At 37.7% G+C, this 121,092-nt stretch overlaps 7 protein-coding genes across 17 annotated transcripts; 4 read left to right on the top strand and 3 right to left on the bottom strand.

The window, feature by feature from the left end:
• Positions 1 to 13,154: 13,154 nt before the first annotated feature.
• LOC141429636 (uncharacterized) lies at positions 13,155 to 59,085 on the bottom strand. Of its 6 annotated transcripts, XR_012451560.1 has the most exons (11): positions 58,670 to 59,085; positions 55,134 to 57,285; positions 51,755 to 52,669; positions 51,524 to 51,672; positions 51,126 to 51,314; positions 50,830 to 51,054; positions 50,248 to 50,302; positions 49,910 to 50,019; positions 19,522 to 19,721; positions 16,514 to 17,686; positions 13,155 to 13,444 (listed from the first exon to the last, which is right to left on the bottom strand). XR_012451560.1 is itself a non-coding variant. In XM_074090052.1 (9 exons), the coding sequence occupies exons 1-9, from the start codon at positions 58,841 to 58,843 to the stop codon at positions 49,452 to 49,454; spliced, it is 4,128 nt and encodes a 1,375-aa protein (XP_073946153.1). In that variant the 5' UTR covers positions 58,844 to 59,084; the 3' UTR covers positions 45,692 to 49,451. The 6 variants fall into 6 exon arrangements, 3 of the variants coding, with proteins under 3 accessions (XP_073946155.1, XP_073946153.1, XP_073946154.1); XR_012451561.1 differs by lacking the exon at positions 16,514 to 17,686 and having other exon boundaries at positions 13,168 to 13,444; XR_012451559.1 differs by lacking the exon at positions 13,155 to 13,444 and having other exon boundaries at positions 14,380 to 17,686.
• Positions 22,006 to 40,027, top strand: LOC141429635 (uncharacterized). Of its 6 annotated transcripts, none has more exons than XM_074090047.1 (7): positions 22,006 to 22,143; positions 36,610 to 36,712; positions 37,639 to 37,852; positions 37,981 to 38,180; positions 38,623 to 38,706; positions 38,876 to 39,126; positions 39,208 to 40,027. In XM_074090047.1, exons 2-7 carry the CDS (start codon positions 36,611 to 36,613, stop codon positions 39,332 to 39,334), a joined length of 978 nt encoding a protein of 325 aa, XP_073946148.1. In that variant the 5' UTR covers positions 22,006 to 22,143; position 36,610; the 3' UTR covers positions 39,335 to 40,027. The 6 variants fall into 6 exon arrangements, with proteins under 6 accessions (XP_073946148.1, XP_073946150.1, XP_073946149.1 ...); XM_074090049.1 differs by having other exon boundaries at positions 36,607 to 36,712; positions 37,639 to 37,828; XM_074090048.1 differs by having other exon boundaries at positions 36,607 to 36,712; positions 37,639 to 37,828; positions 37,960 to 38,180.
• A 5,780-nt stretch (positions 59,086 to 64,865) lies between the features above and the next one.
• On the top strand, positions 64,866 to 66,670 carry LOC141429632 (uncharacterized). The gene has a single exon (XM_074090044.1). It carries the CDS (start codon positions 65,129 to 65,131, stop codon positions 66,572 to 66,574), a length of 1,446 nt encoding a protein of 481 aa, XP_073946145.1. The 5' UTR covers positions 64,866 to 65,128; the 3' UTR covers positions 66,575 to 66,670.
• Positions 66,671 to 67,188: 518 nt separating this feature from the next.
• LOC141429633 (ribokinase-like) lies at positions 67,189 to 68,932 on the bottom strand. The gene is made up of 6 exons (XM_074090045.1): positions 68,774 to 68,932; positions 68,557 to 68,689; positions 68,202 to 68,486; positions 68,005 to 68,126; positions 67,786 to 67,933; positions 67,189 to 67,419 (listed from the first exon to the last, which is right to left on the bottom strand). The coding sequence occupies exons 1-6, from the start codon at positions 68,836 to 68,838 to the stop codon at positions 67,231 to 67,233; spliced, it is 942 nt and encodes a 313-aa protein (XP_073946146.1). The 5' UTR covers positions 68,839 to 68,932; the 3' UTR covers positions 67,189 to 67,230.
• A 7,273-nt stretch (positions 68,933 to 76,205) lies between these two features.
• On the bottom strand, positions 76,206 to 78,715 carry mRpL17 (mitochondrial ribosomal protein L17). The gene is made up of 2 exons (XM_074090040.1): positions 78,381 to 78,715; positions 76,206 to 76,661 (listed from the first exon to the last, which is right to left on the bottom strand). The coding sequence occupies exons 1-2, from the start codon at positions 78,576 to 78,578 to the stop codon at positions 76,257 to 76,259; spliced, it is 603 nt and encodes a 200-aa protein (XP_073946141.1). The 5' UTR covers positions 78,579 to 78,715; the 3' UTR covers positions 76,206 to 76,256.
• An 840-nt stretch (positions 78,716 to 79,555) lies between these two features.
• Grip163 (gamma-tubulin complex component 6) lies at positions 79,556 to 94,364 on the top strand. The gene is made up of 16 exons (XM_074090035.1): positions 79,556 to 80,124; positions 80,316 to 80,517; positions 80,820 to 81,010; positions 81,310 to 81,445; positions 81,674 to 81,820; positions 82,066 to 82,277; positions 83,843 to 84,032; positions 85,112 to 85,244; positions 85,627 to 85,849; positions 86,400 to 86,631; positions 87,306 to 87,498; positions 87,816 to 88,968; positions 89,491 to 90,274; positions 90,470 to 90,693; positions 90,999 to 91,336; positions 91,762 to 94,364. The coding sequence occupies exons 1-16, from the start codon at positions 79,720 to 79,722 to the stop codon at positions 91,997 to 91,999; spliced, it is 5,001 nt and encodes a 1,666-aa protein (XP_073946136.1). The 5' UTR covers positions 79,556 to 79,719; the 3' UTR covers positions 92,000 to 94,364.
• A 2,255-nt stretch (positions 94,365 to 96,619) lies between these two features.
• On the top strand, positions 96,620 to 99,083 carry LOC141429623 (uncharacterized). Its single transcript, XM_074090034.1, has 2 exons — positions 96,620 to 97,250; positions 97,337 to 99,083. Exons 1-2 carry the CDS (start codon positions 96,931 to 96,933, stop codon positions 97,395 to 97,397), a joined length of 381 nt encoding a protein of 126 aa, XP_073946135.1. The 5' UTR covers positions 96,620 to 96,930; the 3' UTR covers positions 97,398 to 99,083.
• Positions 99,084 to 121,092: the final 22,009 nt, after the last annotated feature.

The following is a 121,092-nucleotide window of genomic DNA, read 5'->3' as shown; positions in this document are numbered from 1 at the left end:
TGGACACTAGGCAAACGGATAAACATACTTATATAGATAAATACATACATAAATACATGTTAAACATCCAAGACCCGAAAACAAACATTCGTGTTATTCACACAAATATTTGCCCCGGCCGGGAATCGAACCCGGGACCTCAAGCTTCGTTCTCTAACCAGCTCAGATTCTCTAACCACTTGGCCATCTGGTCGTCTACGGTATGATTATAGTATGGTTATTTTATTGGTTTATACCTAACACCATTATCTAATTAAATTTAGTATAACATAACGTTACTCTTTCACTTCACTTTGCGATTCTGTAAAATGAAAAGAAAGAACATATAGGTAGTGCCACCGGAGTTGAGGTCACACACACAAGAACATGTCATGTCCTTAATGACAGCGGGATTTTGCCATTCACTCATTCATTTAACTCATTCTCCTTTTCTGCAATCAGTTCTTCATGTAGCTGTGTGTGTAATCAAGTACCTAGAATTTCATCTATTCCTATAGTCGGACGAATTATAACTACTATACCGGGTGTGGCCTGTAATATGAGCAAAATAATTAAACATAGATCATACTCGTTAAATTGAACAACATTAGTTCAGCGAATTTTAAAAATAATTAGTTTTTTAATTTTTATAACAAAATGGTTGATTTTGTAGCATGACAGGCGACGTCAGTAGTGTTCTAGGATGGAGTACATTGATTGCAGTATTTAATTTGTATGAAAAAAGTAAAAATCTGAAGACTCCATTATTTTAAAAGTCGCTGAACTAATGTGGTTTAGTTCGTCGTGTACGATCTATGTTTTAATTATTTGCTCGTATTACAGGCTATGCCCGGTATATTTATTTATTGACATGAAATTTAGAATATCGACCGACGGATTATATTGACTTGAAATTCGGAATCAGACGATACTGCAAATACAGTCCAGAAAATTAGGTATATAAAGTTAGACTATTTTTAACTCAAACCCATTTTAGTTGTATACCTACTTACCACCAAAGAGTAAAGTTAAAACGTTTGTTTTTTTTCTTTTTTTTTTATATTTCTTTCTGTCGACCTATTTTATGTATCGCTTACTAATCTTATATTCATTTTATATTGTATTGTATTGTTTTTAACCTTTTTCAGCCTTGCGTCGAAAAATACAAAATATATTGAACTTGTAAATATCTCAGTCTCATACATTTAGAGAAAGCTCTCACCCAATAAACCGACTTGAAATAAAAGTGGGCCTCAAAAATTACATAAGGATAGGCCAACGACCGGACATCGTGATTGGTCCGTAATTGGTTGCGCAAGCGACGTGTGCGCTGAGACTGCGTTGCGAACGTAAGCTTCTAGTTTCCTTTACTTAATTAGGGAAGTTTGAAAGGCTCTTTTTAGAGACATTTTGCATATAGTAAGTTTATTTAAGTTAGCATACAAGGTGGAAATAACAGCCCAAGCCCTCTCATTCTGAGAGGAGGCCTGTGCGCCTATGCAGCAGTAGGATGTATATAGGCTGGGATGATGATGATACAAGGTGTCTTCAAATTCTTGCGGAAATATTAATATTTGCATCGTTTGAGTAACATTTGCAAAAAAGTGTTAAACATTATTTTTTTCAATTTTGGGAAATATATGGTTTTCCTACTCACACTCAAAAGCACAATCAATTCCGATGGTTTAAAAAAATGTTCCAATCAAAAATGACAGTTTTGTGAGTTTTTTTCATACACTATTTTGGTTTTAAGGGTCTAATGTTATATTAAATAAATAAATATTCATGGGGACACTTGACACCAATGACCTAGTCCCAAACTAAGCAAGCTTGTACTATGGATAACTAGAGCAACGGATACGAGTAATCAACTAATATATAGATAAATACATACTTAAATACAATTAAACATCCAACCCGAGAACAACATTAGTATTTATTCATACAAAATTCTGCTCCGACGGAATTGAAACCGGACCTCAAACTTAGTCATCCGGTCGGTATTCTATAAGGTTTGAAATTAGACAGAGAAAGACATACTTATATGGCACGTCACATGCAAGTAGCGCCATCCCCGCTGCCTCCTATCTCCTCTCTTGGCTTCCCAGCAAATGGCTGAAGCTACACTCTGTGGGTAGACAAGAACCCCTCCAACCCTTTCCTTCACTTAATCAGCTCCGGGAGTAAGGGTCGTGCAGCCGCGTTTTTAGCCGGTTAGAGTCCGGCACTGTCTGGGTTCTCCCTTTCCGGGTTCTGTGTCCTCCCTCCTTCAGAGTTTTCCCTCCTCTCAGTGCGCGTGATCGATTTTCATAACCCTCATCTTATAAAGCACCTCATATGTATGTATATTGTTCAGTAGTGGACGTCTTCCGGCTGATGATGATGATTAGAAGGGACGAATAAACGGATGTCTACCTTAGAAAACAGTCCGTTTTATAAGAAAACTTGTACAATTTTTCTTGCTGGTCCAAAGAGCGAGCAAGCAGACTGCTAGCGCAAAGTTCAAAATGACGACGCGTTGATGTCTTTTACATGATCCTGTAGCTTTAGCCCTCCACGCTCCCTTTTTAAGGGGAATTTATTAGTTAAAAGTTTGACCGCTATGTATCCGCTATGTATTATATCTAGGTCGTAGCCCCAAGCCCCCAAAGGAATAAAAATAGTTCGGCCGTTTATAAAAAAATACATTTTAGAGAAAAATGCTTTAAAAAGGTCTAAAACTTACATTTATAATTTAATGCAAAAAAAAACGAAATATTAGAGGTGACATGTATTTCAATAATTCTAGGTACTTAGGTAGTTTATACATTCAGGGGGAAAAATTAAGTTCGGGCAACGCATCGACTGTCACAGAGTAAATATTTCGTCTATCACGAGGTGTCGAATTACATGGAAGCGTATCCGTGTCGGCGCGCGCGCAGGTCTTTGACCCGCGTTCACTTTCTCGCGTTTTGGGACTCCTGTGTGACACCGTTCTGATAATTATCTCGTGGATATATAATAAGATAAAACTTAGGACATATAATTGAATCAGGAAGTGCATATTAATGAAGTAAAACAATAACTTTACTCGTCACCCGCTATATTAAGATAGTTAAGTTTATGCAAGAAATGTGTGCTCATGCAGTTCCTCCACCTCTACACTGTAAGATCACACATAAATTACAGGGATATATTTAGCAACTATGCCGACAAAATAAAAAAAAAAAAAAACATTTTTCTTAAGTTTTTTTCCCCTAAACCTTATAGTGTGAGGTATCGTTGGATAGGTCTTTTAAAATCAAATTGTCTAACGCTCTGACATTTATCGCATTTCCCATCTTTTTCGACCCTCGTCTTATGCCGTGTGACAGAAAGAAGTGGTGAAAACGACTGTGATTCAAAGTGCGTTCAGACAATAAGGCAGGTCTTATGAAGGGGTCAAGCAAATAATACGCGTAAAGAAAGCTCGCATAACCCCCATCCGCCAAAATTCACACGCACCTACAAAAATCAAAATAAACAAACGCATCGGAGGTGAATTAGTGAAATGTCAATAATCGCGGTTTCGTAATACATGACGCAATAATTAGGTAACCGAATGATGGTTACGTCACAAGTTTACATGAAGACATTTCAGTGTGGGCTCGTAGTGCCTTTAGTCACAAGGGTGAGTCGGGACGCGTGAGCAGGGCCCACCCGACACCCTCAGTAAGTGATAATGGAGCGTTCACAATCATATTTAAGCAAAATTTCCACACTTTTAATTGAAGACCTTGCCTTTAGACAACTTAATATTACTTATTATGTTTGTTTACAACATTAAAAAAATCTCACTGAAGGCTCAAATAGAGTACGACACTTTAAACGGTACACTCAGTTTATACACGAAGTGTATCTGTGTATACGCGCGTCTCCCCGTCTCTACTTAATACCCAATAAGTTAAGTCCTGCTTACGTCTCCTGAATCGTCTTTTATTGCCACAATGTTTCCTTCTTCTTCTTCCCATTCCTCTCTTATCGGAGGTTGGACAACATCATGGCGATTCTAATTTTCCTAATTAAACAACACAGCCGATCCACCATCCAGATAAAAATATGGTGCTTTAGATTATTTTTTTAGTAGCTGCTTTGTACAAAATCTTATTGGTCATTTTTAATTCGATTATTTATTTGAAACCCGTGTAATTTAATCTCAATTCAGGGTACATATCAATCAAGAGTAATCTTCTCTTCACACTAATCAACTTTTACAACGTGGGAAAACCATTTCGATGGAATCACAGAGATTCATATTCGTATTACTAGCACGCAAAGCCTTTATTTCTTTAACTCCATTGTAAAAATAAGTTTGTTAAAGTAGTGTCCAACACGTTATATTTGAATGCCCATTTTAACTTGACCTGTAGATGTCTCAGGGTTAGAAAAATGTTTAGAAGCAAGGGCAGGTCACGTTCGCTGGTGCTTGGCAGAGGTGTTTTCCTGTGCGTTTTGGAGAAAGTGAAGGTGCTTCGTCGGAAATACGACGCATTTGGACAATAGATAAGTACAATTATATTTTATTTCTTCTTAACATGTGTCCATGTCACCACAGCCTTTTCAGATGCATATTGTTAGTGTTTCGTAAACTGTCGTAACTTTTTAAATGACAAAAGAGGTCTGAACTAAAACGATACGTAGGTATAAAATAAAATAATGAATGGTGGTAGAGATTATTATGTCATGAGTTACGAACTTTGTTTCAAATTGTAGATAAAATATAAGAAAACTGTCTGTGCCCGCGACTTCGACTGTCGATCCCTAATTGATTGCTCCACTTCACCACTCAAAGGTTGACTGGCAGAGATCCCTTCAGGGGTAAGTCCACCTTTGTCCTTGGTATTTTTCTGTTTGTTTTCTGTATTTCCTTTTTGTACAATAAAAAGTATTATTATTATTACCTCATCTGATTACGATGAATTCGTTTATCGCGCGTCCGCGGGAACTACTTATACAGTCAAGGGCAAAGGTATCGACACGGCCAAAGTTGCAAAAATATGTATACACGGCCTTAATGTTAAGTGCATAAAGTCATGTATACATATCGTCACTACTTTGAAAAAATCTCGTATCTAAAATCAATATGTCAACAAAATTGAACCTTGATAAAGTTCACTCAAAAAAATTATCTATTTTGAGCTACGAGTTTTTTTAAAAGTGTGACGATATTTTTGTAACTTTAGCCGTGTCGATATCTTTGCCCTTGACTGTACAATTTTCAGAGGAAAAACTATCCAATGTAAGGACATTGGAAGGCCCTGGATCCTAACTATCTGGACCATACGAAATTTCAACACGGTCGGCTCAATAAGTACTCATACTTTAAACGTAAAAGCGTAACAAACATGTATGTAATGTATGTATGTAAATACTTTATTGTACATAAAATACAAAATAATTCAAAAAGAAAACAACAAAACAAAAATAGTACAAAGGAGAACTTATCCATAAAAGGGATCTTTTCAAGCTAACCTAAACATACTCAACATTCCATAACAAACATAATCATTATTCGCGTTTATAACATTAATAAAGATACTGTTATCTAAGTTTCCACCGTCATAATAGGTATTTTATCATCGTAAACTGATACGGCGACGGCCAAGAGCGTCAAGGGACGAAGGACACCATTTATTTTCTTTATTTTGTTTGGTGTGGAAAATGTATCCAGGCTGTTCGAGGGAAACAGGAGGTACAGTGAACGTCATAAATAAGTGATCACTTTTGTACCTTGTCATAGTTGTCATTTTAACGTCATGTTTGAAAAGCCATACGAAATTATGTACCGACTGAAAGCGACAAGCAAGGTTCAAAATTGATCACTTATTTATGACGTTGACTGTACGTGGGGCTCTCCCACAAGGTTGGACATCCTACTAATATTATAAATGCGAAAGTTTGTAAGTCTGTTTGTTTGTTTGTTTTTTACCTTATCAGGTCTAAACCGCTGAACCGATTTAGATGAAATTTGGTACACAGATAGTTTGAGATACGGGGGAGCATGTGGGATAATTTTTATTACAGAAGAATGCATAGTTCCTGTGGGATAGCGATAAACAAATTCCACGCGGACAGAGTCGCGGGTAAAAGCTAATACACACTAAAAGCCACACGAGTTCCTTAAGTGCCATGGTGTGACCGTTATGGGTGCATGAAGTGCCTGCCGCGATGCCCACTGGCAGCCTGGGGTCGAGCTCCTGCCAGAGACACCATGCCATGTAGGCTCAGCTCTCCCCCTTCCAAATGAGGAGCACGCTTACATCGTCTCATCAACTTTCCCCCCCTTTAACCATTAGCAGGCGACGCCCTTGGTGTTGGCTCGACATTTATTTGTGCTCAAACTTTCATGTTCCCTAGTTTACCTTCAACTAGTGGTTCACCTTATGACCTGAAATTTAAGATCCACAGATTCCATGACAATAACGGAAACGTAATCTCTTTACAAGTGTTTTACTTGTTATTCTGTTACTGCATTGTTCTATTTACGAGTACCTACTCATTAGCTTAGAAGAATTAGGAAACAATTTAAAATAAACTGCTACCTGCTAATTTAGAAAACTTATGCTTTTATTTTAACAACGTATTAAATATTTGGAGATGCATCACTTTTTCCTACGCCTAAGTGACCTTTAAGCAAGGCCGCGTGACATGGGCATTATCTATCTATGGTCATAAATAAGTACTCATTTCCATGATACCTAGTAGGAAAGAAATTGTACTGTTTACAGACGATAACATTTTAGGCCATCGATGTAGAGCGAGGTAATTTGCATAGTCACATCTACCGGCGTGCCTCTAACATACAATTACTTGTTTATTTGTTTGACCATATCTTCAGGTTTTTGGGTTACTTGCTTCGTTAGCGATTTGAAAGGTTAAGGTGTGTATGCATAACCGAATGCGTGACGGGAGAAATAAATGCACCTAAAAAAAATTGTTTGTTTATTCTCAGGTTTTAAAAAACCGCTGCGAATCACAAGATAGAAACAGGTAGGTGAGAGGAAGATTTCTTCATGTTCTTTATTTGCTAATCATAGTTCTAGCTGGAGTCGGGTCTGCATGAATCGCGTACCCATGACGCTCTATTTTTGGTAGTAAAGTCAATAGGACTCAGGTTCTGCGCTTTCATTCGGGGTTTACTGTAATATTCGAAGGATTGAAAAAAACCTGCAATTTAAATTATTAAATTAAAAATATATACATTTTTTTTATTATTCGACTGGATGGGAAACGAGCAAGTGGGTCTCCTGATGGTAAGAGATCACCACAGCCCATAAACATCTGCAACACCAGGGGTATTGCAGATGCGTTGCCAACCTAGAGGCCTAAGATGGTATGCCTCAAGTGCCAGTAATTTCACCGGCATAATACTATATGTGTAAATCATCCAGCCTCTATTCAGAGTTCCAAAAAGTATTCAGCCTTAGTTTAGCCAATCTCCACGATTCAGCATAAGATCTTTTTGTCCTTTTGACTACGTACCTATACTTCATAATAATAATATGCCGGGTAAAACCCTCTTCAAATTTACTGAGATCTACACTATCAAGAAAACATTAATATCTAAGGGGTATAAAATTAATGATTATGTCATGGACAGGGATATTTGTAAATAATTCAGATCCGCATTGGCGATCCCCTACTTCAAATAGCGAATCTACTGTATTAAGAAAGAAGTTGTGTAAAATACTTGTCATATATAGATATGTATGTATGTAAACTCTTTATTGTACATAAAAATAAAAATACAAATACACAGAGAGGTGAACAAAGGCGAGCTTATCCTTAAAAAGGGACCTCTTCCAGCTAACCTAGATATCATTTAATAATATATATATACACCTCGTCGAGTATCTTGCCGGATTCTTCTCAACAGAGGTTTTTCCGAGCCGGTGGTAGATTTTCATAATCATAAGTGCGTGTTATAGCCTAAATTGAATAAAGATATTTTGACATTGACTCAACTGTTTCATTGCCATCGCTTCGTAATCAAATCGCTCAGACATCGTGACTTCTCTGCTTTCGCCCTTATTCAGTACCTCGTACCGCCATCGGTCCGTGCTGTTTCACATCGGGATCAGTCTTCACTTTCTATGGCTGACACATTATACGGTGTCTACTGAGTTTCGGACAATGATCGCGGATGTTCGCGATTAACATAATTAACGTCTGTAAAACATTCTTATTAATGAAAGTTTTGAATTTATTATCGATCTCGTACCTAGTTACTTTCCAGTGAGTATCGCCAAAATAATAATTTTGTTTTGTGTCGTTTGCATCTTTCTTAATAATTAATTAATATCATTTGTAGGTTTTCATCAACACTGCATTAGAAACAACAGTAAGATTGGTTTTTGTAATCTTTTTGTATTTTTTATTTCAATTCCAAATTTTACTTTTACCGTCATCCCGTAAACCTAAATTGAATTGTTTTCAATAAAATTTCATGGTTTTATCCCGATCCCGAGGGAATATCTAGATAAAAACTAGCGTATGTGTTATTCCAGCCATCCAGCTATCAACATACCAAATTTCATCCAAATCTGTCGAGCGGTTTTAGCGTGAAGGAATAACAAACATAAGTAAGTATACACACATAGAAACTATCGCAGTTATAAGTAATATTAGTAAATAGGATAGTAGGAATAAATTAAAGACTGCCTTACTTAAAGACTGAGCTGGGAAAATAAGCATATGGATTTTTAGCCGTACCTACCTAAGTGCGGTTCCGTATTTTAGTTCTGTGGTCAATAAGCATTAACAGCTGATCCGATCAAAATTCATGCACTATCCTTCGCGCACGCGCCGTGGAATGCGGCAAGGACGATAATAGGCGACGAAAGCTGACCCACTGACCAACTGGGCCTGTTCGTTTATTTGTTTATCCAATTTTAGCGTCAATATTTTATACGTGAAAGTGTTTGTTACATTTCCACTTCGCAGAGATTAATATCCAGGTAAATTTAAGATTTCTTGCATTTGCATGAGTTCACATTGAGGAACAGAAACTTTTCCTACCCTTAGTAAAAAAGAAGGATATAGAGAAAAGGATATTTCACGTCTTTAATCCACTTTAGCTTCACATGTTTCGGACTAATTCGCAGTCCTTCCTCTAGGAGCACGGTATGAGTTTTTCACCATGAGCGAGTCTCACGGTAGGTACTTTCACGTTCAAAGTACCTAACCCCTTGTTTATAAAAATCATTAAAGGTAACTTTTTGCTGGTAGTAAGACCTCGTGCAGCGTCTATCCGGATAGATCATTTATGTCCACCATCTTACCCGTTAACCTGCCGTCAAATAGCGCAGCAGTGTTCGCACTGTTGTGTTCCGATTGGAGAAATTACCTCGATTCACGTTTTTATTTGTTGACCCTCAACCAATGATACAGCTGATTTGGACACAAACATTTAAAGTTTATTTCTTCATTCTACTCAGTCAGCAAATTAATGATAAGTATTCCTAACACCAACCATAAACTGACATTAAATATAAGCTCAAACTCAGCAGTTATAGAAACTGCTATTGTGAAAGTTTACGATGCATTAGTATACCTACTAACGCGACAACCGTCAGCTATTACGAGCTTTGACCCCATGCTCATAAAATTATCCAGTTGAATCAATCCGTCAGGGCCGCCCTTTGCGGTTCTTCATGAAACCACTTTGAGGCCAAATGGCTGCTCGTGCTAATTCCAGTTCCGGTTAGAAGTAGGCTTCTAAACATTTCAATTTATTGTTATACCATACTTTACTTTGAGAGTTCATTCACATACAAATAAACTGTGTATCGTTTCTACAAGCTTTTGTTTACTCGTAGTTTCATCTGACCCAGTGCGTTTCTATGATCAAATCGTGTGGGTCGAAATTGAACTATTTCTTCAATGAACATATAGTCAGCAAAAAAAAATTGTCTTCTTTTTTATCACAAACTTATTTGTATTAAGTACTTTCTGCATGTCTATTATACCAAAACGTCGAATAAAAAAAGTTCGGACAAATTCGTGTCGTTTCAAGTCGGTGGTGTTTTAATTTAATTTACCGAATTCGACCGTATTTTGAAGCTACTCGAATTCGATGAATTGATTTACCTAGTTTATTAGGTACTAATGTTTTTATTACGTAAGTGATATGTATAGAATCCGTCCTCTATTATCACTATCTCTTTACACCAATTACAACAAGCTCTACTTATATTGATTAAGAGTATGAATATTAGGTATACTAAGATTTAAGTATTTATGTAGTTTATTTATCACAAAGCACTAACACAGTAGCAATCGTAGCCCATCCTTATTTCCTCGCCTCAACCGGTTATACACGGGCCCAGGGCCGGACAGGCAGTTCCAACAGGCAGAGTAAGCCTAAAGCCCGCGCGCTTACAAAAATATTCGAAAAAAAATTCATCATCATATCAGGCATAGGACGTCCACTGTTGGACATAGGTCTCCCCCATAGACCTCCAGTTGCCTCGTTTGGAAACGGCTTGCATCCACCGTGAACCCGCGACTTTAACCAGGTCATCCATCCATCTCGTTGGTGGACGTCCTACACTGCGCTTGTCGATTCGCGGTCTCCATTCAAGAACCTTTCTTGCAAAAATTGTATCCTCAATAACAATAGATATTGTTGCTTTTCTTTCGACGCATGCTGTCAGTTGAACTTAAAAAGAACTGATGCTCTGACGGCTGAAAAGGAACCTTGTCATTTTCTCCGCCCCGCGCAGACCCAGAATCTAAATTGCAGTAAATAAACACCAAGTAATCTGGTTAATATCAGTCTTAAAGCAGAATAAGGTAAATGTTGTGTTTTTAGTCCAGCGGCGGAGAGAAGTAGGCGAGTGGAACTCACATTCCAACTTTACAGTTACGACCACATGCAAATTGACAAATATTACCGGACCTGCGGGTTACAGCCGCCATTGCTCGGGCGTAGGTCATTTTCACTTGGAATCGTTACAGTGTGAACTGGAAGATCACGTTAGGTGACAGTTGAAGCTACTTACAAAGTGATGTACGAAAACAAGACGCACAGGCGTAAATTAAAGGATATAAAGTAGGATAGTAATGAAAATAAGTAGGAAGAAGGCATTTAACCCGCGACTCCGTCTGATAGATTTCATTTATCCCAATCCTGCGGGAAGTATGCATTTTTCAGGGATAAATACTTCTTATAGTAGGTAGGTTTCCTATGTCTTTCCCTGGGTCACAATCGATCTCTATAGGTATCAAATTTCATCAAAATTGGTTCAGCGGTTTAAGCCTGAGGTATCATATAAAAAGACTAACTGACAGGCAAACGGACCGACATTCAGACTGAATTATTTTTTATAAAACATTGTTAGGGATTGCGTTTAGGATATAAGGATTAGGCATTATTAGATTCGGGATTAGAATGATTGATTTGGATTAGGATGTTATGAAGCAATATTAGGAATTTAGGATTCAGGTAAGGCAGGCTTAATTTTATTAACTTTCAGTGACCAAATTGACGTAATTAACATTTTGATATACCTACCTACTTATGTGATTGGATGACAATACAATCAAAATTAGGTACAGCCAGCAAAAAAACCTTGTAGATTATATAATATTTAATAAAAAATTCAAGTAGTGTAATTTGTGTACCTACTGTCAAACTGTTGACTTAGAACCGGGACAAATTAATTACGAATATTAGGTACGATAAGTATTAGTCAGCAATGTATCTATTTCGCGACCAATTACTGCTAACAGTTACCATATTATTATACTTTTTTTCTTAAACTTTCTCCAACCTTAACTTGAATAAATAAAGTAATACAACCCTACTCTTGCCTTTTCGAAGATCATATAATATCATCAAAAGCATCTCAAGTATCCTAATCAACAACTTATCTTAACATTACATCATTACTTAGAAACATGTGACCAATTTCCGACTCGAGTAAAAGTAACACCGATTAATGAATCAGTGAATGAAACACCTATCCCAGTGGGAGTCCAACGCATTTCAATGTTCCGTAGTCACTTTCTTTTGAAGTTATCGAACTTATAAATCCAGGGTCGTCTTCATAGTTCGTTGACGCTGGTCCAGCCGTGTGAGGAAATTGAATGCTGTATAAAATATATGGGAGCCACTTACAACTAATAGGTCCGTATCGGTACTTGGTTTATAGTTTCGTATTCATTTGAAATTAAGCAGTAAAGATACCTACTAAGGATATAAAGTTTGATTTATTACGCAATTGACTTTATTAAATGTTTCAATTAATTACGATGATTTAGACTTTAATAAAACTACAGTACTCAGTGGCGGAATAAAGGTCTCAAATATCCACAAGTTCTCTTGACTATTGCAAAAAGTTAAAAATATAAGTAAGGCTTTCCTGCAGCTTTGCCGCCCCTGGCCGTGAATGGGCTTAGTCCGCCACTGACAGTTATTTCAAATAACTGATCGATTCAGCCGTTAATTTACGGAGGATCATATAAATGAACTGCAACCTTCTACCTCGCTATCTGCTATCAAAATCGCAGAAGAGGTAGTGTGGTAGCGGAATAGCAAGACGGAATGTTGTAGTTAATTTATAGTATTAAACAAAAAAACAGGCCTTTGCGTGTTGTAACGGTCATAAAAAGGTAATTTGATATAGGTACTTTAAAAAAATACCATTTTAATCTCTATAACTCGCACAAATAGCGAGATTTATGATTAGGTATGCCGGTTATCGACTAGAACAATTAGTTTGCTCCACCTACACTACACTTAACGAGTGATACTAACACATTCATAGTTTCAATTTCTTTGTCTACAGTCACGACGGACGGTTGCATAATTTACTACATACTCGTTGCCAGGTGGAAATCCCAAATAAGAAAGTGAAATGAGTCACATGGCTCTGATCCGCTACCCTTACTTTGGTATAAATATTTGTTTCATCGACGCATTTTGGTTGCGGCGAAAGTATTTTTGTTTCCTTGTATCTTTGGAATTGACTTTCATTTGTTTCGTTGGAACTGTTGTAAACATTATTATCGAATACCGGCTAAGTATGGCCTTTTTTATAAATACATCCCATTTATTAATAAAACAAATTTTGTTTTAAGACGTTTATTGTTTTAAAATCCTTTTCGCCATGGTACATTCATTTTAATGGTAAAATATTTGTAATGTAAGCAAAAAACAAAAAATATAATTTAAAAAAACTTAACATGCAATAATCACAAATTACATTGCTTACAAATAAATCTTTAAGAAACGAGGAAGAATGTGAACAATTAAAAATAATGAGGCGTGAGGCATGTGTGTGAGAAAAATCAATAATAAATAATAGTTATTAATGCACAATAAAATGAGAAGTTACTTTTTAAAAGGTCTTTGTTTGGTGTGAATTCGAAATTATTGAACTAGATTACTTACGGTTTAGCTATGTCTCCTTTGCAAAATGAAAGTCAACAGAGAATGGAAAACCTGTGGAAGAAAACACATTTAGTATGAATGAACATGCTACATAAGGCCAAATTACGATAGACATGTATGCTATTACGCGAGTCACAAGACTTTGTCCACGCAGATTACCCTTGACTTTCACCTGTTTAAAGCATTCATTTCTTTTTATAGAGTGGGATGGAAACCAGAGTAGGTATGCTAAATCATGGCTTGATTAAATAGGAGGAGTTTAAAGGAGCTAACATAGAAGTAAGATCTTAGTTTCGGCACACGCGCTATCTCAGTAATATATCCATTCTGTACAGAAATGTTAGTATTACACGACATTATTTTATGAAGTAAAACGAATCAACTGCCAAATTAACATTAAAACAGGCCGCTTTTGCTTAGATTGTTGATAAACACAAAAAAGGGAAATAAGTAGTTAATATGTTTCATATTCAGAAGTCAGCATTTGCGCTTCTGTTTTGATGCACGTATTTTGTCTAAACACAACAACTGTATGGTATTTTCAAAATATACCTCTTCATAATATATGTAATAATTAATAAATAACCTTGCTCTTGTCATTTATGAGCACTCGGTAAAATAAAACCAAAGTGATCTTCGATTTTAACTACTTAGTAGCTTTTTCTCATAATTTTCACAACACCGGTGTCATCGACTTACACGGCATGCCCGTCTGATTGCCACTTGCAAACTCGCGACGCACAATGAAATTATAGGTTTCGTCATGGGAATCCAAGCCAGTGACCCACTGACTTTATGCGACGCTTTTGTTCCCTAGACTCTAGACTTGTGAGAAAATTTGCTAGACTTTTTGAAAACTTTCTTTCGATGTGCATTCTTGCCTTTAAGTGGCGACACGGGAAGTATAAAATTATATAGTTTGAAAAGAATAGTGAACAAAATACATAATTGTCATTGTCATTTTCTCAGAGGTCGTCAACTTTGCAGCATTATTATGAAATAAACCTACCTAAGCTAATCTGTAGATTACACGATCAAAAAAACAGTCTTATAAATAGTTTCAAAGTAGGTATAAATTATGTAAATTACATCAAATGACGATTTTGTATTTTTAGTCTCTACTACTCGACTACTCGACGATGATTAGCTGCGCAATGTATTCGCGTCGGTATGGTGGGCTGTAAGTCACAGCGGAGAAGTAGGTATGGTATTACGCTACCGCCTAGATCTTTTTTATCGACTATCGGAAAATACAAGCAGTTTTGTGGAACAAATCGTTCGATTTTATATTATCCGACACGTTCGATTAACGCCCACGCCACCGGGCCGCATTGGGCCGGTACCAGCGCTATGACCATCATTTTCTTTTTTAGTCAAAATACCATATACGGGACTTATCACGCTATTTTCACACAAGTAATATTTACGTCGAGGTAAATATTACTTGTGTAAAAATAGCGTGATAAGTGTGAGAATCCCGAAAGTTTAAAACGTTATATTTTCTTTTTCGTCATTCCGTAATTAGTCCCCTGAAGAACCGCCATTTTGGTACAAATGATCTAATATTTTGTGACACCATCTCCGGGTCTACTATTAGCCCTTGTAAGCGGGTTTTATCTTACAGCTTAAAAGAAACTATGCTTGCGAGCTTAAGCGGTGGAACAGTAGAGAGCATACTTATTGTTAGCTTAGCACACCTAAAGTCAGTCGCATAACTCCTTATCGGTTAGAAACCAGAAATTAAATCGGCGAAACACGAACATTATGCGATCATGTCAGTAATATGACCATTAGTATTACCCGCCGCCTCTAGTTCACGTAACTTCCGATTGCGATTGCTGAATTACAAAAACCGGCCAAGTGTGGGAGTGGGACCCGCACACGAAAGGTTCTAGGTATGTATATATTCAATTAATATCATTCGACGACTTCTTCAAAACAATTTTGAAAGGAAAGATCGAGCGGAAGGGAGGAAGAGATCGACCTAGGCGCAGCTACATCGATCAGATAAGGGAGACAGTCGGCGTCGCGTCGTATCATGAGGTCAAGAGGTTGGCTCAAAGGAGGGATGTGTGGAAGATACTACTCCACCAACAAGAGTATAACTCTTAAGTTGGAGAAGACGAAGAAGGATGGAACCAAGAAAAAGCTTAAAACAACACGTTTCTTGCAGAGGTCACTTTTCATTTTCTTTACTTTATTTTTATTGTCGCTTAAACAATACTAATAATAATGTTGCGACTTAAACAATATGACATCTACAAACCTGTGTTTAACAAATAAATTACATTTTCAGGTTGATTTTTTTTCACTAATCAGGGGGCAATTTTTAAACCACATCTGTAAAAACTCCACTTGAAAGTGGTTAAAAACTGGTAAGGTAATTGGTAGAGTAGTAGAAAATGAGAGCTTTGATTAATTGATTAGTTAATAATTAAGTTTGAGCTGTAGTTTTGTAACAAATTATTCTAATGGTTCTGGTCTTCTGGTTCTGAAGGGTGCAAGCTCTACGCCGTGCTCAAGCTAAAATGCGGCTAAGTGACAAAATACCATTTTGAAATGGATTCGAAAATATAGACGCTAAGTGACGAAATAAGAAACAAACGTGGTGCATAGGAGAAATTCGTGTCTGTTCCCCTGTCCAGTGGTGGTGTAGCGGTATAGCACGTGGCACGGAATGCCGAGGACCTGGGTTCGATTCCCAGCGCTGGTCTATTTTTCTGGTTTTTCTGTGCATCTACGTTTCAGTTTGTATTTTCGATATGGGTTTTACGGGATGACCGTAAAAGTAACAAAATTTAGAGTTGAAGTAAAAAATACAAAAAGACTCCAAAAAACAATCTTTATAGATGCTAGTTGATTATAGACAAGATTATAGATATCAACTAGCATATTAGTTTAAAAAAAATATCGTGTTTTTCGACTCCATCTCAAAACTTGATTTTGTCACTTAGCTGCCTTTTAGCTTAAGCACGGCAGTACAAGAGCAGTACTTTGGCAGTCCAATAAAGGATATCGGAGTCATGCTTCGGATCTTTGGGAGCCTGAGGCCCTGTTACAGTACAAATACAACAATAATACACTAAAACAATAGGTGGGCAAGTTCATACTCGTACTCACCTGACATCTTCAGTTGTCGAAAATTTTAAGCTTGTGACGTGGTGCCCGGGTCCTGGTCACATAAATGCCACCGCCGGGATTGGAACCTGGCTGGGTTGTTGCTGCTAGCTCGAAAGAGAAGGTTTGTTGGGAGATCATTCATACAACAGGTTTAAACAATAAACTCAGGTCTTGCGCCTGTTTTATTATCCACCAATCCTTAACTAAACGTTTACGAGACTAGAATGCAGTACCTTCTTTAGTGCCTGCATACGTTGGAATAAAAATAGTGCTGATACTTTATGGTTGGGCCTGAGGAGCCCTGAGCTTATAGTTTGTGTCTAATATTATATAATATTCTTTGTACCCTAAACTCTAAATGTGGTGTGTTTATGCTCGTGTGTGTATTGGATGATTATACGCTTTATTGCCCTGGAACCTGCCCTTTTCTTCTACTCCATTCCACGAGGACGCCCCGCTACACTACAATTTGTTTTGTTCGAATAGACGGAGACGGCATCACATTTAACCGTCAGTTAGCACTAATCAATGGATGGTGAAACAGCCCCTAAATCTAGACTTGTAGCGCTTACGCTACCCAGATGATCTATCCCTATTGCGGTGGAAGCGCGTTACAGGAGGTTTCACGGAACGGATATCCATGAGGCGTACCTCTGGAGGATAAGACGAGGGAGCTGGGCCCGGGTCCTCGAGAACCCTAGCTTAGGGATAGGTCAGGAGTGAGCCCCTTGGCGTGCTTCCCGGATATTCGCCCAGGACGCACTACCGAGGGATGAAAGGAGGACAGGGGGAGAACAGGGTTGCACTACTAAGCTGTCAAGGTCTACTACCCGGAAATACGCCCACGGCCGCAGGGCAAGGGCTCGCTGCATGCACTCACGCGGCAGGCCCTTGTTGTCGGGCGGTCGGCGATGGTAGGATGCTAGTTCGCACAAGTCGCAAAACCGCGACTTGTCCGCTCGACCGAACATCCTGGTGGTCAGGCTGCTAATGAAGTGACCCAGGAGTTCACGCCCAGGTCCCGAGCGATGACAGAGATATGCGCTTCGGTTGTAAACGATCGACTGCGTTGCGCATATGACTCGCTGGCACGATGCCGCGTAGCACATGGTAGGTTGCTGCGATTTGAGTTTCTGGGCGTTAAATTCTCCCCCCGCTTCTATAGATTTTTACCTGTAAAAATCACCCGTGCGTTTAAAAAACTGGTATCAGCAGGGCTACTACGGAACTCGAAACTCGAAATTCGTTTCGTGCGGCCCCTCTCGCTCTCGTATGAAATAGTATAAGTGTCAGAGGGACCGCACGACACGAACTTCGAGATTCGAGATTCGTAGTAGCCCTGCAGGGAGGTGGCGGCGCTTTGCTTTGCGATGCGCAGAATGAGGGAGATTTGCACTTTCTATAATTTGATCGTTTAATTTACTTGTCACATTTTACTTGGACTGGTTTTTTTTTTTATTATTACTATTATCTGGTTTTTACTGTTATATAGGAGAATTTGACTATGGAAATTACGTACACTTAAGATCATAAAAAAACTGAAACAACTGTCAGTCGGTCAGTATCTTCTCTTAGTATTTTGTTTTTCCTCTTCTTTGGGTTCTTTTACTTTTTTTTCCTGGTGTTGTTTCCGTTTTACTAAGTTTTTTTTTTCTTGTAGTTAGTAGTGATACTATTGTTCTAAGATAGGTGAGGCGTAGAAGGCCCAGCCGGCAACAAGGGCCAGTATTAAAAAAACAGTTGTAATGGTACTATTCGTTCAACACATCACATACACATAGAAGAATAGAATATTTTTTGTGACATATTAATATTTCTACGCCAGAACTGGTAGAATATGCTGTTGACATATTCTAAGAAATAAACAATTTCTATTTCTATTTCTAGAAGTAGCTGATACAACGAGCTGGCAACGCTTAGTATCTCATGAACCGTGATAGCTTAGCTAGACAGTTGAAATTTCCAGAGATTATGTTTTTCTGCTGCCACTATAACAACAAATACTAAAACCAGAATAAAGTAAATATTTAAGGGGGGCTCCCATACAACAAACGTATTTTTTGCCGTTCTTTGCTCGATATTAATAACAGCAACAGGTAGACGCTAGAAATATTCATAGAATATTTAGTCGCATTCACTTTAAAAATAAAATCAATATTTAAGGGGGCTCCCATACAACGTGTTTTTTGCTAATGTCTAATGTTGCATAGATAATGGTACGGAACCCTTCGTGCGCGAGTCCAACTCGCATTTGGCCGGTTTTTTTTATATTAAATATTCTACGTAATTCTAGTTTGTACTAGAGCCAAGAAGGCCCACTGCTTCCGTTGGTAACAAGGCCCAGCTTTTAAAGAAAGAAAGAAAGAAAATACATTTATTCACAACACCAGACACAACAATAGTATTAAGTACAAATAGACGACACGAAGGAAAGTATGTGTCATTGCGGTTGTGAATCGGACACCGGCTCAGCATAATGCTGAAGCGTTAATAAACACCCCAGACTATTACTTATTCTGTGCCCCAGATCAGATCACAGATTTTGATCTCTTAACAAGACTAATTTGATAATAGGTTCCTAATAAAAAAAAGAGAAAAGTGAAGTGTCTGGATGTTATTAGTTTTGATTCTTTATAAAAACTTTAGTTCAATAAGGTTCAAAAAGTATTTGGTTGTGGAAAATAATTAGCGATTTTTTTTTGTGTAAAGTTTATATTAAGAGCGCTCTAACTGATGAAGATTTAATATTATTTTTAGCTTAAAATTTTCGAGAAAAATAGACGATTTCTTGTACCTTTAGCATATCCTCCTGTTGTGAAGATACCAAATATTGTTTTATGTATAAGTTTAAAGTTAAAAACTTGTAAAACCTATTATTACTGTCAAAATGTTAAATGTTACTATTTTGGTACGGAAAAACTAAAATAAATGAGAAACTAATAATTTATAAATCAAACTCAAATCAAATAGCATTTCGAATAAGGGTGCGGCTTCTATGCCTCGCCTACCTTAGCTGTTGTTCTTCTTTTTTATTTCCTTGGGTTTTTCTTGTACGGCGGGAATCTTTCCAGATTGTGTTTGGACACTTTGGACCCCCGGTGGCGTTTTAGCCCCGACCTCTTCTTTTTCTTCCTGGGGGTTGCATCTATCACCGGTTCTTTGGCTTCTGCTGGTCCGATACCATTAGTTTACCTATCGCCCGGATTACCTGCAACAAGCGAGAGAGCCATAAGAAGCAATCCTTAAAATTACCTACTACATAAAACAATTATTAAGAAACTATTCCGACCGTTCCTGAGGGCCTACTTCGAAGCTCGAAAATCGAAATTCGTATCGTACCGTCCCTATCGTTCCCGTATTAAATAGTATAATAGTAGGGGAGCCCAAGAGGGGATTTCGGGATTTACTAAAGCGCGACAGATTAATATACAGGGGGATACCTGTACCCGGTTTAAGTCCTTCCACCAACTATGAGCCCCATATACATGGCCGCTCGTCAAGGATAAAGGATCAGATTAGTAAAAAAAAAATCATCATCTGAAATTCCCGAGCGCGTCAGATTAAGGTAGGATGAGTTAGTTACATACTAAAACGTGTATATTTTACTAATCTGACAATTTGAGAGTGACGTAAAGAAGGGTAGGGCTAGAAAGTTGTAAAAAAAACGTCATCTCGACATTCTCGAGCGTGGCTAAATTTTTTTTTATTTTGAAGGGAATAATTCAAGAATTACGAAAAATATATAATCTGACGGTTTCCACAAGTCGAAATAACAAACATCCATCGATAAAGTTTATTGCGTGCAGCTACGTGATGCCTATATTCCCCTACTATACTATACTCAGTCAATTGTGGACCGATTTTCAAATTTCTTTTTTTTATTCGAAAGGGTACTCTTCTGAGGTGGTCCCATAGTCACCAGGTCATGATCTGATCATGGGATCCTAGGGAAATCGAGGGCAAACCTCAAATTTAAAGACACACCTATGGCGATTTTGGCATTTTTAGCATTAAAATAAGCATTTACATTAGAAAGTATCATTTGGTTACCTAGACCTGATGAAGAAGACCGTGATGACCAATGGAACTCATCACAGCTAAGTAATGCTCGCTCGTCTATAAACGATCATGATGAATATACCTAGATAAGTGACTAAGAAGGAGCTTTAAGTTAATGATTCTTTCGAACTGATCTGATGCTGAAGCCGAAAGGTAGGCAACGGAACTCTTTTATAAAACACATACCTAAGCCGTGTTTGGGCTTAATGGAATCGTTGTGAGATGTTCTTTGGCTACGAATCACGATGATTCTACCGATGACGATGATAATTGAGAAAAATACTCAAAAAAAAAATTATTTATAATTATTTTCTTATAAATACAGTATCTAGTTAAAAAAACATACAATTTTTTATTTGCATGCTATTTCCTAAGTTTTTCAATAAATTAAGTTCAATGATAATAAAAAAAAAAAAAAAAAATTAATTGTCAGATTAGTCGAATCCTCCAGTTAAACGTCAGATTATGAGACAGCACGTCTAGGGCATGAAGATGAACCATATATATCTTAATCTGACGCGCTCGAGTATTTCAAAATGGCGAATTTTTTATGCACATTCTAATAATGGCCACGAATTTGCGTCACCTCCAAATCGTCAGATAATTATATAAGAGCCTTTTTTAGGATCTCTTAACATCCCCTTAGAAAATCTGACGCGCTCGATTATTTTTTTTTTTTTTCATTTTCAACCCTTACGTACGACCACCCCATCATGGAAGCAATCAGATTAACATACGTACATTTTTAAAATACGTAGGACATAGATGATATCAATATCTGACGCGCTCGAGTATGTCCATGCAACAGTTTTTTTTTACATTTTAAAAATCTATAACAACTCCTCCCACCGATGAAAAGGTATATATTACATGACATTTTATCCTTTTTATAATCTAAGCTTCGCAACCCAATAGGTCTCTATGACGCTCGAGTAAATCCCGATTTAGCATCGTGGGCTCCTCTACTATAAGTGTCAGAGAGACCGAACGACACGAACTTCGATTTTTGAATTTCGCAGTAGCCCGGCCGGCTGGCTTATTGAACCGTTTAATTTAGTAATTTTATCAATAAGTACACTAGAGTTTAAATTATTATTATCTTAGCCTATTTTGGAGTAGAAATAACAGTCATCTTATGACAGTCAAAAACGTCAGAGTAAAAAGACGGTATCCCAATTTCGTACCTACTTGCATTGTCTGAACCCGTATAGTTTTAAAATGTAAGGTATGTTAATAGAAATACTCGGAGCGCGAGAAAGGCGTCCGAGCATTGTTGTACGGATCGTTTCGGAAGCTCACGCGCTCAAAGATAACGAGATGTCCTTGAGAAGGTCCAACGGGATGGGGAACAGGTTGGACCCATGGACGGACGGACCGACTAGCACAGTTAGCCGCCGCCACCGTAACTGGGTCATCCTATATATATAGTGAAGTTCAAGGCGCAACGCTCATTGCAAGTCCAACTCTCGCACAAGCCCCACGCACTTTCACCGGTGACGACCAAGCTACCTCGTGGAAGACAGTAAAGTGTTTAGTGACTCAGTGATTGCCTGTTCCGGTACCAGATAAAGGTAAGCAATCGTGATTTTTGTTGGACAGTGAGTGCAATGGCGACTGTGAAAGTTTCCTAACGGGACTGGACGCTCATCGCCTTAAGTGACCATGTGATCTTAATTGTTGTCATTATGAAATTGAAGGTGTTCTAGTGATTCGGTGAGATGTTTTAGTGGATGAAATATACTTAAATAGGTATATTTTTTTAATTATAGTTTATATTTTTTAACGGACTTCATAAAAAAGGTTCTGTTTGATTGTAACTAACATTAATTCATTTCAGTTAAAATCACATGAAAATGTATGTACCTTAAATAAAAATATTTTTTGTATATTTTTAGGCAGTTTTTTAAAAATATTGTGTTAATACCAATGTAGTTCAATAATTGATCTATTTGATTTATTTAAAAGATAAAGGGGTAAACTCATGCACCTGATGCATAACATTTTAAAGTACTCGTAGTTTTATTAATATGTATATGTAAAACATGTTGATTAACATAATAATAGAAAGGAATTTTAAATTTATATAAAAATCAAAAATTCAACTTTAAAGGTATTCACTGCGTTTCTTTTTAACATAATGAGGAGGTTCATTCCTGTGAAAACTGGCCTTAGGTGATGAGATGACTATAATAATATATTTTTTATTTTAACCTACACAATCAACAATGATCTTTAATCCTCTGAAATACATAAAATACAGTATTGTTAGTAATAATCATTGCTAAACGTAACATGAGTTCAAAACCTGTTAAGAAAAAACAAGTACCTAACTTTCCCTTTTAATGTTTAAATACCGAGCCGATTTAGATAATGGCAACTTGAGACTGAAAACAATTCTTTTGAGCAGCACATTAAATGTAAGAACCTCGCCACGTGGTAGAACAATGCAATTCGACACGAAAATTTCACGGCAGTTAAGAACTCGTCAGCGCTCTTTTCACTGTCTGTTTTGGTCATGTAAATAAAAACCTTCACTTTCCAAAATAAGAAATGTACGTCACCCGTTGTGCTTCGAGCCTCAACCGTGAATTTGACTCGGGTGGAAACAATATTGCGAGACGAAACCGTCTTTGGCAACTTACGTGTTTTACATAAGGCATTGTATTATGAATAAATTATTTTATTCACATTTTCAAACAGTTTTTCAGATTGTTATCATTAATGGACGTCACGTGCGAAAAGAAGGTTGAAGTTTCAAGAACTTTCAGCATTTTAAATTAAATTCGTGCCAATTTGTTTTTTTACAATTACGTTTTCAATTTGATAAAACTTGTGAATAAATAAAAAGCTAAAGCTCTTGAAAATGAAACTTGAACCTAACCCAAGTTAGGACCTCGCTTACGTTTTAAAATAAACGAGAAATTTATTACACCACAGATTCATCTAAGCAATTTTACAACACTATCCGAATTTGGCATCATCCAGCAACAGCTTACGTCACAGTTGATTCGCTTTCTCATTTCACGTTTGTAAACAAAACATAAGTAGGGCCGGTGGGACAGCTACATGATACTTGACGGGTTTCTGCAAGTAATTAAAAATCTTGAAACGTGAACGGGCTGTCGAAAGTGGCGAGGAAAGCTGTTGCGATCGGAATGGTCAATAGCAACCGGCGAGCCTTGCGTGCCTGTGGTTTCTCGCACACACTCGCCCATGCTAGAATTATCGTAAGAAATGTTTACGTTTCCTTCGCAAACTGTATGACAATAAATTAAAGCAATGAATAGGTAATTTGCGCTTGGCATTGCTGTTCCGATCCAAAGTAGGTACCAACATATTAATTAATTAACTCTGACGAACACAATTTGGTATCTCTACATACATCAATTTGGGAATATCCTTCCAGTGCCATTTTGAAACTGCACATTGTGAATACAACGATAGATAAATTTATTATTTTCAACATAGTTGCTTTAATTTGATAGTGACACAACACAAATGTTTACACACAAACATAACGCCTGTATTCCCAATGGGACGTTACCGCTTCGGAGCCACTTTTAGCAATTTTAGGTTTTAAGTTTGACAAAAACGGTACAATAGTGACAGTAGTGACAGTTGCTAGCCTGTCGCCTACGGTATACCATAACCTATATCACAGAATATATAATAGTACTTAGCCTATATCCTCAGTCGCCTTTAACGACATCCACGGAAGAAATGGAGAGGTGTTATTCTAACCCGACACCACACGGGTATAAAGGGAGCGTTAAAATTGAACTTTAATTGAATAGTGACATATTTCAAAATGTACTGCCCTAGAATTTTGAGTTGTGTCACTATCAAATTAAAGCAGCGTTTTTTTTCTCTCTAGATTTGATGAAGGAACTTTAAGAATATGGTAAAGAAAAATCGCTTAAAAGGATTCTGCATACCTACCATGATTTAGTTGTTGTAGCACAAAAACAGGAAGTGCATATACATAGCCTGCAATAAATCAACACATGGTATTTTGAGACATGAATCGTAAAAGACTCTTAGTTCTTCATAACAAACAATAGAAGCATTTCAACCACGCTATATTTCTATCGTATTTTAAAAGTAAAAACAAAGGTAACGCCCTTTTCATTTTGATCCTTTGTAGACTTCTTCATTGTTTAGTTGACAAATAATGAAAAACCGACCAAGTGCGAGTCGGACTCACGCATTAAGGGTTCCGTAAAAATTTATACGTCTGTTCCTGACATAGAGACATAAAAAATGCAGGCTTTTCATGTCTGTGCTCTAAGAGGAACCTCACACCAAATTGTCACCAAAGTTTCTAGGACAACTGGAGGTTTTGATTCTCCGGCAATTTGTATGGAGGCACCTTTTTTAATGACTATCGTTTGTTTATGTTGACTTAGAAGTTTGATTTTTTTTTACTGCTCCAAGTGGTAGCAAGATCTGAGTATTTGATATTAATTTCAGTATGATACTCCAACGCGTTCCTGAGGAAAAGGATGACTGACGACGGACGGATGGACAGCAAAAAAATGGAGGGGACTAAGGGTTCCGTTTTTACCGACTGCGGTATGGAACCCAAAAAAAGTTCATTTTTGCAACGGTTGCACATTAAAGCTGCACCACACCCTCTTGGGTAGTTACTGAGAGCAATTAATGTCTATTGAAAACTTATATTTATCAATTTAAATCATGTGTCCTGGGTAGGTACAAGCACCAAGTATATATTAAAATCAAGAAATTCGGTAGGCGGATGAGTAGGTAGTAGGTAGGTAGGTAGTAAGGAAAGCCTTTAATTATATCAATTCGTTGGTGTATCTGCTGCTGTCATTTCTTGGCAATGCTTCATGTTTGCTTATAGCTAGCTAGTGTAGCTAAACTCAAACAACATTAAGCAGGTAGATATCGCTTATTCAAAATTGTATAAATATCACTGTAATCAATGTCGCAACATCGTTTTTCTCCTGCATTACCTTGAGTACCTATTTATATTTCGCGAATTTAACCTTTTGAACCCCAGAGACGAAGATTTTTTGACCGTGATGGTTCCCTGTCTCACCTGATATATATTTGAATATTTCTCACATTTACGGAACCTACACCGTGCGCTGCGTGGCCCAACACGCACTTTTGAATTATGTCAAAAATGGTAGAGCACGAATTTGGTCGAACATAGATCATACTCGTCAAACTGAAGAACATTAGTTCAACGACTTTTAAAAATAATTAGTTTCTTAATATTTATTACACTTTTAAGTTTATTCGAAGAAGCACTGTAAAGCAAAATGCTTGATGTTAGTAGCGTGACAGGCGACGTCAGTTCGTCACTGCTTTAAAAAAAACTCGTACCTCAAAATAGATAATTTTCTGAGTGGACTTTATGAACATTATGTCAAGGTTCAATTTTGTTGACATATTGATTTTAGATACGAGATTTTTTCAAAGTAGTGACGAGCTGAGTTCTGGGGTGGCGTACATCGATAGCAGTATTTAATTTGTATGAAAAAAGGAAAATTCAAAGACTCATTATTTTTAAAAGTCGCTGAACTAATGTTGTTCAGATTGACGAGGACAATCTATGTTTTAATGTTTTGCTCGTATTACAGGCCACACCCGTTATAGGCATAGGCGTAGTACAGATCAACTGAATCGGATAAGATCGTATTTATCTTGCCAATCAGCTTCAGTAAACTGCAGTATGTAAGCTAGTTGAGAAAGCAAGATAAATACGAACTTTACCGACCTATCTATTAATTATTGGATTTGTGGCTACATTACTGATGTCACATCAGTGATGTGCCAAAGGTAACTCCAAAATTGCGGAATTTTTCTTATAGAAAGATTTCGGAAACTTCCCACAATTTTGTATGGGGATTGAAAGTTTCCGTTTCTTAAATTTAAATTTCCTTTATTTCTTGTGAAAAATTCCAGAAATTTCCGACAACTTTTCCAACTTTTTGGAAACTATCCGTAGGCAGCGGTTTTTTGGCAGGTGGTAGGACCTTGTGCAAGGTCCGCCCGGATTGCTACCACCATCTTGCTCGCTAATCCTGCCGTGAAGCAGCAGTGCAGTGCTTGCACAGTTGTGTTTCAGCGTGGAGAGTAAGACAGCCGGTGAAATTACTGGCACTTGAGGTATTGCAGATGTTTATGGGCGGTGGTGATCTCTACTATCAGGAGACCCACTTGCTCGTTTGCCATCCAGTCGAATCAAAAAATTAAAAACTTGCACATCTGTAGGCTACATTGAATGTTGCTAGCAACACAAGTTTACAAAACACAGTTCTATCTAATAGGGAATATTAAGTACTGCAATATTCTGCCGTCATAATGCAGCACTAGCACAAACCATAAACAGTTTTTGAATGTCTTAAATGCATTTTAAATATCCGTAGGATGCCATAATATGATACAATTATTTTTTGGAAATATAGCTCTATCGTTACTACCGATTGTAAATATCATGTTATTTTGTTACTATGCTCTATTTTTGAAACCAAGATACTAAAATGACGTTTCATGTGTTACCTGTTTTTTAAATCTCATAAATAGTGATGTGCCACGCCACAACACAAAGTTTCGGTAAGTACCTATGTATGTTATAGGTAAAAAAAATCAGATATGAACGGATCTGTGACAAAATAACACACGTAGGGCACTTACGACATTCTAAAAAAGGTAAAATAGGTCTAATGAAAATGCCACCGTTTAGGAGATATTTCGACTTTTTGTAGATGTTGTATTTAAATTTCATTTTGATTCTAAGCAAGTTCTGCCTAAAAGCTCAATGCTTATGAAAAGTAGAATATTGAATGCTTTAATTTTATTTTGTTTCCATAAAATACTATGTTTTATCTATTATTGGCAATTATATCGAAAACCGAAATGAGAGAGCAGCACTATTCGTATTATGCTGGTCATATTATTTTTACATTTGACATTTCATACTGTCACTTTAGTATCTTGGTTTAATAAATAGAGTATAATAAATATAATGTTGATCTGTCATGGCCACAAAACTATAATAGAGAACTGACGTTGCCATGGCGGTTTGTTGACGGTTTGTGCTAGTGTCGCCCCCTGCGCAGAGTTTTGCGTGAATATTCCCTATTTGGGTGAAGACCAAAAAGTTGCACACCAAAATGTTGCGTTCCACTATGACAATGGAAAAAATATATACTAATTCTAACTATGTACCTGCGTTAAGGTGTGCAACTTTTTGGTCTTCACCCATTTGGGAGAACTGTTTCTCTTGCACTTACGGTACCAAAAATGCAACTAAATCTCATCTCGCGTGTGTTACAATTATATTTTTTTGTAATAAAATATAGTGTTATGTCTGCTAAATAACCTTAGAGAACAGAACCTTTTTTTTTCATCGACTACTTAATACCCACAGTAACGGCCAGTTTGCACTACAAACATTGTAAACTTTTACTTCTTGTTTGATAAGAACAAGAAAAAAACCGGCCAAGAGCGTGTCGGACACGTCCGAAATACCTTAGGCTGCTATTTACTCTTAAACTACTAATAATTTTCCAGAAAACTTAACCGTTATAGTTTTCCTTGTAAGTTTGATATAGGTACCTACCTACTACCATCCTGAATTTTTTCAAATTTTTCCACCCACCGTTTTAGAATTTAGAGGGGGGGGCGCTCGATTTTAATGAAAATTTGCACTTTAAAGTTGAATATTTTGCAAAAAAATCAATGAATCGAAAAATCGTTTTAGCAACCCCCTAATGGGTTTAAAAGACCTATCCAACGATACCCCACACTACAAGGAGGGATGAGAAATAAAAATCAACCCCACTTACCTCTATGGGAGGCACCCTAAAAAAATTATTTTAACTTTTTATTGACCCATTTTGTCGGCATAGTTTATATATAAGTATATTCGTGAAAAGTTACAGCTTTCTAGCATTGATAGTCCCTGAGCAACGCCGCGGACGGACAGACAGACAGACATAGCGAAACTATAAGGATTCCGTTTTTGCCATTTTGACTACGGAACCCTAAAAAGAAGAGAAACAGACAATAGTACCCCTAATTTTGTGGCCCCTTGATAACTGATTTCTTACCGTCTACTTTCAGCAAAAATATCGTGTCGATAATGAAAATGTCAAGCCCACACACACCCATGAACCTAGTTAAGTGTATATATGGATTTTCAACTTAAAAAAGTCAATGAAATTCACAGGCACTCAACTGCAGATCTTATATCACCCAGATCGCTTAACATGAAGAGGTGACCAATGAAAACCGATTATGCAATCTAACCGCCTCTAAGTTGGCATTTAGGTACCTATCCACTAGCATTGTAGAGTTTATGCAACATAAACCAGCATGTTTTTGTCTAATATTGAAAATTCCGGGCAGTTTTCTATTTTTGTAGGGTAACTCCGGGGTAGATTGCCATACCTAGGGAGAGATGGCCAATCGAAAAAAATTATAGAAGCGTCGACTTTACGACACCAGTTACCGTTTAGTTCAGTTTCTATCATGGGGAGCTAGGGGGAGCTACGGTATAGCCAACATTTTGGGGAAATAAAATCGAAAATTAGATAAAATCCTGTTGTTTTGTTTTGTCTGGTACAAATCTTTTTAAGAGTGCTCATGTACATGGTTATGATGCTAGCTTCTTAAAGTAATGATGGTTTTTGTATTTGGGCCAATCAACTATTTTACCGACACTTTGGGCGTCTCCTGCGTTACCAAAATTGTCTCTGGCGTTACCAAAAAATCGTACTTCGAACAAGATATTTCACGGTTTAATAGGTTGAACTTACGTAGGATGGCATATTCATATACACCATCTATTAAAATTACAGAAAAAACATGTTTACTTACAAAAATCTGCAATTGTTTGAAAAATGTCGCGGACAGATTAGTGTCGGTAAAAAAGTTGATTGGCCCATTTGTTGCAAAGTGTAAGTAGTATTTCGTTCTAACCCCAAAATAATGCATGTCGTGCTTTTACTTTTTTTTATTCTACGTATGGCCATCTCTCCCGTTGAAAAAAGGATTGTATAGTTTTCTGAAAAGTATCAGGTAGTACTGACAATGTACCATTAATTATGTTACCAGTCAAAAATAAGAAACAGCAGGTAAACAACAGTGCCATCATTCATGAGTACTTATAGCAAAAACAAAAAATATTTTAACAGTTCTCGGCGAAGACTGGCTTCAATGCAAAGAATGCCAGATTTGGACACATGAAAATTATACTGGGTTTGGCGACACGTGTTCCTAATAAAAAAATATAAGTATTAAAATATAGACCAAAAACTACGCTACACCTAGAATTGCGATATGGCCATCTTACCCCTACTGCTATGGCCATCACACCCGGACACTTCGGGAGAGATGGCCAACTGTGATTTTTATTTCGTAACGATTTTATTAGAAATTGTGACTTACTGGCTTGACATTCAAATGTTAATTATTTAAAGTGCATTTAATTATTAATATAGATTTTCATTGTAGCGCTTAAATTCTTTTTTTTTATTGGTTTTAATAAAAACTATGGCCATCTACCCCGGACTTACCCTAAGTAATTTTCCGGAATACAATAAGGTATGCGGTGAAACTCTTTTCATTCAAATATGTAAATCGTTGTTGAACTTACCAGCAATTGCGTGACAACGAAAACGCTAGTAGCTACTGGTCCCTATGATAGGCAAACGTATAAGCAGAACACTTCTCAAATAACCCAATTCAACATAACTTCTTATAAAGATCCGCGAAGATTATATCACACGTTGGAGTCAGACTGGCATTTAGCGGAAGTGCCAGTCCGGAACTAATCACATTATTAAAATTCATATCCATTTCGGAAACACCGGAAAGAATTTCAATGTTTTAAAGCATTGCCACGATGCCATCATCCGTAAACAAGAAGCCACTGATTCACTTCACTCGCACCCAAAAAAGCTTTAAGTGAAAGTTGTAGCGAGACGCGAGAGGAATCTCGTCTGTCCGCGTTGGGTAAGCGAAACGATTATAATACGAAAATTATACACCAGCGTTGCCTTTAGGCCTCATTGTTGATTGATATTTTTTTACCTTCACTGTTATGGTACTGCGTATACTTTGCGAACGCATCTTCGATCCGGTAAGTAGTTGGTGCTGACTTTTTTTTAGGAAGTAGGTGAAGGTGTCAGCCGCCATTGAACATGTGCATCTAGAATAAGTAGTACCGTTGAATCTACATCGAGAGCGTGGTACTGTTAGAAGGCCGCCACGCATCCAGTGATCGCGTCCGATCTACCGAGACCGTTTGTAGCACATGCTATCTCTAGAATCACCGGAATTTACTCATTATGAATCACTTATCTTGTTTTCTTTTAAATCTTAGTGATTTATCTTTTCACAGTCTTATTTACCTATCTATACGGTATTCCAACTACTAGGCTACTTTACCAACTTAAGACTTGGAAATTGTAATTCGCGTTGTAAGTATGTAATTCTAGACTTTTATGCCACTTGCGCCCCTTTTAAAAAACAAAAAAAAAAGCAGCCAGCTTATCACAGTTATGGTCGTAGACATATATATGTAGTTAAGTCTTTATTTGTTTTCGTAAAGAAGCTTGCGTTTTCAAACGGTTATACGGACCCTTATACCGGGTTCACAACGCCACTGCGTATCGCGATCACGAACCAGCGCTCAAGATAAGGATGTACTATGTACTAGAGAATAGCAACTAGGTATGTAGAGTCACCAGCAGCAATATCTGTCATAACAAAGCTTGCATAAATATCTGATACGACTCCATTTCCATTTCCAGTTATGGCTGATATTAATACATGTGAATGTGCATAAGAATAATCTGGCATATCCGGATTTAGGGAAGAGCATCCGGGGCTAGTCTTTTTTGGATTTAGGGGTATCGAATGACTTCTATCGATGTCCAAGGCCTTCAGACCTGTAAAGTCAGCCCAGAAATGTAATGTAAGAAAATGCAATTTTCAAATCAATGTCACAAAGTGGACGCCAGACAGGCTCTCAATATTTTGTTTATTGGTAAGTATGTAATAAAAGCATAACGTGTTTTTTTCTGGCCGACAAAGTCGGGTGTATTAAATAACAGAACACATTCATCATCCCAGCCTATATACGTCGGAATACGTCCCACTGCTGGGCATAGGCCTCCTCTCAGAACAAGAGGGCTTGGGCCGTAGTTCCCACGGGGGCCCAGTGCGGATTGGGAACTTCACACGCACCATTGAATTGCTTCGCAGGTTTGTGCAGGTTTCCTCACGATGTTTTCCTTCACCGCAAAGCTCGTGGTTAATATCAAATGTAATTCCGCACATGAATTTCGAAAAACTCAGAGGTGCGAGCGGGGTTTGAACCCACGACCCTCTGCTTGAGAGGCGATAGGTCAAACCACTAGGCCACCACGGCTTACAACACATATTACAACTCATTTATTTAATACGTATTCGTGTTCATATCCGCATCAAGAACACGCATTGTTACCAACTTGTGCAGTTTTAGAAAGCGGATTGCACGCTGGACCAGCCAGTGAGTGGGCGATAAACAAGCCAAAAAAACGTCCACGGAAACGAGAAAACGTTCTAAAAATTCTTATTAACTTTGCTCAGTCTTCAGAACGTAGACACGAGCTGTGTGAGGAACAGAAACTTTAGGAAAATTATTGAGGCGGAGAAAACAGCTTATGTTTCCACGGTGAATTTCCGATGAAAGTGGCCTGTTGGTCACAGAATAGCAGGTTCAACTCTTCGCTCCGAAATTAGAAAAACGTTAACCTTGCACGGACGGAGGTGGCATACACGCGACCGGCCTGGCTCGCTTTCACCCATCACCATGTTTGCCGCGCCTAGCCGCGCTGTTCTGCGTTACTAGACAATATAATTACACTCGCTTTGAATCAAACTACACATCTTTGCAGCAGAAGTTATGTTTGATACGTTTAATAAGGTTGTTTTAGAGTAGTAGCCTAAAACGCGAAAATAGTCTTATAACAGACGTAGTTGAGCAACATGACGCAATATAATATTCAAAAATATGTTTAATTAGAAACTAACAAGCGTATAATAGAAAGAGAAAAAGACGTGACATAATTATCGTGATAAAGATTCGGAAAATAACAGGAAAGCATTAAAAAAACTGGCCAATTAGGTACAAGTCGAACTCGTACATAATTAAATGGATATTTGTCACTTCATCGAAAAAACGTTTTTTCTACTCGTGTACTATTATACCTATGACAAATTAAAGGTCCACGAACACGAATACAATGATATACATAATAAGTAAGTCTGACTCTATGGCTCATAAAATCACACTATTATGGTTGCTTTGAAATTAATAAATTAATATCATACATAACAATGCAGTTCAATGACCTTCCTTTAACAGAACTTTTTTAGGATTCCTAACCTCTATTTTGAATAAATACAGTATTCCAACATTACATTGAAATTATTTCACAACATTTTTATTCAGTTACCTACTAATCAATAATCTTTCAAAAATAAAATTTAGTATTCATATTTTATAAACAAAGAAGGTATAATTTACTACCTATGTTACCTATGTTTAGTCCCAAATTGAGCATTTTCCATTAATTTCAAGTGTTGTTTGTCATAAAATTAAGTATTAAAAGTGATCGCGCCACTGGCAAGGTTAGCGTGAATAAAAAAACTAAACATAAACAAAATAATTAGTTATCATTCCTGGAATTGGTGGGAAACGTAATTCGCTTCATTCATATATTTCATACCGTGTTGAATCTGTTAGCAGTGTCACGTAGATAAAGGTATATAAAGTCTTTAGCCTGATGAGATGATGATGATGATGATGATTTAAAAGTACTTAGTCGTAGAAAAAGTATTGTATACAACGTTGCTAACTTGGTCTTAAAACGCTCGTGGCGTTAAAGACCTCGCTTACCTATAGGTCGGTCAGCATCAAAAGTAGCTGGTTACTTTTTAGGGTTCCGGAGCCAAAATGGCAAAAACGGAACCCTTAGTTTCGCCATGTCTGTCTGTCTATCTGTCCGTCCGTCCGCGGCTTTGCTCAGGAATTATCAATGCAAGAAAGCTGTAATTTTGCACGGATATATATGTAAACTATGCCGACAAAATGGTACTATAAAAACATTTTTAAAAACAATATTTTAGGGTGTCTCCCATAGACGTAAAGTGGGGGTGATTTTTTTTTCTCATCCAACCCTATAGTAGGATAGGTCGGAAGTTGGATAGGTCTTTTTATTTTAAGCTTCATTTTACAAGCTTTTATTTAGGTTCACCTGTCCCGTTGTCTCATCCCAGCCTATATACGTCCCACTGCTGGGCACAGGCCTCCTCTCTGAACAAGAGGGCTTGGGCCATAGTTCCGACGCGGGCCCAGTGCGGATTGGGAACTTCGCACGCACCATTGAATCGCTTCGCAGATTTGTGCAGGTTTCCTCACGATGTTTTCCTTCACCGCAAAGCTCGTGGTAAATAATTTCAAATGTAATTCCGCACATGAATTTCGAAAAACTAAAGAGGTGCGAGCCGGGGTTCGAACCCACGCGACCCTCTGCTTGAGAGGCGATAGGTCAAACCACTAGGCCACCACGGCTTAAGGCCCCGTTGTCTGTCTTTAGTCAAATCTTGCAAGTTAAATTAGACCAACTTCCAGTAGTCGGATTGACTTGAAATTTGGCATACTTATGTAAATTGCGTGACAACACAATAATCTGATCTGATAGTGAAGTGACATCCTCTTGTAGTCCGGCCAGGATCGTCTCCGCAGTACGGAACTCTCAACAGTTAATGGCATCGAATTGAAATTTAGTATGCAAATGTAGTTTGGATGACTATGCAAGTAATGTCGACAAAAACTACAGTCATCAAAAAAAAAAAAAACTTTTATGAAAAATGTTTTTTTTTTACCAAAAACTTGTTCGATATAAAAACATTTCTACCTCTTCTTGTACATTTAACATTATTGTCTAACTTTTTACATATGTTTATTTATATCGTTTGCTGTCAACCCGTCCATGGAAATACAAACTAAGTACAGGCTGAAAATTATAAGTATCTATCTATTGCGGGGCAAAAGATTCAACCCTGTGATCTATTCTGTGATAGGATAGCAGACAGATAGCAGCAGCTTAGTTAGTTAAGATTTATTTATTTTAAATATATAAAAAGAAAACTCCTTTCTGGCTCAAGTCAAGCCTTGTCCTAGAGATTTCAAATTATATGACAAGGCATAATAAGGGGTTGTTAAAATTCCCATGGGGTAGAGATTTTGCAAAGGAGGAAAACAACGGGCGTAAGCTAGCTTCTTAATAATAATAAATCATATGACGCATTAATCTCTCGACGGAGAATGTAGGCCGTTGAGTGTTGACGCTAAGATCCGCGTTGATCGAACGAAAGTGAGGTTAGTTTCCCGCGCGCTGCACCGCGAAGTTCAGTCGCTTGCGCAGGTTACTGGGTCAAGGGGTCGTTGCCATTTCTACCCGCGCTTTAGAAGAATCGATAAACCCTTCGAAAGAAAGTTACTTAGCCCGGGGCAAAAGGGCAGTGTCTGCTTTCCATCTGATATCACAGCAAAGTTATTTACGATAGGTTGAACATCACATAGTCATTAATTTACTCAACATATCTTAATTTATAAATTAATAAATATATGTTCGACACAAGAAACTCTCACAAGAGCACGAGTAAGTTGTTTTATGAAATATTGTATGTAATGGTAATTCGAATGTTTGCATTGTGTCAATAAGAAATGCAAGAAATGTATTTACTAAACACTTCCCGCTTTCTCTCAGCAAAAACATATTCGTATGGATGTCGCGTCTTTTCAACGCATTGACAAACGCAGCATTGTGAGCACGGCAGTTGTGGTTGAACAATATGCGTTAACTGCGCAGCGAGAAATAAAAATATAAATAGACGTGTACGTATGTGGTTTTACAAGTAAATAGTAACAAGGCATACATAAAACATAAGCAATGACTGGCCGAGTCTGGCGACTGCTAATTTCTCCGGAGAGAATCTCAGCGGACGCGCTGTCACCGGCGACCGGCGCGCCGGTGCAGCGCGTCTAAGTGTGCAATTTACTTCATTAGATATACCGAGACAAACATGTTCCGTGAATACTTAAATTTTCACAATAGCAAACAAGAGCCATTGGTACATAAATGATCTTTAGCAAATTGCACGCGATATCGTAGTTACCGATTCCGTGAAGCCAAAGCTTTCATTTAGCTAATAAAACCAATCTATTTACAAGTACATTTAGGCTTGTGTTAACGCAAAAAAACGAGAATGACGCAACAATAGTAACGCGGTCGCTCAGAAGCAGGTGTAAAATCACTCGTTTTTATCGGTCAAAGAAAGTAGACCGCCGAGGCCGATCCGTGACCGTTAACGCTTAATAAGTAGTCTACACCACTAATATGCGTCAATTTTTATAACTAGCACCTTATTTGAGACAGGTACGAGAAGTGACATCCGAATAACAGTTAGATAAAACCGGGTTAGCTTATATAGATAGGTTATATCAAGACGCAATAAACAAAACTCGCCAGTATTTTCGTCAGTCGAATCGAAAGCCTCATATCTCTCATAGTGCATCAAGGAGTCGTAAATAAAGTAGCATAGTGCCATAAAAGCCACGCTAGACAAATTAGTTTAATGGACATCCTCTAATTAGTCGTAGACGAAGACAGCGTCCTCGTAAAAATGCACCGAAGGCTATGCAGGGAGCTACTTTCTAAGCAACTCCAAACGCAGGTAATCAATTTGCGCGATTCACTCATCAGAACACTTTCTAATCGACCACGTCCACTGCGCTAGCCAGCGTATAATTAAAGAATATTCGATGTGTAAGTAATAATTTTAATCAGTAAAAGGCTTTGAATGTGTTTTATACTTATAACACGTAACAAGTACCTACTGTAGGTTTTTAAATGACGTACTTAATTCATATCCCAGTACTCACCTTTACCTCCATAGAATTTACTTACTGTGTGACTTACCTACGAATGTTTTTCTGTTGCCAGCAGGATGTGTCAGAAGGCAGCAGGTTGGGCGCTATTGGCCCTCATCAGTTCATCGACGATTCTCCACACGATCGCGTACCCGCAGCATGCTCCTCTCATTTCACAGGTAAAATCTAGATTACAACTCTAATACTTACCTACGTCTACTGCATGCCTATGCCAAGTTTAATAAGGCAGGAACAAAAGAAAAGCAGTATTGAATAAGCTTAAACTGTCAGCAAATATAGGTTGTGTAGGTATTTAGTATACATTTGGTTTTAGTACCTATGACTATGATTTTATCGCGAATTAAATTTCTTATCGTTCGTGTATTTTTGAATTGTTTGTTTAATAAATAAATAATAAATATCACGGGACAATTCACACCAATTGACCTAGTCCCAAAGTAAGCTTAGCAAAGCTTGCGTTATGGGTACTAAGCAACGGATAAATATAATTATATAGATAGATACATACTTAAATACATATTAAACACCCAAGATTCGAGAACAAACATTCGTATTTTTCATACAAATATCTGCCCCGACACGGGAATCGAACCCGGGACCTCAAGCTTCGTAGTCAGGTTCTCTAACCACTAGGCCATCTGGTCGTCTAACCTAGGCTATCTGGTTGTTTATACTCTTTATTGCATAAAAAGAAAAAAAGAAAAAGCTTACAGAAAAAATATAAAGTGTTAAGTACAAAGACGGACTTATCCCGGCCATTCAACCTTCGAGTGGTAAAGAGCAATCAAAAAACAAGGATCGACAAATAGAGCAAAACATTTGTCTATATGTACCTACTTTGGAACTCGTTGGACAAAGGAGTTCGATTTTTATTTTATTTGTGTAAAAGCATAAGTAATTATTTTGTTAGCTAAAAAGTTCTTCGGATTTTTGCATCAAAATGTTTCGTAGATAAAACAGTAGGTATCTACTGTGTAATTCTATCATTAATACGATAATGGAATTAATTCGGCGCTGCTGTAGATTTTGAAAGATGAAATACATATGGAGGCACTAATCAAATCGCGTTATTTTAATGTTTCAGTCAACAAGCAACGTACGGACACAAAACCCGCAGTATTATAGTAACTCGCTGCCTGCGCACGGGCAGCAAGCGCAAGAACGGAAATTCGCGGAGAAACCCAACGCGCTCAAGAAAGTAGCGCTCGACGACCTCGACGATATCCAGAACAACTCCATCTCCGATGGAGGCTTCTCATGGTCCAACATGCTTGGTAAGGAGTATAGTTATCTACCAGGTGATTTGATTACTTTATTACAAACAATACCACGCTTTTAGTTATCAAAAGTTTAAGCAATTTGCGAAATACATTTAGGCAAAATAATAAGAAGGATTAAATTTCAGGAATGCTAAAACCCTTTTCAGGAATGATAATGCAAATGTTGTTCAACCCCGGCGGCACGACGGGCCCGAACAAGAGCGACAGTCTCGACACGGATTCGTCGTCAGTTTCCCCCTGGGCCAATCTATTCTCCATGGGACTCAAGATCTTAACGGCTATCCTCGGCGGAGGCGCCTCCAGCGACGGCATCGACAAAGTCGACAACGGCTCGTCCCCCATGCAGGTAAATAAAACCCTTCAGTAACGATACAACCACTACATAATTGCCGATTAACCGAAGAATCATTTATTATAAAGCATATCATATCACGCAACATTTAGAGCAATGGGCCATATAATTTATCCTTATCTACTAACATAATTTCTGTAGATATAAGTCTTCGGTCACTATTTAGTCTAAAGGCACTTTGCAAGTTTATCCTCACCCGTAGTATCATTTAGTAACCATTATGTAGTTAAAAGAATCCCTAATACACATAAAATTAACTACTACCTTCACCTCCTGGGGTAATCTCAAGAAACATAAAGGTAGAGCCGCAAGGTAGAGCCTTAATGTATCAATGCTCTCTTGCATTGCCTGAAGTTTTCCTTGAGGTTCCTCCATGTTTGAAATGTAAATAGTCAAGTTCGGTTATGGAACCGGTGTCGCATCTCGCTTGCTTCAGGGTATATTGGCTGCGGTACTGTCGACGGTGCTCGGTGCAAAAGATCCTGACCAAGTCGCCTCCATGGCAAAACAGGCTGGAGAGGTACGCAACCCATCCCTCCTGTCCTTTTAATACTTGCAGTTACATAAACACAAATAATCACTGTAGTCAGGTAAAGCCAGGACATAGGTATAGAGAGTGGGTAACATAATATCTATGTATTATATCCCCTAATGGGCAATAAGCAAAAGATTCCTCATTATTCTTTCAGTTCATCAACATCGTTGTGAACCTCTTAGACGCTCTGAAGACGTCTTTCTCCCACCGCTCCCTGGCCGCTCGTTCCATGGGCCGCAAGGACTCAGTCAGTGACGCCGCCATTGCTGGTATTGCCATGCTCAAGACCTACGTCAGATCTTTCGGTACAAATGACGACAAATGCCTCCAGAAATACGTGTGTGATGCTAACAACGAGTGTTCTTCCGATATCGGACCCAAGAGCGTCTTCTGCCAACTTGGAACGTGAGTTTACTTTTATTATTTACGCCGTTGATCGCTTTTGCTTTGTAAATGAGTGTTGACATGACTTTTTTTTCTCAACAGTTACGCAGCCAGCTTCGTCCTAGAAAGGCAATCTGGTGGTACCTTCGACCAGTTCTATGAGGCCGGACGCCGCGGCCGCTCCGGAATTGACTGTCGCCAGCTGTACCTCGAATGCAATGAAGTCTAAAGCCAAACATCAATCCCATATTAATTTTAAATCGCCAAATCATTTTAAGCGTAGCCAGACCAAAACAGCAACAGTGCATCCATCCAAGTTTTTAATTTGAAGAAGACCGTAACATACAAATCTGAATTATTAAAACAGTTGATACCGCTTCATATCTTAATACCAACTTTTCACAAATGTTCACCTAGCTGCATTTTTAAAATCAAAAACAATATTAGTAACTACTTATTTTTGTCTTGCGCTAGAAATTAAATACGAAGGGTATATTTTAGTGCCATGCCTTATTTTACGGGCATGGTTATGATCATAGTTATCCCATCGCACAGGCTAAGACGGCATGGAGAGTAGTGTTGTATTAATTTATTTAAATTATTTATTTAACTTATTCTAGAAGTTAACAAGTAGAAATTGTACCATCTAAAAAGAGGGAAAACATTATTTTGTAATAAATGGACCTTGACGGCCCGTGAATTGATATTTAAAATTGGCAAGAGTTTATAGTTTTAAATAAACAATTACAATTCCGCCAGTTTCTCGATAAATGACGACTGATGTAAAAATCTGTGTGATATAAATCGTTTATATCACTGAATAGTTTAGTAGTAGGTAGGCATTGTATGTATTTAATGTGTTGTGTGATTGAGGACGTCCTTGTGTGAATGTGTGTGTAAAATAAAATAATAAACTATTAAATCTTTTTTTATTTTCGGTCCTGTATTAACAACCGCATTTAAGCCAACTCAACGGGTTCGCCCCGTATAAAAGTATACTGAGGGACGACCATGAACCGGAGGGCAAAGCGTTGATAGCTAGGTGGACCGACGACATCGCTCGAGTTGCGGGTGACTGGTAAATGCAAGCGTTCATTCTGGCGCCTTAAGTTGGAGCCCTTTGTTCAACAGTGAACGTCTTCCGGCTGCTGATAATGATGATGATGTATGGACATAATTATCGTTTTTCTCATCGGACTGTTAATGAGATAAATGCTTTCGTCATAAAATCATATCGCATCTCTCATCGTAGGAGTCTGCTGAAGTTTGGTTTATTTAAACATACCTATGAAAATCAGAATCAGATAAGGTTACCCGGGGCGAAAGCAACCATGAGGCTAAAGTAACTAATTGATGTTTCTCTCAATTTAATGGTTTTAGTAAAAAGAGCCATCGGTTGGAGCGTAGTAAAATCATTGCTTTATAAAATAAAACACAAACGGCGTTCCTAGATCGCTCACTGTTGTACAGACAGAGCAAATTTTATCAGCCGCTATTTTAAAGCAACGCTTTGTCGTGTCGTGTGTTTATTTTTGTGTTATAAAAAATATTAAAAGCCGTTTTCTGGAAAAAACACAAGTTCAGATTGGTTTTTTGGAATCTTTTTGTATTTTTTATTTCAATTCCAAATTTTTACTTAGTTCCAATGGAATGCCGAAAGTTTCTCGATGAGGGCTACGGTATAGATGTCGCTAGCGTCACTGCTTAAGTGGCTAAATAAAGGGAAATTCATGTCTGTACCGTTGTCCAGCAGTGGTGTTGCGGTATAGCACGTGGCACGGAATGCCGAGGACCTGGGTTCGATTCCCAGTGCTGGTCTTATTTTTCTGGTTTTTCTGTGCATCTATATATCAGTTTGTATTTTAAACACAAGTTCGTCCTAAAGAAAAGATAAAACAATGGTATATTTATTTGAACTGTAGGTGTTCCAATTAATATTTTATTGATATAGTTACATTAACCTCAACTTTTCGGGTACATGTGGTTATTGCAACTTTTTCAACAGTAGCAATAGCCCCATAGTTTTTGTATGAAAAATGCCATTCGCTAGTGATGTCCCGTGTCGATATTTCGATAAATTAATTTCACATATTTTATTACTATCTAATGCAATTGGTGCGAAGAATTTAAAGACTTTATAAGAAAAGACAAATTAAGTAGCTTAAATAAAAAAAATTAAGCCCAAAATTAACAAAAAAAACCGTTATTTAGATGGATTGAAACAGCAAACAATTCAAATTGCAATAAAACTCAAGCTGCATAGCTAAATGATTTTAACAAATACTGAGGTCATGGAAATATCAGGTCAAAGAATGGCAAAGAAAAAATTAAAAAAATGTTGAATTTTATTTACAAAGATTTATCGATAAGTAGTATACCAACACTAGCCACTATGGAAGATAGTTGCATTTACCCCATAAAAATTAAAAAAAGTATATGTGGAGACTGAGCCATAAAACTCAAGCTGCATAGCTAAATGATTTTAACAAATACTGAGGTCATGGAAATATCAGGTCAAAGAATGGCAAAGAAAAAAATAAAAAAAATGTTGAATTTTATTTACAAAGATTTATCGATAAGTAGTATACCAACACTAGCCACTATGGAAGATAGTTGCATTTACCCCATAAAAATTAAAAAAAGAATTTGCTGGAGACTGAGCCCTATTCTTGGCAACTAGATACCATCTTCGGATAGATGTTGCGTGAATGTACGTGTACTATTATCCCCCAACGTATATTTACTGATTACAACAATGTTATAACTAATAGTCACATTAACCTCACGGTGGGGTGAATGTAACTATTACTGCTCTCGTGGAACAATAAAATAAATTATTGGAAAACCTAAGCCTGTTTGTAGTGTAATTGAAGTTGAAACCGTTCATTGAAATGTGAGCAATTAAGAGCGTTTATACCTGCTGAGCTGGCAACGTTGCATTTTTGTTAGTTTTTCTTCGATTATTCCATAAAAATTTAATGAAAATTAAAAGTGTCTGATAGAACACTTCTTAATATATAGGTAAGTTAATGTGTCTACACCAATAATTATTCGTGATAGACTTTTATATTCCTTTTTTTTTTAAGTAGCCTGTATAGTGTCCCACTGCTGGGCAAAAACCTCCCCTCTTGACCTCCTCAACTCTCGTTCTGACGCAATGTCAGGCCAGTCCTTTGCGTACGTGTCCAGATCGTCCCGCCATCTCCTTCTCGGTCTGCCTCGATGTCGCTGGCCGTTCTCCGGCACCCACCAAGTAACTGTGCGAGCCCACCTTTGTGGGTGCATGCGACAGACGTGTCCAGCCCAGTCCCATTTTAGCTTAGCAGTCTTTTTCCCAACGTCGGTTATGCGTGTTTTTGAGCGCAGCGTGGTGTTCCGGATTCTGTCCATCCGTTTCACATCTAATATGCTACGCTCTATCGCTCTTTGGCAAACCTTAAGTTTGGACTATAAACATATGTATATTCCTTAAAAACGAATTAATGTTTATGTACGGTTTTTAAAGAAATAAAAGTCTATATCGAATAATTATTGGAGTAGACACATTAACTTATATATTAAGAAGTGTTCTATCAGACAAAATTTTTAATTTTCATTCAATTTTTATGAAATAATCGAGAAAAACTAACAAAAATGCAACGTTGGCAGCTCACCAGGTATAACCGCTCTTAAGTATATTTATTTGTGTAACCCTTCTAATTATATAGGTCATGGTAGACGGCGATAATGAGGGAGGGATAATTTTTTTTAGTTGCTTTTGCCCCGTGTCACCTTTAAAAAAATACGTCTGGTTCTTTTCTTAAGCCGACCTGTCATATTTTTAACGGAAAATGTAGGTTTGTAAAAAGTCACACCATGGTTTCAAATTCTAGAAAACCACCGTCTGAAGTTACCGCTACAGTAACGTTTGTCACATCTTGTGGGCAATTTAACGTGAATTAGAGCATAATAATGCAGAGCACCCATGACCATGACTCGAGCGCACCTCGTCAGTGCCTTAAAATCCACACAAAGTGACGCGCGTGACAGTCAAAATGACTTTAGAAAACATGTTGAGTAACATGGGAATCGGGACTAAACAGCTCAGTGAAAGGTTTGTCTTAATTGTTTACATAATGGAAAGAAGTTTTCAAATAACTGCGTATTTCAAAAAACCATTTTTGTTTTGTGTCTATGTTTATAATTCATTTTATTCATTTACGGACGTCCAACGGTGACGAATTGGTTCCTCTTCTTTTTATTAGGTATGCGGATTTCGCGCAACCAACGCACGACCATAATGTGTATTATGGCTACGAACACTCGCAACCATCCCATGGGCACGTAGCATACTCGAAACAGTAGGTCAATCTCATTTCGTCTCCTTAGATTTAAGGCTAGTTTCAACCTCTAATTTATAGGGTTTACTTCAAATTTGGATCACATTTATCCTTACCACACTAAGCCTACGTTTCCACCTGAGATGTGCGAGGAATGTGTTTATCATCAGCACCGCTCTGGTGGGAGCAGCTGAGCGAAGCAATGAGAGGTAAATGAAGCGTCCCTATTGGTTCATGATCATGACATGACAAACACATTCCTCGCAACACATCCTCGCACATCTCTAGTTGAAACGCAGCCTAATGATTAAACTGTGAAACGAGATTAGATGATATTTGGTAAAATAATTAGGTACAACTAGGAGCCAGCCATCACACACTAGTCTTTCTTTCGAGCGTTGTCGTTTTGTAGCACTCGCACAGCGTTGACGCAACGTTCGCGCTACGGCGCCGCAAGTCAGTAACGTCGTTTCGAGCGTAAGCGTCTTATTAACGTTAGGTATAGCCTCCTGGTTCTCACTTGAGAACATTAAAAAAAAAACTTGATTTATGTTCGGTTCAAATTCTGAAAACAGAAATTTTACGTCGGGTCTCAGGAGGATAGATAGTGCCACGAGAGTTGAAGTGAATGATTACACACACAGCTACAAAAATAACTGATTGCACAAAAGGAGAATGAGTGAAATGAATGAGTAAATGTCAAAATAATGCTGTCATTACATTACACGAAATGTTTTAGCTGTGTGTGTAATTTAATCATTCATTTCAACTCTCGTGGCACTACCTATAATGCTAACCAGCGGCGCTGCAACGTCACTGGCTTTTTCGAAGACATTACCTAACGTTCGATAGATGACACCGCGCGAATTTTATCTTGACGCTGCTTCGGCTAACAAGACACTGGCTGATTCTTCGCGGTTGCGCGAACGTTGCGTCAACGCTGTGCGGGCACTGACAAGGCGACAGCCAGCGCCCGAAAGACGCTAGTGAAGGAGCTCAAACTGTTTCCATAACGGAATAACGGACAATAGAATAGTTCTTAAAAGTATATTTACTTTTAAGAACTAACAAATAGTACATTGTGTCTTAAGGGCGGTAAACAAGGAATTACGAACGAGAGTCTATTAGAAGCCCGAAGTCGAAGACTGAGGGCTTTAATGAGTCGATGTTCGTAATTCTAGTACCGCCCGTGCGACATACAATGTTTTTCATCACATTTGCGAGTAAAATTGTATATTTGTAAAAGAAAAACTAATATTTTTCAAAAATTGCCGATACCGCTGACTACGCTCTTGGCAGCGCCAGCCTCCGCGCCGCCCCACCCCACGTAGCATGTGCCCGACGTGCGCGCGCCGCGCTCCAGCACGCCATGCAGTAACAAACTCATTTACCGACCTTGGGCTTCATGGCATGAAAATTAGTACGCGCAATGACTCATTTACCGACCACGGGTTTCATGACAAGCACATTAAGGTCGAGGGTTTTATTTGGGGGGTTGCAACCAAGGTAGCCTGCATGTTACGACACTGTTTACGAGCAAGTGTGATGAAAAGTATATTTACTTTAAAGTAACCATTCTTACTCGTGTGTATCTATGTGATTGACAGACGGACAAGAAAAGAGCTTCGTTATTTTTTTTATCATCGCCAAGTGTGGGTGTGGGTACCACCAAAACTTGTGGACCGAAAGGGTTTACTGTGTTGGGCAATTAAAAAATACCTAGTATTTTTTTACAATTCCGTTCTTTAAATTGCAGTAGTTACGGCGGAGGTGGTCACAAGAGCAATGCGGCTATGCAAGCATTAACACTGCTAGCCTTTCTTTTTTTTCTGCACATACTTCAGCAATGTCTGAAGGATCACATGACTGCCATGCAAACACCGCAAATAATGGTCATGTCCGGAAGCCGAGAAGGAGAAGTAAACATTGCCAAAAGGGCAGATATAAAAAAGCTCGACAAAAGCGGCAACGTTGTGCCGACTGACGAGAAACGTGGATCCCAAACAGATCGTAACAAAAAACATGAAAATGAGAAAAACATTTCTCCCGAGTACGAAACGTCAGACGATCTTTATTTAACGAAAATAACCACGGCCGAAAAGTCGCCGAAAATTGGATCGCAAAAATACAAGAGTTACTTTAAAAATTACGCTAATCGTAGCTCTGGGTTTCGACAATTTATTAGTGCTCAAAACGATTATTTATAAATATTAAATGTAATTTAAGTATTAATTTGTTATTATTAGACAAAAGAAATAAAAGAACTGTTTCATTCACATGGACTTTATTTTATTACTTTTTAAAAATGTACACCTTATTAACCTTAGTTCTATGCCAGTTATTTTAAGGACCTACCTAAAGTAAAGGTAGGTACCTACCTAACAATACAATACACAAAGACAAGCACATTATGAAATGCTTCATATTTATGGCGCAGCTAGAAAGGGTAGCGATGTAGTCTCTTGTTTCTCAGTAATATCTAATAATATGAGGTAATAAAAACTGAAATTATGTCAACTTATTCAAGAGAAAAAAGAAATATTTGATAAAGAAGTCAGCTACGAAAAAATATTATTTCTAACAGATTACCGGTTATCAATTTTGGATATTTACGAGAAGCAAGAGGACGGAGCATGGGCACCAATAGCTTTTTACCCGACTGCCCGAAGGAGGGTTATTTGTAGAGTGAGTGGGATGACCCAAACCAGCTACACCACTAATCAGCAGACAAACCAAAATATTTACATTTGCAAGCTAATTGCATAACCAAATTCTGGAAAAAATCGGACTAATTAAATAGTATTATTACTATCCGACTTCCAAAAAGGAGAAGGTTATCGATTCGGTTTTTATATATTCAGTATAATTAATGGAGTGGTGAAGACAAATAAATAAAAGAGGAAACAGCACAGCCAATTTGGAAAAAATTGAATCTGTGATATGATATAGTAAGTATTTTAAAGCTATCGCAAAACAAGATTTCTCTTAGCAACTTTGAATCGATGAGGAATTTAGCAAATACGATAATAAATAATAATAACCGATAAGAATTTTATTACCTAGTGGAAGAAAAAATGCGTCAACTGAAAATCTTATTTAATTATTGGCTTAAGGCGACTTTACCCACACCATCTTCTTGTCCTCATTGCCACATGGTCCACTAATTCCACTATTCTGATTTGTCTACACTCCTATATCGTCCACTGTCTTAACTTGGACAATTTAAGAACAAAAGCTTTTATTTATTCCTGATTCCGAATTCGTGATTATACCTAACAATATTTAGAAAATTTGCTCGGGTTTCGGCGCTATAAAATTAAACACAGTGAGAGATGTGGATGAGTTAAGGCTCCGGATCACCACATAGCACTTTGGTTGATATAGGAACGTGGACGAGTTAGAAAGATGACAATTTAAGAATTGCACGCTGACGACATGGTATTGTAGAAAAGTTAAGAAGACGACGAAATGGACAACGTGAACAAAGCCGCTCTGCGCCGAATTATTTTATTTCAAATCAAGGACAAGAATAAGCACTTACTAATCAAAATATTAAGCCGTCCTGGATTGTGAAAAAAACCGCTCTGAGCCGAATAATTTTATTTCAGATCAAAGACAAAAATAAGCATATAGTAACGGCGCCAGAGCTCCTTTAAAAAGAGTGTTATCTTTTGGTTGGATCCAATCATTAGTCAAATTAAATTGAGGGACTCGATTTAGGTACGATGAATTTCTAAATAATAATCTTATTTAATAGGTACTTATCACTAAGCTTCTATTTAAAAAAACGATTTTGGCCATGTCGTGTGCAAGGCTGTAGGGTGCGTTGAGAACACCAAATTTGTCAACATTCAAAATAAAAATATACTTAATCTAAAGCTTAGCCCGTGAACAAATTTTGGATTTAAGAACATTGTGTGTACATGTACACAGCTTATCACACAAAAGGACGAGAAGATGATGGTTTCCAACCCCCTAAACGTAAACCGATTGTGACCAATTTTTGATAAGTTGCCATTGCAATACGGTATTTGACAACTCCTGATTTTGCCATATCTTAATATTATTATGAAAATATAGATATACAGATAGTGTTTAGCGAAGAGAAAATTTAAATCGGTTGAAAATTGGATTTATAGTGATTCTTTGAAAAATCTATATACCTGTCTCTTTCTCAAACGCTTTTCTCTATGCAGCAAGTATGGCGGTACTGGCGTGTGACGTCACATGCCAGTATGTCTTTCTCTGTCTAATCTTGAATTTCAAACCTTTATAACTTTGTTATTTGTAAAGGTAGCTTAAAAAATGTTTTTCTTTTCGATAACAGGTATTGTGTAGTTTTCATTTATAAAACATATACAAAATAGTCAACCTACCGTATTGTTAAACTCGAACCCGTTTGAAAATTCGTATAAGCATTAAAAACTATTTTGATACTTAATTTGCTTATTAATTTATTTACTTAATCCATTTATAGTATCAGTAACTTGCTTATTTAATCTTGTACCGTCAAACAAAATTATGAAAAAGTATGATGTCAACATTAATTAAATATTGGTTGACACCTACGAATAAATAATAAGTCAGGAATTGTAACTGCGTCATAAAAATGGAAACTGTGTCCTAACTGTATCCTTGCTAAAGTACGCATGCGCGTCATTTAATTTTGGCTGACATTTATTTTGCAAGTTTAGTGAGCTCACGTCAAGTTTTCGCATTTTTGATTGTGAACAGCTCTAAATTATCATGCCAACGTGTGTTATAAAGTGGTGCAGGAACAATGCAAAATTAAAATGTCCAGGGATCACTTTCCACTAGTTAGTAGTCGTAAAATTAGATTTATATTCAAAAATGTTCAAATACATTATCAGTTGGAGATGGTCAGTATTATGCAAAATCAAGTCTGTGGTCTATGGCTCACATAATTTAAATGATAGTTTCCTTACCCCTCTTCATACTTTCTTCTTTCCTGTATCGCTTAAACAATAGGTACAAACAGTCTTTATATTTTACACGATTTTTAATGTGAATAATATAAGATACAATAGTTTAATGTCAACTGCTCATCACCTTTTACGAAGGATTGCCTTTTCCGATGCAGAGACGTTCATTATTCAAGAGTCCTGGTGCTTCACCACCCGTTCCATTTCACCATATGCATTACGAGGAGCATAAATTGCTTAACAACTGTGTTAAAATAATTGAAATTAAACCCGTGAAATGCTTGTTATTGAATAGTACCTAACTCCGGAGGTCAACTGTGGTCTTCACTTGTCTTTATCATTAGTTCCACTTCATCAAATGATGATTTTCAAGAGCAAATGCACGAGCTACTACTAAATATATCCAAATTACCGTGTCCCTACAATATTTGAAGGGTTCCCTCGATTTCCTTAGGATCCAATCATCAGATCCTGATTTTGTGCCTATGGGACTTAATTAGAAGTATTCATAGACAAACGATTTTTTTTTTTCAATTCGGTTCATAAATGACGGAGTTCTGAGGTAACAGCCAAAAAAATACAACTGAATTGATAACCTCATCCTTTTCCTTTAAGTCGTTAAAAAAACAGGCTGTCATTATCAATATAATGACACGTCATTGAAACGTTAGATGTAAGAATTGATCCGTCTGAACGCCATTGCATCACGCGAGCCAACCAATCCCTACTTTGTTTCTGAATTTTAACTAATCAACAAGCACGTCTATTTGCAACCTTGAAATAGATTCAGATTTGAATCATAAGTCGTTTATTTAGGTATGGCCACTTTTTGTGTGGAATTTGTTCTGAGTTACGCTTCCCGACTTATTATTTGTTCGTAGGTTGACACACTTCAAAAAAGATCATAATTTTGATAAACTTTGACATTGTTAGGGCACTAAGTACTTAAATTATTAGAACAACACAACTACCACGAAAGACAGCTATTATGTCGCTCTGCATCAGTTTGTAAATAACACAATTGGCGTGAGATGAGAAGAGAGAAAATGACAAGTGTTAGCTGTCCTGCAGACTTAACGAATACCTAATTTCTTTTCACTCTTTCAATGTACTTAGTTTGCGTGAGCGCACTAGACCCCATAGTTGGATCCGTCATACGGTTCCAGTCAGTTTGACCTACAACAAATCCGATGGCACGCATCTTCTCTTGCTGTCTGCTTTCTTCAATATCCGCCCAGCGTACCTGTTTTAATTACAATATGATGAAAATTCACGACGATTTGCAGAATAAAAGAAAAAAAAACTCACCTTCGTTTTCTTTACTATTTTTTTTCGGTAGATCGTCAAATTATAAAGATATAAACCAAAAAAGCTACACGTTACGGACTGTTGTCCAATTGGTATAAAAACCGATAGTTGGAAAAAACACGATTGATATTTTTAGGTCATACAAACGTCATAATTTATGCACGATTGCAACCCGACATTTGAAAAAAAATCATTAACTTAGTCTAGAAAGTGATAAGCGGTAGGTTTACTCACCGATTTCTTTCCCGGCTTAGCTGTGGTTGGCTTCCAGTCGTCTAACTGGAGGTAGTCCGCCATTGAGAGCTGCGAGGGCCGAAGCGGTTTGCTGGTCCCGTCGAGTCGAGCTGCAACAACGTACCAAGACATTTAGAAAGGTAACATTTTGCATCGTATGTTCAGAAACTTAAGTTTCAACACATCGGTAAACACAATCCCTTGATCCCTTCCATTTAACATGTAAAGACCTGTTTTCATTTAGCCATATTGTGACATATGAGTTTTCTTTTTTCAAAGATTGCGGATAAATCTAAAAATAATGTTAAAATTAATAAAATGCGTAACTCATAACCTACCTAGTTGAGCGGCGTCATCCAATTTCTCCCACTTCGAAGTAAATGAGCTTTCAACCTGTGACGGAGCAGTACCTTTACACGACTCTTAATAAAAGCTGGAATAAAACTTATTAGCCCTAAGTCTCGCCACACTATAGACATATTACGAAACAGCTAAGAACATTACAATGATGATATTAAGCTGACACTGCTATATCCTGGTGATGCTCAAAGTATAACACATTTTACGACAGAATCCCTGTGACCTATGAACCGAATCACTGAATTGAAAAAAAAAAAAGTTTGAAACTAGTTAATTTCCTGATCCTGAGTCCGATCGATTTATGCTGAGTCAATCATTCCGAACACCAAATGTTATTTTTTTATTTCCAATCGTTAATTTTACGGTGTCTTGCTCCTAAACCTTACTTTTAAAGGAATAACTGCATTCGGTACGCAGGAGAAGTGGGATGTTAGAAGAAAACTGTGGACTTGTAAGTTGTGTTACAAACTTTTCCCTATAAAAAGCTGTACAGCGTAAAATGAGTGTTTATCATCAGCAGAGGCTGTGAATACCGCCGGAGCTCAAGATTGAGCCCTCACCTCAGTTTCTTGTGCGTCCTCCATAATAACTTCATCGTCGATGTCTTCCATTTGCACGTCGGTAATAGCTGCGTTTTGCAACAGCGTCGTGGCATCCAACTGAATGTGGTGGTCCGGTGTTTGGAAGAATCTGGTGCATACCACTTGCACATCACCTAAAGTCCGACCGTGGATATTCCTCTTGAAACATGTTTGTGCATCCAGCTCCATTGTACAAATGTACACCTGTAATTAACATAACCAGTTATTTGCGGGTTTCCGTAGAGAGCACTGGTAATAACAATTATAATAAATACCTGGAAGCCATTTTGTCTAGCAAAATTCCAAATATCTGCGTAGCTTCTTAGAGTATCATTTACAGCGTCAAATATTAAAAAGTTGAAGTATCCGTCTGTGAGTGATCTCTTGAATGCTCTTTTTAACGAATTCAAGTAGGTTTCCTCTGAGCTTGCATCATATTCATATTTTAAAGACGGCTTCTTCACCTAAATAAATAAAATAATATAAACTAGCAGTAAGCAGTAACAAATCCAAAGGAGAAAAATACCGTGATAAGTAATAGTAAGTTTTAGATTTCATAAATAAGTAACCATCAAAGTATGATGAAAAAATTATAACTTCGGAGTTGTTGCGAGTGAAAAAATTATGTATTCTCTGACTTGTACTACGACCATAATCAAACAATTCAACTAACAACTTTGCCAGTTACAGGATCTTTCTCCTCTATTTCGCCTTCCTGCATGAAATAATCGTCAATAGACATTATTCTGGCTGTACCGCCGTATTCTGCTTCCCGATCCCGTATTAATTTAGCTAAGTAAGATTTTCCACTTCCAGGAGGTCCTGAAAACACAAAATGTTTTCGATTAATAATTAATCATAAATTCTTCCTTATGTTCAAAGTATACAGCAAATTAAATAGTACCTCGTAGTATAATAACAATTTTCTCTGGTCGTATCTCACGACCTGGTGGCTCTAATAAATCATCAATCATAACAATATGTTTTGGCGATTCTTTTTTCTGCTCAGGTTCCTTTGCTTTCTTAGATGTACTGGAACTCTCACTTATCATGCTCTCCTTACTTCGGCCTCTTTTACGAGAGTCTTTCTCACGACTTTGACTACGATTCCTGAGATCGTCTTTCCTGAAATCCCTTTGTCTATCTCGGGATCCCAATTCTTCACGGTCACGCGCTCTATCTCTACCGAATTCATCACGCCTGCTGAAATCATCACGTCTGCTGAAGTCATCACGTCTACTGAAGTCATCACGTCTACTGAAGTCATCACGTCTACTGAAGTCATCGCGTCTACTGAAGTCATCACGTCTACTGAAGTCATCGCGTCTACTGAAGTCATCTCGTCTGCTAATGTCATCGCGTCTACTGAAGTCATCTCGTCTACTGTGTCTATCGCGATCGTCATATCTCCTTTCATCAAATCTTTCATCAGGTCTTCGCTTATCATTATATTCATCCCTTGGAGGCCCTCTTTGATCAGGTCGCCGTCTTTCATCATACTCTTCCCGTGGGAGCCTCCTTTCATCAAATCTTCGTCTATCATCATAGTCGTCTCTCGGGAGGGATCTTATATCTCTTGGACTATCTCTGAACTCTTCCTTAGGATAACGACGATCAAAATCTCTTGGTATATATTCTCTAGACATATTTTCCATTTCAAAATGTCTATCTCTAAATGAGTCTTCTGCTTCAAATCTAGATTTTCTTAAAAATAATTCATCAGCTTCCCGTTCAAAATCTCTTTTCTTGATATTATTATCACCATCTTTGGAGATATGATTGTAATCAAATGTGTGAACAGGTTCAATAAATTCCCGTGCTGAAACAGAAAAATAAAAATAAGGAAATTATATCAGTAGTTAGTTAGCATTTCCACAGCAGGCTGAGACAATTATACTTCGCTGATCAGACAAAAACATGGAAGAAAATTGCTTAGAACATTCCAGGACTCGTCAATGGTAGGTACTTTGTTGTGTTCTGTCAGACTTTTTCAATGACTGAAACTAATAATATATAATAAGTGTAGGTAGGCTAATAAAGGTATGTCGACGGGCAATTTAATGCAGTAATGTTAATAATGTTCACAAAACTGATCGTGACACAATCACAGAACTGCGGGCATTCTAAAACATGTACCTATTGATGTAGGTGTGATGACCGGCAGGATAAAGTTAAATTTGACTCGAGATTAGTGTCGTAGTATCCAGAAAGGGCAGGGGGCAGGGTAGCCGTAGTGGCCGAGTGGTTTGACCTATGGCCTCTCAAGCAGAGGATCGTGGGTTCAAACCCGGCTCGCACCTCTTGAGTTTTTCGGAAGCTTTACGGTGAAGGAAAACATCGTGAGGAAACCTGCACAAACCTGCGAAGCAATTCAATGGTGTGTGTGAAGTTCCCAATCCGCACTGGGCCCGCGTGAGAACTACGGCCCAAGCCCTCTCATTCTGAGAGGAGGCCTGTGCCCAGCAATGGGACGTATAGGTATAAGCTGGGACGATGATCCAGAAAGGGCAAAAATTTCTATCTAATGGTTTCCAAAAGACGATCATCGTAGGCAGAAGCGAGACGGCTTGAACTCATTTCGTTTGTCTGACATGGCGAGATTGTGTAAAAGGAGACTTTTCAGCAGTTCTAATACTTTTCATCACACTTGCTCGTAAACAGTGTCGTAACATGCAGGCTACCTTAGTTGCAACCCCCCAAATAAAACCCTCGACCTTAATGTGCTTGTCATGAAACCCGTGGTCGGTAAATGAGTCATTGCGCGGAAAATTTTTCTTGCCATGAAGCCCAAGGTCGGTAAATGAGTCAGTGCCCGTACTGATGGTGCTGCGCGTGCTCCTGCTGCAGGACTACATGGACCACCACATGCACACGCACGTTGCGGCGCATGCCGAGGGAGTTTGAGGGCGACGTTGCCAAGAGCACAGCCTAAGGTATCGCCAATATTTGGAAGAATTATATTTTTTCTTTTACAAACATAAAATTTTACTTGCAAATGTGATGAAAAACATTGTATGTCGCACGGGCGCTACTAGAATTACGAACATCGACTCATTAAAGCCCTCAGTCTTCGACTTCGGGCTTCTAATAGACTCTCGTTCGTAATTCCTTATTTACCGCCCTTAAGACACAATGTACTATTTCATTGTCGGCTAGTAAAACATATTTCAGCGTTTTTGCAGCGTTTTTTTTGTCATTAGTGTCTTCGCAGTTGTTCTTAAAAGAGGTAATACCCAGGGTTGTTTATTTATGAAAATTTAAGACAATACCGATTCTGAATTAGCGTGATTAAAATTCTTGTGACTTGTCTTTCCGTTGTGCTATAAAAAATGTCAAAACGCTCGAATATTCGCCCTTTAGCGTATCATTACAGTAATTCCAGTTCTGTAGAACAAATTCAGTGTGAGCAGCTTCCCCGAAGCACACAAGTTACATATAAGAATGTATGATTCCAAAATCGACCCAGAAGGTGCCAGAAGCGGTATTTAGAAGTGATAAACAATGACAGCATTTAAGAAAATTTCCATGTTTGTTCTGAATAATTTTCGTAATTTAGAGTGATTGTGATATCTATTTTAAGATGTTTTATTACCTACTGATAGGTTCTTTCTAATGCGTAACGAAGGTATTGCATTAGCCAGGATTTGGTACTTGTATATTTAGAAACGTGACCATGAAATAAGCAGTATAAACTACATCCATGGCGCTACATCTTTAACATTGGACTATTTGGAGATACCTATTATGTAATATTATTTCTGTGTGTTTGGTCTTATTTGCGGCTATCAAAATACGTCATTTAACTTTCCTCCAACCCAAATTGACACAGAATAAATTATTATGATTATGATTGTTTCAGAGAAAATAAGAAAATTGTTTTACAGCAAACTTGAAAAACGGTTTTAAAAAAAATCCGGAACAACCTGTATTCGGGTTTACGATACCCAAACACCATTGTAACTTTTATTGTATTAGGTATGAGAATTTCGACTATAAATTAATTTCTTAATACTATTCCGCTCGTTTTGTCGTGATGTGCGTTTACACTAATACTTACATTAAGGTGCAAGACCGTAATACGCTTAGCTGTCTTCAATTTTGTTACCTATCTTGAAATAGATTGATGCATAAAACACTGCTTTAGTCAGCAACATCTTAAAATATCCATAGCAACAGCAATAACTTCTTTCGCATTTATGTTTCTTAAATATATATAAAATGTACTGTCATTTTTATCTCTAAAAAATATAATCTGTAACAAATAATTGTAACTATTGAATTACCTTTTAATCTTAGAGGTTTGTGCTCGTATTCGACAATAATAGATGGAGTAAATAATGGCTCTTCAACCCATTTTGGTCTTGCTGGTTGAGGAGGTGGCAGGGGTTGTTTATTGATTCCCTGATTCATCCCCATATTAATTCCTTGATTCCCCTGGTTCATCCCTTGATTTATTCCTTGATTCACCCCTTGGTTCATCCCTTGATTCATTCCTTGGTTCATCCCCTGATTTATCCCCTGATTCATTCCCTGACTCACCCCCTGATTTATCCCCTGACTCACCCCCTGATTTATCCCCTGATTCACCCCCTGATTTATCCCCTGATTCACCCCCTGATTCATCCCTCGATTTCCCTGATTCATCACTGGATTAATTCCCTGATTAATACCTGGATTTCTCTCCTGATTATTCATCATATTATTGTTCATGGGCCTGTTGTCGTGAACACCTCTAGCATAATTATTACTGTCATTGTCGTGACCAGGCATACTCTGCATGAGTGGCCTAGGTGGTGGGATATTAGATCTCATAGGTCCTCTATTATCAGATGGTCCCCCTCTTTGAGGTGGGGGTGCCCTAGGAAATTCACTACTATCTGGGTATCTGTGAACATCCTCCATAAGTGGCCTAGGCGCAGGCATGTTTTGTTTCATAGGCCCTCTTGGATGCATATTTTGGCCTGGATATTGACTATTTCTGTCATAAAATGGTTCTTGTGGCATATTATTTTCGCTATCATTATTCATTCTTCTTGGGGGCGGATAATGCTGCTGCTGTAAGTTTGATTCACGGCTCTGATTGGGCGGATAACCAGGCGGCGGTTGATTGTAAGGTAGATTTGGTGGTGGATTCTCGTATTGTTGATTGGGTGGATTTTTATACTGTTGATTGGATGAATTCTGATTTCTATCCCATTGACTGTTTGGAGGTGCATTGTAGCTACTTGTATTGCTATTACTTGGTGGATTAGTTCCATATGAACCTTGGTCATTAGGGGTGGTGTTAGGAACACCTTGATCGCGAACCATTGAAAGAATATTCATTATTTTCTCATCTCCAAGTATATGATTAATTCCCTTCGAAATAGTAGTATAGTCAGGTGGTAGCTGCCCAGTTGTTGGTATATCATCTGTTATATCAATAACATCTTGTTGTGAGCCTGTTTTATCATCAGGAACCAAGTCTAAACCTGGAATGACTTTAGCTGATCTAGATCCAGGTAAGAAGTCAGAGTTACTCATATTAGTAGAAGAATAGTTTTCAATTTGAACATTTTGTTGTTGACCAAGTTGATGCTGTACATTTTGATGTTGAGTATTTTGATGATGATAAGACTCAAATCTATCATGTGGATCAATACTTTTGTTATTACTTCTGTTATAACCAGCTTGTGATGGCATATTATTATACTGCCCAAATTGTGAATTATCTTGGTAATTCTGGGAAGATTTGTTATTTAAGTTTTGGGGTAACTTTTGATTATATTCATAATTATTTTCTGAATTTTCCTGTGCAGGCTGGCTTGTTTGCCCAGGCGCACTGTTTTGGCTATGGGACTGCACATTAATGTTATGATTATTAATAGTGCCAAGTGGTGTAGGAGGTACAGCTGTTGATATATTACCTGTTGGAATTTTCCCTGTAGCAGGAGTCTGGCCCAGCAGTCGCGCCCTCTTTTGTTTCATCACCTGACGACGCTCTAACAACTGTGCCCTGCAAGTTTCAAACTTTTGCTCATACTCATTATAAGCCTGTCTGTCCGGATGGTTTACATTTTCACGCTTCCATTTCTGGATCTCTTCCTCCCATTTTTCAAACTGAATGTCGAAAAGTCTCTCTTCCTCTGCAAGTTTCTTCAAAGCTTCTGCGTTGACACCTTGTTGAAGTGGTTCCTTGGGTGCTTCTGTACCTTGCGACCAACTTTGATTTTTACCTGTAGGAATGCTAATATTATTAGAACTCCCTGAATGTGGTGTTTGCTGCGGTGCTGGTGGCTGAACCGGAGCAGGTTGTCCAAAAAGTGGCTGATTATTTTCATGTGGTGGAGGTGGAGGCTTTTCCGGTGGAGGAGGTGCTGGTGGTGGAGCAGCGTTAGTTACAGGCAAGGGAGGCATTACACCCATAGCTTGCATAGATTGCATCTGCTCTGCATACTGTAAAAAAAAAGCAAAAGACAGAGATTACCTATAAACCTCAACTAAACAGGTGCCAATATCCTATTATAATATTAATTTAATTTCACATTTACAGTTGGTGGTTATTAAGATGTAATTATATTTTTACTAATTTAAAATAATCTTGTATCTATGCCAAAATTGATAAGTTAAAGGAATTAAGCTCTTAATCCAAGGGTCGGCAACAGACAGACGGAGTAGCATAGTAGAAAAAAGCAACCTGAGATATGTGTGCATAGGAGAAATTTGTGCCTAGACTCCTGTCCAATGGTGGTGTAGGGAATAGCACGCAGCACAGAATGACCGTAAAAGAAACAAATTTGGAGTTGAAATAAAAAATACTCCAAATAAAACAATCATAATTTGATTGCTTAGTAGCGGCATCTCTTGTCTGGGTGAGCAGTTATTTCCAAAGAGTGTTGACGTCTCTTGATGAGAGCTAAACATAGATGTCGCTAGTGCTGCTGCTTAAGTAGCGTAGTAGAAAAAGCAACCTGAGATATGAAATATATATAATATGAGAAATTTGTTTCTAGACTCCTGTCCAGCAGTGGTGTAGGGGTTATAGCAGGGGCTATAGCATGCAGCATGGAAGGCTGAGGACCTGGATTTGATTCCCAGCGCTGGTCTCTTTTTCTGGTTTTTCTGTGCATCCATGTCTCAGTTTGTATTTTCGATACTTATTTGCATATAAATAAATAATACTTTATAACAAAAAAAAATCTGGACTACAATACATGGATACAATAATTAATGCGCAACTGAGTATTTTTGGTCCACAAGGTACACTAATGTACAGTCAGCAACAAACAGCCAAAGTACCAAAATATGTATACACAACCTTAATGTTCAGGCAATAGTCTTGTACATATTTTTGGCACTGGCTGTATTTAATCATATCTTTGTTCCTGACTGTACAACCTGATAATTGATGCCCTTATGTAATTTGACCAACAAAAGAGTACTAATTATCAGGTCATACATTATTGTTGTTCATTCTGGGAGAATCACAAACCCGCATTTCAACCAAAATTATGGACATGAATTTGTACAATAAAGAATGACAATATTATTTAACAGGTCCAGTGAGGTAAGACTTGGCTATAGTAATTATTCCAGGTACAAGGAGACTTTTTATTTTATTTTTTTAGGTACGCCTGTGATCATTGGGCACAGCATGAGTCAAATCATATTAAGTACTTAACTTACCTGATTTATTAAAAGGCTACCAGCAACAGCATTTCACCATTTTTTAATTAAAGAAAACTATTTCAACTTTCGTTATTTCTCAAAAGTTGGATACACACACAGTGAGACTAATTTATCAAACTCTTACACCAGTCAATAAGATCAACACTCATACCTTATCTCCATATTGGCTTTGCCACTGTGAATACTGTTGCTGCCATTGAGTCCATTGCTGCCAATTTTGCTGCTGCAGAATAGCCCATTGTTCAGCTGTATATGAACCCATGTTCAATTCAGGCGTCATTGGAGCAACGCCTGGATTCCATTGACCCGGCATTTGCCAAGCCATGTTGGATAAAATCCTTTCCTTCGCTTTATAGAATTAAAATATTTTTCTTCCGCTGACTAAAACTAGCCCTCAGCATTCATAATCATATGAAGATTACTGTTTTTCACAAGTTTTATTATAGAGGAATGACAGGACAGTCAAACGTCAAATTCAGAATAAGTGCTGGCTGGCTGGCGGCCATTTTGTTTGATTGCAATGCCAAGCTAATGGCGATGGCGAACGGAGAACGGAGACGCAGCACGGACTCGCTCTGTAGTCTATCGGCATTACATCAGATTGCAAATAGTGATGTCTCTCCTAGCGTGGCATAATATCGATAAACAAAATATCCCGAAAAACCCCACTGGTTGTTCAACGTACATAGAAATTTTAAGTGGCAATTTTAATAAATAAAAATATTTATATCATAACGATGTTAAAATATTTCAAAATAAATATTATTCTTTGTCATTTAGCCTCTAAAATTGCAACGCTAAATCACAAGTGTGCTAGTTTTAGACGGAGTTCCTTTATTCAGTAAGATGGTCATTTCACTTGCCTTCGGCCGAAATACTGATTATTTTCTCTATTTGGGTGCTTCACTGAATATTTTTTTAGGGGTGCAATAACAGAATAACAATTTTAATAAAGCTTAATATTCAAAGTCATAAAGATTTTGTATGTCAGACCTGATGTGGTTTATTTAATTTAACAAAGCTAGCCAGATAATGAATATTTTAAACCTTTTAAGGATGTGTGATGTGATGGGTGTGATTTTGTTGCGTTTGGCAACATTATAAAATTAGTTGTTTATGGTCTAGATTTACTAGGATTTACTTCGCCTCCACCTGAACTGCGGAGCTTCCGCAAGAAATCGTACCTCTGCGGGGCTATTCTGAAATTCGAAAATCGAAGTTCGTGTCGTTCCATCCCTCTGCCACTTATACTATTTAGTACGAGAGTGATAAGGACGGTACGATACGAACTTTGATTTTCGACTTTCGGAGTAGGCATTCTGTCTCTGCATCCGCCGCTGTAAAATTTATAAAGTTGCAACAAAGGTTTATTTATAATGACGAACAACGCGTGAGGATCGACGTTTTTCCTTTAAGTTCTAGTAAAAAAAATCGTGTTTTATATACATGCCTGCTTTTTAAAATAAACACTTGAATCTCTGTTACTTTTTCTCTTGACTCGTGTCTCTGTTACTGTCTATCAACTTTATTACCCATAACCGCAATAAAGACATTTTTATTTTTATTCCATCACGAATTGATATTTTTCCAATTCCATCTCCGCTAAAAAGATCTCCGTTACAACTCTGTTTTTATCGGGAGCACCAAACTTCGCATATTTTTTCCTAATCATACTGTAATATAATGTCTGTCCGAATAATCGTTTGTCATATTTTTTTCCCCACTGAAACCTTCAAAAATTCGAAAATTTTTAAATGGTCATCTTGTAGAAAACTATAGGTTTAGTTGGGTTTGTTTTCCCATCGGGAGGCGGCCTATCTCGCCGCGGCTGGTGTGGCACACGTGGTCCACTGCATCCGCGCTTTGGGCCTGGAGGTGGCCCTACACAAATCTGAGGCCCTTGTTTATCATTCGCCACCGGGGGCGAACATTGCAGTCGGTGGAACTCCCATCGCCATCGGGTCGACGACGTCCTCGACGAAAGGTGGAAATTCAAAGAGCACTTCCGGCGCTTGGCTCCCAAAGTGGTGGCTGCAGCCGAAGCGCTGGGGTGAATCCTGTCAAACGTTGGAGGGCCAGGACAAAAGGCTCCTGCAGGCGCTTGTACACCAGTATGGTGCGCTCAATGGCACTCTACGGGGCGCCAATATGGGCGGAGAATCTGAGTGCCCGTAACGTCACCTTGCTGCGATGCCCGCAGCGGGCAATGGCGCTGGGAGCGGCTCGAGCGTATCGCATGGTGTCATATACCGCACGGTTGTAGGAGGAGAACTGTCGCTTCCGGTGCTTATTCAAAAACCGGCCAATAGCGTGTCTGACACGCCCGATATAGGGTTCCGTTTTCTAATAGACTCTCGTTCGTAATTGCGTATTTACCGCCCTTAAGATACAATGTACTATAATTTCATTATATTTGTCATTTTACAGTAAGTTACTGTACTGTACATTTTACAGTTTATTTTATTATTAATATGACTACAAAAGATGGTGTTATAATGAATGAGTCACACACAGTCACACACAAGCATAAGTAAGTATATTTTATTTTTCTCATATACGTGAGAATTCATAAAATAGTTCTCGTTTAGAAAAAAAGAGTACCCACAGCAGTATCGTTACCGTGGAACAGATGATTTAATTAATGTCCGTCCGTCTCTATCTAACGAGGATCCTCAATGTTGCTAACTACAAATGTCACCGTGAACATGTACGCGTACGTAGAGTCCAGCACGCACGATATCTAAAAGTATTCTTCAAGGTATACCCAGGGTGATGTAAGTACGCCGCATAATTGAAGGACATCTGCGTCTCGGTCACCAATCGACGCTACACCGCATTTTCCCAGATTGGGCCTCCTACTCAGTGCGAAATGAAATGAAATAAAATTTATTTGCGGTAAATGTAGTACATTATAGTTAAGTATAATGTTATAGGTTTTTTGTTTCATGCATTTAGACTGTAGGTCATGCAAATAATATATTATTTTTTTGATACATGCATCACATGCTAACAATAAGGACTCCCTAGTTTGTATCAAAAGATTCTAAGTAGTTGACATCATTCATATATTTAGACCTATATAATCAAGAATATAATATTAAGAATTAATTTCATAATAATGATAATAATTAAAAATGTATACATGTCATTTATAATTTAGAGAAGAATTAATCAGGATGACAATTTTATTCAATAGTAATAATAGTAAAGTAAAAAAATAATGAGAATGTTAAACAAGATAAAGCCATCTATATCGGTGGACATTATATTTATATGCACGCATTATTTTAAACCGCCTGTGAAATTCAATCAATAAAAATAATTACAATCAGAATAAAACTATGTTCAAACAGAATTATATTAATAAGGTCACCTGAGGTAAAAGCGACTATGGGGTTATTGCGTTTATTTGAATTATCTTTTAAACAGCGTGAGTTACAACAGCTCCTGCCATCTAGTAATAGACACTTGAACTACTTGGAGAACAACCCGTAACAAAGAGGGCGTCTCGGAGAATCGTTTTCAAGATGTCGGCAATTTTAAAATTTGGTACCACACCAGAGTTTAGCAGTGCTTGAGTTAGTGCACAAAATCCATTTACATCCTCATTTTTTTAGGGTTTTGTTGTTTATTTTGTATTAAACACGATCAGTATTAGTTGGTTCACATGTCTGAATTTAAATTTTCATTAAAAATGCTACATTTTTAGAATTATTTCCATTTAAAATCTTTGCAAGTTATTTATGAAACTTTGCTAAATGCGTCAGTATTTTTGAGGTTATTGCGTCTATGCAACGCATTTACCCCAATGTCAGTGATCAATAACCGTTTTTTTTATAATGTAGTTTTAACAATTTTAACACATTTTTCATGTTAAGTAAGTATATTATTTTACCTGTAGAATGTTTCACTGACTATCGTCTAAATAATGTCACTTAATTAAACTTTTCATCTCACTCTTTTCAATCGTAAAATCTTCGTTCAATCGGTCGAATCGTAGAATATTTTTAAATAAAAAATAAAACTGCCTTAAAAACACACACAGGAACTAAAAAGCAAAAAAATATATATAAAATAATAATTGAATCGGCTACAAAAACCGACTAACTGAGAACCTCCTCTTTTTTTTAAGTAGGTTAATGAAACATCCTGCTTTACTGCTTGCTTGCAGCACCCATGCAAGTCTCGTTTTAGCGTCGGGCCAGAGACAGAAAGCTAACGAGACTTGGATTAGGTTTTACAAAATATAAAAGAAATAAATGTTAGACATAATATTCACAATACCTACGTTAGGGGCAGCCCTTACTTCGGGTGCGTCCCACGAGATATAACTACAAAATATCTAATTTCATATTAATTAATAACGTTCACAAGATATAATGAACGTTAGCTATAACAACAAAAAGTATATTTTATTAACGTATAACGCTTAAATTATATTACGTTATTTTTATATAACTTCAATTTGTATAAGATTTATATGGACTAACTTCTTTTAACATAACATACATTAGGTATATCACTCATAATATATAATAATATGTGTAAATGTTACATTATTTGGCGGCGAGCGAGCGAAGCGAGCGAGCAAGACGAAACTGTGCAGAAGCGACTTGGATAAGTTAGGTTAGGTTCAGAAGGCTACGGCGTCTTAGCCTTCGATGTTAGATTTTTTTTGTAACAGAGCGGAAAAAAATAATACTTTCTTGATTGTTTGCTTTTATCAAAGTTTTTAATGAATTATAAGGTTTACTTCTTAGTTGTTATGAACATTATACACTTTGATCGTTATATCAATTGATATTATATATAAACAACGTTATACCTAAGAAAATTAGATATTTTAAAATTATACTTTTCGTTCATTATATCCAGTGAACGTTATAATAAACGAATTCATATAAAGTGAGCGTATATATTATGAATATTATATAATAAGTTCTTATATCTCGTATTACTTACCCCCTTACTTAACAAGTAACTCAGTGAGATATTTAGCTATCACCGAGTAAAAGTATTATTTATTTCTATTAAAGAAATCAAATTTCGGCTTACGCCTTGCCAAATAGTGAAGCCAATGACGGAAAAAAAAAACAAAAGAGTATCAATAATTTTGAATTTTGTTCTTCTGTAAGCGCCCAGTTGCATACCGCGGAGGTTTGCCTTGTTACACCGTGCGGTGGTAAAGTCAAAGTCAAAGTCAAAATATCTTTATTCAATTAAGGCTATAACAAGCACTTATGAATGTCAAAAAAATCTACCACCGGTTCGGAAAAACCTCTATTGAGAAGAATCCGGCAATAAACTCAACGAGGTGTATTTTTTTTAAACAGATTTAATTACAATATTATTAAATGATATACTGAGATCTGGGCCCCAAATGTATGCAGTAATAGGTAATTTTGTATGGAGAGTGGGCCAAATTTTGTGCCGCTGAGTGTATCTATACATCACAAGTATTTAACACAACTTTATTTTTAACAAAGTAGGTTCGCTATTTGAAGGGAACGCCAATCAATCGCCAATCAATTTTGCGGATCGGAATTATTTCCAAATATCCCTGTCAATAATATAATCAATGACTATATAATGCGCCTTAGATATTAATGTCTTCTTGACAATAGATCTGAATCTTGTATCCGTTTCATTTGTAATATTTTTTGGAATTTTATTATAAAAACGTAGTATGCAACTTCCGAGAAACGACATTTTGGTTTTAGCCATTCTGTAAGATGGAACTTTAAGCTTCCCTGTGTTTCTAGTAGCCTTTGGCTTATCGACGTAAACCGACGGTACTGAAGACTGGTTTGTCCATAAATTTCAGATCAGACTTATCTGTTCGCGATAGTTAATCCTAACCTAATACGGGAACACGGCCGAGGCCACTTGGCGGCATGACTTGATTAGTTAGTACGGGGTACGGGGGGTGGTAACAAGCCGCCGCGGAAACCCACCACCAGAAACAAGTTGCTCATATGGCGTTACTCAGGAGATAGTGTGGATAACTCTAGCATAGGAGATAGAATGTGAACAGTATATTCCCCCTTATTCATTAATTATACATATTTGGTTACTCCTTAAAAACTTTATGGTATAGTGTCAAACGTAAAGAAAAGAGCTAAGTATTAAAAATGATATTATGATTTTACGAAACTTGTATCATAATCATTAATTAATATATTTTATATTATCTTTCTGTACCAATTTGAAAAGGATTAAATTAAAAATGCAAGTATATACAACATTATTTTACCGAATAAGCATCATTGGCAATCGTTGATGGAAAAATGTCGATACATACAGTCTCACCATGTTGACATCACTAGACAGACGCCATTTTTGCTTGGATCTGTGTGTCGTCAGTTGGGAATTTATGAAAATAGTGATCGTCGCATGAAATTAATTCAGTAATTGTTGTATTTTGTATCTATATCAAGACTTAAATGAAGGATTATAGCATAACCATTGTGCAGAATTTTATTGTAAGTGGCTTAGCTGCTTAGTTGTGAATATATCGTGTGCGCGGGAAATGTGTCTGTGTTCAATGCCTTTCCTTGCAATCAAACTTACTTAATATTTATGTGATTTGTTATCAAAAGTATCCTGGACAATGATTTCCCAGAGAGTACGAGGAAGACCAAGACCTTTTAAAATGACCAAAAACGTAGAACGTTTATACAAAGAAGGAAAATGTCGAGACTGTACAGTGGTGATTACTCGAATGGACTTTGCCAAGATTTTGGGCAAGTTTACTAAGGTTAAAATTCAATATGAAAGCAATTCCACTCCGAAAACGAAAAAAACTGAAGATACTTCTTTAAATTCGACGAACAAATTGAAAAAGAACGAGAATGGTTTGGTGCTTATTCATAGTAATGCATACAATCAACACGCAGCCGTAGAGTCCCTAAACTCTAATAAACTCAAGAATAATAAACAACCTCCACGTACAGCCTCTCCCCGTCAAAATAGTAATATATTGAAAGAAAACAATAGGTTAAAAAAAACGCCCATTGTCAAAGACAAAAACTCCAATTACAATCAAAAAAATCATCAAGTTCTTAATTCTAACCTAAAACGATATGGCATTATCTTTATCAATCCTAATGTCAGCAGTAAGAATGACATAAGAAATAAGACAATCTTACAAGATTTATTGCCCAATATCAATAAAAGTATACTGCCTACCGAAGAATGGGCAATAGACTACTTCCCCAAGAGTGAGGAGCCTAAAGAAGATAAAGTGTATGACCGCATTGCAGCAGAGTTAGAAGACCTAATGTTTAATGAAAAACCCTCAAATACCAGAGAGAAAACTGAAGTGCCTGTAAGCAAGGTTGATGACTTTCCTTCTATAATGGATATCCTTAATGATAGCACACCAGAAAGTGTTGAGAAGCCAAATGATCAAAGTAGTGCTGTAGTGTGTAAGTCTGATTTAGAGTCGTGTGATGTAGAAGCTATGTTACTTGGTAAAAGCAACTCTGAGAGTAAAGCACCTGAATCAATTTCCATGGATGTTGATGGCATGGCTAGTCTAATAGGTGGCTCACTAGATGCCATCCAAGACTCTGGTAAATGTGGAGAAAATGAAAGCAAGCAAGATGGCAGTGAAAAGAGTTGTATTGATAATCTAGGTAGTCCCTCGGTTCTTGATGAAGCCTTACAAAAAGGCATAGAGGAACATTTACCCTTTCATAATCAACAAAGAGAATGCTCGACTACTGAAAGTGAAGTTGTAAATGAAACATCTAATAAAATTGAAAATCCTACACCTATGGATACAGATGTTCATGCAGAATCTAAAAACGCATGTGGGAGTGATTCTGTTGTGCCCAAGACTGAAGTTACACATGTAATATTTAAACAAACTAAAGATGGCAAATGTTACAGATGTGTGACATGTCCAAGAAACCTAAAATACAGCATTGAATTAGATGGTAAGGCTGTAGAGTTCATCGGAGCACCCCAGTTTATTTCCAGTTTGGATGATCTTGAAATTTTGTTACAGATTGTAAATGAAACTCATCTCGAAAGTCTTTATGTATTGCATTAAATTATTAAATAAAACAATTTCTTTTTCTTTATAATCACAGACCAAATGAAATACTGTAGAGACAATTTTTCAATGATTAATTCTATAGAGGAGGTCTTTTAACCATTTAATTTTACTGTTTAGCTGTGTAGGTATTCAACTCTTCGTTGCCTATATAACAATATGTATATTCCAAGCACTCCCTCAATTTCTATGTAACATTTATTATGTACCTTTATAAGGGTTAAATTATTGTTAATTATGCTCATAAAAATTCTTGCTGTACTTGAACGATATATATTATTATATTAATCTTATAGTGCTAAATCACTGACACTTAAAAACATAGTTCCAGATATTATTATTGTTGGCAGTCAGAGGATGGTTTAAATATATGTATATTTATAAATTGTGTTTCAATTTGCACACAGCAATTGTTCAGACAATGTCATTTAATTTTGTATCACGCTAAACATAGAGCTATGAGTATCTAGCCATAAGTTCATAGAATAATTAGAATATTGTATCTTAGTATTGTAAATTGAACTAAAATGACATGTCTGAGAGATAATGGATTAAATTTCTGTTATAGCCTTTAAAGGTATGTTCATATTAAATATAAGAAACCTGGATGGTTAAAGTTTGTATATAAGAGTTTTATTCATCTCATTAAAGTATCACAGTTTTCTAAATTCATATTGCTTGTTAAAAGCATCAAATTTTTTAGGATAGCTTGTCTGGGTGCCTTCCTTTGTGACAGATGTTGATGCCACTTCACAAGCAGCACCAATAATTTGATGAAGTGGAAGGTCCTTACGTTCCACCAAAAAAGTTGCCAAGGCTCCTACAAAGGCATCCCCAGCACCCTAAAAATAAAAAAATAGTCAGAGGCAGATAGTTTCACATTAAGTGTAAATAAATTTATGTTCAAAAGTTTGCTGAATATATCAATACCAAATTTCAAGTCATTCCAGCAACAGTGGGTAAAAGTTGCAAGATTTGTCATGGACGGAATGGAACATGGATGGAAGTTAAGTTTTGTGAAAATTATTATTAACACACCATTTTTCTCAATGGCACTCTGTCATGATTTTTATGCCAAATTTTAAATTAATCTGGCTATTGGGAGTGGGTATAAATTGAATTCCAAGATTGTTTACATAATTCTTCCAAGTGAATGTTTTATAAAAGGTGTCATAAAAGCTTGCAAAAAAAAGTATTTTTGGCCTTACTGTAGTGTCCACTGGTTTAACAGATTTGCAGGGCACATGAATTGGCTGTTGATCACTAGATAAATATACAGCTCCTTTTTCTCCAAGAGTTATGATAACTGTCTCACATCCAGTATGAAGTAGCTTGGTCAATACTTCCACAATATTACTAAAAATAAAAAAATATCATCAAAATGTATCTTGGAATGACAATAATTTTACATTTCTATGTTAACTTACGACATAGTCACTTCCATGCCACTAACTAATGCTGCTTCACCCTCATTTACACAAAGTATACTACAGTAAGGTAGTATTTTTTGGATATCTGACCTACCAGGAGCTGCATTAAGAAGCTTCACCTAGAAATAAAATATGCCACTGTTAGAATATTTACTGCACATCATATTTAACAATAAATATATTTTACCACTTACACCTTTGTTTAATTTAAATGCTGCAAGAGTGGTCTCGAATGGGGTCTCTAGTTGACCAATTAAAACATCTGCATTCTTGATTAGTTCTGCTGATGTATGCACATCAGATATTTCCAACAAGTTGTTAGCACCAGTAACAATCACTATTTGATTTTCGCCATTATCAGCTACCGTTATTTGTGCTATGCCAGTAGATGCATTTGGTGTGATATAGAAATGAGACACATCCACTCCTACAATTTTTAAGTATTCCTTATATTTCATTCCCCATTGGTCATCTCCAGCCTGCAATATTTTAAAAAGAACATTAGCATGTTCAGAGGTTTTCCAACTAAACTTTTACTTCTGTCCTTACTCTAGCTATCATGTATGTGTTTCCACCAAGTTTAGCTGATGCCACACATTGATTGGCTCCTTTTCCTCCAAAACTAGTCATGAATTTTGTCCCATGAAGAGTTTCACCAGGCATGGGTAGTCTCGGTGCAAAACTAAAATATGTGGAGTTATTTTGTTACGTAATACAGAGTGGAGAATATAATGCGCGATGTAAAAGAATAAGTATAATAACTTACGTTGTAAAATCAACACTACATGATCCAATAACAACTATTGACGAAGTCTGAGAGTTTTGTGACATATTTGTATTCGGTTAGCTTTTTATAAGGTGCTAGTGAAAAAATTGTGATTGTAGCAGCGGTTACTTGAAGAATGGTAAGGAGCGGAATAATTAATAATCAACTTTTCTCATAGTTATTAAATTGAGTGAGTATTAGGGCCTATGCACACCCTTTATTTTTTTAGACGACGCTCTGATAGAATGCGCGCATAAACGTGCTCGATTTAGTCAGTTTTGTACTCGTCGTCTGAACCTGAAAAATAAAATACACTGCGTGCATAGACCCTTACGCAACTCTTGATATGATAACAGCTGATAAGATCAATGTAACAGTCAACTCAAAATTCAAAACATAACCTTAAAGACGAGTTTGTTTAAGCAACTGTTTATTTTCAATGATATTGTAGAGATAGCTGTCAAATTCTTAAAAATAAGTGTTGGTTATTGTATGATCAATTATGATGAGATGAGTGATTTTATTTAGCAAAGTATGTGTACCTAAAATTACATAAAACCACTATTAATAGCGTAAGACAGCTACGTCTGTGCGACACATATCATACATTTTCATGTATTTGCATGCAGACCCACATGCAATGAGGGCTATCGTTTTTTGTCTTTCTAGATGGCGCCACTGTTGCGTGAGGTTTTAAGTGTGGCTTTCAAAGTCTGTTATTACGGGCGTGAAAACAAAGTTTAGATTAAAATCATATTTAATACACCTTAAAACCGTACCATAAAATTATCGAGCAACCACAGTGTTGCGTAGTCCCGTTTTGTTCGGAAAAAAAGGGAGGACAAAAGTTTCCTAAAGACAAAACTATCTCCAAACACAGAGACATTAATTGCCCCGTAACGCATAATTGCCATAATTAATTTCAGGTAATGCAAAATTTTCACAAAATTATTCTAATTAAGTATAAATAAACCCGCGTAGCTCACCCAAAAACTATGAGATTTGACATTTCGGAGACCTCACGCTACACTAGCGCCTCTAGCGGCGAATTCATACGCGATAGCCCTCATTGAATCACAGTATACTTACTTAGAATGTCTTGTATGTAAGTATACTTAATAGTGTCTATCCATTGTGATGTGACCTGTAACGAGTTTCGATACTGGAATGAGTTTGGGACCGGCGGGTACACTATACTCCGTTTAGTTTAAGGGAAAACACAAATCGAGACACGTTTCTCGGTATTGCGATCACACGGACGTATTTACATGCATGTATATGGAAGCCTTCACACAGAACGCGGGCGCGGGCGCGGGTCGTGCGTTTCCGCGCCCGTCGGGTCGTCACAAAGAGCGCGGCCGAGCGCAGAGTTACCAAGAGTTAAAAATTTTAAAACTTTCTTAAGTTAAAAACCCCTAAAATTGCTAAATAAATTGGAAATCCCCCTAAAACATGTTAGTATAGGTAGTGCCACAAGAATTAAAGTGAATGATTACACACACAGCAACATGTCGTATAATGACATCAGGCAGGATTGTAAGTTTGATATACTTATCATCCAGATTTTTTTTTAATTTTCCACCCACCGGCTTACTTACATACAAAAAATCTCTACTTTACGTCTATGGGAGGTACCCACAAAATTTTTTTTTTTAATTTTTCATTGTACAAGTATCATTTTGTCGGATAGTTTCATTATATATCCGTGCAAAATTACAGCTTTCTAGCATTGATAGTCCCTGAGCAAAGCCGCGGACGGACAGACAGACAGACAGACATGGCGAAACTATACGGGTTCCGTTTTTGAACTATGGTCCAGACGATTACATTTGCTTTTGTGATGGCAGCGACATTGGATTTGATTTTTTTCGTGTGAAGATTCTATTTTTCGAGCCTTTTCATTTGATACCCATATGGAACCGACTGAAAAGAAATACACACTAGGCTATTTTCGATGGAAGCTATATTGGATAAAACATATATATGTTAATATAACCTAACTACTATACCACATTTTAGCATGCGTTGCTGCAGGTAATGCAAAATCTTATTAGGTTCAACAGGTTAATACGTATAAAAATATTTTTTTAAGAAGAAAGTAAACCGACTCCAAAAAAAATAACAAAAAATGGAACCGACCGCAAAATCCTTGAAAGCTCGAAGTCGGTGACTCAGCACGAGCCAGCAGGTATGGAACAATAGTCGTCTACCTCACGATCCTGCTGGGTCATGCTGAGTCATCAAATTTGACTGGCTAGATCGGGTTACCCCAGGCCCAATAATTTTGTATTTTTATTTTTTTTTATCAAGAAATAATGTGAAATATAAGAAATACAAAATAAATATAAAAAGCAAAACTTCCCAACAATCCTTAAAAATACCCCATCCCAGTTATTTACCCCCTAAATTTGAGGGGAAAACCCCTAATTTGGCAGCCGTGCCGAGCGGCAAATGGCCGGTGTTTGTATCGCGCCGCCGCTTTGACACGCGCCGCCTCTGTCAAAGGATGCCGCGTGCGATTTATGGCTTTACCTTCGCACGCGGCGTCCTTTGACAGGTAGGGTTGCAACGATATATCGAATCAGTATTGATATATTAGCATTGCCTATCTACAGTGTGTTACTGGGCTACCGGCACCCAGGCTTTTTTTTTAAGGGAAGTTAAAGTAACGTATTTGGTAACTTAACCATTACATAAATTTAAATAATAAAGTAAAATCCACACTGTTAACTTTCTAATAAAAATATAATTGTCAGCCATGTACAGCTAATTAAATTGACAAGTACTATATATAAGTAAATATTATAAATGCGAAAGTTTGTGTGCGTGTGTGTGTGTGTGTGTGTGTGTGTTTGTTTGTTACTCCTTCACACTAAAACGGCATTTGAATGAAATTTTGGTACGTAGATAGCTGGAATAACATAAAGGCTACTTTTACAACCTTTATTTAGTTTCACATGTCCCGTTGTCTGTCTGTCCGTCTGTAGTCAAATTCTGCAAGTATATTTTGACCACTTCCAGTAGTCAGATTGACTTGAAATTTGGAATACTTATGTAAATTGTGTAACAATACAATAATCTGGTAGTGACAGGGCACTGGCGGTCTGAAAGGTTGGGTTACGTGAAAAAAAAATTGATAACTAATTTGATAAATATTATAATTAATTAATGACATATCGTGTAGGTACATTCAACGTAATAAATAAGTGATCACTTTTGTACCTTGGCACTTTAACGTCATGTTTGATAAGCCATACGAAATTGTGTAACGACTGAAAGCGACAAGGTACCTATACCTAAAAAGTGATCACTTATTTATGACGTTGACTGTCGAACAACATACATAATATAAAAAAACACTTACTTTAATCCCATCCCACTAATATTATGAATGCGAAAGTTTGTAAGTCTGTTTCTTTATTACTTCATCAGCCATCATCATGTCAAAATCGCTGAACCGATTTAGATGAAATTCGGTATACAATGTATCCCGCAGAAACTATACAAATTTTCCGGATAAAAACTATCCTATGTCCATCTCTGTGACTACAACTATATGTATACCAAATTTCATCTAAATCGGTTCAGTGGTTTAGACGTGATGAAGTAATAAACAAGAACCGGCCAAGAGAGCGTGTCGGTTTTTTTATTTCAATTATTTATGCTGGCTCGTGCTGAGGCACCGACTTCGAGCTAATAGTACACCTAGGAAAATATTTGAAGGTTTTGTAGTCGGTTCCATTTATTGTTATTTTTTTTTATTTTTTGGAGTCGTATTTACTTTTTTGTTAACCACATATATCTCGCGGCACTGTATAATTGCCTGAAGCCATGAAGTAAGGGACGAGTTCGGGGTAGACGGCCGAGTCGTAGACGAGGCCGGATAAAACGAGTTCAGCAATCCCTTTCTGGCCGAGGCTTGTATAGTGCTTTTCTCAAACAATGTGAGGAAATATTTCATCCATCCATCCATCCATCCATCCATCCATCGCATCGCTTCGCATCGCATCGCTTCGCATCGCTTCGCATCGCATCGCTTCGCATCGCTTCGCATCGCTTCGCATCGCTTCGCATCGCTTCGCATCGCTTCGCATCGCTTCGCATCGCTTCGCATCGCTTCGCATCGCTTCGCATCGCTTCGCATCGCTTCGCATCGTTCGCATCGCTTCGCATCGCTTCGCATCGCTTCGCATCGCTCGCATCGCTTCGCATCGCTTCGCATCGCTTCGCATCGCTTCGCATCGCTTCGCATCGCTTCGCATCGCTTCGCATCGCTTCGCATCGCTTCGCATCGCTTCGCATCGCTTCGCATCGCTTCGCATCGCTTCGCATCGCTTGGCATCGCTTCGCATCGCTTGGCATCGCTTCGCATCGCTTCGCATCGCTTCGCATCGCTTGGCATCGCTTCGCATCGCTTCGCATCGCTTCGCATCGCTTCGCATCGCTTCGCATCGCTTCGCATCGCTTCGCATCGCTTCGCATCGCTTCGCATCGCATCGCTTCGCATCGCTTCGCATCGCATCGCATCGCATCGCTTCGCATCGCTTCGCATCGCTTCGCATCGCTTCGCATCGTATCGCATCGCATCGCTTCGCATCGCATCGCTTCGCTTCGCATCGCTTCGCTTCGCATCGCATCGCATCGCATCGCATCGCATCGCTTCGCATCGCTTGGCATCGCTTGGCATCGCTTGGCATCGCTTGGCATCGCTTGGCATCGCTTGGCATAGCTTGGCATCGCTTGGCATCGCTTGGCATCGCGTGGCATCGCTTGGCATCGCTTGGCATCGCTTGGCATCGCTTGGCATCGCTTCGCATCGCATCGCATCGCTTCGCATCGTATCCCATCGCTTCGCATCGCATCGCATCGCAGTATCGCAAATGCTTATAGAGTAGTGGTGGTTGGCTGTTCGTAATTTTTCCTTTGTCAGTTTAATGTTAGTAAGTAAATTAAAAGTTAGAGCAGCGGACAATAATGGATTTTCATACATACTTCATGGCCTAGGCCAAGAAGTTATGTAGAGAGGTGGTAGGGAGCCATAAATGAGAAACTTCATGTCTCCATTTCGTGACATTAACGCATACATTTCCGAGCATGTTTGAGAAAATAAAATTATTCTTATTCTTATTATTGGTTCTAGAACTGTTTTCATTTGTACTCCAAAAGTCGCCAGATAAACCATTTTTTTAATCAAAACTTTTTTTTGGTCGCTAAGATTTAAGCAAAAGCCGTCACTTCTAGGGATAAAGTCACTAAACTGGCAACATTGATAGCCGCCGCGGGCCCGTCGCGGGTCCGACCCGCGCTCTGTGTGAATACAACGAACCGCGCGGCTCCCGCGGCGGACACGACCCGACCCGCGCCCGCTCTCTGTGTGTGTTGCCCTTTAAGGTTTGAATTAACGGTCAAATCGTAACACACGTTTCTCGGTATTTCGATCACAAACGGACTACAAATACCTACATGTACCTAGGAACATTTATTAGCGGTATTCATTCATTGTTTTTTGTTTTTATGTTTCCTGTACTGCTTACTGTGTTGGTGTGCAATAAAGAGTTATTGTATTGTATTGTATTGTATGTTTTTATCATAGAAGTTAGCACAATTTTAAATAGTTTCGTTGTTTCATTTAAAAACGTGTGCAAATTTTTAAATAAATGGAGTATAGTCAAGCAAGGTTCTATCTTATACATACGTAATACGGGCTGCTAATGCCACTAATGATTGCGCTTGCGCTACACACTCGACGAGTGGCATGAGACGTGGCGAAGGAATTGGGCAGAGCAGTTTCGCTAGTCCATGCACGTTGCAAGTAAGATCATTCATTATCATAGTACAATATATATATATATATGACATGATAATAATATATATACTATGATAATGATATATATATAAGTTGTACTATTACTTATTCTGTGATATAAGCTAAAGCAGTATGGAAAGTACGAACAAATCGATCGAAACGAACACACTCACGCAAACGCGCGCTCTACACGGCCCCGAAGGGGGTCTCGCGGTACAGCAGCAGGGCTTCTACGAAACTTGAAGTTCGTATCGTACCGTCCCTCTCGCTCTCGTATTAAATAGTATAAGTGTCAGAGGGACCGCACGACACGAATTTTTGAGTTTCATAGTAGCCCGCAGTCGCGGGCTCAGATCAAATAATCAAATTTAATCTGAGGTCGCGGGTAACACGTCGAGCGAGACGAGTAGTGGCCGCGTTGCGTTGTTTCGTTGTTTCAATGAGGGCTATCGTTTTTAGGGTTTCGTACCCAAAGGGTGCCAACGGAACGGTCTGTCTGTCTGTCTGTCCGTCTGTCACAGGGCTCTATCTCTTGAGCCGTAATAGCTAGGCACTTGAAATTTTCACAGGTAATGTATTACAGTGGCCGCAACAACAACAAATACTAAAAATAAAATAAAGTTACAAATTAAAGGGAGTCGTCATACAAGAAACGTGTTTCATTCAACGGTTTTTGATTGCTAGGCTGCCAAGATGACGGCCGTCAGTTGCTAGGGGCAACGCCCGTGACCCTATGTTGTTTAATGTTTAATTACTTATTAATTTGCGATTTTATAAAACCTTCGATAATTATAATAATTGTCTCTAAGACCGTGGTTTATTTTTTTGTTCAGCATTAAGACTAAATAACAATTTATGATCCACAAACCTCCGACACTCAATAAAGCACTCGCAGCCGCTGTATTTAATGTTTTTTACACTAAAAAATGTCCGTGTTATAATTCATATTAAGTAACACTATTTATTTACAAGGTCAAAATTTAAAATCAGGTTAAGATTTATTCACTAATTTATAATAAGTACGCGCCGTTCGGCCGAATTACTGCGTTCAGCCAATTTTTTTTTTTTGGCGCATGGCAAGAGTCTAAAGCGCTATTCAGCCTCCGACAGGGCGCCATCGCGCCAGCCAATGAGGATGAGAATTTAAAATTGTTCTTTATTCACAATACTTGCACCTTTACCTTCTGTTCTCTTTATATTTTGTTGTCATGACGGATCATGCATGACCAAAGAGTATAGAAATCATGATATATTTATTAGTAACAAAATAACATGATATTTTTGGTCATCGTTCATCCACCATTACCTCTCATATTTCGTTTTCTAGATTTTTTTTACCATTTACAACGGCAAAAACTACTAGACACTGGCAAAATTGTCCTCCGACGGACAGAGCCATATTTTTTTAAAGAAATTGTTGGAATTGTTGTTGTCAACAACATGATTTTACATCGATGTAACAATAGAGCTGTATATCCAAAAAATAATTTAAATAATATGATATTATGGCATCCTACGAACATTTAAGATACTCAAATAACCGTTTACAGATTTTGCTAGTGCTGCACTCTGGTGGCAGAAAATTGCAGTAATATTCCCTATTCAGGTTTTTTAAATAAAAAAATGTTACTGCTACAATATTTACTAAATAATACAATATAATATATCCACAAGAACTTAATTTTTATCATTACTTTCAAGTACTGCCTCTGCTTTGGTGCCTGCTTCTTTGTCTTCTGCTTTGCCCATCTTCTCTGCCATTTCCAAATATTTGGACTGTCTGTAATCATATTTGGCGGCGTCTAGCAAAATATTTTGGATCAGTTGTCTGTTACTAGCTTGTTTGTTGGTCAGACTGGGATATGGGTTACCACGGAGCTCTAACACTGCTTTTTCTTGATTGCGGGTGTTCATTGCTCTTGGTGCTTTGTGCATTCTGGTGTAAGACTTGTCAAAGTTCTCGTATCTTGGTACAAGGACTTTGAATAGTTTGTGAACAAGTTCCTTTTCGAGAAGCCAGTAGTCAGCTATATCCATGGTAGGCTTGTGGCAGTCTCCATGTCTTATTGCTTCTGATATGAGCTGTAACAAAAAGGTACTCTGGTTAGGGTTGCTATACATGTTAGGAATTTATACCTGACTTATTGGAAATTCATCTTCAATACACATCTAAAAGTACTTATATACTTTTTTTATTTTATTAAATACCTACTTAAAAACAGAACTAACTTAATCTAAAAAACGGGCCAAGAGCGTGTCGGACACGCCCGAAATAGGGTTCCGTAGAAATTACGAAAAAATTAAGTATGTATGTATGTAAGTTCCCAATCCGCACTGGGCCCGCGTGGGAACTACGGCCCAAGCCCTCTTGTTCTGAGAGGAGGCCTGTGCCCAGCAGTGGGACGTATATAGGCTGGGATGATGATGATGATGATGATGTATGTAAACTCTTTATTGCACATAAAAATAAAAATACAAATACACAGAGAGGAGAACAAAGGCGAGCTTATCCCTAAGAAGGGATCTCTTCCAGCTAACCTAATGAAGAGAAGACAATTTATTATAAAGAGGATAAGCAGACAGGTAAAATTATGTAATATTTTTCTAAGAATTTCGTATTTTGTACGGAATATTCCAAGTTTAGGTATATTTTATACCTTAGGCTGCTATTTACTCTTGAACTAGTAATAATTCTCAAGAAAACTTAACTGTTATAGTTTTTCTTGTAAGTTATAGTAGTATACTTACTACCATTCTGAATTTTTTCAAATTTTTCGTTAGAGGGGGGCGTTTCAAGTTTTTTCAAATTAGAGGGGGGGGGACGCTCGATTTCAATGAAAATTTGCACTTTAAAGTTAAATACTTTGCAAACAAATCACTGAACCGAAAAATCATTTTAGCAAACCGCTAATGGTTTTAAAAGACCTATCCAACAATACCCCACACTACAATATTGGATAAGAAAATAAAAGCACCCCCACTTTACACCTATGGGAGGTACACTAAAAAAATTTTTTTTGTATTTTTTATTGTACCATTTTGTCCGCATACTTTACATAATATTTGTGCAAAATTACAGCTTTCTAGCATTGATAGTCCCTGAACAAAGCCATGGACAGACAGATAGACATACAGACATAGCGAAACTATAAGGGTTCCGTTTTTGCCATTTTGGCTATGGAACCCTAAAAGCCCCTATATCATTGTCTCCAAGATGCTGGCAGGAATTCGTCATTAAAAGGGATGGCAATTCATTGAAAGTAATAGCTGCCAGGCCTTTGGTTTCCATTAGTGTTGACCAGGTGCTTTTGCACTTCTTTGATTTGTTTGTGTATACTGGGACTTCATGGACTCAAAACCGATAGCAACAAAATTGTTGGTTGATCCGAAACCTGAGCATTTAATTACTTTTGGCTGACTACAGATTTGCCAGCTTTAGCATGTAAGTACATATATATATAGTTTCAGTTGATCTTGACTATATCAGTAGCCACAGAATCAACTGAAAGGCAAAATTAACATATGTATTTTTGGTTGAATGACAATCTGCAAATATAAGTTTTTAATAAAATAGCAACTGAAATAAATTTAATTAACAACAATAACAATTTTGCACTAGATCCACTAAACTTACGATTGCTAAAGTGATCAATGGACAAAGTAATGAAAAAAAAATAGTAAAAAAGGGTTCGGTTTTATTTAGCAAACATTGTGAGTCCATTAAAGTGAAAATAGCCGTCACAAATATAGACTGCTCTAAAAACCTTAGAACTGGATAAATGATTTACAACACAGATTTACCCTTTCAGCATACTGTCTAGCTTCATCGGCTCTGTTAGAATTCAGTTCAATTCGTTCATGTTTTATTAAACCGGTAACAGTTTTACGTAATTTGTCCAATCTCCCTTGTGGACCCTGGATATTTCTTAGTTTCCGCGGTTGGGGAGGAACTTTTATCCGTAACTTAGAAACTAATTTCGCAACTTCCGCTTGATTCATTTTAATTAATTTTTATATCAAGAAGAATAACAAAACCTTAATTTATGAATACACAAATTTCAGTGCTCAATTTTTTAAGGTTATCCTTCAACTTCAACCGAAGACCTTGCTCGTGCTCGAGTATCCTATGCTGTCAGCTGTCAGTAATGTCATGTTTGCATCGCACGATAACACGCCGACATCATCTCATCATACGTTAGTATCTCTTAGTAGTCTGTGATCTCATCATCAAAAAATTCACTTCACATATGCACATCGATTTGACTTGTAAAGGATTTGTAGCATTCGAACATGGCGGATCTAGACGATATATAATTGACAAGATTTCATTTTTTTAACACCAAAGTTTTGCCTCCTGAATATGGGAAAATATTTATTATAATTTATTTCTCCATATTTAAAAAAATACAAAAAAAAATAATAATATCTGAATTTGCCAACACTACCACAGAATAGATATGATTCCTTTGCCTTTTTCACCAGAAAAAGGAGCTCTCGTAATTTTGACAACTTCTACGTCAGATTTCCGTGACCTTTTTTTTAATAGAGACAAGACAAAAGTAATGGATCTATTATGTAGTAGTTTTGGAGTTATGCCCTTAATTAATAATCGTAGCAAATTTAAAAATATAAGCGTCTTTCTCTTTCCAACCAGAATACAGAGAACGAATAAAATTATAGTCTTAGAAATATGAAATCTTGTCAATTTTGGCATTTTGCTGCTTTGGCTAGTTGAATTATAATTTTGATATTGTGTTTTATGCGGCGATTAATCTTAACAGTGAACAGTGATCACAAAATTCTATATTGTTCTCGTGTCGCAGGGCTACTACTAAACTCTAAACTCGAAGTTCGTGTCGTGCGGTTCCTCTTACACTTACACTATTTAATACGAGAGCGAGAGGGACGGTACGATGCGAACATCGAGTTTCGAGTTTCGTAGTAGCCCTGCTGACCTGACAGTGACAGGGGTAGACACATGTCAGTTCATTCAAAAGTACAAACAAAAAAATAACAAAATTAGATTTTGTGTGTTTGTTTGTTCGTCTTGTTTGTTACGATGGCAATGAATACATTATTGTTAAGATAAATAATTTATATAAGACTGTGAATGTAGTTATTACAGCACAATTTTACAAAAATGGCACCGCCGCTGGACCAAAAAGAGGATGGAGTGTTTCAACTTCTTACGGAACTTTGCTCGAAAACGGCATCTCAATATTGCAAACACAACAAGATTTCACAGAAACTGCTTACTACCAGAATGAGATCACATTCATATGGCATAATTTTGAAAAAATCTACCGAAAAAACACCCGAACAAAAAGTAGAACCTATCTCGGACTTATGGTCCTTTTATTTTATATCTCAACAAAATGTTAAGAACATCGCTGAACATAAACGCGCAGTAGAGTTGAAGAAAGTTATTACAAAAATGAAAAGCACAGACTTTGGTGAGAAGAAAGATGATATTATGAAAATATTGCGGTTACTTATAAGTCTGAAGAATTTTGTTAAAGAAGATTTATCCCATGAGATGTTTAGGGTAAGTATATATATCACAAGATAGTTAATTTTTTTTAAGCTAAATTTTTCGGAGATTTCTATTAACATATACATACACCGATAGACACTGGATGCTAATGATTAAAATTGGCATACCAGAATGTAAATTAAAAGGTAATTTACCTAAACTTTCCACATACTACAAGCTTTATACTATTTCATCATTTTCAGAATCCATTTACATTTGGCCGCCTTGATGAGATGCTTCCAAAGCCTGAACGAGAATCCTTCGGGTCCCCAGAACCGTATCACTATTATCCATCTCATGTGTTTGTGTTGCCATTCTCTTTAAAGTGTCAAGTAACAGCATATGATGAACAGAAATCACGGGCTCCTACTGATTATATAGTGGAAAGTTTTCATTCAAAATCATGTAAGTTACTGATATAAGTACCTATACAGGTTGTTACTAAAAACCAACACCAAAACTAACTATTATGGATGTTATGTTCTGGAGGTCCATAATCTATGAACTATAAAGGTTTTAGTTAGAAACTTAAGTTTGATAGATCAACTCATAATCTATTAGATAAAGTAAATTTGACCTTAAGGAAAGTTTCATACTTTTTCAGATATTGATATAAACAATGCAACCACAATTAACTGAGATTTGTATAAAGTTACCAAATCATGCTCAAATAGTTATAAGTTGTATTAATTTATTGTGTTTTTCAGTTATTCCAGGCAGCTCAAATTCGCAAACAACTGAAGAACTCAAAACTTTTCTCAGTCCAATGTCACTTTCATCTCTGACATCCACTCATGTTTCTCCGTATTCTGAGACCAATATACTAAACTTTCCGAGACTGACCAGTCAGAGAGATATCCAGATACCTAACAAAGGTAGCATAAACGCTAATGTCAAAGTAAGTATTAATCTTCAGAAAAGGTTTTTTTAATTTTTTTTATTTACTTAACTGCATCCAGATCAGCACTGGCTGTAGTCCTGGATCAAGGAGCGAAATTGTCTACACAGCTTTCCCGCATCTCAAAAGGCCCTATCATCATTTTATTTGACAATAGAAACTGGAAAATGGCGCCCCTTGCCATCTGGTGCCTAAAGTGACGCTCCTCTTTCTCTACCCCAGGGCTACTGTTCTAGATAAAGACAGCCAATTTGCAAACTTCCTAATTGTTGAAGAATAATTTCACTTGTATGTTTCAGATATCCTTAGCTAGTACAGATGTTAAACCTGTTATGAAGGAGATGTTCCGAGCTAAAACCGATGAATCAGTTGACATTTGGGAGCTAGCCAGCCAGGTAGACAAAGACATCCCTGAAGATATATGGGAGGTGGTCTGTAAGTATTTCAAACAAACACGTTAGCACAGTGAAAGGACATGTTGTAAGAACTTTGATCATGCTAGATTTATTTAGCATTGGTATTGTCCTTAGTTTTCATAAAAAATAACCCTGAACATTATTTGTTTCAATAATACTTGCCAAAACTGTAATGAAGAAAAAAAAAATCCACAAAACGCTGAAAATTTACCTAGAAAACATACTTACACCATGTTTGATTTTTCAGCAAAAATGCCTCTTGTAAGACAAAGGCAGCTCATAGCCACGTCATCGAGAGAAGTGGGCCTGTGGCGTCGCATTTACAGCAGCCAACTCTGCACTCTGGATATCATTCCGGAAAGGCAGTTTATAAGGCACATTATGTATTTGATTAGTAAGTATGTTTTACGTTAAGACTAGCTTTTGCTCACGAGTTCATCTGTCAAGAATTCGTATATCGCTATTCTGCGGGAACTATGCAATATTCTGGGATAAAAACTATCCATATTCATATGTATCTCTGTACCAAATTTCATCCAAATAAGTCTAGCCGTTTTAGAGTGAAGAAGTAGCAAACACATGCACATACACACAAAACTTTCGCATTTGTAAATATTTGTAAAAGCGTTTTTTTTGCAGTTGGCATAGAAACAAGCTCGTTCCCATTCAGCCAGGACTACAACTGTTTCTTCTTAAAAGAGAACCTGGTCCTTGAAGGCATATCCATGCAGCATATCAAAGGTTATGTGACGGATTTACTGCTCATTGGCACCTACTACAAAAGATTGTACCAGTTTGCTTTTAATCATTCTGTTGAAGACCATTTCCGCACTAAAGGACTTGTATTTGAGGTAGGTATATCTTTTTTTTGATAAAAAATATAATTTCGACACAGTACACATACACCATGTTCTTCTTAATTTCCGATAGCTTTGTCACCTTCCGTAGCTCAAAAGGAAAAAACGGAACCCTTATAGGATCACTTTTTGTCCGTCTGTCTGTCTGTTTGTCCGTCCTGTCGGGCAAGACCTTTTTTCTCGGGAACGCATGGAGGTATCAAGCTGAAATTTATATCAAATCAAATACTGAAGTGAAGTCTACTGTCCCTTGGAGCTGTGAAAAAATTAAAAAACTTCTAAGTCAACGCAATCAAAAGATGCAGCCGTTTATGCTGCAAATTTCCGCAAATTTTCGAAACTCTCAAGGGAATCAAAACCTACAGGGTACTTCCCATGAACTCAGAATCTTGAAATTTGGTATGAAGGTAGCTATTATAGTACAACCAACTAGAAACGTCTGAAAATCTTGATTTTTTATGTCTGTCTGTAAATATCAATGACCAATATAATCTGACCCCACACTGTGTACATTTTGCTTAAGAGTACGGCTCTGCATACACTGGATGTATTAAATCACTCGGAAAAAGCGAGAAATGTCTTCAAGATACGATTCCCGTTTACTTACATACCTGTAAATGTGTGCGGAACCCTCGGTGCGCGAGTCCGACTCGCACTTGCCCGGGTTTTATTTCTTAGCTTTGTATTACTTTAACTTATTTTAAGAGAAAATTCGTGTTCCACCAGAGATGTGCGGGGATGTATTACGAGGAATGTGTCATCATGAACCAATAGAAACACTTCAGTTACGTATCCTCGCTCAGCGCGACTCTAGTGGAAACAGCTCGGCGGAGCGAGGATAGGTAAATGAAGCGTTTCTATTGGTTCATAACAAACATTCCTCGTAACGTATCCTCGTACAGTCACCAGCATTAATATCTGCCACAGCGGAGCGTGCAAAAATATCTGACACGTCCTTTCGGCCCTAGAAATAGAGTCGTATCAGATATTTATGCACGCTTGTTGTGTCAGATATTGGTGCTGGTGACTGTACTTTCCCGCTCAAACGCAGGCTTATGGCCGCTCGCCCACGGCGACTTTGTAGCGATGCAGTAGCGATGCTGTCGCGCGTTGGCATAGATACAGTCGCGATGCGGTCGCTAGCTGTGTACCCTCGCCCACATAACCACGATTCAGTCGCGATGAAAACGCGCTACTGTAGCGCTTCACCCTCTTCCCCTTCATACCCTCCCTCCATTCTCTCCACGATGTCGTCCGAAACCGTCGCGCGTTTGCATCGATACAGTCGCGATGCTGTAGCGCGTTGCCAATGCGACTAACGAGCGTTAGTAGTGATGCTGTCGAGCATTTACAAAACGCGCGACAACATCGCTACAAAAAGTCGCCGCGGGCGAGGGCCCTATAGTAAGAGAGAAAGAGATGGCACTACTTTTTCAGTACTGCGCCGTATACTAATACTTCACTTTTTCGCTGCGAAGGCTATATCTAAAGTTCTAAATCTTTGATCTTGTGAAAATTTTCTGTCCGATCCTACATCTGATCCATTGAATGACTTCCAGGCTGCCAGAGATGTAGTAAGGAGATACCTACTAGGGTTCAGATTGGCTGCTACAGAAATTTACGAGGAATGTACGGGCAAACCGCAGCATAGCGACTGCTTACCGACGTTACTGCAAATATTGTATCACATGGAGCCGTTGAAATACGAAATTGAAACTATCGCATCCATCTATAAGGTGATTAATCAAGGTAGGTGTGAACATAGACGTATGTACATATATGTGCAGTAGTCTAGTGCAAGTAATTGTTTGCCCCTGGCAATTGGGTATTTTCCTGGGTAAAAAAAAATATATTCTGTCGGTCCGTCCGCGGCTTTGCTCAGGGACTATCAACGCTAGATAGCTGTAATTTTGCACGAATATATATGTTAACTATGCCGACAAAATGGAGCAATAAAATATGCAAAAAAATAGAGTTCCTCCCATAGACGTAAAGTGGGGGTGTTTTTTTCCTCTCATCCAACCTTGTAGTGTGCCGTGCTTAAGTGTCATATCATACGGCATTTCGTCATAATGAACTGTAACGGGCCACAATACATGACTCTTTAACGCATTCACTGCCACCTGACTTGACTTGACTGACCACAGGTGCCACCGACGCATATATGCGTTCAAAATGTATGAATAATTATGACAGCGGCACTGGGGAGAAGTTCCAAAAACGTATATATGCGTCGGTGGCAGTGAATGCGTTATTATACACCACAAATAATAAGCGATACAGAGATTGGTACACACAGAAAAAAAAGTTACATTACAATTACAAGGTAAGCGGGCTATATTCATTTGTAAGGAGTCGAAGTCAGCAACCTTGGGCCGAGTTGGGATGGCACAGGACCGGAGCAGGGTAAGGGGAGAGGTCGCGGGGACCTCATCTCGGGCATTCGGATTCGGTGACTAGGATGTGGTGGTAGTGGTGTAGTTTAGTATGGACGATACATTGTGTTACTTTGTAATTTCACTAATTTATAATAATTTTTGGTTAAAATTGGCCTTTGCTTCTGATTCCTAAAATCAGAAGCGGGATCTACTATGTCCTTTCCGCTCGTGAGGTGTAAAAAAAACAGACTAATTGCAATTTTTTATAACACTAGCCTTCTAAAACACAAATGCAATGTAACTTTTCGTTACCTGTAGAGAATCACAGTTTTACCCTTTTAGGCACTAACGTTTGTATGATCTTGTAAGTTTTTAGGTTTTTTCATGAAATTTCGTCTTGCTTTCGCTTGTTTTGTTGTGTTGTACATAATTGTACATTTCTATTTTTAGATTCTAAAGAAACAATTCCACATGGTGCTGAGTTGATGTCGTATCTTTTTAATGAGATATCTCTAGTCACGCACTACAAGACGGCCCCTACGATGTTCACCGCGCTTTTTTCAGTATGCAAAGTGTATTTCAGGTGAAGAAAGTCCTATTTTAAGATAATACATAAAATATCTAATCTTACTTGAAAATAATGATTTAAGTTATCCGTTGCACTTCAAGGCACACGTCTCAGTAAATATCAACTTTTCCTTATCGATATTAACTTTCAAATTCTAATATAATAAATAATTTAACTGGTTTATAATTAAAACCAGTTATCGCTATCGTAGAGATTTTTTATTCAGTTTAATGTAGCAATAAGTATAGTAACTAAATCGGAAGGTTTTTTACCACCCTATTCTCTATGATTCGATCTTATTTGGATATCGTAATACCATATCGTCGTTATTTTGTTTTTACTTAAAATCTCAAACGGCGGCTTTACTATGTCCATAATATGACATATAAATTTACAGATTTATCGAACGATTCATTTTTGAAGGCGAGCTAGATGATTGGTACAACGAATTCTTCATAAGAAAGGACACTCAGTACGTCAATAGCCGCTCTAAACGCTACTGGGACAAAGGTTTCCACATAACGCAGAGTGTGGCCGTACCGGAGTTTTTAAGGGTTTTAGCCAAGCTGATTTTGCTCTGTGGCAAGTCCCTGAGGTTGCTGAAACTGTGTAATCCAAACGTAAGTTGAATTAGTTTAAAAACGGTTATAAAATTTTGTAACTTAATGTAATATGTTGAGTAATTGCGTCCAATAAACCCTCAGGTAATTGTGTATTGTTATTTTAATTTTGAAGCGTCTTTTTGCAAAAAATAATGGTACAAAGGACTCGTGAACTCTTTGACCTAGAGTCCTAGAATTGTGATATCGACGATAAACTCAGGACCAGAGTATTCTTTAGTTAAAGAGGTCTTTAAACGACCAGCTGTACGATATTAATATACTTGATTTTCATTTATAAATGCACACCAAGTAGTGGTCTACTACAGAAGTGAACAAAAATTAAAAAAAAAAAACATAATTCAAATACGTTGATTTGTCAAACATAGGTGAAAACAGGTGGAAAAACAAAAATGCTCCTGCAGTTTACTTTGCAATTTTTGTTCTCTTTCTAACACATGTCGGAACAGTGGTCCTTGTATGATATCCGGTCTAGAGAACAGCAATCTCTCATCTTCTGCTCTACTCTCTAGAACCTCTACACTACTATATTGTAATTTACGTGTTTCAGGACCCTCTTATCCTCCTAATATCATCAGACCACCCCTCAATCAAATGTTGTTCAAGCTTCGAAGGCTTGGAGCGGCAACAGCAGCTGTTAGACGTCTATAGGACACGCTGCCTCTTCGTGAGCGGCGAGCCTGTCACATTCGACCAGATATTGTTGAAGAGGGAGGCCGAGAAGAAAGCCTTTACTGAAATGGCGTCGTTGAAACAGGCTGAAACCATGGAGAAGATTGTTGGTGAGTTTACATAAACGGTTTTATTTCGTAGAGAAAAAGAATTTGAGAACAGTTGAGGAAACTAAAACACCAGAGTGGAACCTTTGTGCTACTAATGTCAAGTACACATCTCATAACATCTACCAAAAGAAGCATAGCGATATTAATCATGAAAAAGTTTCTACCCTGGTACAGTTAAGGGCAAAGATATCGACACATCCAAAGTTACAAAAATATGTATACACGACTTTATGCACTTAACATTAAGGCCGTGTATACATATTTTTGCAACTTTGGCCGTGTCGATATCTTTGCCCTTTACTGTACGTGATTCAGTGTTCAGTATTCGACTGTATTTTGGAGTTTTTATGCTTACTAGTTAGTAAATTATTACTCTTCGTGATAAGGAAAGGTCGTGCTCGGTATATATGTTTCAGCTTTGGGAACAAACACGTAGGGACATAAAGTTTGTAACGCTTTAGTGTCTTGAGTGGTATTAGTGATATTGGGTCTTTGTAACAAATGTGCATGAAGATTATGTGTGTCCTGTAGACGTACCTAGCTGTCTAGCATATTTATTTGCGGATTAGCAAGGTGCACCCATTGTCATGCTTAGAAAGTCTAAATATAAGGTGTTATTGACTCATCGTAGCCTAATTTTATTGTAAATAATAAAATAATACACTCCATTTCAGCCGAGCGCAAACGTCTAGCGCAACTGATAGTGGCGGAAAAGCAACACTCGCTGAAAGTGCTAGAAGCGGCCATGTTGGAAGCTAAGGAGGCTAAGTCGAGGGCTCGGCAGCGTGAGCGGAATAGGTTCAGGGCGGAGAAGGAGGTAGAAAAGGCGACTGATGAGCTTGACGCTAAACTACGGGATGACGAAAGGTATGATGTCATGAAATAGATGAAACAAATGTATATAATAAGCCGTATGCAGAGTAGGTACAAAGTGCATTACTACTTGCATGCATTATTAGTGTACTACTCATGAAACATTTCTCAAGTCGTAGTCTCGCAAGCAAGTTTTCTTAAGAATGTAAAATTAGTAGAAACTTTATTTAGACAAAATGTTGCAAAATATACTCAGCGGCACAAAATTTGGCCCACCCTTCCTACAAAATTACCGATTCCGCATATTGAGGGCCAGATTTTTTGCCGCTCAGTATATCAATAATATGTGTTGTGTCTTTGTTAATCTACAGAAACAAAATAATGGAATACTATTCAAAGCTGAATATAGAGGTGGAGAAGAGCAAAATCCACACAGAGTGGAAAATAAAAAGATTGCAGTTGGACCAGTCGAGAATGCAACTTCTCTCCACCGAGGAACGAAATCTCAAGAGGGAGAAATTGGAACTCGAACACCAACAGAATGAGACCAAAACAGATGCTGAAGAGTTGAAATCAAGCGATAGCGAAATAACTGAAGAAGTAGTACAAGTTCACGATTTCATTCTTCCTACTCCTAGTGAATACACAGTTGCTACTGGCCAAAGTGGACTGTGCGAACAAATGATAGAGTCAACATCTTCAATCGTCATGACAGATCTGTCAGACCAACCAGCACCAGTATCAGAATTCGACAACAACAAAACGAAAGCTCATACATCTACTGATGTCTTTAGCGCTATCTGTAATGCTGCCAAAAGCATATTTGGCGTAAGAAAGACTGAAGATACTGAATGTGATAATAAAAAGCCGCTTGATGCTCAAGGTAACATTCTTACTGATCGCAGTCTGGAAAAAGAAAGCAAATCTTCAAGCGACATTATTGGCAGTAATCTTGATGGTCTGTATGACAATGAACAGTTTTACAGTAGAAAAGAAGAAGCTTTGAAGAACAAGCAAAAAGTAATGGCACATGAATTCGGACAAACCGATAATGAAAACAATCGTGTAAAGCATATTCCTAATTCAGAGTTGATCGACGAAGAAAATAATTTAGATACGCCTTTTGCTCAAGCGAGACGAAATAAATTGAAGGTTCTTGGAGCAGAGTTGGATATAATTAAACCCGAAGAAAAGCACGTGGCACCAGAGCCAAGAACTGATGCTCAGAAGCAGGCATTATTAAACAAACAGAAAATTCTTGGTGTTGAGTATAATCTACCCCCTGAAATTATAAAGAGAAACGCTCCAGCAAATAGAGCACAAGAAGAAGCTGTTACGAACAAACAAAAGGTCCTAGGGTCAGATTTTGAGACCCAGTCTTTACAATCAAGTCCAAGACATGAAGTTAAAAGAGAAAGGGCTGGTCTGACGTTGAATTTGAAGCCCTATAGTGAAACATCGATGGCTACTTACAATATAACGACGCCTAACAATGCTGTGACACCAGGAGAGTTATTCCCACAGGTAACTTGGGTTTTTCATTTTGTTATAGCTAGTTTTGTCAGCGTACTTTTTAGAAACACTACTATAAATATAAACATTTTAACAGTTTTTACACGATTTTAATCAAAAACCCAAAAGTAACAAACGAAACCTTATTTCTATCGGTACGCAGTCCGTCTAGCCGTCTTAATAGACAGCTGAAATAAAAAAAAGCATATTTCTACTGCCGCTAGGTACAATAACAAATAATAAAAATTCAATGAAATGAAACACTAAGGGGGCCCCCATACCAGAACCGTGTTATTTTTGTTTTCATTGTATCTCTATCTCGTTTAAACATAAAAGTTTCAAACTCGCAATGATAATAACAAATAATAAAAATTCAAACGTGGGTTGGTCTTGAGAAAAACATTTAAAACTGTAATTTGTCTGTCAGCGGCTGTATTGAATGAACTTAAGTAGATACTGCCCTTGACTGCACGAAACCCTCAGTGCTCGAGTACTATTCGCATTTGGCCAGTTTAAAGAAAGTTTTTTTTTCAGTTGGATTTAGAGACCCCTACAACTGCTGATATTCCCCTTGAAGGAGCCATAACTAGTGACGTATTTACCCCACGCAGTGAATGCAGCAAAGATTTAGAATCAGCCAAAGCAAGCAATGATAAAGACTTTTTAAACTCGGATGGTTTCAACTTTTCTTTAATGGTGGACGAAGAAACCGCTGATATGGGTGATTCGTCTGACGACTCACCTGTAAAAAATGCTGCTATTTGTAAACTACAGGATTGCAGATCAAAACGTACATTCTTTAATTTGCTAGAAGGCACATACAGCCTTGAAGATTTTGATCCATTCGGTGTGAGGGACATGAAAAAGTATAGCAAAGATTACTTTAGCAGCAAAATGTTTTTTGACGCTACTGTTTCGTGTTACACCCACCCTGCAGTTACAATGGAGGAAGTTAAGAAAAAGCCTTATACGAATATATTTGCGTCTCATTTTGGGCCCGACGATGATCATGAACGTATAACTTGTGATAATATAGCGACTCTCACGGCGTGCTTGCAAAGATCAGTGATGCTGCCTCTCACGTACCAACTAGAAGTTGTTAATAACGCTATGTTAACTTACTTCCTCGTCAATCTTGACATGTATGAGCATCTCAGAAGTTTAAAGGATTATTTCTTTCTAATGGATGGAGAGTTTTCGAATAGCATCTGTCGAAATCTGTTCTCGAAGTTGGTCAAAACGTTGAACCCGCAGGAATTGTTAAATTTTTCAACGCTGCACAATATTTTGGATAAAGCGCTTGGATCTTCGATTGCACGTAAGGCTTGATTTAACAAATATATTTATTTGTGTGCCTTTTTTACTTAGTGTACATCTTTTAAATTTCTTAAAAGTTCCACCAAAGACACTGGGTGAAAATTCAGTAAACCCTTATATGAGGCATTGAGCGTAGTTGGCGGAAGATCAGAAATAATGCCAGAAATTAATCCGTTAAATCTCTTTTCCTTTGCAGATGTTCACAAATTCTCGGAAAACCTATCGTTCACGATCACGGAGTCGCCTCTAAGCTTTCAGCATAGCTCCCCGGACGTGTTACAATGTCTTTCGTTGACCTACACGGTGTCTTGGCCTCTGAACATCATAATGTCACAAGAGGCCTTACTGCGGTACGCTAAGGTGTTTCAGTTCTTGATCAAAATGAGGAGGATATTTTGGGTCCTTGGAGAAGATTTTCAGGTAACAATTGTATTATGTTTATCTTACTAAAGAAATAATCTAAACTAAAATTTTGCTGAATGGGACTCTTTTTTCTGACATTAGTGTAGCAAATAGGAAGGACGTATCATACTATATGTATAACAACATATACTTTTATTCCGAAATTACGGCTGCTTGTTGAAAAAGGTATTAGTGGCAATTAAACAGTAAAGTACAATTAGTAACTCATTGTTTTAATTTACTATTTACTCATTGTTTTATTTTTGTTTTTCCTTTTTGTACAATAAAGAATATAAACAAACAAACAATCTATGTTTTTGCAGGAACTGAAGCTAGTAGTAAAAGTAGCAGCGAAGCAATCTAGACAACTGCTACGGTCACCTCAATATATATCCGTACAAATCTACAGGCACATAATGGCCTCTCTAATAAGGGCGTTAGACAACTATATAGTAACAACCTGCATACTGACGTCGTGGACGGAGTTCGAAAATGATCTAAAGAAAGCAAGGACTCTAGACGACTTGTATGAATGCCACGTTCTGTACATCAAGAAGATTCTGTTCAGGTGTCTGTTGAACAACAGATCGACACCGGTTATGAAACTTTTAAACGACATCTTTACGGTTATCTTGAAGTTTAGTCGAGTTCTGAAGGCTGGGTAAGTTTTATTTATTTAGTTACTGACATAGTTACATAAGGTTATTTTGTTACTAACAATGCTATGGACTATATTTATTTATTTATTATATGCAAGTCACATGTCAATAAATACAATATAGCACTAAGATTATGAAACTCGGAAGGACGCAGCATTTTTAAGAAAGAGAGAGTTTCTAAAACAATACGAATCCCTATCCTATATGACTGTGGTCTGAAATAAATCATTTTTTATTTTTAACTTTTATTCTAATTCGATGGGTGAGAAATCCGATGTAAATAAGCAATCCTTTTGCTAAATTATGGTGTTCTAAGAGACAATGGACGTCTTCCGGCAGAAGATGATTATATATTTTGAAGTCATGTATTCGCACTTTACGAAATGTACAGTACAAGATATATATTATATATAATTTGGACTTTCAGTAAATGGAATCAAAAGGAAGCAGGCGGTCACTTCACTCACTCGAACTTCGCGCAACTCGACGAGTTGTTCCATTTGTTTGAGAAGCTCGCCAAATATTTGCACAAAGTTATCACGAAGTTGATGGAGTGCGGTTACCAGAGACATTTGGTCGAGCTGCTTACTATGGTCAATCTCAACAAGTACTATGACCCTGAACCAAAGGATGATCAGAATTCTAGTATACTTTCTACTACTTAACCTTTTAACTGCTAATGTACACCACTGTACTAAAGTACAAATTAGGATACCCTTGTAACGTGATTTTAACTAATGTAAAAATTAAGCTGCATTAGTTGTTCTAATGTCTAGACCTACTAAGTCAATATTTTTTTGTATTATTTGCAAAGAAATCTTTAACGGCACAGTTTTATTGTGTTGAATTAAGTTAGTGTTGGTTGCACCACGTTAGGTACTATAACGATAATCAGTGTCAAACCAGCTTTCATATCTCCGGTTTATTTATCTGGGTGCTAGTTTTTGCCCGCGATTTCGTCTGCGTGGAATTAGGTTATCGCGCGCTATTCCATCCAAGTCTCGGATACCGGTTAAATTTCCAAACCGTTATCATGTACTTGGCGCAAAACCTTAGCATTTTGGTTTCGTTCGCGAAACCGTTATTTTTAAACCGGTTTTTAAGGGAACATTTCCATAAAGTTCTTGTCAGATTAACCGGTTTAGAACAATAAAAACCGGTTTACTCCGGCGCCGGATAAACGTCGCCGCCCGCCGCCGGCCGGCCAACTGTCACTCGTTGAATAAAAGTTCTTAAAAACGCTCGCGTTCTTATGAAAGTTCGGAGTTAAAACGAAATAAATCGGTATTTACCGCTATTTAATAAACCGGTTCCGAGCCTTGATTCCCTCGGGAACTGTGCATTTTTCCGGGATAAAAAGTAGCCTCCTGGCCCATAAACTATCTCTATGCCAAAAATCATGTCAGTTCGTTTCGACGTGAAAGACGAACAAACAGGCAAACACACACACTTTCACATTTATAATATGTATGGATTTGTTTTAGGTCTTCTGTCTGTTCCCCCAAAATCTCAATTTCATAAATCGAACAGTTTTCTCGTGTGTTATGTTTTTGCATAGAAATTGGCAAGATAAGTCTTGCTAAAACAGTAAAACAGCAAGGGTGAAATTTACTACTTACAATCACCAGCACTAATATTTGACACAACAAAGCGTGCATAAATATCTGACACAGCCCTATTTCTAGGGCCGGTAGAACGTGTCAGATATTTTTGCACGCCCCGCTGTGGCAGATAATGCATTTGACTACGTACATTTAACAAGTATTTTAAGTTAATTTCTGCTTTCAGAAAACCTAACCATTTGACATTGGTTATCGTTATACATAGTAATTTGATGCAATTAATGCTAAATCTATTTAAGGCCGGTTCTCTATGAAAAGCTCCTGATGTTTTATATAGCAGATATCTGTTTGATTGTTTATTCGGACATGTTCTCGCAATAACTGCGAAAATGACTTTTTCCCGTCGGTCCACGTCTTTTCGCGTGTCTTTTTGCTCTTATTGCGGGGACATAAAGTGTTTTGTAGTCGGCTAAAGCCGATTCAGTGTCGATAAATGTGGGTAAACCCTTAGTGAGATTTGTTTATGTGTTAGCACAACACTATTGCGGCAACACCGTTCATGTTTCGAATGCTGTGTATACAGAGTGTTTAAAAATCTATTCGGATTATTGAAGCACTTGATTAGGTTAGTTTCAACCCTGTTAATGTTTTTCAGGATGAAAACATTTATTGTGGTTGACAAATGCTATCGTACATTAGACGATGTTCAAAGTGTCTCGTCTTAGGCGAGACTACATTTTGTATCGAAAATTCCGATGAAAAATAACCAGATAGTGTTTGTCTTTAAGTCGTTTTGTATATTTTTAATACTCTAACCCCCATGTTTCACCATCCATTGATTAAATTTATTTGACGGATAAATGTGATGCCGTCTCTGTGTGTTTTGTTCTAATAGACGGAGACGGCATCACATTTATCCGTCAAATGAAATTAATCAATGGTTGGTGAAACAGCCCCTAAATGTGATATTTATATTCCCACCATTAATTTTTAGGAGTAGGTACTCTATTTTCTTTTGTGGTCAGTGTTGACTACGGGTGCAGTGAATAATGTTATGCCGTCGTATTTTGTCGGCAAAGTTCGTATTTATCTTGCTTTTATTTTAATTAGCTCCAGTAAATTTCAGTCAGCTAGTTGGGAAAGCAAGATAAATACGGACTTGTCCTACAAAATACCAATGGAAAAATTGTACTCATTAGATCTGTAATATGTATGATATACGCTATGTTAAGTATTTTTTGCATATGTAGCTTATTAATTATTGTAGCATATCACTGCACCTATTAATTGTTGCTTGTGATCGCGTTGTTGCTTTTTGCCTTCTAGCCTAAAATAGATAAATAATTGCGTACCTAATGCTTGTTGGCGATTTATTATGTATAATTAAAATGGTACATATCAATACGTGAATCTGTTATTCATCTGATCATGTTGTAAACAATTATACTTACTAAATAATTTTATTTTTTTCTGTTGTTTTATTTTGTACCTAATCCGCATAGTAAGAAAAATCCGAGGAGTTGAGAATGTCCTTGTTTTTAATGTCGGTAAAATAACTAAGATGCTATAGGAAGAAAGTCAAACTATTTAATTATATTCATAAACTTGTGAGCAAAAATTTGATTACACTTAGCTTTGAGTGTGATGCGCAAGCATCGGTAACATGCAAGCAAAAAAATATAGTTATGATAGTTAATCGTAGTTCAAAAGAGATCTATTTGCATTGTATGGCATAGTCATAATATTAAACACCTGTGACTTAATTTTCTATTGTAAATAAGCCCATCGGACCGTCTAGACGGTATGGTAAGACGTTAAGTTTATGTCTTCAATCTACGAAACGGCCAAGCCATAAGTTTTTAAACCAAGATTTGGAGTTAGTTAATTCAGGGCTCAGGGCTTTTCCTAGGATTTTGATAACTTTTTGTAGCGTACCTAAGCATTACGAGCTCGTAAGTCTTGGCCTCCAATTTTACGTTTTTTGTGGGATTAAGATATCACGACAAGATAGTTCTGTAAATAGCGCAATAGTTTTTAAAATTACTGAGATTTGTGCTATATGATTCTGCTATCTTGTTAAAGTGTGTGTAGTCGATGATAATCTCTGCTCCTTGTCTACTACGATATTCGAAAATCGAAGTTCGTGTCGTTCCGTCCCTCTGACACTTACAGCCTTATTCATAAAAAGTTAGAGCCTCCTTGAAGGCTCCTTGAAGGCCCGATGCTAAAAAACATGATTCATAAACGTCTGTTAGCGCTAATCAGTCGATCAAGGCTCTGCTAAAGTTAGAGGACCGTAGACCCTCCTTTATCTCTCTGCTAAGTCACAAAATGGCCGCCACGAGTTTGAGCAGCTGACTTTGACTAGAGCAAAAAACCATAGGTATCGAAGATATTTATAGTGAAGGCAGGGCTACGCAGATTAAAAAAAAAACAGGAAAATTTATTTTCAGGAATTTGTATTTAAAAATCCTCTAAATTAGAAACAATAAATTAACAATAAATATAAAAAAAAAAATAAGGATAATTAACATAATTATGGCTTTTTGCACAACATAAACATGCGGATCGGAAATGGCGGGAAAACAAACATCTCGCTTTTTATTTTTTTTCCTGGTAATTTGCTGTCACTGCTGTCAATTTTTTTTTTAATTATCGATTAGGCCATTTTTTGTCTTTGATTTGTCAAGGTGGCCAACATAACGCGTCTAATCCGTCTATCAGCAGCTCAACAACTAGCAGACTGCTAGCAAGCATTTATGAATCATACTTCTTGACAACCGTCTAACAAGCTTAATCAGTCTGCTAAGTAACATACCGATCAAACCTCAATTAAGGATTTTTTATGAATAAGGCTGTTATACTATACTATACGTGAGTGAGAAGGAACGGTACGATACGAACTTCGATTTTCGAATTTCGGAGTAGGGCCTCTTGAATGAATGCTGTATTGTAATAGACGCCATCCTAACCATCATAGCTGTCCAGGCACGGGTAGTCAAAAATATCTGAACTTTTTTTTTATTCGACTGGATGGAAAACAAGCAAGTGGGTCTCCTGATGGTAAGAATCACCACCGCCCATAAACATCTGCAACACCAGGGGTATTGCAGATGCGTTGCCAACCTAGAGGTCTAAGGTAGGATACCTAAAGTGCCAGTAATTTCACCGGCTGTCCAGGCACGGGTAGTCAAAAATGTCTGAACTCTCACTTACGCAGTTGACAATAGGTACGGTTGTGATTTAATTTTCTCTTAAGTCAGCTCCGGTGATAATATGATGACGATACAGACCAATGTCACGTTTATATTTTAAATCAACTGAATAATTAAAAATAAAGATAGACGACTGTACAGTGACAATGTGGTAACGAAGGCAACACTTAGGAGACATCTCTCGGCTAAGTGAGGAAATAATTGCAAGCTTTGTATTGTAACTAAGTCAAAGCTTTTGGCTTGTTACTGGTGTTTATAAGCGCCATCTGTTGTCGAGTAGCATATTGGCAAACATGGAAATTTTCATTTTTGTTCCAGGGTTTTAGCGTTTATATGTCAACAATTCATGAGTGTTTTCCGTTATAAGTTTCTAATCGACGATAAGATACTATTTTTCATTAGCAACGAAGTGTAAACTAGACGCTGCTTGCTTCAATTAAATCGATTCCAATAATGGCCGTTGCGACAGTGGCGCCAACATTTTCCATATATCAGGGTTTGTTTTCACGAATACTTCATTCTACCGTAAATCGTCCTAGGGTCAACACCTGATCCCAACCGGTCCAGTGCACGTGACATTGAAGTGAAAGCCAACATTTCCACTATTCGTCCTTCAATACCGATCAATAAAGTTACTATTTCTCCGTGTTTTATTAGAAAAGGAGTTATATTTATTGTGAAAATCAGCTGAAAAGGAGTGCATCAAACGCTTCTAAGATATCGATCGTGCAACGGCCACCACTACGATAGCTTTTCGTCGCAGAGCGAACAGAATTTTAACAAAAACGTTAAGACCGAGGAGTCATCGTCACCGCCGAGATGGCGTTCATGATGCCGGTTATGAAGAACGACTGGGATATATACAACTCGCAGCGAACGCGACGCACGTCCGAGAACGAGCAGAAGACGAGCGGCGGGCGCGTGCGGAAGGTGTCGGAGTCACGGTCAGGGGGCCCGGCGCTGTCGCCGCGCAGCGCCGCCACGCTCAGCCCGCACCGCTCGGCGCCGGCCATGCGCTCGCTGTCGTACTGCCGCGCGCCGCCCTCGCGAGCCTCGCTGCGCGCTCCCGCCGACAGCCCCAGCAAGGGCTCGGCTAGCCCGCCGGCGCGCGCGCGCGACTCCGACAAGTTCCACAGCAGGTTGGTGGAGAAGCTGCGGCGGGCGCTCGGGCGCTCGGAGACAAGGGACGAGAGGCGCTCATGAGCTAACCCGTGCTTGTGTGCAGGGCGCGAGCGGAGTCCCCGGAGCGCCGGTCCCGCTGCGCCGCGTGCGTGCCCTACCTGTGACCACGCGCCGGCACGCGAGCGCCGCCACACGATCTGTGATATGTACGAGCCGGACACTCGAGCTGAGTAACGTTTGAATGTGCTACTAACAGCGGTTCCCTCATAATTCGACAATTTGGTTAATCTAGATTTATTCCGCTTGAGATCGACCGGGGGTTTAGTTCGAGTTCCTTAACATTTTAACCACAATCACATATGTATTAGGAATTGTGTACCTACACTTGCATGTTCATTTGTGACTCTTTCGTAAGGCAATTTAACCCTATAGTGTTAAGTCGGAGGTTGTCAGTCAGTATTAGGTTGTATTGTAATGTGTATTGTAACAGGGCTGTATGATGAATGGATTTAAGACTGCGTTTAGAATAGGGCCGCGTCGGGCTATGAAATAGGTACCCGATGTTTAGTGTGTTTAGTTCTGTGGCAGTTTTAGCATGCTATCTGTGATTTGTTGTTTGTAAGATTACGTGGTTATTTAATTTTAACAGTATTGGCTAAATCCTACTTCAGTGTTTGTGTACGTCTAAATCAAATTGATTATGAAGTAAATTGATTCAGTGGAGGAACGCCTCCCTAACGTCGCGACAGGGGTGGCACAAACATTGAATCGATAATTACAATTAACGATTGTTTTATGTATAAAGCAGGTCCTGTACTTTACCTATTTATTTATTTTTCAGATATTTGTTTTAATTTTGGTATCAGAAAAGTCTGATCGAAAATCTTTTGAAAGAAATATTTTTAATAATTGATTACGAATGTGAAGAATCTGCCGTCGAAAACGACGTTTTTAAAATCATGGCAAGATAAAATTGAACAACGACTTTCTGATTACAACAACAGAAACAAATGTATATAAAACTTAACTTTATGACATCAACGAGTACCTTATTATTGTAGAAATATACAAATAATGTTAATGACAACTGTCGATATTGTTAAATTAGGCAGATCAAGTTTTAGTCGCAAATAGACAGTGAGAATTATGATAAATACATTTTAGTTAGTTGGTTGACGGGGCAAAGTGCAGCTCCATATATTTTAAACATTTTGTTATGGGCTGTTGTTGTTGTGGACGTGAGTTTACGTAATGTTAATATACTTCATACATGACTGTGTAAACGGACCAGCTTTATTAAATGTTTATAATAATGATAAATGTGATTTGAATCTTTCAGTGAAACTGAGTCATGAATCTTAGCGATTATGATAGCATAATTGAGTCACAGAATACGTGTAATATTCTAAATTTAAGGCATATCGGAATCATTTTTTACAAACTTATAGGTACTACCTTTGTAAACTTCAAAACATACCTCTTCCAAAAAAAGTGTTCATGCATACTACTTTTGGCAAAACTTACGTAAGAATTTAAGGATGCGATGATTTCAAATATGATATTTAATAAATTTTATTGAACTTTGTAAATTCATAAAGTTCCTATTAAACTGCCATTACTTGGAACTTGCCACATCTTCTGAAGAAAAAATATAGTTTTTCAGCTTTTTGTATTTGATGCAATAGCTACGTCATTTTTATAAGCTTTCAGTTATTTATATTTAAATTGCTATTTATGTCAATGTAAAAAATGTCTGGTTTCGGATAAGATTTTTTATGTACGTCTACATATAAATAATGTATGCAAGCAGTATCTGGATGAAAATATAAAGCTTACTATCTTTAAAGAAATATTTTATTTATCTGACCAATATCACCTAAATTCAACCTAAAGAAAAATATAAAGAAAGAAAGAAAGTATACATTTATTCACAACACAAACGTACGTATACGTATATACGTTTTTTTTATTGACCAGAATTGTTGCTTTACCATTTTTAATAGTCCCTACGAGTATATCGGAGAAATAAAACATAGAGATTAGAGACTGATTTTCGTACTTGTTTGCAAAGAATATTAGTCTTTACCTAATATTTCGTGGTAGTCATTCCATGGTAGATTACACCTAAAATGCATCAATATCCAGTGGATGTAGGCCGCTGGCGGCGGATGGATGGGAGGGGCTGAAGACAGAGTGTTGTGGTGGGCCATGGAAGAGGCCTATGTCCAGCAGTGAACTGCTGTGGGCTGATGATGATGATGATGGATCCAGTGGATTTGGGCTAACCAATGTTAAAACAAGCCGTTCAATATTTGGTAAAGTTAATTCTTTAAGTCGAAATTTACTGGTTATCGAAGGATGGCACTTGGCAGTCAGATTCCTAAATCCAACTTATCCATAGGTCGTGTGAGTGTGATTAGCTGTACTACCTACTGTCTTGATGCCGGTTCATTCTAATATAATTGGTATGTAGATAGCTGGACATCTGGGTTAACACGTCCCGATATTCCCACGGGATAGGGATAAAATCTTAAATCTTTCAACCGCTGGGTTTAGAGTCTTGCAATTTTGGACAGCTGTTCTTAACACAACCTCAATGAAGACCACGATATAAATTTTGGGAATTGCCAGAGAAATTTTGTAAAATCCCGGAATTTCAATTGTACCAAATCGAATAGTTACTGCGTGCGAGCGAAGCCGCGGGTAAACTCTAGTTTCAGTAGGTAATAAGCAAAATTTTCCATTGCATCGACCATATAATACACCAATATGTTGGCGACATGAATTTCATATAAAATGCTTTATAGCTATCTTATGACTACCTACATCCCGTCTACAAGCAAATGACGTGTACCCTGAATCTAATCCTATTCCCTGAATGACTGATACCGCACCAAATCCTTAGGTATAGCGCAATAAATTAAACGCATGTAGTAAATATTATCACAGATAACAGATACTGTATCAAACACGCCGCTGATATCGCCAGCATTGTTTTATATTTTATCTACTAGCATATAGAGTAATTAACCGGTAGAGTGGAAATGTCGGACAATGTAGGTACAAAAAAAACAACGTTAAACGCTGCTTGCGCGCTTGCTGCGTTGTTGATGTTGCGGTGCTTGCTACAAATATGTGATCGATACTTCATTGAGTTTCTTACCGTTTTCTTCTTAATTGAGGTTCTCCCGGTACCTGTACTAGATTTAGGGGCTGTTTCACCATCCATTGATTAGTGTTGACTGACGGTTAAATGTGATGCCGTCTCCGTCTATTCGAACAAAACAAATAGAGACGGCATCACATTTAACCGTCAGTTAACACTAATCAATGGATGGTGAAACAGCCTCTTAAACAAGATGCTTATACTGAGAAGATTTGAAGACCATTGCTCCAAGCGTTTGGCTGTAAAACCTTTGTGACAGACAGACGGACGGACGAACATTGAGTAACACCGATATGGTTCCGTTTGGGCCCTTCAGGTACGGAATCCTAGAAACGATCATGAAAAACGAGTTCTCGTATATTATTAATATATTAAAAGTAAAAATGGTTTATAGCCGTATTACGTAACTGTTGGGTAATTCATCTATGACCAGTGACACATAGTTAACACCTATAAGTTTTCATTAAAATCGAGCGTCCCCCCCCTCTAAAATCTAAACCGGTGGGTGGAAAAAAATTGAAAAAATTCAGGACGGTAGTAAGTTTATCAAACTTTCGAGGAAAACTATAACGGTTAAGTTTGCTTGAGAATTATTAGTAGTTTAAGAGTAAATAGCAGCCTAAGGTATAAAATATACCTAAACTATGGAAGATTCCGTATAAAATACTTTTAAATTTTTTCGTAATGGCTACAGATTTTTTTTATAAGCTGGCAACAATGTAAGCAGACAGCGGGTCAAGCTGTCAGCAAAATCATTTTACCCGTAATATCAGTTGAACCGCATATACTCTCTAGTATCGCTAATCTAATAAACTGAGCTTAACGACTAAAACAAGATTCCATCCATCCATCCATCCCAGCCTATATACGTCCCACTGCTGGGCACACAATAGGACACACAACACAACAAGAAATAACAAGATTATCATTCAGATAAGTAGGTAACCTTAAGCCGCCAAAATGCCTGTGTCAATTTATCACCTAGCACAAGGTTGCATGGTAATACCTAAATAAAAGTTTTACAGCTTAACGAATAACTATACTAGACTATAAAGATAGTTACACTTCATATAAATACTACATAATATAATAGATAACACGTCATAACACTCAAGAGGTTGATTACCTTCAGTGTTTATTGTCATTTTAGCTGAATAAAAACCGGCCAAGAGCGTGTCGGACACGCCCGAAATAGGGTCTCGTAGCCATTACGAAAAAATATAAGTAATATTTTTCTAAAGATTTCGTATTTTGTACGAAGTATTCCAAGTTTAGGTATATTTTATACCTTAGGCTGCTATTTACTTGTAATTCTCAAAAAAACTTAACCGTTATAGTTTTCCTTGCAAGTTTGATATACTTACTACCAGCCTGAATTTTTTCAAATTTTTCCACCCACCGGTTTAGATTTTAGAGGGGGGGGTTATGCATGGCATTCCGATTCCGCGTCGATAAATGTGGGGAGACCCAAACGCCATTCCTACGCTAGTTGTGTTTCTGCTCTATAGAAAAAAAAACGCGCTGACAACGTGCGTTTCTGAAACGCGCGTCGGCGGCGCGTTTTGAAACGCGATGTGCAAAAGCTTTAAGACGTTCCACTACGCAGGGAATCGTAGAACAGTGTTGATGGAATTTTTAGCAGTTGTAAGGCTTCATTAAACATGTAGTAAACGTAGCTCTGAACTAATCTAGTTACGATCATCCTATTAGAACGAGGTAAAAAAAGATATTGTTTTAAAGTTATATTTATTAGCTGTTAGGTGATACTACGCAGTGACTATGATTTGAGTAATCATAATCATCATTATTTGATGATAATATGATTATGAGCCGTAGGACGTCCACTGTTGGACATAGGCCTCCCTTTAGATCTCCAATTGCTTCGGTTGGAAGCGGCCTACATCCACCGTGAACTCGCGGCTTTAGCCAGGTCATCCGTCCACCTCGTGTTATTACGTAGGTAACATTGTAATAACACGTACATGTATGTTGTTCTAATCTGCTGCTGGAAATCGCACCACCTGTTGTAATCTGATCCTTACTTCTTTCTGTTAAAAAATACCACTCTGGAGCGATAAGGCCGTCTATTTATTACAGTACAATAGAATATACTCTCTTATTTGTTGAAATACTCTTTATTAAACACCAACACATAGTCATTTATAATTGTATAAAACGCCTTAATGCAAAAATTACTTCCTTTCTCATATTTTGCACGTGATAAGATATTTAAGTTTGATTAATAGCCCTTCTACATCTACACCTGAAACACAGGAATTCATTTTCCTAGTTCAGGGTAATGTGTTATTTGTCTCTTATAATAAGTGTAGCCCATAAGTTTGTATTCATTGTATTTTTATGAAAGATGAATAAATATTATTATTATTTATTATTATAGTAAGCAGCATAGAAGACACAGGTATGATATAGAGATTTTCCAAGAGCCTTTTCAAAAGAAGGTTTTTTTTCGAGATCTTTTTCAAGACCTCGTATTTTTTTTTTGTGTACCTCTCTTCTTCTATATATCGCTTACTATTTGTATTTGGCGTATAAAAAAGAGTCATTGTATTGTATTGCATTGTAATACCGAAATAGAATTTAGTGGGTTTCAAGACTGTTAATACCACAGCATAGTAATAAATATACGCTGTAGTAGTGTTAGTGATCACTATAGTAGGTACTATTTCCGTATCGTTCTCGCCAGCGACGACGCTGCGTGAGCGCCTTACAATAACACTAACCGGTTGAAACTGGATCGATGGAAGCGCCGATCCGATTGTAATTGGTTTATTGATATTGATTGACGAAATGATGTGATGACAGCTGTGGGGCTGGTGAGCCCAGCATGGTTGGTTCTATTGCGCGCGCAAAGCATATCGACGGGGATAGTGCAAATCCGCATATCTACCATACGTACTCGTAAATAACGCTTGTGGGGTGGGGTCTATATTGGATATCTTTTGCCCTAATTTCAAAACCCATAACAACTTTTGTCATAATGATCTTTTGCCATAATAACGTTTACTATAATATAGATGCCATAATATGTTTTGTCCTAATATTGAGTCGCAATTCTAACCTAACCTACTTTTCTAGCTGCGGTTCGTTTCTGTTGGGGTCGCAGTTCTAACCTAACCTAACCTACTTTTCAGGCTGCGGTTCGTTTCTGAAGGGGTCGCAGTTCTAACCTAACCTAACTTTTTTTTCTGGTACCGGTTCGTCACTGTTGGGGTCTCAGTTCTAACTTAATCTACTTTTCTGGCTCGCAAGTCGCTGTATGCCAACAAATGCTCTGTTATGGCATTTAATATTATGGATTTTACTCGTAAGTTTTATGTCTTACTATATAAGTACAAAACATTTTAGGGATTTAGAGTATTAGGACATGTGATATTATGGCTTATACATAAGATCATTATGACAAATGATCATTATGGCAAAAAGTATGATATGTCAAAAGTGTTTATGGCAAAAGTGTTATGGCATTTGAGTTTAGGACAAACGATATTATGGATTATGAAGGAGGCCCCTGCCAGTGGCGTAGTGTAAACATCTAAATTAGGCAACCCGGAGTTATATAGTGTATGGTCGAACAAACTAAATCATGGCAGGGTGGAACCTTTGTGCTACTAGTGTCATGTTGACACCCCAAAGTTTTTTCAAGGAAATCGTTTAATTAGTGAAATTGACTATTAAAATATGATGTTGATGTTTCTTTGTGCGATAGGATCCAGAATACGGAAATTCGTCAAGAGATTAAAGTCATTGACATAGCTGTAGAAATATGCAAGTTGAAGTGGCAATGGGCGGGTCACATCCACATCGCTCGTAGAACAGATAACCGAGAGTTGCGGGCAACCGGAGAATGCAAGTGACGAGATTTCGTTCATTGTGGCGTGCTAAGAGGGAGGCCTTTGTTCAACTGTGGACGTCTTCCGGCTGATGATGATAATTATTTATTTATTTGCCAATTAAAAATTACAGGATTACAGTAAAATCAATGCGCTGTAGAATTCAAATTATATAAAAAAAACATACAAAAGACATTAAAAACAAAAGCGAAAGTTAAGTAAAGAAGTCGGAGTACAGGAACATCTGCTGGTGCTTAGCCGGCACTTGGAGTCTAAAAGAGCGAAAATTGTTGGCTCTATTAGACTCGAGCGGGCGGATAAAAACCTCGGCTCCCTTCAACCGGCCCCGAGCTGCCTCGCCGATGTGCTTGAAGACCTTCTCTTCCGTCGTCTTCGTGTCCAACCGCGACAGGACAAATTTTACATTTTTTTATTATTTTTTATTAGGATGATGAAGGTAGGAAGAAAGGAAGGTATCTAAGGGCTGTCTTGTTGATAAGTGATTACTATGAGAACCATTTACTTCCTGAACTAGAATTGTATGCCTTACCCTTTTGTGTCAGTTACCTTGTTACTTATTCCAAGTTGTACTGTTTGCTATCGATTTCTCAGGTCACGGTGGGTCATTGTGTTAGTTCTAAAATGAGGCTTTCAGCTTCAGTGCAGATACCTATCTGTTTTATTTTCCGATGTAGAAACTTACAAAGCTAATCTTTTAAACGAGCAATCCTTATCTTTATTACTTATTATAAATGAGAAAGTGACTAACTCTTTGTCTGACTGTCTGTTACCTCTTTACGCTTAATCCACTGAACCGATTTGGGTGAAATTTAGTTTGGAGATAGTTTGAGACCATACAGCAGCGAGCCAGAGACCAGCAGCGTAGGATGCCCTAGTTAAAGCCACGGTGGATGCAGACCGCTTGCAACCGAAGCAACTGGCTGGAGGTATATGGGGGTGGCTTATGTTCAACAGTCGTCCTACGGCTGATATCATGATAATGATGAAGATTAGGAACTCTCTACACTGCACGTGGCCTGTAACACACTTGGCTGACACAATTAATTGCTGTAAGGGTGTCCACTCAGAGGTGCCCACGTGCCGACCTTCATGCTCGACCGCGCGCGCGCAACGCGATCTCTGTTATTGATACTGAATTACAGCTTATAAATAAACCTGAAATGTTGTACTTTAATCACTGAGATTAGCCGCAAATACTATTCGCTGGTTCGGAAAATCCACTGAACTGAAAAGGGATTGGATGGATGGCAATTTGCGAATGTTGTTCATTAATTAGAAAAATGAGAATTCCTTGAGAAATTAAAAAAAAATCTGGGTAAAAATCTACCTTTTCTAGATCCAAACTAAGCAAAGCTTGTACTATGCTTATTCTTGTAATTAAATAACTTTATAGTCAGTTGTGTCGTACCTCATCATGCCAGCTTATATGCGTCCTACTGTTGGGCACAGGCCTTCTCTCAGATTGAGAGAACTTGGGCCGTAGTTCCCACCCGGCGAGTACTGCCTTTTCACAACGTAACGTTTGGCAACCTGTTTATTTCGCAACTTTTCATTTCGCAAACTCTAAAACTGTAAATATTTCAGGATTTATTTCAGGGCCATCGTGTAGAACCCTTTAGGTTAGGTTAGGTTAGTTTTATAAAAATCCTGAAATATTTACAGTTTCAGAAATATTAAACAGTTGGGAAATGAAAAGTTGCGAAATGAAACAGGTTGCCAAACGTTATTCGCCGAAACATTAGTAAACCCCCACCCGGACTCAGTGCGGACTTCACATTCAACATTGAAATGTTTTGTAGGTTTGTACAGGTTTGTATCTGTCATACATTTGCCCCAATATTTGATATTCATGTGTGAAATTACATAGGTACAATTGAAATTTACCAGGACTTATATGATGAAGAAAACGTTGTGAGGAAACCAGCACAAACGTGTATGTTCCCAATCCGGCTAGGCCCACGTGGGTACTACGGCTTATGCTCTCTCACTCTGGGAGGAGGCTGTGCCCTGCAGTGGAACGTAGGTATATAAGAATGATACCGAGATGATGTTGGTGATGAACAGTAATTTCTGCTCTACAACTCTACAAGTAAGCGCCCAACCAATTACATGGCATGTTAACTGCAGTGATCTACTTCCTATTCAGGTATTCATCCTTCAAGGATGAGTGAAGCCGTAGGCGCCGGCGTGGCGGGTACCTGTCTATGTGTACTTCCTTCAATGGTTTCCGGAAATTCTGCCTTTTGTTGTATTTGTACGGCAATACTTATAAAGGGATTGGTGGAAAACTACACTAAGTAACTAAGATGAGCTCTGGTTGAGTTCGAAACGCGTCAGTGTAGTGTGGTGGTGGTGATAGATGGGTTTGTGTGATTTGTGTGTTTATTACAGTGTGGAGGTAGAGGAACGGCATTAACACGCATATTTTGGATAAACTTAGCTATCATAAGGTCGCGGGTGAGCAAAGAAATTCTTTTAGTTCATTGATATGGACCTCCGCAAAGTAACGCCTGATTCAATAAACTATGGAAAACTACACATAACCCCTATAGGCCCTATTGCCTTTACGGCACGGCCATATCATCATTATAGTACCTAAAACTAGCTGTTGCCCGCGACTCCATCTGCGTAAAATTCGCTTATCGCTTTCCTGCGGGTACTGTGCATTTTTCTGGGATAAAAATAGCCTATGTTTTTCCTCGGGACACCAACTATCTCCATACTGAATTTCGTTTAAATCGGTTCAGCGGTTGAAGCGTGAAAAGGTAACAGACAGACAGACAGAGTTACTTCACATTTATATATTAGCAGGCTCTATTAGCTCACTCCGCGATTTTATTTTCCGCTACAAGTAGATGTCTGGGGCCCCTTAGAGTGTGCTATCCCACTACACGTGCCGCGTGCGAGTGAATACGAGTTATGCGATGGGCAGAGAGGCACGATTCTAAAAATGACACTTTTATACGGCAGTAAGGTTTCTGTACTTTACTTATTCTGTGATATTAGTACGGATTACTTTTATTACATTTTTATATCCTTGAACTCTTGCGCTTTCTGGTACAAATTACTTTGCTTTACCTATATAAAATCATAGCCTCATAAAGCAGCGCGAAGTGATTATTTTCGTCAGGCAACCCAAAGAGAAGTGTGAGAGAAGTGAGAGAAGCTTGAGAGGCAACATGTAGCAGTTAGTGAACACAAGCTTTACCATATTTGTCATCATTGACGTCACGTAACAAACGAGGGCAACCCAGTGGGAATAGAGTCGTTAAAGAGTCACGCTACTGATAGATAACGCGGAAAGATATAGTGACAATTGCCGCAAAGCTTGAATACTGAGCAAACAATTTCAAACAAACAATCAGTCATTTAAACCGGCATCGGGATTGTCCCGGAATTACGTGTCTTGTCTCGTGCTCAGGAATTACACTTGAATATCCCGGATTTCGACTGTTAATTATAATACTAGTTTTTTATATAATAAGTTACAAGAGCAGTATTTCCTTCCATATTCAAAATTGAAGCTGCGGTTAACATTGAGGCACTTGTCCCACCGCCGACGATGAGCGAGAAGCGAGCAGAGCGAGTAACTAGAAACGAGTGGGCGAGCAGTGAAAAGCGAGTGCTCGAGCACGACGGGCGATCACTCGCTCCACTCGCTCGAGCCGGGCGGCCGCCAAGCTAACAGCGCTGAGCGAGTATCGCTGAGCCAGTTTTATTGCTCAGCGAGTTTTATAGCTCTTGTCGCTGCGACAAAAGATGTAAGAGCGAGTTCTCGCCGCCAGTGTGAACCGCCAGCGATCAACTATTAACATTTATGTATCTTTTACTAACACAGGATCTTATTATATCTTTTGTTCGTTTGTTGAGCGAGAAAATAGTCGATAGCCAATCGTTTCCTCGCCGTCGGTGAGACAACTGCCTGACGGCCGGTTTTCAGAATTCACATGCCTGAGAACTGTTTTAGAGGTCCTTAAAAAGACTTGCCAAATGACAAAATCTGGGCTCACTTTTTTAAAACAAGCCACTCGAATGATTTTGTCAATTTGAAGAAAATACTTTGGTTTTGTGCTTGTATTTGTATTTACCTAACGACCCAATTCGTAACCCTCGAATTATCCCGGAAATTAAATGCCTGTGTCTGGCAACCCTACTTATCACGTACGAAGGTGGAATTTATCATTACCAGCACTCAATATTCATATCCTGAAAAATGATTACAACTTGTCAACAATATAAAATCGAGTGACATTACTCTCCAGTAGTTATCTACGGACGTCATATTGTACAGTAGAGTACTCAACCTCCTGTGACGCAATATGAGTACCTACTTCGTTGCATTTGCAATGTAGTAGGTCTGTACGATCAGTTCCCTAACTTATGTATCCAGCTTTTTACTTATCTATTATCTATTCGAGTTATACTTTTTTACATTTTAGGTTTAGGATAGGTAGTTTTATTAATTTAATGTTTATTGTTATACATGTAATTATATTTTAAAAGTTGAAAACTGTTTCAATACCTGTAGATTACTTTTGAACTATTCAAATCGGACGTTCCATTCAGAAGATACTTATTACGAATTTAAAAATATCAATCTAACTAAAATAGTTATTTGTGATACAAGGTTGGTAGTTAAGTAAGTTGCCAACCGTGTATCATACAACGTTTTTCAACACAAAATTGAAAAATTAAAACAAAACAACTCAAAGTTTTACAAAAATGGCGCGACCGTAATGCGCATGCGTAAGTTTTGTTTTTAATCAGGTTAACTAAAATTATCAGGCAAAGGTTCGACGCGTTCAGCCACTGCGATTTTTTCGAATAAATAAAAGGTGGAAATCATTAAAATCTGAGGTAATTAAATTACAGTTTATAATAATTACAATCAATTTTGCAAGTTCATTACTTAGTTTTGTATATTTATACATTTTTCTACGTAGAAGTCGATATTTTTAATTTTTGTCATTTAAAACTCTTTGCTATTGTACCGTTTTTGTCAATCTTAAAACCTAAAATTGCTAAAAGTGGCTCCGAAGCGGTAACGCTTCGTGTGCTCTGCCTACCCCATTTGGGAATACAGGCGTGATGTTTGGTGTGTTATAAACTCTTTGCTTGTAAACTTTTAAAATGGAGAATTAAAAATAACAGTTTTTTTGTGCGGTTAAATGAACTTACTTGGAACTTACGAGTTTGCTTACGAGCCACGTAGGTAGGTAGGTCCTTTGAAAATAATTTTTTCGAGCAAATGTATTGAAATAGTACATTGTGTCTTAAGGGATAAGGATAATTACCAACGAGAGCCTATTAGAAGCCCGAAGTCGAAGGCTTTAATGAGTCGATGTTCGTAATTCTACGACATACAATCGACATACAATGTTTTTCATTACATTTTCGGGTAAGATTTTATACTCGTATTTGTAAAAGAAAAAATATAATTCTTCCAAATATTGACGAAATCTTAGGCTGTGTTCTTGTTAGCGCCGCCCTCCCCTTCCCGCAGCATACGCCTGACGTGCGTGTGCATGTGGTCCTGCTGCTGCGCCATGCGCGCGCAGCAGCAGCGCGCGCATGGCGCAGCAGAATTAGTACGGGGATTGACTCATTTCCCGACCTTAAGCTTCATGACAAGAAAATTTGTACGCGCAATGACTCATTTACCGACCCTGGGTTTCATGACAAGCACATTAAGGTCGAGGGTTTTATTTGGGGGGTTGCAACCAGGGTAGCCTGCATGCTACGACACTGTTTACGACGAGCAAGTGTGATGAAAAATGCATTTACGTCGACGCGCCCCGGCTTCTCGCGAGTCGGGTGTAGTTTTTGGGAAATGGAGCTGAAAAATGTGTGTGAAATGCCCTTGATTAGCGACCTTTTTAGGGTTCCGTTCCGCACCCATAGGGTAAAAACGGACCCTATTACTAAGACCCTACTGTCCGTCTGTCTGTCACCAGGCTGGATCTCATGAACCGTAATTATCGTATCGCTATAACAATAAATAAGTATTAAAATCAGATTCATACTAGTTGCTTAAAAAACTGGATAGTTACTTATTTTAGAGCACCAACTGTACATGCCTACATTATAATTTGATCCAATCGGCCTGCGGAAAATTTTGCACCAAGCATGGAAAAATATACCCAATTATATGTAATTTAGCTTTGACGAAACCTCTGTGATACGAGTGATTTGAATGACTAGTTTTCATGATGACTAGTTCTTATCTAATACAAATTATAATTACAGTGACTAAGCGTATTTACACGTAGATTACCGTCAGCTCTTAGCAAATATTGAACTTGGTGGGAAAATTAACGCTTAAGCAAACGTGTGAATATCTGAGGATTGTGTTATGTACATTTCTGAATACATAAATATTCATTAATTATCATACGAGTAATAAGAGTAGGTACCGGCCGACCGAAACATGTGTAAGTAATGGAAAAAGTAAATTTATTTAAGAATATAAACTTATAGAAAATACAATCATATACCTAAGAGCTAAATACTATTAAATAATAAATCTACTAGCTAACTTAAATAATTTTTTTTTTTTTTTTTGTAAGTAATTAGTAATTACCAGATACTCGTATTTGTGAAACGCATACGCTAAATTGGGATGGTATTGTTTACTCACGATTATGCATTTTACATTGGTAGAGTCGTATCGTTACCTATCACAATTTCTATTGTATTCAAATCGTGTTGTGCAGTAATATTTACAGGCTTGCAGTCATAAAACCAAGTGCAGAAATATGCATAAATATCTTCAGACGTTCTCATAAACATTTACCGTGAAATTTTACGTCAGTTTCTACCTAAATGACGTAATGTACATTATTTTAAGACATCGTAATTCAATTCAAGAAACCATATAATTTTATAACCTTTTAACTTGTAATATTTGTTTGTTGGTTTAATTCTAATCTTGCAAGTCCAATTTCCAGTGGTCGGATTGACTTCAAATTTGACAGAAAGAAAATTTTAATGATAAATCGACAATAACCTAACCGACTTAGAAAACTTGAAAGCCCCAACATTATCATTTCCAAGTTCAATACCTCAAAAATGTATGACTCAATTTTAATTAAACAGCAAAGAATCACCGCAAGAAAACTAGCTTTCAAATGAAAAAACCGCATCGAAATTGGTCCATCCGTTTGAGAGCTACCATGAGTACTATGACACAGACATTGGCGTCAAACTTATAACAGCCCTCTTTTTGCTTACCTACCTACATTTTTTATTCAACAACGCATAGGGGCTGTTTCACTATCCATTGATTAGCGTTAACCGACGGTTAAATGTGATGCCGTCTCCGTCTATTCGAACAAAACAAATAGAGATGGCATCACACCTAACCGCCAGTTAACACTAATCAATGGATGGTGAAACAGCCCCTTAGGCTCATAATTAAAATACTACTTATACAAACGGGACTTATCACGCTTAACACACGAGTAATATTTACTTCGACGTTTCGACCATATTATAAATTGACGTGGTCACGGGTCGACTGAAGTGTGGGGTGTCAAGTCTGCCAAGTGCGGGTAGTTCGAGTGCTGCTGGTACTATTTGTGGATCAAGTGCGGGTAGTTCGAAGAACTAACGCTGCTAGGCAAACTTGACACCCCACACTTTAGTCTACTCGTGACCACGTCCATTATAATATGGTCGAAACTTCGAGGTAAATATTACTCGTGTGTTTAGTCCCGTTTGTGGTATTTTAATTATCAGTGAAAATCACGAAAGTTTTAAACATTATAACGCTTAGGCTCTTCAATATAAGTAGACAATCCATACCTGTGTGTCCATATTATATATATAGACTAGCCGTTACCCGCGACTCCGTCCGCGTAGAATTCGGTTATCGCTATCCCGCGGGAACTATGCAATTTTCCGGGATAAAAACTATCCTATTTCCTTCCCCGGCCGCCCGGGAATCAAACTATCTGTATAGCGAATTTCGTTTAAATCGGTTCAACGGTTTAGACGTGATGAAGTAACAAACAAACAAACTAGCAGGCTTACAAACTTAGTGAGATAGTGGGATTGTGAATGACAGTTCAAAATTTATCTAAAAGACGTGAGACAGATCACATAATTTGTTTAGATTTTTGGCATACACGCGAACTAAAATAGTGACAGTTGTTTACAAATTCAATGCGTGTGCCTTCCGACTGTATATCTAATCTGTATATCTCATCAATCATAGATACTAAGGAATGCCTTGACATGAATTATTTTGATAATAGCAAACTGGCGCCAGACGATTTAAAGATATAAATCTTTTATTCTAGTCTTGACTAGACTCTGATTAACATAAAGATTGATCTTGATGAGTACTTTTAAAAATGTTAACAGTCTTTACAGGGATGGATTTTCCTAGAGTTATGGAACAAATGATGACTTAAGAATTTGTCAACATGTGCACAGATGATTTAAAAAGAGGAATAGACATGATATGGATAAAAAGCCATATGCTACTTTTCTCAGCGCAGTCTGTAACAAAGTTGAATGAGTAATTGTAGAGACGATGATTCAAAATTCAGTAATCAACGGAAATCCATGAAAACAGGAAAAAATGTATGCCCATTGACACTGCAGAGAGAAGCAAAGAAATGGCGACATCAATCTTGGAAAGAAATAGATACCAACAATAACATGTCTATTCTTCTTGTTATTAGTTCTGTGGATTTGAGACCTTTTGAGTTCGATTTTTAATCTAATTCAAGTAAATAAGCTAATCGTATAAATCGAATTCAAGCTATAGGTAGGTCAATTGTTCGCGCCCGAAAAACTTCACATAGCAAATTGCATCGAGATCTTTAGGCCCCGTTAGCAAGTCCCCTGAAATAAATAAAAATACATTTTAATTTCAATGCGTTTTGTGTACCTACAATAAGAAGTTATACAATACAGTATACGATAATAAGTAGCTAGTTTAATGTTTTTTTTTTATAAGTGGCTTCAGTCTAATGGGACTGGTAGATTATCAAAGAAGCAATTTAGTCGGATATTTCATAGATACTCTACTAGGTTAAACTGAATTAATATTAGTAGCTTTTGTAAAGATTCTCTTAGTCATCGTCGTACCTACACGTGCCGCACATGTGACACGCACACTTTTAAGTAATAACCGTAATAATGACCTTTACCTACTCGTGTTTAGTTTAGCTCATGGTTTTAGGACGTGCTTCGTAGAGATTTAACGGCGATATTTAAGATAACTAACGATATCTTCATGCCTCGTCGTAATTTTGGAGTCTGAAAATGCTATGTATAAAAAAAAAACAAAAAGCAAGCTTTCAAGTATGTCCAATATAGTGTACACTGCCAAATTAAGGGTTAACGAGTTTATATTGTTTAAGCCTACAACAACAAGTCTCAACTAGCAGAATAAGTAATCTAAAGAAAAATCATGAGCAAGTTGTACTTCGGTTCTGTGAATTTATTATAACAAAAAATATAGGTATTCTCGCGGCTTCGCACCTGCAAAAGAAAAACGGAACAACTATTTTCCAACTGTCAAGCTTAACCTTTAGTAATCGAGCCTGACACACACTTGACCGGTTTTTTCTGATACACTGTTTTCCCTGCTATAATGTTTGAGATAATTGATAAAAAAATGCTTTTAATTGAATTTCAAGAAGCCACAAACTACTAAAAATTTACTAACATAAGTAAAGTTTAGTTTAGTCCAGTCTTTTGTTCTCATGTGCCCAAAAGGCTCATTGTGCACTTCCAAAACAACAGAAACTAGTCCAAAAACAAAATCAGTATTCATACCACGTGTCAGCCAGACGTTCACTGAAACCCATTGAATGTTGAAGTATTTTGATTTACCAAGCGGCCGCATAATGCATAAAGGATTTGTTGTTCTTACATTTTCAATAGCAAATGGGTAGAGTTGCTTTTACGAGTACATGGTTTCACAATGTTTAACACGGTAAAAACGGCGCACAAAACTCCTGTAAAGCACTTCTTGATTTAAAATTAAAAAAATATATATTAATACCTACAATGTTCTACCACCACGCTACGCTAACGCGTTTCGAATTCAACCAGAGTTCATTATCAGAGCTACACAACTGTTCTCCATGCTACAAGAATAGGTTCGTAGGTAGGTATAATATAAATTTCAATAATCTTGGCTAAGTTTTTACGATTTTTCAACAGACTCAATGATAAGCGCTGTTGAATTAATAGAAAGAAAGTGCAAGCGAGGAAGCTGGATCGCGTAAGTCTGTGCCTAGGTATAGGTAAAAATGTAAGTCAGCCCCCTCTTGCATGTAGTGTATAGTAGAGTACCACTACCATGAGTTTACAGTGACCGTACTCGATAGTGACGGCGTAAATTATTTGTATGGAGAAGTGTACAGCGCCTCTACAACACTGTATAGAACTAAGTTCGTTCTTCGGGAAACGTTTTAGTCCACAAAATGTCCTCAAAGTGTCGCTGTGCTAAGTTTAACTATCTGAGAAATCGTGAATAATATCTATCACAGTAACTTTTAAGTGCTTGTTATAGAAATAAACGAATAGACTAATTAGTATGGATCAATAAAAAACCTGGGAAAGCATTGTTAAAATGACGTTCATCCATCCTACAAAATAGCACTACCTATTGCGATCACTGCAACTGGTATTCGCAAGACGCTGATGCTAAAATAAAAAGGTAACTGTGATTAAGGTTTGGTAGAACTGCAATTCACCGGTTGGCCTGCCAACGCTTCGTCTTCCGGTTCGTGGTCACTACTCGAGGACTTTTCTCCCCCCAACGGTTATCTTTTCTTCAAACGGCGGGCACTCTCGAACCACGTGGAGGCGATCAGTTGAAAAGGAAGTCTCGGTTAGGAAGAGCTGGAATAGAAGCCGCGCGCCGCGCATGATCGAACTAAATGAAAAACTCTTCTGGGAGTCCTACGTACATCCCTATTGAGGGATAACAGGAACACATCACCATCATCGTCATCATCATCATAATTTCAATCTACTAATTCTTAGTCGATAACGGCCACAGTGGAAATGTTGCATCACCTTGCCATTTCGTACCTATGGAAAATTCCACCCGATAAGAAACTTCGAGTAAATGTAGGTAACTCACACCACGTGACGAATCAAATGTTTTTTCCTATAAACATGTGAAACCAAATCTAATTAGCGGTTCGTTTGATGGTGTGACAAGTGCGATTGTTTCGAACAATCGGCCGTTATGTGAAAACAAGTAAATGGATTTATTGTAGTAATAGGTTACTGTACTGAAAGTTATGAGTACAATTCGCTATTAACAATTATACAATACGAGAACTCTATATATTCAACTAGGTGTCTTTTCAAACCCTAACGCAAAAAGAAGAAAAAGGAAAGGAGTAGGAAAGAAAGAAGGAGGGTAGAAAAGAGGAGGAAGGGAAGGGGAAGGGAAGAAGATAAAGGGTGTGATGGGTGGGTGAAGGGTGAGTTGTTTAAGTTTAACTTATATCCGTGAATCTGTATACGAGTACCTACTGTGTGTCTGTGTTCATTGTCTGTCTATGTCCCTGTGTGTCTGTCCGTGGCATCGTAGCTCTCAAACGGATTTTTGTTAGTGTGTAAGTTTTTGAAAATTGAATTCTTTCTTTCCGATTGTTTTGTGTTATAAATTTATCTCGGTACACGCCGACAGACTTCTTATAAACAATATAGTTTAAAAATCGTAGACATGGTTTCTTTATCGATCCACCGAACTCTAAACAAAGCGCCAATTATTCTGATTCGCAAATAGGTGTTAACGCGTGCTAATAAAGCGTGGTTTGTCCTATCTTGTTAACGAAGAACGATCCATCACTTATCGCAAACAAAAATATTTTTCCGTTATTATTTTTTCCACACTACACAGGGAGCTCAGCAATAGGTTAAGGGAGGCAACAGGCAACCCTCGCGCCGGCAGCTTTCTCGCGCAAAGAATCTCAATCGCAGTTCAACGCGGGAATGCTGCCTGCGTGATGGGCACCATGCCAAGAGGCCCACCTCTGTTTTTTAATAAAAGCTTTAATTTTAGTTATTTTAATTTAATAGTAGTTTTAGTCCTATGGATATGTTGTATTAGTTACTTGGTATAATATAATGTTCACTACAAGTTAGTCATAATAGTCAGGTGACACGTAGTAGGTACCTAACATCTAGATAAAAGCATCTAGATATAATACAATGATCATATTGATTATTGTCGTCTGCGGAAAGACGTCCACTGCTGGATAAACATCTCCCCAAAGAACGCCACAAGGATAATGACATGATGGATGACAATGTAGATTTTGCATAGTATAAGGTCTTAAGCCCAATTAACACCGCGAGAGGAGCGAACTCTGTACGGACTCAGTTTAATGTACAACGATCGGCTACATGAAAGCACTTACACCGAACCTCTATGCAGTTGGTCGATGTAAGTCAAACTAAGTCATTAATGAGTCCGCTCCTTTCGCGGTGGAAGCCGTGCTTTAGTTTCGTAATTTTATGTCAAACGGGAACTATTTATACAACAGTCGACGAAGCTGAATCGCTTTCCGGGGTTTCGCTGCAAATATCATGTTGACGTTCCATTACTTGCCATAAATATAATCGTGAAATTGACTGTGAAAGGGTTCGCGATTCAGTTGCCTCGACTGTATCCTATATCATTTAATACCTACCCACGGCTTTTCTACACACTTTCATAAGATATCTTATCTTTTATTCACGTGAACCTAGAAATGGTTTCCTTTTTCATATCTTCAGAGATTGATACCTGATTGATTGACCTGAGTATTTGATACATACTAATTTCAACTTGATACTTCAACGCGTTTCTTGAAAAAAAAAAGACTGACAGATCTCGCAGACAAACTGGCAGTAAGTGATTTTTTAGGTTCATTTTTCGTTTGAGGAATAAGGTACGAAACCGCGCAGATTTTGCGGTATGTTTGCACAGTGAAAAACTGGGGAAACCATAGGTTTAATTGTTTTACGGACGGAATTTTACAGGTTCGTCACCCGGCTGAGGCGTGATGCGAAAACATGATGGATGATTTGTTTGGAGTGTCATAGAATATTCCACGAAATAACAGGCCCTGTACTAAGAAGTGTAAACTTCGAACTTCATATATTGCTGTCCCGCTGACGCTTATAAATAATACTTAATACGAGAGTGAGAGGGACGCTACGATACGAATCTGGATTTCGTAGACCCCCCTTCAGGTGGTTGTGGGTGGAATACTACGATGTAGAACGAAGTACCTATGCGCATAGGTACTTCGTTCTACATCGTAGTATTCAATGTGCGTAGGATGGAAAATTTGTTGGGGGCGCAGCTCCGAAATAAAGTTACATATTTGAGTAAGGGTATGTACGTTAGCGTAGAAGTAGCGAATAACTTTTGTAACTTTGTCGTATTAACACATTTGTCAATTTTGTAAAGCGTTCTTACGTGGCTGTAAAATAACGAAGTAGGTACAAAAGTGTGGAGCGTCTTTTGTTGCTGACCCAAGCTATATATTAGGAGACAACCCAAATGCTGAGAATCTACTTAGTGTTAAATAATAGAAATTACTTTGCTAGATATCTGTATAAATAAGCAAAGTCTGGAATAAAAACCCGCATTTCGCAACCATCCTGAGATAGGAATTTATCAATTAAATAATTAAGTATTAAATAGTATTTGTTTTAGGCCAGCTCTCTGTGGCAATAAAAATTCAGTCTATGATTTAGTCATTAGGTAAATTAGGTTTAAGTTTGATATTTTCCGTACATTTTGACCAGCAAATGGCCATAACTCGTACCTATAGTTTTATTTCCTTGTACTCGTAGGTACTCGTACAAGGAAATAATCATAATGTCACTTAATAATTTTACCTTGGGAAAATTATTTATTTGTTAAGATTTTTTTATATTTAGTACCTGCTTATAGCATTGTAATAATGCAAAAATGTCGATATATGTACTACTCAAAAGAAAATATGGGCCACTTTCATCGAAATCGTTGGAGCCGTTTCCTAGATTCTGATTATACAAGAATTGCTCGTTTAAAGGTGTTACCTATGTATTGTATACTTGACGGTAGTACTAGAATTAAAATACTTTTTAATGTATCAGCAATTTCTGTTATTGTCTGTAAATTTTGAACATGGAATTTATAACGTTTTAAAATTTCGTGATTTTCACTCATAGTCAAAATACCACAAACGGGACTTATCACGCTAACACACACGAGTAAATATTACTCGTGTGTGTTAGCGTGAAGTCTCGTTGGTGGTATTTTGACTATGGAATTTATGCTGCGTAGGTACTGCTCAATTTAAAATCGCGACTGTATACGTGTTTTTGTACTGTTTCATTTTTGTCGGTGCGTGTAATTATTGTCGTAAGTATATATTCACGACATACTCAACATCTCGTGACGTCAAAGGACTAGGTCAATGCGAGTCATCGACCTCAGCCCTTGCGTTGCGCAGTTTCATAACCAGACGAGCGGGGGTATTTTTGAAAATCGCTTTAGTGAGAACACCATATGAAAATGCCGAAAATCTGTCCAAAGTATTGCTTAAAAATATCTTTTTTAAAATATTACACTTATAAAAAAAACATGTTTAAGACAAAATTTGTCATTTTCAAAAAATCGGTTCAAAGACAAAAGTAAATATATTCTACTCGATATAATCTACCACCGATTGGAAAAAACCTCTATCAAAAAGAATTGGGATAAAGAAGGGTCCACGGAAAGAACATGTCTAGTTACCTAAGCAACTTTTTGAGTTATAGCGGTTTGAAAGTTAGTCATTACGAACAATTACTATGGTTACGAGTAGGTTTTTTTTTTTTTTTTTTCGACTGGATGGCAAACGAGCAAGTGGGTCTCCTGATGGTAAGAGATCACCACCGCCCATAAACATCTGAAACACCAGGGGTATCGCAGACGCGTTGCCAACCTAGAGACCTAAGATGGGATACCTCAAGTGCCAGTAATTTCACCGGCTGTCTTACTCTCCACGCCGAAACACAACAGTGCAAGCACTGCTGCTTCACGGCAGGATTAGCGAGCAAGATGGTGGTAGCAATCCGGGCGGACCTTGCACAAGGTCCTACCACCTGCAAAGGTAAGTACCATTTCTTTAAAAGAATCCAATTTTTGGTCATTCCCCATGGAAGTTTAATAAATACCGGAAAATCAAATCAACGCCGTTATGATTTACGCGTGCGAAGCCGCGAGTAGACTCTAGTATGTCATTAAGTACAGTCACCAGCATTAATATCTGCCACAGCGGAGCGTGCCAAAATATCTGACACATCCGGCCCTGGAAATAGAGTTATATCAGATATTTATGCACGCTTGTTGTGTCATATATTGGTGACTGTACCTACCACGACGGTATTTTATTATGACTAATCAGTGATTTATCAACTAAGTCTCAATATTGGAATGCTCGGAATTATCTTTTGTTGAGCTTTTATTGCAGCAGACACGTCATTGGTTATATGTAGGTACCTATTCTGCATCGTGCTTGATTGCATGTAATGAAACCATTTATTCGTGACAACATTGGAAGAAAAAAATAATGAAATTAAAATTTAAAATATGTATATGCATATCACGAAATGGTCCCAAATCATCAAAACTGACGGTCTTGCGAACTGCGCTGATCTTCCTTTGGGAATGCTTTGGGACCATTTGGTTATCATACATTAAAAAATAAAACAACTTTACCAAAGTGAAGATGAAGACTTATATGTATTATTCCGTTTGAAATTTTACCTGCGAAGAATTTCAATGGTGTGTGTGAAGTTTCCAATCCGCTTTGGGCCCGAGGAACTAACCGAAAACCAAAAAGCAGTTTGCTCAAAATCGAGAGTTGAATCGATTACACTATGTTTTAAATGAAGTTGTGTTTGTGTTCTTAAATCCCTTTGTTTACTGTGCCCAGTCTAAAAGCTACTAAGTGCAACAAGCGCCAATTAAATATTTTAGCGAGGTTGCATACTATTTCGATAATTTATTACAGGCCGTTTTGCTGTAATTGTGTGAAGGTGATTTTCTTCTAAAAACGTCAAAGAGCAACTGACAAATACAAATTATGAGTGTAGAGCATGAGGTAGGATGGTGTAGAGTTTAAATTGAAGTAGAATTATTGACTTAGCAAAACACACGAATACCTTTTAAAATAACTAAGGTATTCAAAAATAAATGCAATCAACTAACTTAAAGGAAAAATATTTTTGGGGTGTCTGAGGTTTTCACTTATTTAAATAAGACCTTGTATAGGCCGAGATCACAAATCTTTTCTCTGTTCTGTAGGTACTGTGCCCAGATGATGACGATGAAAGAAAGTATCCAAATATAAACTATCTATTCTTATAGTTAAAATGTTACAAAATAAAAACAAAACAATCCGCTAGTTAAAAATCGACTGAATTTTCTTAAAGTCTTAATACATTTTTCAAATCGTTTTTAAAGCGGAGGAAGGGAACTAACTAGGAATAGTTACTTTGATTTTTTCATTCAAAAGTTTAAAGCTTGTTTGAATAGATCCATTCAGACGTTGGATACACATTGTCATTAAAAGACCGTAGAGTAGCCATTAATTTGCTAAACAAGTATTACAATATGCTGACGTCATCACGATATGACAAGAGCACCTAAAAGGTGTCTCATTGTGAGAAATAAAGTGAAACAAGAATTTACCAGATGGTACCTAAGAGATTCCTCTTCCTCCCTCCCTCCTCTTCCTAGAGAAAGATCTACAGGAAGATTCTGGGACCTACAAGACGAGTGGATGGAGCCTGGCGTGTCAGGAGAAATGTGGATATGGA

This window comes from Choristoneura fumiferana, chromosome 7 (genome assembly GCF_025370935.1).
Source record: "Choristoneura fumiferana chromosome 7, NRCan_CFum_1, whole genome shotgun sequence".
NCBI classification, from domain to species: Eukaryota; Metazoa; Arthropoda; class Insecta; order Lepidoptera; family Tortricidae; genus Choristoneura; species Choristoneura fumiferana.
This window is presented reverse-complemented; position numbering and strand designations above follow the sequence as displayed.

What these genes read in the sequence shown, in the direction of transcription:
- LOC141429635 (XM_074090047.1), top strand. Translation starts at nt 36,611, where the DNA reads ATGTGTCAGAAGGCAGCAGGTTGGGCGCTATTGGCCCTCATCAGTTCA. An exon ending in ATGCTCCTCTCATTTCACAG is followed by an intron (nt 36,713 to 37,638) that starts GTAAAATCTAGA and finishes TTAATGTTTCAG; the next exon opens with TCAACAAGCAACGTACGGAC. An exon ending in GTCTTCTGCCAACTTGGAAC is followed by an intron (nt 39,127 to 39,207) that starts GTGAGTTTACTT and finishes TTTTCTCAACAG; the next exon opens with TTACGCAGCCAGCTTCGTCC.
- LOC141429636 (XM_074090052.1), bottom strand. Translation starts at nt 58,843, where the DNA reads ATGGCTTGGCAAATGCCGGGTCAATGGAATCCAGGCGTTGCTCCAATG. An exon ending in AAAGCCAATATGGAGATAAG is followed by an intron (nt 57,286 to 58,669) that starts GTATGAGTGTTG and finishes TTTTTTTTACAG; the next exon opens with TATGCAGAGCAGATGCAATC. An exon ending in CTAGACAAAATGGCTTCCAG is followed by an intron (nt 51,055 to 51,125) that starts GTATTTATTATA and finishes TGTTAATTACAG; the next exon opens with GTGTACATTTGTACAATGGA.
- LOC141429632 (XM_074090044.1), top strand. Translation starts at nt 65,129, where the DNA reads ATGATTTCCCAGAGAGTACGAGGAAGACCAAGACCTTTTAAAATGACC.
- LOC141429633 (XM_074090045.1), bottom strand. Translation starts at nt 68,838, where the DNA reads ATGTCACAAAACTCTCAGACTTCGTCAATAGTTGTTATTGGATCATGT. An exon ending in ACACATACATGATAGCTAGA is followed by an intron (nt 68,487 to 68,556) that starts GTAAGGACAGAA and finishes AAAATATTGCAG; the next exon opens with GCTGGAGATGACCAATGGGG. An exon ending in GGCATGGAAGTGACTATGTC is followed by an intron (nt 67,934 to 68,004) that starts GTAAGTTAACAT and finishes TTTTATTTTTAG; the next exon opens with TAATATTGTGGAAGTATTGA.
- mRpL17 (XM_074090040.1), bottom strand. Translation starts at nt 78,578, where the DNA reads ATGAATCAAGCGGAAGTTGCGAAATTAGTTTCTAAGTTACGGATAAAA. An exon ending in CTAGACAGTATGCTGAAAGG is followed by an intron (nt 76,662 to 78,380) that starts GTAAATCTGTGT and finishes TTTTTGTTACAG; the next exon opens with CTCATATCAGAAGCAATAAG.
- Grip163 (XM_074090035.1), top strand. Translation starts at nt 79,720, where the DNA reads ATGGCACCGCCGCTGGACCAAAAAGAGGATGGAGTGTTTCAACTTCTT. An exon ending in AAGTTTTCATTCAAAATCAT is followed by an intron (nt 80,518 to 80,819) that starts GTAAGTTACTGA and finishes TGTGTTTTTCAG; the next exon opens with TTATTCCAGGCAGCTCAAAT. An exon ending in AGATATATGGGAGGTGGTCT is followed by an intron (nt 81,446 to 81,673) that starts GTAAGTATTTCA and finishes TTGATTTTTCAG; the next exon opens with CAAAAATGCCTCTTGTAAGA.
- LOC141429623 (XM_074090034.1), top strand. Translation starts at nt 96,931, where the DNA reads ATGGCGTTCATGATGCCGGTTATGAAGAACGACTGGGATATATACAAC. An exon ending in TCCGACAAGTTCCACAGCAG is followed by an intron (nt 97,251 to 97,336) that starts GTTGGTGGAGAA and finishes GCTTGTGTGCAG; the next exon opens with GGCGCGAGCGGAGTCCCCGG.